This window comes from Microcaecilia unicolor, chromosome 10, assembly GCF_901765095.1.
Source record: "Microcaecilia unicolor chromosome 10, aMicUni1.1, whole genome shotgun sequence".
NCBI classification, from domain to species: domain Eukaryota; kingdom Metazoa; phylum Chordata; class Amphibia; order Gymnophiona; family Siphonopidae; genus Microcaecilia; species Microcaecilia unicolor.
In genome coordinates, this window is record NC_044040.1 from 148009839 (window position 1) to 148154017 (window position 144179).

The 144179-nt window shown below is 43.2% G+C and overlaps 1 protein-coding gene across 1 annotated transcript; it reads right to left on the bottom strand.

Moving 5' to 3' along the window:
* Nucleotides 1-2294: 2294 nt before the first annotated feature.
* Nucleotides 2295-75407, bottom strand: LOC115479205 (dysbindin domain-containing protein 2-like). The gene is made up of 4 exons (XM_030217028.1): nucleotides 75136-75407; nucleotides 20349-20498; nucleotides 5980-6123; nucleotides 2295-4259 (listed from the first exon to the last, which is right to left on the bottom strand). The coding sequence occupies exons 1-4, from the start codon at nucleotides 75176-75178 to the stop codon at nucleotides 4060-4062; spliced, it is 537 nt and encodes a 178-aa protein (XP_030072888.1). The 5' UTR covers nucleotides 75179-75407; the 3' UTR covers nucleotides 2295-4059.
* Nucleotides 75408-144179: the final 68772 nt, after the last annotated feature.

Below are 144179 nucleotides of genomic sequence, written 5' to 3' on the forward strand. Positions count from 1 at the left end.
CTAAGCTACTCCTCCATAAGATCAAAATGTTTTCCATGCACATCCCTGGTCAGTGGGGAAGTGACCAAGCCTTCTGAAATGGGTAGATGTGGTTCCTAGTAAACAAAATGCATCTTGTTTCCAAGGTAACTCTCCCCTCTCAAAGGGCCTTTACCAGGTCATAGACATAGATGTAAAAGTCATTCTATACAGACTAAAACCCTAATCTCTTCCCTCCTTTCACCTTTGAATATTTGAAAGATCTCAATCATAGGCGCCAACATTTCAAAATGATCAGGGGTGCAAACACAATACATATTGCTTCTCGCTGGACACAGATGAAAGAGCTTGCTCAATATTGGGGGTGTTCAGCATTCACTAGTACCCACAGATCTGGCTCCTATGATTTCAATTCATGGTATCCTAAGACTGGTACAATGGTTCCTAGCTGCACAGAAATCTGAATGGTGCTCTTTGTTCAGTGTTAACTATAAAATGAATGAAGTAGCATACAGTGGAGACAAGATGATTTCATGCATGTAAATCTTTCCTTATATCTGTAGAACTCTCTGACATATCATTATGATCACAAAACTATTTTTGTGATCAAATTGACAAGGTTTGTTTATCCCCACTGATTCCTATAGACATGGGCTATTTGTGATTCTGGCCATAAGGAGACAGTGTAGTGTCTGAAGTGTGGGCAGATGTTTTTGGCTTCTTGCCATTTGTTTCAGCTGACATAAAAGTGGGAGAATTCTTTGCAAAAACTAAATAAATATCCTGCAGAATTTTGTGTACTTATTTGTTCAAATAATACAATATAACCACTTTGAGTGATTATTCATTTTAAAATGCAATACAAAAAAAGTTATTACTTGAAGATACAGAAATTCTCCCATCATAAGGCTCAGTCCTTCCCCTAGGCTTGAAACTCTTCTGCTATCTTTCTCATTAGGTTCAACATGTCCTCAACTTGTTCGCTGTCCCCTTGTCAACCCCTTTCCTATCAGTCTCCCTATTCAGATTTGACCCTCTAGCTTTTTGTGTCCCCTTAGCTCTTTACCTACCCCACCATGCTCAAAACTCTCTACCAATTCAGGCTTAGCTCTCCTCCCTCCCTCTTTTTCTGCCACCCTGCTTCCCCAGGTTTGTCTCTCCCCAAGCACGTTCTCTGCACCACCCAGTTCTCTCCTTATCTCACTGTATCCCCCCCCATCAATTTCAAGTCCCCTCTTCCAGCAAGACCCCCAGCTCTCTCATTCTCTGACTCCCAGCAAGACCTCTTTGCTCTGTGTGGCCCCCAACTTTTCCCTACCACCTACTGGCTCTCTAGTCCTCCATTATTTAACCCAGCTGCATGGGTTCCCACTGTCACTTGTGCCTCCTCCATCTTCTAGCCATGGGGTTGCCCTTCTCCTCCTCTGTTTTCTGAGTGATAATGGCAGACACTGCCACTCAACTCCCTTTACCAGCCTGCATGACTGAATATGCTGGCCCCTGAGCCTTGCAGCAAATTCTATGGGGGAAATACAGAATTCTGCATGGGAGGAGAATTTTGTGTAAATTTTGCTTTCCATAGTTGAACAGATTTCTCCAGAAGTAATACTCAAAGTACTTCCTCTATGCATTTCCAAATGGTGGTTGTATCACTGGAACAACTCTGCATGTACCAAAAGAGCTAATGAGTATCATGCATATTGTAATGAAGCTAATATGTTGAACAAACATCAGAACAGGGACTAGTCTTTAGACTAAAATATTGGAATTTTATATGTTTTCCCAAAATACACAGGATTTCTGAGATATGTTTTTTTTAAACAGGATACGATTATTTTTTATTTTTCAGATTCAAAGAATATTCTTTGGTAAATATTTCAAAGTCTCAATTTTGGGTGATGTGAGCTAATCCCAAAAGTTTCCAGGTATGAATATAAATTAACAATGAGAGCAGCTCAAGAGCAGTGTGTCACATGTGTCAAGGCCGGGCTTATACTGTCTTTATGTTTGGATCTCTGAAAAAAAAAATTTTTTTTTTGTTATAATTTTTATGTATGTGTTAACCCACTCAGGTTATTTGATATCCTCTAGGATTCCAGAATATTAAGCATTATGGGGCCCTTTTACCATGCTACACTAAAAAGTGGCCAGCACTGGTATCAGCACATGGCTTTTCCACAAGCTGCAGCCACTTTTAGCATGGCGGTAAAATGGCCACACACTAATTTTCCCATTAGAATGTGACCATTACCATAGGTGCCCTTACTGCCACCTATTTAGGAGGCGGTAAGGGTTCCCACACTACTCCCATGCTAATCAGGTAGTGTGCGGTAGTAATGTGCCCGTGGTACCCAATTAGTGCAGGCACGCCTGCTCTCCACCCATGGGCACCCCCCCCCCCCCCCCCGTGCATCCCATGGTAGTGGCCTTTTGGCATGTGGTAGGCCCATGTTAGGCCTACTGCACCTTAGTTCAAGGGACCCTAAATTTCTAACTGGAAAATAATTCTAACATTTTGTAATTTGCATAAATAATGATGCAATGACAGCAGTGTGTTATGGGTACTAAAGCATTCGTGACGCTGGGTATGCTCTCTTCTCTGCATTTATCTTAAGACCCTAGATTTGTAGATAGTGTGTGATAACAAGAATTTTTTAATAAATAAAGACCCATAATCTTATTCTAAGATCGACTTTGTTAATAATTGTAACAATTTCCAAACAGATCACCTTATATCACATAAATAAATGATATTTTTTTAAAATTAAAATCAAAATATCTAAGGAAATAATAGGTGTTTGTTTATATTTTAGAAAATATCAGTGAACAAAGAAATACCACTGTACCTTAGAATCTCACATGCGAAGGCAAGTTTTTAGTGAAAAAATATTGTACTGTTAGGACTCCTGTACAATTTAAGAGCTAGAAAGCTGTTGAAAGCATCCAGCAACAGCAGAGTTTAGTATAATGTTTGACAAGAGAAGAAATGGCACACAACTCTTGGATGAGCTCTGTAGGACATCAAAGCATTACTAGTGTAGGAGGAAGGATGCCCTAGGTAAATGCCATTTTTTCTTCTTTTGGAGTGCCTAGCACTATGGTACTTCCAGGTGACAACTCAATCAACTTATGAGTTGGTCAAGTTGGAGTGTCTCCTTTAAGGCAAGTCACTTAACCCTCCATTGCTCCATGTAAGCCGCATTGAGCCTGCCATGAGTGGGAAAAGCACTGGGTACAAATGTAACAAAAAAAAAAAAAAATTCACTACTCTACAACTTATGAACAAAACCTCAGAAAAAAAAAACCTGACAGTATGGCTTCCAAATTACACATCCTTTGAAAGAAGGTTTAGCCAAGCCTTAGGATTTCATTCACAATCGGATATTTCATTCAACCACTTCCAATCATAGTATTCTCCTTGTAGAGATGAGTCAGCCTGCTCTCTTCACCCCCTTCCCCTGCCATTATAAAAAACTGTTGCGATTCTTTCCAAAGCAAAATTATATTGAAAACATACATATTTTGTATAGATTTTTAGACTTTTTCAACTATCTTAAGGCAGTCAACCTGTACCTTCCATTGCTGGACTCTACCCATTTCTAAGCTGCTTTGAGGAGGCCATGATTAGGGTAACTGAAACTCTGCACCTCTGTTTGACAGCAGTCACCAGGCTCTTGGCAGTTGTACAGTATTTGTCTACCTCATGAATGTCCATTTTTCTCTACGATTTCTTCTTCCATTCAGGCTCTCAGGCTGTAATGGTAGCACTCAAAGTAAGAGAAATGTGCAGATTAACAGCAAAATCGTAGTAATTAGTATTCTTGTATCTAAGCTCCCACCTCATTCCCTCTCTTCATAAACAATGAGAAAGATGTCTCTACCCCTGCTACCAGTACCAGAAGTGTCCATCATTGGCCCTTTATGGCTTCAGAATGATAGCTTTTATCCTCAAAGCCAATGTAAAGAAGCCTGACAGCAACATCTGTTCTCACCCGTGCATCAAACCTTTTCCTGCTGTCCCACACCACTTCCATGAAGCAGATAGGCAGGAAATTTGTTTCTGTCTATAGGGCGATGCTATTAGTGCCTGGTTTCCTGGTCAGTTTCTGTTAAGATGCTGTTATCTGCTGACCCCTCCTCTTCATCTGTCTGAACTCCAGGTGTCTCGGGACCTTCTTCGCATGTGTCCATGCTGGTTAGATCCATTGATGCAGAAGATGAAGAAGAAGAAAGCCTGGATTTTGCTTCATTGCTACTGGTAATCTCATCCTTACAAGGACCTGTCCAGGGAGAAAGGTAGGTGGCAGTCAATTAAAACTACATTTTGTGGGGCTATTGTAGCTCACGCTGCAGTGCTCTGTGGTACAGGGGATGTGGGTTTGGAGAGTATGTCCAACAAAATTAGCTGGGACTTTGGCACTTTATAGAGATGGAATGCTTAGGCCTACAGAAGGAGAGAATATGACAGCTACTACGGTATGGCCCCTAATGGCAGAGGACTCCCTTCAGCCCTGTGGCAAAGGGTATCTGCCTTTCCAGGAGTTGTGTAAGGAGAAATGGGGACATCAATCACTGCTAGGGAAAAAGAAAAATTCTGTTAAAATGTTAAATACAAAAAGATCTGTTAGTCTTGATGTTTCTTGTGAATGATGATTGATGTCAGTAGCATTGAATGTTGCTGTTCTTTGGCATTCTGCCAGATATTTGTGATCTGGATTGGAAGCAGGATACTGAGCGAGATGTTCTTATGCTGTTCAAACTTTATAATAGTAAATCTGAGCTTAATGTAATACGTATATACAATGTGGTAAAATTGGATCGACCACCACTGTGCTAAAATAAATCTGCACACTTGCACCATTTGAAAGCTTTTAAAGACATTTCATGTGCTCTCTCACCTCTTTATTTTTATACTGTATGTATTAGCATTCTGGGAAGTTATACAGAAGATAGCAGAAAAATGACTACATTTTGACTAAAGTAAAGGAAGTTTCACTCTTGGGCATAGGGTGTAGCCAGGATTCAATTTTTGTAGGGTCCCAGGGGTGGACTGGGGGGCAGAATGCATTTTCTTTCTACTCCCCCCGCCTCACCGCCATGTTAATAATTTTACCTTTGATGGTATGGATTCCCAATCCCCACCAGCTGATGAGATCTGCTGGCTGGAGCTGCCCCAGTAAGAAGAAATCAATGATCAACGGCCGCCTTTCCAGCCACCAATGCCAGAATTCTTCATGCATGCTCAGTTCGAACTGAGCAAGCATGAGGAGTACTGGCATTGGCTGCTGGAAAGGAGGTTCCCTGCTGAGGCAGCACTAGGACCCATACCCGATGAAGAAATGCACTGAGAATCCAGTAGAACACTAGATGAAAATATAGTTCCAAAGTCTTTATTGTGTTACATCACCAAAATACCCGGCACGGCCATGTTTTGAAATGTCTTCATCAAGGGTGTAACAGTTCCACAATAGTAAAAGCACCAAATGCTGGTGTATTGGCTGAGCAGCTACAGCTTTATGATCTAGTTGTCCATTTTTAGGCTACATTAATCTCTATTCAGAGAGCCTCTTCTAGTATCACATTTGAAGAACATCACCCATCTGTTATTCCACAAACTGCTAAACTGAGAGATATCTATGCAGTCCCTATTCTTGGGAATAGGGGCTGAATCACCAGCATTTGGCGTTTCTACTATTGTGGAACTGTTACAACCCTGATGAAACATGGCCATCTTGGGTATTTTGGATAAGTAATGCAACAACATTTTGGAACTATAATTTTCATCTGGTGCACTACTGGATTCTCTGCCAAACTACATTTATGCAGTATATGAGTGAAGGGAAATAATTTGTCACCTTCCATTGGCAGTTTAGGAATTACTGCCCTTTACTGAAGGATGTTCCTAGGCATTGGTTTCACTGGTGTGTGCATACGGAGGTGGGTTGAAGCAGGATGCAGGAGAAGTGCTAATCAAAGCTTTCATTAATAAGTTGCACTAACCTGGGAGGTGGCAATTAATGCTGGTCTCCTCTGGCTCCGTACCGAGGAACACATCCATAGTGTCCTGTTCATTAAAGTCAAAGGCATCTATCTGTTCTAGCATGTCCACATTCACCTCCATGGAGGAGATACTGCCCAAAGGAGCTGGGAACAGAGCAAGGAAAGAACAGTTATTATATTTCCACTCTTCAGTTACAAGCTTTACATTTCATCATATGACAGCACAAATCCAGGAACTGGGAAACCAATAAACACTATAATACATGCAACTCTCATTCATCACAACCTTTGATGGGCTGTTGGGGGTTCAATGGCACACATCAACATAAGAACGGCAATATTGGAAGCCACTTCCTCTTGCAAAACAGTGTTTTTTACCCATGGAAATAGGGCATTTGACTATTGCTGCCACCCCTTTTAGTCGAGGTTAAGCACTTATGCTAGACACTCCACATGCAATTTTAGGTGCAGTAAAAAGTGGATGGGGTTAGGATGGGGGAGAGAATGCATGCATGGGTCCAGTGCACCTGTATCGAAGCAAGTGCAAATTTATGCACTGAGACTGCAGCAATTTTCGATGCTGGCCTGCAATTTCAAAAGGAAACCCTGCACCGATTGCAAGCTAGCTTTGGGGATCTGATTATTACCCTCTTATGTTAAACAGGAATCAATTTATTCATAGAGTTCATAATTTTATCTTCCATCTTTGCTTATACCCTACACTATCAATTACAATGTTCTATTATATATTGTGTTGACATTGTAAGTAGTATACTATGCCATATTTTGTATTGTTATTTGAATATTTTTACAGCTGTTAATGTCTATTGCTCATGTTTGATGTATTCTTACTGTAGGCTGCTTTGAGTGAATTCCTTCAAAAAGTGGTAAATAAATCCTAATAAATAAAATAAAATGATTAGTGTTTAGACATTACACACTGATAATTCTGAGTAATAAAAATGATTCATTACCTGGACAACCAATTTATGTAAGCATTATGGATTTCAATCAATGGAGATGTACTATAAATGTGTATTCCTCAATTCAATCACTTAGCATCATCAACTGCAGTTTTGAAGATCTAATCCAAGATCAGTTTTTTTTCATCAAAATGATTATCTTCAGTACATTCATATGTGCCCACGTATGAGGCAGGGGGAGGCTAAACCTTCCTAGCCATAATGGCGACTTGCCAAATTAAGCTGCCTTCTGACCAACCTCTGTCTCCTCCCACTGCTGTCTTCAACCTTCCCCTCCAAATCCAATTGCAGTGCATCATCTTGGTCCAGGAATTGCAGAAGCCACAATAATAGGGAGCACAAGTTCTTGCATCTGCATCTGCACAGAAGCTGAGCTGCATCTGCCTCCACAAAAACAGGAAGTCTGGACGTGGCTAAGTCTTGTGAGCAGGCGCAGCTCAAGGCCCTTTGCTTCCTATCTGTTATTGCAGCTGCTGCAAGTCTGGGACTGGGGTGATGCACTGTGATCAGCCTCAGTTTGCTGGGAGGGAGAAGGTTAATGTCAGACTGGGGGACGGCAAGGAAGACTGCTGCCAGATAGGGGGAGTTGTTAGATTGATGGGGAGAGACAGAAAAGAGATACTGAACATGGAGGGAATGAGGGAGATGGATTAGATATAGGACATTGGGGAGAGGGAGATAGAGAGGGAATGCTAGACATGGGGGAACTAGGGAGACAAACAGAAGCAATACTGGACATGTGAGAGGGGAGCAAGAGAGACAAACAGAGAAAATGCTGGCGATGGGGAATAGGAAGATAGAAGAGATGCTGGACATAAGGAGATACAGAGTTGGGGAAGGGAGAAAGGGGGAAGCTGGAAAAGGAGAAAGGGGGAAGCTGGAAAAGGAGGTGGGGAGAGTGAAGATGCTGGATGTAGGGGGAGGAGAGAGGGGACAGTTAGTGAAAGACTGTGGAATAAGAAAATTGAGAAGCAGAGAGAGAGAGAGAGAGAGAGAGAGAGAGAGAGAGAGAGAGAGAGAGAGAGAGAGAGATTGGGACTAGGAGAGCTGGGATGAGGGAAAAAGATGGAAAGTTGTAGGTAGACTCGTAAAAAGAGGGAGATTGAGGACTGAGGGGTTGATGCAGAAAAGTCCCCATAAAGAGCCGCTTGTAATTTCCACCTTGGTAAAAATAGCGAGCACGTTTCTCCCTTATATAGTAGTTAAGCCCCGCCTAGCACATCCTAGGAAGCACTGGGCAGGATGAGGTGCCAGCATTTTGAGGTGGCACCCGCAAGGGAGGGAGGGAGTGCTAGTCCCTCCTTCAACTTTAAGGTATGAGGGGAGGTGGTTGGGTTGGGGAGACCTCACCACAAAGCTAGACCACTGCTACCCTTCGGGGGGCCATGTCTGGCCTGTCAAGGGTCCCACTGGACCACCAGGGTATTTTCAGGGGGAATATATGCTTGGATCTGGGGGTCCACTGGATTTCCAGGCCCTCTTGTGTTTGGCAGGGTGGGTCAGTGGGGGGGGGGGGGTATGTTTTGAGGGGGTGAAGGGTTTGGGGGGGGGGTCCATTGGGCCTTCAGGCCCTTACATGTATGGGGGTCTGGTGTCCACTGGACCATCAGGGCTGTGTTGGCTAGTCTCTCCCATTCCTCCACTGCTTGGCAAACCCTTATGCCAGCTCTGAGCTGGTGTAGGGTTTGCTGCAGGAGCAGCACCCTTGTTTGGCATGCTGCCTGCTGAACATGGGAGAAATGCAGGAGACCCTCTTTTGCATACATTTGCATGCAATTAGCAGTCAGGACTGTCAAGCTCATTGTTTCACGCACTTATCAGCTCTGATCATTGGGCGCTGGCAAATGCTGGCACTAGTCTAGTGCTAATGGCCTCTAGTGCCTACGTGTGCTTTTGAGCATTGGGGCATGAGTGCCTAAGTTCTATACCCCCTAATTCTATAAAAGTCAGTTCCTTCTTTCATACATGTGTTATTTGGTGGTCTCATACATCCTGTTGATTGCTTTAAATATCTAGCGGTTTTCATAGACTCCAAATTGACATTCTTGAATCAGATTTCAGCAGTACTAAAGCAGGGCATTTATGCTTTTTGGAGAATAAAATCAATGAGGAGCATTTTTGAATATAAAGCATTACATACACTGTTCCATGCTTTTGTCTGTTCTCAGTTGGATTACTGCAATATGGTTTACGCCGGTCTTCTGACTATTGCAATAAAACGTCTTCAGACCCTTCAAAATGCAGCAGCTTGCCTGTTATTTACTTATTTGTTGGGATTTATTAACCGCCTTTATGAAGAGATTCACCCAAGGCAGTGTACAGCAGGTACAGTTTAAGCATAACAATTGTAAAACAACCAAAAATAAACATAAATACAATAAATGAGGTAAACTTGAAAGCAGTAAATTGAAACCTAATAATAGAACTACCGTGAAACAGTATTAAAAATATAAACATTTAATAGCACTGGAATTCAAATACCTGAAATATAATACAATGTTGGCATAATACTAATGATACACCTAATAAGCATGCATTAGAGCATTCAACTAATATATATATGATGCTAAATAGTTTCTACAATAAGGCTTACCATATAGCTGACGGATCAAGAGCAGATATATGATGGGAACAAGATGCGTTGTACAGAGTCAGTTGGGATAATTTGATGGCTAGCTAAAATCAAGGCACGCAAGGCGCTCAGACCATGTTACTCCTCTTCTGTTGAAATTACACTGGCTGCCCATACATTTGAAGATCTAATTCAAGATTCTTACTTTGGCTCATGAAGTGATTCATAGAGGTTTACCTGATTATTTGGCATCACTGACCATCCCTACATTCTGGTCCATAGTCTACGCTTCCTCAATGATCATAGGTTCATCTTACCAAACCCTAGACAGGCTTATTATGAAGTTAGAAGAAAAAGCGCCTTTTATTTCATGGCTCCATTCCTTTGGAACAGCCTTCCTTTGTTCATAAGGGCTGAGCCTCTGTTGAAGAATTTTAAAGTAGCTTTAAAACCCTTTTTTTTTCTAAAATTTAGAGCATTTCTGTAATCATAGAGCAGTGGTGTCCAAAGAGTGTGCAGTAGTTATGTTTGAATTGTTCTTTGGTGTGATTGGTTCCTTTCCTGTTTATTTTTGGTGTTCTTTCTTTTTTTCATGTTTTTAACTATTTTTGTACATCCCTTTGATTTATTTGCTAAAAAAAGCGATTCATCAAGTGTAAAATAAACATAAACAAATGTCGCCAAAAATTGCACTTGCCCGATTAATTATTAATTAATTAGATTTAATTGGAACTTACATGTGTAAATTTAGGCACAGCAACTGTGACTAAATTTTACACACAAGTGAAAAAAAGGGCACGGAAATGGGAGGGTCATGGCTGCAACAGGGGCATTCTAGCATTTATGCACATTGTTATAGAATAACGGGGATATGCACCTAAGTTAGGCATGTACATTTGCATCACGTTTCAGTTGGTGCAAATGGCCGCAGCTAAGGTTAGGTGCGCAAGTCCTGGGTGTAAGTGTTATTCCATAAACCATGCCTAACTTTAAGAGTGGCTTACAGAATAGCGCTTTTTTAGCACTATATTTAGAATTCAATATATGGAGCCTAAAAAATCCACGCGGAAAACATTTTCACTTAAGAGTATTCTATAAGTGGTGTCTAGATTTTGGCGTGGTATATAGAATATACTTAGTTGATATCTCAGCTCCTAAAACTGCATGCTTCCATTTACACCGACGAAAACATGGTGTAAATGCTGGCACAGATTTATTTGCACTGGTACATATTATATAACTACGTGTGTAAATTTTGGAACGCACATGAAGCGCCGTTTTCCCGCCCATAACCATGCCCCTTTTTAGCTGCACGCATTAGAAGGTAGGCACAATGCGTTATAAAATACGCTTAGCGAGCTGTGTGCACAAATTCAAATTATTGCCAATTAGTGCTCTTTATTGCTTGTTTTAAGTGCTGTTATCAATGCTGATTTACTTGTTAAGCCAATTAAGTTATGAGCATTGTTACGGAATATGCTTGGATTTTGGCACTGATCTCTAGGCACACTATATAGAACCCAGGGGATAGCTACAACTGCAAAGGGGGCATTATGTGAGAGGAGCATGGGTATGTATGTATGTTAGGAGCATTCCGACTATTCCTGCACACACTTTATAGAATAGTTGCATTTTCGTGCTCAACTGCTGATTTTCGTCATCAGCATTTACACCAGCTATAGACAAAACATAAGCAGTTGCGTCTAAAGTTTGGTGCCTAATTGCAGACTTATGTTAACATTTCATAATAGATTTGGTGTGCAACTCTGCCATTTAACACCCAGGGTTTTGGTACCCATTAGTACCATTTACAGAATTTACCCCTGGGGTAAATCCAAGATGGAGATCGAGTAGGACGCAGGAGTGGAACGCTCCTCCTCAGAATAAATGTAAACTTACTTTTTTCCTGCTGTGAGCATGGACCTCCCCTACCTAGGCTGGAACCCTCCTCTGCGTGACAGACTTCCATTTCCGTGTTTTTGGTTTCCACACCATCGGTCGAATCCCTGACCGAGGCGGGGAAGAGCCCCGGTCTGGAGAGCGATTTCTCACTTAGCCCACTGGGACTGGCTACCTCTCCGCCGCCACACCCAGACGGAGCCGGAGTACCAAGCGCAGGAGAGAGCGACTCGAAGGGGCGGCAGACTCCGTTGAAGGAAGTGGCATCAGCAGGTCAGTTGGTGGAAGGGAAACGCTCGCCTACCATGGCTGGAGAAGAATCATCAACAGAGGGGACCCGGACAGCTGACACTGGGGAGGAAGCCTTACTCTCCGCCATGGCTCTACAACCTTTGGTGAAGCCTCCAGAAATAACTTTGGACTCTATATGGGCTGCTGTTGAAGTACTGCATAAGATAAGTACCACATTTATTGCTGTCTCATTGAATAATGTGAAGCAAATAAAACATAGTAAAAAATGACGGCAGAAAAAGACCTGCATGGTCCATCCAGTCTGCCCAACAAGACAAACTCATATGTGCTACTTTTTGTGTATACCCTACTTTGATTTGTACCTGTCCTCTTCAGGGCACAGACCGTATAAGTCTGTCCAGCACTATCCCCGCCTCCCACCACTGGCTCTGGCACAGACCGTATAAGTCTGCCCAGCACTATCCTCGCCTCCCACCACCGGCTGGCTCTGCCACCCAATCTCGGCTAAGCTCCTTAGGATCCATTCCTTCTGAATAGGATTCCTTTATGTTTATCCCACGTGTGTTTGAATTCTGTTACCGTTTTCATTTCCACCACCTCCCGCGGGAGGGCATTCCAAGCATCCACTACTCTCTCCGTGAAAAAATAGGTTTGAAAGAAAACCTAGATACTGTTTCTACTAAGCAAAAATCTTTAGAAGGGGACTTAGTTAAAGTGAAGGAACAACAAGCACAAATAGCCGGGGATCGACTAATGATATACAGGAAGATTGAAAACCTGGAGAATTCATCCAGGAATTTAAATCTCCGTATATTAAATTTTCCTCAGATAAATTATACTTCGCCTAGAGAGATGTTTTACAGATTTCTTAAAGAAATTTTTAAGTATCCAGAGGAATCACTTCCGCCATTACAGAAAATATTTTATATTGGAGACAAGAAAGTACAACAGAATTCTTCACAAGGAATTCCTATCCAACAAGAAGTTCCAGCAGAAACATTGGACTTAACAGCTTTCCTTGAACAATCTAATGAGGAAATCAAAATGAGAGCTACTGCAATTGTTACTTTTGCATTTTTGCAGGATAAAGACTCCTTGCTTCGTTTATACTTTAAAAATATTCAACCTGAATTTTTGGGCGCCAAAGTTTTGATTTTCCCGGATATATCTCGCTGGACACAGCAACGAAGGAAGAAATTCCTGGACTTAAAATAAAGAGCCATGCGGCTTAATGTTTCCTTCCAACTGAGGTTCCCTTGTAAATGTTTATTTCAAAAACACTAGATACATTTTCTATGAGCCAGAACAGTTAAGTAAATTCTTAGAATTGCAAGACAACAAGGATGCACCCCAATAGATTAGATATTAGCCGGAATTATTATAAAAGGTTAACCACCTACTCTATTTACTATTATTTGTATTTCTTATTTAATAAGCCAACTTCCTTTGGCAAATAGCCTTGGATTTCTCCATATTGTGGACTATAGTACCAACTTAATTTCCGTAAATACAAGTACTGATGTTCTTTTTCCTTAAAGACCTACATTGTTGTAGTGTTAATTTAAAGTTGGTGTATCTTTCAAAGATTTGTAATCTTTGTTTACAACAAAATTAATAAAGAAATTAAACTACAGAATTTACCCCTAAAATTCTGCCTAAATGCTATTCTGTAAATATGCATGCACCTCAATTCACTATACACTTTCAAAGTAAATGGCTTGCAGTACTTATAAATCTCGAACTGCCACCATTGACGCTGTAGGATCTGAGTGCAACAGAATCAGTGCTTTTTTTGTGCCGGTACAGTGTACTGGCACCTTTTTTTCTGAGGGCCGGCATTCTGTTCTGCCCCCTGCAAAATATTCTATTTACCGAAGTCACAGCGGTGAAGCGGCGGGCGGTGGCAGTAAAGGCAGCAAGCAGGCAGGCTCACCTCTGTCCTTCACTTCTCTGCCCTCTCAGCATCCTGCCTTTCTCTGATGTCATTTCCTTTCCGTGAGGGCGGGACGCTGAGAGGGCAGGGAAGTGAAGGATAGAGTTGAGCCAGCCTGCTTGCTGCCTTTACTGCCGCCGTCCGCTGGTTCACCACTGTGACTTCGGTAAATAGAGAATGGAGTGGAAGTGAACCTATCTAGTTCACTGTAAGTAAGGAAGACATTTGATTAATCTTTGTTTCCACTCCCCCGCACAGCCGTCACCGTTCACTCAAAACACAGCAAGCAAACCTGTGAGCTGCTGCATCCACATTGTTGTTCTTTATTGTTGGTCCATCTGTAACAAGTCTAACATTGTTTTTGTTGGATAGGGAGTGCCTTATAAGGTGAAGGAGAAAAAAACATAATTGAATATCACTAAAACAACTTCAAAAATTATTGTAGCTAGTAGAAACAGCAATTATAAATTCTGTAGTTTGTGCTCATTTTTCTTCACTGTGCTTCTATACAATTCAGATGGCCAAATGTCAGTGAGAATATTCTGTTTCCTGATGGGGTCATCTTAACTGGTTGTAATCTGCCTTGGGAAGCCTGGTGTTTATAAAGACAATGGAATATATTAAAATTAAATGGAAGTAGAATTAAACTCTCCTTTCATTGGGGCACATGGATGCACATGGATGGAGGGGAGGGGAGAGAGGACAAATGCTGGATATGGATGGAGAGGAGGGCAGGGAAGAGAAATGTTGGAGGGAAGGAAAGACAGAGGAAAGAGATGCACACGGATGGAGGGGAAGGGAGAGAGGAGAAATGCTGGACTTGGATGGAGGAGAGGGAAGACAGAGGAAGGAGATGCACATGGATGGTGGGGAGGGAAGACAGTTGAAATGTTGAACATGGATGGAGAGGAGGAAAGAGAGAGGAAGTGAGATAAACATGGATGGAGGGGAGGGGAGGAGAAAGGAGAAATGCTGGACATGGATGGATGAGAGGGAAGAGAGAGGAAGGACAGGAGATGCATATGGATGGAGGGGAGGGAAGAATAGGAAGGAGATGCATACTGACGGAGATGTGGGAAAGGGAAAAGAGGAGAAAAACTGCACATGGATGGAGAAAATAGGCAAAAACTGGATCCACTCTATACCTCCTCCAGTCAAGTCTGCGGAGGACCCAGCTTTTACCTATGGATGTAGAACAAGAAATGAAGAAGAAAGGAGGAAAGTAAAGAAATAAATGGAAAGGAATACCTGGAAATGGAGTTAGAGCAGCAGAATCAGAGACTGGGACCGACATGATCAGAAAAACAAAGTCACCAGACAACAAAGGTAGAAAAAATCATTTTATTTTCATTTTAGTGTTTGGAATATGCCCAATTTGAGAATTTACATCTGCTATCTTATTTTGCGCTGGGTATATTGGAGCTGTAACATCTTACAGAAATTATTTATAATGAAAAAATTCAAGTTATTTTTTTCTCCTATTTATATGCACCATGGTTGGTATAAGGGGTTTAGCTAACATGGATGTGGCTATCATAGCGGTGGAGCCATAGGTGGTGGCCCCGCCCATAACGAGTACCGGTACCTTTTTTCCTACAAAAAAAAGCACTGAACAGAATGCTGATGCATTGTTTACACCTTGACACGGCTATCTGGCAAAACCGTGGCCTCAGTCTGTGTAAGTTTCAAGTGGAAGTGGAATTGCATATGTTTAAAGTTAAGTTTTGCTTTTTCACATTAAAAGCTACATTTTTCAGGATCCATGAAATGCTGAAAGTACTGGAGTTTTAACAAAATTTTCCCAGACGTTTTTTTTTATGCCTGTGAAGTGAATTTACCATCACTGATTATGCCACAGAAGTGGAGAGAGGGTTCTGAGGCTTTTTCCCCTTGAAGTTTTTGTAGCAGTTTGAGATTTATAAGAACTCCAAGCCATTTACTTTGAAAGAGTATAGTGAATTGAGATATTAGAGTCTCTTTCATCCTCTAGTGAGTAATAACGTATCTAACTTACATAGTGAATATTTAAAAGTAGGCATACGTAAAGGAGGAATCTTGGATGCGTATGGGCGGGACTTTCCTTTATAGAATGGATGCCTGAATATAGGGCATTAGAATTCAAATGGGCATTACAGTATTTCACAGGAAGAGTTTGCAGATCATAACAGGTTAAGATCATAAGTCTAGCCATCACCAAAATTACAAAAGAATTATGACTGAATAGCATTATTACATATGGAGCAATTGAGCACTTAAAGTGACCTTTAAGAAGACTGGCATGAAATATTGTGGGTGATTTAGCTGCAGATGGCAATGCAGATGGGCATAGCCGTTCTCAAATTGTTTCTTCTAGAAAAGGCTATTGAAGGTAGTTCTGAAAAACTAGAATTCAATTAGAAGATGTGCCAATGTTTTTGTAATATCTTTTTAATTTCACTGGCATGAGATGAGAATTGAAGAGTACAAACTGGTTGAGTATTTACTTGTCTGGGAGAGCTCATTTGTGAGCTTTTTTCCCACATAGAACAATGGCTATCAATACATGTTCTCCTATCTGTTGCTTGTATTTGGTAATCAGATATAATAAAGCCTGTCTCAGGGGTAGATGCATCAAGCAAACGTAAAAAAATCAAAATCGTTAAAGGCCCTAACGATTTTTAAAAAACGAAGAATGCACCAAAAAAAAAAGTCACACATGCTCAGATCGGTATAGAAACGTACAATGTATCAAAGAATCACAATACACATCGTTAATCGGCCCCCAAATCATGCGCAGAGCAGCCAAGCGTTATGTTAGCTGCTCTGCGCATGCCACAAACAGTCAAAACACAGTCAAATCACAAGCACATGGCTCCCAAATCAAAACAAAAAGAAAAAAAAAGGGTCGGGAGGGGGCAAGGGCGCTCATCAGGAGCGTCCTGTACGGACGGCCTTGCCCCCCCCCCCCGCTGCTCCCCACTTTCCGCCGCTCCCCCCACCCCGAAAAAGCAAAATTCAAGCAGCCCTGCTCCCCACTTTCCGCCGCTCCCCCCCCACCCCGAAAAAGCAAAATTCGAGCAGCCCCTGCCCCCGCCCTTCCTCACTACTCTCTCACCTCAGCTCCGCCTCCCGACATCCTCCGTCCTGTGCCCCGCCCCCTTTTGGGGTCGTCGCCGCCATTCCCCTCCTCCATCGGGCCCCCCTCCCTCTTACCGGGCCCGTGCAGCGCCTCTCTCCTCTGTCCGAAGGCGCTGCACGGGCAAGAAGAAAGCCTGATGCCTGCCTTCGCCCAGCTTCGATGGCGCGTCTTTCTCCTGCTGGGCCCGCCCCTGTCTGACGTCAGTAACCTACGTAGGTAACCGACGTCAGACAGGGGCGGGCCCAGCAGGAGAAAGACGCGCCATCGAAGCTGGGCGAAGGCAGGCATCAGGCTTTCTTCTTGCCCGTGCAGCGCCTTCGGACAGAGGAGAGAGGCGCTGCACGGGCCCGGTAAGAGGGAGGGGGGCCCGATGGAGGAGGGGAATGGCGGCGACGACCCCAAAAGGGGGCGGGGCACAGGACGGAGGATGTCGGGAGGCGGAGCTGAGGTGAGAGAGTAGTGAGGAAGGGCGGGGGGCAGGGGCTGCTCGAATTTTGCTTTTTCGGGGTGGGGGGAGCGGCGGAAAGTGGGGAGCAGCGGCGGGGGGGGCAAGGCCGTCCGTACAGGACGCTCCTGATGAGCGCCTTTGCCCCCTCCCGACCCTTTTTTTTTATTTTTATTTATTTATGTTTTTCTGACGTCCTTTGGACCAATCACAGCGCTTTTAGCTCTGCTAATGCGCTGGGATTGGCTCAAAGTTTGTTTATTTTTTCTCTTAATGATTTTTCCTGGCACAGAGCTGTCCTAACGAGTGGTCCAGACCTGTCGTTAGTTTTCCTGCCTTTTTCCTGCGTAAAGGCAATCGGAAAAGGTTAGTGCATGTCGTTTCAATGGGGTTTTCACACTAATTGCTCATCTCCATTCCGTTTTCGTTAGCTGCTGGCTTCCTCGGTAAAAGCCCTTTGATGCATGCAACGGATCAAATTTTCCTCGTTGGAGAGTCATTAAAGGCTCATTTAGCTTTAGTGCATCTGCCCCTCAGACTTAAAATTTGCCTGTCGATTTTCTTTGAGTTGATGAGATATCAAGTATTGAAATGAAGTAAGGAACTACAGTCTCTAGGGTCTTATAAAATTATAATATGATTTGAATTCTCTATATATAATATTCAAGAGGAAATATATTACTTTAGAACTGTAAAGGTCTGTGTATGTATTTATAAGATTTTGAGGTAGATTAGAGAAAGGATGTATAATTGGAATCCATCTATACTTCTTCCCTTGGTGCTCTGATCTCATCCCATGGTTTTCAATGTCACCTTTATGCTGATGATTCCTACATCTACCTCTCCATATCAGAAATTTCAGCAGGAATCCAGGACAATGTATCAGCCTGCCTAACTGATATTGCTGCCGGGATATCTCACTGCCATCTGAAACTAAACGTAATCAAGACTGAGCTTCTTATCTTTCTCTCTAAACCCACCTCTCCTCTTCCCCCATTCTCTATCTCTCTGGACAACACTCTCATCCTTCCTGTTTCATCAGTTCATAACCTTGGGGTTATCTTTGACTCCTTTCTCTCTTTCTCTACACATGTCCAATAGGCTGCTAAACCTGTCGTTTCTTTCTCTATATCATCACCAAAATTCGTCCCTTCCTTTCTGAGCACACTACCAAAACCCTTATCCACACTCTTATCACCTTTCACATAGACTACTGAAACTTGCTTCTCACAGGTCTCCCACTGAGCCATCTCTCTCCCCTTCAAAATTCCACCAATGTCACTATGCTCATATTAACCCTCTCGTCAAGTCACTTCATTGGCTCCCTATCCATTTCCGCATACAGTTCAAACTCCTCTTATTGACTTACAAGTACATTCACTCTGCAGCTCCTCAGTACTTTTCCACACTTATCTCTTCCTATACTCCTCCCCGGGAACTCCGTTCATTGGGTAAATCTCTCCTATTTGTACCCTTCTCCTCCACTGCCAACTCCAGACTCTGTTCCTTTTATATTGCTGCACCATATTCCTGGAAGACTTCCTGAGTCAGTATGTTAAGCTCCATCTCTGGCTGTCTTCAAATTTAGGCTAAAAGCCCACCTTTTAGAAGCTGCTTTTAACTGCTAACCCCTATTCTCTTGTTCAGTACCCATGTCTATTAAGTCATTCCCACCTTAAGTAATTCCCTTATCCCTTATTTGTCCTGTTTGTCTGTCTGGATTAGATTGTAAGCTCTGTCGAGCAAGGACTGTCTTACATGTTCCAAGTGTACTAGTAGTAGTAGTAGTGAGAAGTCCAGGTCAGGACTTCTGAAGTTCTGTTAATATTTTAGAACAAGAACTGCCACCATAGAGCCTGTTCTAAAACAGATTGAGGAATGGACATTTATTTGTGGGTTACATGTAGCAGGACATCCATTTTAAAATGTATACACCTAAAATACCAATGGCTTTTAACACGGCCACATAGATATGTATGTGCTACAACATATATATTTATGACAGTCATTTTAGAAATATACACATGTATGCTTTCTAAAGCTGTCACCAAATTAGGTATCCCTTGCCAGTTTTTGCTTCTGTGGGGGATGGGGGGGGGAAACGGGACATAAACCATTGGGGGATTAAGGGAGTAACTCCCTTAATCCCTTCAGTGAAGCACTTTTCTGAAACCTAGATGTTCTGGGTACCATAACTCCTGTTGTTGATCTGTTTGGACATAGGCGTGCACAGGAGTTTCTGGGCACCTTCAGGGAGATCTTCAGCTGGCGGGACTTGAGGATCACCACCAGCTACAATAATAGTATGCTGCTCTTGGGTGGGCCTGTGCCCACCCAGGCCCACCTGTGGTTATACCACCAATGCAGGCAACAAATTATCCCATGTCACAGCAGTCCCAATTGCATGCTGCATGCTCCCATAAGCCTGTTTTACAGCAACAGAGGGAGGAGGGCTAAGTTTATAAGCGTGCATGAGTGATGAAAGTATCAGGATGCACTGGGCAAGGAAGGGCGCTGACAACCAACCCCAGGCTCCCGGACATTGACAAACCAGAAACCAGAAACTCCCTTATATGGTAGGAAAGCCCCGCCCAGCACATCCCAGGATGCACTGGGCAAGGCAGGGTACTGCCATTTTGGAGGTGGCGCTGGAAGGAGGAGAGAGTGCTAATCCCTCCTCCATCATTACAAGGTACGGGGGGGGGGGGGTTCAAGGGTGCTAGATCACCAGGGGTGGGGGTAGGGTTGCCTACTGGGCTGCCAGGGACATTTTTTTGGTGTTTGGAGGGGGGGTTAGGGGGGCTAGCTGACCTCCAGCCCCCTGTGACCTTGTGTCAGTGTCCAGGGGCCTGGGGTTGGTTGGCAGGCCTTATCCATTGGGGGTGGAGTGACAGCCTGGGCTGCATGGCTTGGATGGAGTGGGGGGAAGAGAAAGAGAGGAGCCTTAATCCTAATGCCAGCTCTGAGCTGGCGTATGGTTAAGGCACTATTCTACCTGTATGATCTGTGTATTTACAGAATAGGGCATAGCTAGAAAATGGTCACTTGCGCACATATGTCTCCACATACGCCTGTAAATGACTATAATACTAGTATTTCTGGGCCTGTTCCTAAATCCAGGTGGCTCTTTATAAGATTACCCCTAACTGTCTGACCATGATACTCACGTCTCCGATGTTCAAACTGTAGATGGGATATTGGAAAATAGTAATCCACATCATGCTGAAAAACTTCTTCAAAGAACTTCTGTCGCTCTCTGAGTTTGAGGTGCTGCTGGGCAGGATCCATATCTCTAACTTTGGAAGGGGTCGCCTCAGCTGTAAGAGGAACATCAGAAATAGTAAGTTAGATAATGGAGCTGGGCAGTCAGGGGCAGGCCCTGGGGCAGTAAATATTTCCAGCAGCCAGCTTCAGTCTTGACATGAAATGTCAGAATTAGCAGAGCTAAAACTATTCCAAGTGAAATAACAAAACCAATATACATACTCAGAAACAGCAAAATGGTGAAATAAAATTTGCTCAGCTTTGACACTTGTGAGCAGTGCCACCATCATCACGGTTTTAGTCTGGCATGGTCTAGTTATGTACGTCTCCTAAACTACAGGGAGTGAAAGTGACAATGTTGCTGCTTGTGAGTTGCAGACTTAAGCTAACTACCATTTTTAGCCTATTGGTGAGGCTCCATCTGTCTGTCTCATCTATACACATACTGTATGCACAAAGACTACTACTACTACTTAACATTTCTAGAGCGCTACTAGGGTTATACAGCGCTGTACAAGTTAATAAAGAAGGACGGTCCCTGCTCAAAGGAGCTTACAATCTAAAGAACGAAATGTCAAGTTGGGGCAGTCTAGATTTCCTGAGTAGAGGTGTAGTGGTTAGGTGCCGAAGGCGACATTGAAGAGGTGGGCTTTGAGCAATGATTTGAAGATGGGCAGGGAGGGGGCCTGGCTTATGGGCTCAGGGAACCCACACAACTGCCTTTCAGTGGTTTTTGCTGCTACATTCAAAGCAGTTTACATAGTATATACAGGTACTTATTTATACCTGGGGCAATGGAGAACCCTTGCCCAGAGTCACAAGGAGCTGAAGTGGGACGTGAACCCAGTTCCTCAGAATCAAGAATCAAGGTCCACTGCACTAAGCACTAGGCTACTCCTCCTCCTCATAGAGAAAGGAAAACATACCCAGACACACACATACATGCTACTCATACAGCCCGTCACCCTTTTGAGACACACTTTACCTACCATATGTCTTCACACCCAGCTACCAAACAGACATGCATGATTTTGCAAAAAGAAAAAAAAGCAGAAAGGGAAATTTTGTTACACTTTTTAACTTGATTTGTCTGGCACAAGTCCAATATAAGCTGGGCACTATGCTGACATAGAGAGAGAAGCATGATCTATCTGTTAATTATTTAACCCTAATTGTGTTTCTCAAATGATACCAAAGCTGATTAAATTAGCACCTTCCAGTGTGTACTGTGATATGAGTCTACCAGTTGCATAAGGAGGAAGTGCTAATCTCTCTCTTTGTAATAATAGAGGTACCACTCTCTGCCTCTTCCACCTGTTTGGACAGCTGCTTGGAGAGCTCTGTGAGGAATAGGTGGAACAAGAACAGTCTGTTTTGTTCTCTCTGCATTGCTTTTCATTTGCTTCCACTTCAACAAATCCAAGCCTGACTCCTAGATGTGAGGGCATGAGGCCAATAGCTGAGAGACTTGAGCACCCAAGCAGTGTCATGCTGATCAGTTAATGACAGATGTCCTGCTGTTTCACACAGAAACACAAATAACTGCTATTTAATTTGGCATATTGATTAGTGCTATGTTGTGAATAGTACTTTTAACTGGGCATTACAAAAGGATATTCAGTAGCCAATCAAACAAATTATAATATTGTATTTGGATGCATTACTGGGAATGCTTTATTCATAAATATACAGTGGATACAAGGTGTGAAAAATGAATATCTTGCTTTCTTTTCTAGTCGCAGAAACTAGAGTGTGGTGGGCCAAAGCTTTAGTTTTGCTTTTTTTGTGAGGACAAGGCTGATCCAGCAACTCTGTGATTTGACTTACTTGATATACGCTTGCCATTGAGCTGTACAGGAAACATCTAGTGCATGAGACTACCATATGACTCTTGACACAGGCACCTTGCCGAAATATGGGCCATGTCAGGTTTTTAAATAAATACTGCTTCCTCCATCAGAGTCTCCGCCCTCTTTGTTCCACTCTTGGCTAACCAGGCTCTAGCTTTTGTTACTTCTTTGTGTTGCTGATTCCCTCTGTTCTGCCTGGTTCACTTCCTGTTCTGTCATTTGAACATGATGATGGAATCTCCCATTGGTACATCTGAGTTTTCACAACTCCATAGGCACCCGGTATAAGAGGCTTGGGGAGGCTAAGCCTCCCCAGCCGGAGGACCATCGAATTATGATTGACAAGTCACGGTCAGACCGATCACGACGATGCCGACATGAAACACCGCCCGCATCAGCCCCCAGTTCCGCCCGCGGGGCTCGCTGCTTGGCCCAGCCGCAGGATTATCTTCATCAAAACTTTTTCGGAGCGACGCCGAGCCAACACGGACACGCCATCCCAAATTCAGCCCGCCCAGCCCCAGGCCCCAGGCAGTTGAGTTCCGCCCGCTCGGGCTCTCACCGGCGCACTGGTCCTGTGTGTCTGCAGTGCTTACTGCATGCTTCTTCTTTCTTCACCCGTCACCCCTCACCCTCGGCTGGGCTCGCCTTCAGCTCACACTACTGAGAGCTGTCAAGTCAGATTGTGTCGGGCTCTAAGCAAATTAGGGAGGCTCATTTTTGAGCGTCTTTTCCAAAGAAGAAGGCGGCTTATGAGGGTGAGAAAGTGAATGTATGTGTCTGTGTGTCCTTGCTAAACTCTCAGGCTATGGCAGATGGGTCATGATGTTTTTTGCCTTGTCTGTCTGTGCATATATAAGCGACCCAGAAAGCAGAAAATATTTATTTATTTTTATTTATTCATTCTTGTATCCCACGAGTATCCAAAAATCAAATTTCGGTTCAATGTGGCTTACAACTGATTAACAAGATGAGGTTACTATCTGGATTGACCCTATCTAGCTTTGTCTATATGCACTGGACAGAGATAAAGTAAATTGCTTACTTTAGTACATCTCTGTAAAGATATAGGGATAATCTTGGCTTTCAGCACAGAAGGGGGAAGATCTATTAGGGTAGCAGTTTGTGGTTAATATATGCTTTGAACAACCACTTTATTCTTTGACATATGATGCATATCTAATATCTAAATTTAAATAAAGGTATTAATTGTAGCTATTTTATTTTTACTTGTTTTTTTTCTGTGTTGTCAGACAATTATGGATGTAAACTCCACCCCTGGCCCCACCCCTAATCCCGCCCCCTTTAGCCTCCCCAAACAGTTGGGCCACCGACTGCCTATGCACAACTCCCTTTGCCTATGTTTACTCTCACGTCAAGATCAGGCCTTAACCCACAGACCACAGGTGACATAGCTGAAACTTGCAGAGCTGGCCTTTATTCTCCCCTTTCTTTTCCTTTTGTGCTTGTGTTTGCTTGGTTTCTAAGCTTTGGGTGGATAGTGTTTGGATAAGGTTTTTTAAAGAAGAAGATTTCCATTGTTGTTTTACAAAAGGGTGGTAGGGATAGCATCAGATTGGTGCACGGCGATTCAGCCCTACTGCTGGGCTCCCAGGAAGCCCGGTGGTAGATCTGAGTCCTGCCGTGTACGGTGTACCAATTCTGGTTACTGCAGGACTTCCGCTGGAGCCCCTACCAGCTAAATAGGAGGAGGTAAGGGCTCCTTCAGGAAATGGCCATGCGGCAAGTGTTTTAACTTACTGCACAGCCATTTCCTTCCTTTAAAGCAAAAAAGCCTTTTATCGGTGGCAATAAAAGGTGGCCTCCTCAGGCAAACCTGTGCGCCAATGCCACTGTAGGGCCCCTTTTACAACTATTTGGTAAAAGGGGCCCTAAATATGGTGCAGAGTTCCAGTTGGTGACTGTGTAGCATGCACTGGTACAGTTGGGCTCTTCAGCTTGGAGAAAAGACAGCTGAGGAGATATGATAGAGGTCTATAAAATAAAGAGTGGAGTGGAAAGGGTAGACGTGAAACACCTGTTTACTTTTTCCAAAAATACTAGGACTAGGAGGCATTCAATGAAGCTACAAAGTAGTAAATTTAAAATAAATCTTCACTCAACGTGTGGCAGTAAGCTTAGCAGGGTTTAAAAAAGTTTTGGACAGCTTCCTAAAGGAAAAGTCCATAGAGTATTATTAAAATGGACTTCGGGAAAATCCACTGCTTATTTCTGGGATAAGCAGCATAAAATATTTTTTTCTTTTTTGGAATCTTGCCAGGTATTTGTGACCTGGATTGGCCACTGTTTTGGAAACAGGATACTGGGCTTGATGGAACTTTGGTCTGTCCCAGTATGGCAATACTTATGTACGTATGGTATGGAGCATGATGTTGTGGCTGTCACATTTACTGGAATACTGGGTACAGAGTATAATTTGGTGTGCTGGTAGAACTGGTGTAGCATATGATCTGGTAGCTGTCACATGCACTGATAGAACTGGTATGGAGTATGATTTGGTGGTTACAGGTGGCATGCATTGGTACATTTGAAATGGAGTGTGTTTGGGTGACCATTGGTTGCATATATCGGTACAGATGGAATAGAATGTGATTTGGTAGTTACAGGTGGCATGTATTTGTACAATTGATATGGAGTGTCATTTGGTGACTCTGGGGTCCTTTTACTAAGGCGCGCTAATAGATTTAGCGTGCGCAAAATGCTAAGACGCCCATTATATTCCTATGGCTGTCTTATCATTTAGCATGCACTACCGATTAGCACATGCTAAATCTGTTAGCTCACCATAGTAAAAGGACCTCTATATTTGGCATGTATTGGTACAGATGGAATCGAGTGTGATTTGATGGTTATACGTGGCATCTATTGATGCAGTTAGCATGGAGTGTGATTCGGTGGCTATGCATCGCATGCACTGGTAGAACTGGAATGAAGTGTGATTTAGGAGCTGCATGCTGGTACAGCTCGTAGGAGTTTCAGATCTTTCTCATTCCTTTTGCACATCTGTGTCACAATGAATGCTGTTCTGATCTAAAGACTCTGGATTTCACATTTTTTGCCAAGAATTTAAGCATGGAACATTAAGAATGTGTCAAAATTAAATCCATTTTGTTCTTCATTTTCTGCATCTGCTCTCCAGTCTGCCTCTCTGGCCAAGAGCTCATTTTTTAATGACAGAAATAAAAACTGGCTGCGATAATGCCACAAAAAACCTGTCAAGTTTTCTCCTCCCACTTGTGTTCTCTATTAAAAATCTAGCTACTAGCTAATCCGAGCGAGAGAAACCAGCAGAGAGAAATCAGAGGGACAGAGCTGCCCATAGAGAAAAGGTTATATGCAGATAAACAACAGAAATGACAGAAGCAGGTAGTGAGTGAGGGGAAGAGAGAGAACATAGGATCCAAAAACTGGAAGACAGTGAGAAGAAACAAAAACTATACTGAACAAAATAATTTAAAAGTATATTGCAGATTAGCCCCCAGACATGTGAAGGGTAATTCTATAACTAGGCACCTGCATTTGCACACCACTTTCATGCGTAAATGTACAGAATGCTAGCATTTTCATAGGTAAGTGTACATTTGCACATGTAAATGCTAGCCGGGCGCCTGTGTGCAATTATGTGCTGGTGTTCGTGGGAAAGGGTAGGAATGAGAGAAAGAGAGGGAGTAGAGGGCAGAGATGGGTAGTAACAAAGTACTTGTACTTCATTACAGTACTTAAGTACAATTGGCAGTACTTTTACTTGTAACAAGCTACCTTTTTTTTGCCATACTTTTTACTTGTAACAAGTTATATTTAAGCTGTACTTTTGTACTTAGTAACAAAGTACAAATTTGGAAAGTAGTTAAAAAAAAAAGATATTTTTTATCCCTCCGCTTCTCCCCTTCTACAGGTTTTCCAAGCGGTGTCAGATGCAGCTTGCTGATTGGTCCTGAATGTCTGGTCCCAATAACAGCTGAGATGTGACCGGAAGTTCAGGCCCAATCAGATGCAAGCCATGGTCTGACATCACTTGGAAACCCTAGTCTCTGCCCTCTACACCTACCCAGAACATCTGTTGATTGGCTATTACTTTGTTGTTGTCAGGCTACTACTACTACTATTTAGCATTTCTATAGCGCTACAAGGCGTACGCAGCGCTGCACAAACATAGAAGAAGGACAGTCCCTGCTCAAAGAGCTTACAATCTAATAGACAAAAAAAAAAAGTAAGCAAATCAAATCAATTAATGTGAACGGGAAGGAAGAGAGCAGGGTAGGTGGAGGCGAGTGGTTACAAGTGGTTACGAGTCAAAAGCAATGTTAAAGAGGTGGGCTTTCAGGTGGCCAAGGATGGGGCAAGACGTAGGGGCTCAGGAAGTTTATTCCAGGCGTAGGGTGCAGCGAGACAGAAGGCGCGAAGTCTGGAGTTGGCAGTAGTGGAGAAGGGAACAGATAAGAAGGATTTATCCATGGAATCCAAGTGAGGACAGGGTATCGAGAAGTATGCTGTGGTCGACAGTGTCAAAAGCAGCGGAAAGATCAAGAAGAATGAGGATGGAATATTGACCTCTGGATTTAGTAAGCGCAGTTTCGGTTGAGTGGAGAGGGCGAAAACCAGATTGTAGTGGGTCAAGAATAGCATGTGAGGAGAGAAAATCAAGGCAGCGGCGGTGAACAGCACGCTCAAGTAATTTGGAGAGAAAAGGAAGGAGGGAGATGGGTCGGTAATTAGAGGGACAAGTAGGGTCAAGTGAAGGCTTCTTAAGGAGAGGTGTGACCACAGCATGTTTAAAGGCAGCAGGGACAGTCACAGTGGAAAGTGAGAGGTTGAGAATGTGACAGATAAAAGGAATAAGAGCAGGAGAGATGGCATTAAGAAGGTGGGTGGGAATGGGATCAGAGGAACAGGTGGTACATTTTGAGGAAGAACGGAGAAGTGTAGTTTCCTCAGTAGTAACTTCAGGAAAGGAGGAAAGGAATGAGGGGAAAGAGAGAGAGAGGGGAACGGACTAGTGGAGGGAGAGGTGGTGAGGTAGAGAAAGCAAGGTTTATCTTTTGAACCTTGTTGTGAAAGAATTCAGCAAGGGTCTGCAGCCTGAACTGCACCTTCACTGTGTGCAGGGCCTGCTCCCTCTCCCCTCCCATCTACCATGGCCCTGCAGCACAGTCTTGCTCCCTCCCTCCAGTTGCACTTCTGCCGGGCTCACGCTAATAAACTACCATGGGAGACACATGGGACTCAGCTCTCTGCAGTGCCATTAGTGCTTCCTGCACCAGGCCCACCTCCTCTGATGTAAACATCCGGGAGTGGCACGGGAAGCTCTAGTGGCGCTGCAGAATGCTGAGTCCCATGTGTATTGCATGATAGGTGCGAAGGTGCACGGGCGGGAAGGAGTGAGAGCACAGAGAGAGAGAGAGAGAAATTGGGCAAGACTGGATAGGGAGGGAGAGAGAAATGAAACAATACTGGATGGGAGGGGAGGGAAAGTGACAGAGAGAGAGATGGGAGCAATACTAGATAAAGTGGAGGGGGGAGGAGACGGAAGCTATGGGCTGGGGAGAGTGAGAGAAATTGTGCAAGACTGGATAGGTAGGAACATAGGAGTCAACTTTTCAAAATTTTTGGGAATGCTAAACCCAATAGAAATTACCCCTCCCTGGACACAGTCAAAGGGTTTGCGCAATATTGGGGGTGCTCAAGCACCCAAAGCACCCATAGAGCTGGAACAGATCAGTGCTGGAGCTGGTTATAATAGAAGAAGTGAAGAAGTCAGAAGAAGAGAAAAAAATGACACCTGGACAGGAGATCCTTGGAAAGGGTTGTAAGAAGACAGGAAAGCAGTAACCAGAGACTGGGGTCAATGCAATTAAAAAAATTAAATGGCCAGACAGCAAAGAATTGTATTTGTAATTTAGGATAAAGTAATGTGGTAGCGATACTAGTCCACTTTAAAAGTTAATAAATATAAGTTAAAAAAAATAAGGTTACACTTTTATATTGGACTATATACATTTTTGACTATGTTTTGGAGACCAAAAGCTACTTCTTCAGGTTGGGACAGTATACTGTATGCTTATCCTGACATAAGGAAGGAAGGAAGTTTTTGCCTTTAAAAACTAGTCAAAAAATGTAATAAGGACTCCTTTTACCAAGTGGCCATAAAAAGGGCCCTGCGGTGGCGTTGGCATGTGGGTTTGCCATGCGCCGAGGCCTCCCTTTACCACCATCTGGTAAAAGGAAATTACTGCTGGGTAAGCCCCCAGTGCTAGAAAAAAAAATGTTCCTAACACAGAAAATGATGCGCGGTGGAAGCAGGAACTACCGCCGGGCTCCTGAGCGAGCCCAGCAGTAGGGCCACTTTGCTGCACACCATTGCCACAGTAGCTGTACCCTTGTTTGACAGAAGGGCCCCAAAGTTAGTACAATAAAAATGTATCACCTTATTTTCCGTTTTTGTTTTATTTGTTAATTTTTAATGTAGCAATTGGAATATGTAAGTTTTTGAAATTTACATCTGCTCTCTTTATATTTTGCATGGTACAAAGGGACGTGTCACTGTTTCTGTTTTTTTGATTTTGCACTGTGTGCAGGGTATGGCTTCTTTTAAATTTAGTTTAATTTTTTGTCTATATATTTCTATTTTTAGCTTGTGGTTACTTATTCTATACTTCATGAGGGGCTACCTTCGTTTATGTGTGAAAAAGGCAGAGTATTTCTGTTAAAAATAATGTTTTATAAAAAGAAATGTAATAACAAGATAGGAAGCATGGGATCCAACCCTTGGGTGCATTAATGAGTCTACAGCATTATACTGGGTCTACAGTGAATATGAAAAAAAAAAAACATGATCAGAGCTATACTAACAGTTCTTAGTTCTGGCCTGAGTCTCAAAAATCTTCTGCAGTTGCTTCCTGTAACCAAGATGGCAAGAATATCCTCTAAGGATCCATTCAATGCATGGCTGCTATGGGCCTGCAGATGGTGCCACTAGAGTGGTGTCTCTCCCTTCCCTCCCCTTCTCTCTCCAATCCAGCTTATTATGGATAATTTCAATGAGATCCAAGTGCCCACTGCTCTACACCCCCAAAAACTTTGTGTTATTTTATTTATCAACTTGCAATGCCAAGGTAATTCTATAAAGTATGCACCAACATTTACACACATAATTAGAATAGCAGCATATATGTATGCACATGACAGATATGTGCCTATGTGAATATTCATATATGTGCAAATGCATGTATTTTACAGATGAGAGTGAATATAACTACCTACAATTCAGAAAAAACCTGAAAACACATCTTTTCAAGAAGTCTTTCCCCCCTGGATCTGCCTAATCCCACACCACCATACATCACAAAAAGTTCATAAATGGAAAACAATAATATTAACCTCTCTCACAATATGCTAATATATCAACCTAAGCATTTATTGTACTTCTGTATTATGTACTAGACTTCTACATATCTAAATTTTGTAACTGCCTTTTTAGCAATATGTAAGCCACATTGAACCTGCCATAGGGTGGGAAAATGTGGGATACAAATGCAATCAATAAATATAGGTGGACTCTGGATACATATCACCGGAAGTTAGATGCACACAACTGCCTAAGTGCATGCACTCTCTATATAGGCACACTGTTATAGAATTACCCCCTGTAGGCTAGGTTCTATATATGTTGCCAAAATAAGTGCTTAAAGTTAGGAGTGGTTTATAGAATAGAGCTTATACCTGGGGATCATGCCTAACTTTAGGCGCAGCCATTTGCACCAACTGAAATGTGGTGCAAATGTATGCACCTAAATTGGGTGGGTATTTGGGTGTGTATAACCCGTATTCTATAACGATGCACATAAATGCTAGGAATGCCCCCGTTCCGCCCATGACTCTCCCATTTCTGCGTCCCTTTTTTTTTTACTCACTCATAAAATTTAGGTGTGGATCCTGTGCTTAAATTTACATGAGTAGGGTCTAATTAAATCTAATTAGTGCCAATAATTGCTTGTTAAGAAGCCAATTATTGGCACTAATTAGCTCATTATTGTGCGTGCAAATTGGATGCACGCCCAAATTTGTGCATGTAATTTTTAGTGACTTTTATAGAATTGGGGGGGGGGGGGGGGTGTCTTGTTGTGCAATATAAAGGTCATATCTCAAGGTGCACACCCGGACTACCCACATCATGTACACATGTAGTTTGAACTGAACATTCTGTGGTAGAACAGTAGAACTAAGGTCTGTTGGTTGGCTGGGCATTTGCCAATTCCATCAGAACTCCCCCAGTTTTTGGAGAACTGTGTTTGTTTGACTGACTCTTTCCATTATTTGGGGATGATATTGGATTCCAAGTTATGTTTTTTGTTGTTGTTGTTAAGAGGTTTCTCATGTGGTACAGTCAGGCTTTGCCACATTGCGGATGTTGCAGGTAGTTAAGCATTATTTTGATATAGCTACCCTGTTTCCCCGAAAGTAAGACATCCCCCGAAAATAAGACCTAGTAGAGGTTTTCCTGAATTGGTAGATATAAGGCCTCCCCCGAAAGTAAGACCTAGCAAATTTTTGTTTGAAAGCAGGGCTGCCGAGAGCCGGACAAGGCTGCCCCCGGGCCGCCGCCCCCCCACCCAAAGTCGCCGGGCCCCCCCTCCACCCACCCTCCGTTGCTTCCGGAACTAACCTTAAACGCCTCCTTTCACCTTCGCAGCAAGCAGCAGCAGGGCAGACCTCTCCTTCCTTTCGTGCCCCGCCCTCACGGACGTTACTGTTGGAATGTATTGTATTTTAACATGCATTGCCTGTCAGCAATCTATTTCTCTGTGATTACTCTGTGACCTCTGATGTGAATTACTTAGAGAGGTCACACTGCTATGCAACTTCCTGTGGGGGTTAGATGCAGCACATGCAGCACATGGAGCTCATGATCTCTCCTAACCTGAGAGGATCTATGGTGGTGTGAGCATCCATTACCATCTAAGCACATGGAAGGAGCTGATAATACAAATGTATAGTAATATGTATAATATAAGCCTGTCTGATTATAATCTAACTACAAACTGTGAGTAAACAGATGTTTTGTTACTTCAACTTTAAAGTGACTCAGCAGTGAATTATTCAGGGGTGAATGAGAGAGAGATGAAGAAAGAAATTAACATTTCTAAAGCTGAAGCTGTGTGTACTAAAATCTGTTAATTATTTACTACAAATAATCCAACAAAAGGGTTATGGGCCCAGGGTCCAGGAATTGAAAAAGAAGAGAAATATTACCAGGCAGAAAAAAAGGCCACATTTTTCTCTTAAGTTTTAAAGGAAAGATTCAGTCTGTCTCTCTCTCCCCCCACACAGCAGACAGAAGGCTAAGAAAATGGCTGAGGGAAGAAATTCACCATTTTTCTATTCTCTCAAGGTGCCTAGATTAACTGAGTTTAATTATCAGCAGTGGGAATTAAGATTCATATGTCTCCTTCGAGCAAAAAGATTAAATATATACTTAGACCAAGACAGAACAGCTGAAAATATGGCTGAATGGGACAATGCAAACTATTATGTGAAGTGCATGCTTTTGGAAGCTCTCTCAGAGAAACAAGCCATATTAGTGGAGGGAAAAGATACACCAAAGGACATTTTATATAAACTGAGAACTATGTATGCAACTACATATGCAAAGCAGCAACCAATTTGGCTGGCAGAGTTGAATGAAACCAAATTAAGGGATAAAAGTAAATGTAATGATCACATTATGCATCTTATGTCTTCATTTCAAAAGCTAGAACTTTCTGGAATTCCCATGTGTGATGCATTGAAAAGAGCATTTCTTTTTACCTCACTATCAAAGAAGTTTGATGTTTTTAGGTCTGTAAATGAGGCCATTGAAGGGCAATCTTTTGAACAGGCAACATCAAAACTAAGGCAGGAATGCATAATAAATGATTCTGAGGAGATGTGTTCTCAAAGCAAGTCAGAGAGAAATGAAACAAATTTCTTGGCAAAGAACAGAGGAAGGCGGAGCTATGGGAAAACTCCACCCAAGGGCAAGCTGATTTGCTACTCATGTGGAAAGGAGGGACATGTATCTAAATGGTGTAAGGAAACACAAAACACTCCCTCTAGCTCACCTAAGCCAATGGAACTAAAGAATTTTCAAACCAGGAAATGTATGAAGGACAAAGATAAACACAAGGGCTTTCTAATGGCAGAAAAATCTTTGACTATGGTAAATAATAATTCAAATGAAAGTACTTGGATTTTGGATTCGGGGAGCACATGCCATTTAACCAATTCTAAGGATTTCTTTCAGGAAATGTGTCCAGAGGAAGGTATTCTTAAAACTGCAAACGCAGGGACTGCTAAGATCCAAGCAAAAGGTATTGGATTCTTAAAATGCAAAGTGTCTAATGAAGTTAAAGAAATTCCTGTAAGTGATGTCTTGTATATTCCCCAAGCAGTTTGTAATATGCTTAGTGTATCTACATTAGATAAGAAGGAATTTGTGATTCATTTTGAAAACAGTAAGTGCACAATCTCTAAAAATGATGAAGTGTATGCTGAAGCTTTTATGCATAATGATGTTTATAAACTGAGCATTTCAGGTGAAGCCTCACATATGGCGCAAGTAAGGAAGAATGATGGTAAATGTAGTCTGGAAATCTGGCACCGCCGCCTGGGACATCGTGATTGTAAGGTGATCCAGGATCTTTACAGTAAGCAACTGGCCACCGGCATTCAGATAAGTGCAGATGCTGGTAATATGGAGAAATGCATAGACTGTGTTACTCAAAAAGGTGTGAGACCCTCATTTCCTGCATACACAGGAAATAGGAGTAATAAAGTGCTGGACTTAATACACAGTGACTTATGTGGACCGTTTAATATCCCATCATTGGGAAATAACAGATTTGTGCTAATATTCTTGGATGATTTTTCTAGATATTGTGTGGCCTATTTGCTGAAAGAGAAAAGTCAAGTCACAGACATGCTGAAGAAATACGTAGCCATGGTGAGCAATAAATTTGAAAGAAAACCAAAGGTTCTTCAGACCGACAATGGTGGTGAGTTCACTTCACAAAGCATGCGCACATTTCTAGAACAAGAAGGCATTCAACATATCACAACAGTAGCTTATACACCAGAGCAAAATTCTGTTGCAGAGAGAAAATTTAGGTCACTTGTGGAAATGACCAGGTGTATGCTGTCAGATAGCAATCTCCCTAAAAGACTATGGGGGGAAGCCATTCTCACAGCAGTGTACCTACAAAACAGAATGCCAACTAAAGGCGCTGAGCGCACACCACATGAGACATGGCATGGTAGGAAGCCAAACCTGTCACACATAAGAACATTTGGAAGTACAGCATATGCTCATATACCAAAGCAAAGAAGGCATAAGCTGGATTCCACAACAGAAAGGGGCATTTTAGTTGGCTATGCTCCAGGACACAAAGGATATAGAATTTTGAATCTGAAAACTGGCATTGTTGGCATAAGACATGTTACATATTTTGATGAAAACAAAAGGGTTGATAAAGGCTGGATTATCCCAGATGAGCCTTATCATCCAGAATATGAAACTAGAACCATAATAGACATGCCAGTGTATATAAATGCCATACCAAGGCAGATGTCTGAAAGCAACTCACCTGTATCTAACGAGGAACAGGCAGAGGAAGCAGACACAGAAAGGATCATTGAAGAAGACAGTACAGTTGGAGAAGGGGAATCAATTGGAGAAGGACTCTCAGATTTAGAGGATGCGGAAAGGTCAGACCAACCTGTTGTCAGACGCTCATCCAGGGAAAACAAAGGTGTTCCACCCCCAAGACTGTCTTACCTAACAAAGTCAGCAGAAGCTCAAGAGCCCTTAACATGGGATGAGATTGAGAAAATGCCAGCAGAAGAAGCTGCTGAATGGCATAAAGCTGCACAAGAAGAAATTGATGCATTGGATAAAAATAATACTTGGATTCTTACAAAATTACCTCCTGGCAAGAAAGCTATAGGATGCAAATGGGTATTCAAGTTAAAAAGGAATGCACAAGGAAAAGTGGAAAGGTATAAAGCCAGATTAGTCGCAAAGGGATATCTTCAAAAATATGGAGAAGATTTTGATGAAGTGTTTGCACCTGTAGTGAAACACACGACAATCAGAACACTTCTGAGCATTGCAGTCTCAAAAGGCATGCAAGTCAAACACATTGATGTGAAAACAGCGTTTCTTCACGGAGATATAACTGAAGACTTGTACATGGAACAGCCAACAGGTTTCATAAATACAAAACAAAGACAGCTAGTGTGTAAATTAAACAAAGGTCTTTATGGATTAAAGCAAAGTGCAAAATGTTGGAATGAAAAATTGCATGAAATATTGACAAATTTAGGATTTAAGCAAGGTGAAGCAGATAAATGCTTGTACACTAGGTGCACAAATGGACAATATGCATACATTTTAGCTTTTGTTGATGATCTGCTCATTGCAAGCGAAAGTGAGCAAGAGTACAAGGACATTGTAAAGTGTTTAAACCTCAATGTTGAGATAAAAGAACTTGGTAATGTGTCATACTATCTTGGTATAGAAATTGAGAAACAAAATGATGGTTCTTATCTTCTAAGCCAGAAGCAGAAAATAAATGAGCTTATTGAAAGTTTAGGTATGCAAGATGCCCAAGTTGTAAGCACTCCCATGATCACTGATTTTCTGATGGATGAAACAGTAAGAGAACCTTTACCAGATAACATCCAATATAGATCAGCCATAGGTAAGCTTTTATATCTAGCTACCACATACAGGGCTGATATAGCAAATGCAGTAGGAATTTTGAGCAGAAGGGTCAGCTCACCTACCAAATCAGATTGGACTGCAGTTAAAAGGATGGTAAGGTATTTAAAGGGTACCATTGATTGTAAATTAAAGATTTCAGCCAATAGTAATCCAAAACTAATATGTTACTGTGATTCAGATTGGGCAGGGGATCATTCTGATTATAAATCCACAAGTGGATATGTGTTTATGTATGGAAATGTACAAATTTCATGGGCCAGTCATAAACAAAGTATTGTGAGTCTGTCTTCTACAGAAGCTGAATATGTGGCCGTATCGGAAGCGTGCAGAGAACTGATGTGGATTGAAAAACTTTTGCTGGATTTCGGAATAGCTGAAAAGAGACCAATCCAGTTAATGGAAGATAATCAGAGCTGCATCCGACTGTCACAGAATGACAAGGTTCAGTCACGTACCAAGCACATCGCAACGAAATACCACAACGTGCGAGAGTTGGCGAAAGAAGGGGTCATCAGTCTACACTATTGTCACACCAGTGAGATGACAGCTGACATCATGACCAAACCGTTACCCAGAGAACATTTTGTGAATCTGCGTATAAAGCTTGGACTTTGTATGAATAAATAATTGCATGACAGTTATGCATGAGAAGGGGTTTGTTGGAATGTATTGTATTTTAACATGCATTGCCTGTCAGCAATCTATTTCTCTGTGATTACTCTGTGACCTCTGATGTGAATTACTTAGAGAGGTCACACTGCTATGCAACTTCCTGTGGGGGTTAGATGCAGCACATGCAGCACATGGAGCACATGGAGCTCATGATCTCTCCTAACCTGAGAGGATCTATGGTGGTGTGAGCATCCATTACCATCTAAGCACATGGAAGGAGCTGATAATACAAATGTATAGTAATATGTATAATATAAGCCTGTCTGATTATAATCTAACTACAAACTGTGAGTAAACAGATGTTTTGTTACTTCAACTTTAAAGTGACTCAGCAGTGAATTATTCAGGGGTGAATGAGAGAGAGATGAAGAAAGAAATTAACATTTCTAAAGCTGAAGCTGTGTGTACTAAAATCTGTTAATTATTTACTACAAATAATCCAACAGTTACGTCAGGCGAGGGCGGGACACGGAAGGAAGGAGTGGCCTGCCCTGCTGATGCTTGCTGCGAAGGTGAAAGGAGACGTTTAAGGTTAGTTCCGGGAGCGATGGAGGGCGGGCCGGCCAACCCCGATCCAACCCCGATGTTTCCCCGAAAAATAAGACAGCCCCTGAAAATAAAACCTAGCGCATTTTGGGGGGCAAAAATTAATATAAGACAGTGTCTTATTTTCGGGGAAACACGGTACTTTACATGTCTTTCTGTACTCTTTAGTTATTTCCAAGTTGGAATATGGTAATCTTGTTTATTTGAGCACGGCTGGTTATTTATGGAAAAGACTATGTACATTACAGAATGCCTCTATTCAGTTGTTGGGATGGAGGGATAAGTACATAAGTAATGCCATACTGGGAAAAGACCAAGGGTCCATCGAGCCCAGCATCCTGTCCACGACAGCGGCCAATCCAGGCCAAGGGCACCTGGCAAGCTTCCCAAACGTACAAACATTCTATACATGTTATTCCTGGAATTGTGGATTTTTCCCAAGTCCATTTAGTAGCGGTTTATGGACTTGTCCTTTAGGAAACTGTCCAACCCCTTTTTAAACTCTGCTAAGCTAACCGCCTTCACCACTTTCTCCGGCAATGAATTCTAGAGTTTAATGGACTCTTTTTTAATATCCAATTTCACTGGCTACTTGTGGAATATCGGTCATTTTATAAAGTTTTGACATTGGTGCATAAGGTTTTATATAGGGGCATACCTGTCTATTTAGCTTCAAAAGTTAGTTTTTATGCCCCTGGTCAATCTTTGAGGTCTACTAATGCTTTTTTGCTGACCCTTCCCAATACTATGCAAGCACGTCTAACAGTAACCCAGGAAAGTGCCATTTTCTGGCGGGCACCAGTTTTATGAAATCAACTCCCGCTGGGATTAAAGGGAGAAATCTCTTTTAATCAATTGAAAGTAAAATTAAAAATTTTTTTTTCCAAAAGGTTTTGGGACCAGGGGACTGACTGGTGGTGGCAATGGCTGATGATCTGTAAAATATTATTGGAATGATTGTTTTATATGATGTTTTTTTAGATGCTCTGATTGCTTTGTGATTGTTCATTCCTGTCAGTTATGGCATTCTTTTCTTACTTTCATTTTATTTGTAAACCACTCTGACTTATGTTAGAAGGGTGGTATATCAAGTTTTTTAAACTATTAGAAGAGGTACGGAAGGAAAACACTGGAAAAGAAAAGGGCCCAGGAAAAGCAAGAGAGAAACTCATGAGATGGAGGGGAATGGACAGTCAGAAGCAGTCAGCACTAAATATCCCCGCTGCTACTCCTTGTGATCTTGGGCAACTCACTTAACCCTCCATTGCCTGAGGTACAAAATTAGATTGTGACCCTCTCCAGGGACAGAGAAATACCCAGTGTACCTGACTGTAACTCACCTTGAGTTACTACTGAAAAAGGTGTGAGCAAAATACAAATAAATAAATAAATAAATAAATAAATAAATAATAAAATAAATAAATCTGCATTGACGGAGCAGGAATGTGTGTAATTCATTTAACAGTGAAAGAGTCTCCACTCCTCTGGTCATACTTCTCTCACATGCCACTCGCTAACAGACAGAGCTCAAATGTTCCACTAATGTCTTCCCAGCCATAATCCATTGTCCATTCCTCAAAGCAGCTAATCGTTCTCCACAACATTCCACTGCATTAGTCTGCTTGAATGCAGGGAAATAAAAGTTTGAAAAGACAAATAAATAACATAAGATATTTCCGTTTATTAGACTAAATCTGTTTCTCAACTAGTGTCCTACCTCAGGTCCAAACAAAATGAGCAACATTGTTAGAAAATGAGTGACATTGTTAGAAAATATAAGCAAACCTTAAAATACATTGCAACAGTAATGTGAAGGAGAGAGGAATTTGATGTGTGAGAGTGATGAGAGAGAGAGAGAGAGAGAGAGTAGAATTATTCCTGCTAGTAAGCTCAAAACCCCCAAGCCTCTGTTACATTCTTTTATGTGAGTTTTGAAGTGCTTGACATTATAAGTGCAAATGTCTTACTTTCCTGGATTGTTCTGAATATATTTACAGGGACCAAGGAAGAATAGGCCACCTTGAAAGCTCTGAATTTGTCTGCAGGGGCTGAGGAGGAATGGACCACCTGGAAAGCTCAAAACGTATCCTCAGGGCCGGAGGAAAAATGAATCACCCGGAAAATTCTGAATTTATCTGTTGGGGCCAAGGAGGAATGGAGCACCTGCAAAGCTCTGAATTTATCTGAAGGGACTCAGGAAGAATGGAGCACCTGGAAAGCTCTAAATTTATCTGCAGGGGCCAAGGAGGAATGGAAAACCTGGAAAGCCCTGAATTTATCTGCAGGGGCCAAGGAGGAATGGAAAACCTGGAAAGCCCTGAATTTATTTGCAGGGGCCAAGGAGGAATGGAGCACTTGGAAAGCTCTGAATTTATCTGAAGGGACTCAGGAAGAATGGAGCACCTGGAAAGCTCTGAATTTATCTGAAGGGGCCAAGGTGGAATGAACCACCTGGTGGGGAGAGCAGACTAAAGGATGCAAATTATCCCCTCAACTTCTAAGCAACTTGTAGATGCAAGAAAAAAAAACACAATTTGAAGTGTCTGTATACAAATGCTATATGCCTAAAGAAATAAGATGGGAGAGTTAAGAGTATACAACACTAAATGAAGAGATTGATATAATAGGCATCTCAGAGACCTGGTGGAAGGAGGACAATCAATGTGTTAACAGGGTACAAATTGTATCACAATGATAGAGTGGACCAAATTGGAAGGGGAGGGAGGTTTGCGCTATATATTAAAGAGGGAATGAAACAGCAGCGTGGAATCCTTATGGATAGAAATTTCATGGTGAAGGGAAGGAGCAGGCTGGTAGGGCTGTGCTAGTGTCCATCAGGACAGAATGAACAGACAGATGAAGAAAAGTTTACAGCAATTAGGAAAGCTGACAAATTGAGCGACAGTATAATAATGGGTGATTTCAATAGCTAACAATCAAAAATCCACTCTCTTCCAATGTGAAAATGAAGCACCATACTCACTTCTAAAATATGTGGAAAAAAAAGACCCCCCTCTCAAGTAGCAACACCACTCTAGCACAAAGCTATTGCAAAGGTATGCTCACAATTAATCATAGGTCAAAAATACTCCCAAGTCAATGCTATCAAACAGGTAGATCAACATCACATTGGGCAATTATCCATCAAGATTGTAAATAATTCAGGTCTAATACAGTAACACCCAGTGAATAAAGAACAACAGCAGTCCACCAACTTCTTAAAGTAACAGAAGAATCTGTAATACTCATGTAAAAATCACTGGCATGTACAAGTGAAATCCCAACAGGAGTACCCTGTTTCTCTCAGAAGGCATCTTCAGGGGATAAAGACCAACTTCCAGCTTGACTGCTTGCTGCAAGATGGTTATAGGAAAAGAAACACCAATGTTAAAAACAGAGCAGAGATAGATCTTTTATTTACAGACTGTGTTTCCATAGGGTTAGAATTCTTTGGAATGGAAAGCGTTTCTGTGATTGGTTGGGGGAGTATGTTAATTGCTGATGCAATTGTATGACTGTTTTTAACATTGACATTTTTTTTCCCTAGCCACTGTTTCAAAAAGTACAAAGACTAGGGGACAGTCAATGAAGTTACATGGTAATGTTGCTACTATTTGGGTTTCTGCCAGATGTTGGAAACAGGCTACTGGGCTGGATGGACCATTGGTCTGTTCTAGTATGGCTATTCTTATGTTCTTAAAAATAGAGCACCTAGAAAGCTCAGATTTTATCCGCAGGGGCTCAGGAGGAATGGATGACCTGGAAAGCTCTAAGTTGTCTCCTTACTCAAGGCAGCAGGTCAAGAGCTGATATACGAAAATGGGGATACTCTTCCTGAGATCCATGACTTCTGGCAAAATACAGTCCATGCTACACCCTTTGATCTGCCCATTGCTTGAGGACAACCTCTGTAGTGTGCAGGACCTTGTTAAGGTTAAATCAAGCACATTAAAATGACCTTGGTGGATGGAAGCAAGGACACTGATAGTATCTGCCATATTCATGTATGTATGTGTGTGTGTGTGTGATTTCCTGTGTCTGTCACTTCTCAAATAAAATTATTTCTTTTATATAAAAAATGTATATCCTGCATTATCTAAAAAAATCTAACCCTAGGATTCTATAAAGGGTGCCCAAATATCCACGCTTGAATTTGGATGCCAACAATCAATTATTGATGTTAATTGGCACCAATGAGGGGTTGTGTATGCATCTGGCTGCACGCTATTCTATAAGCCTGGGTGCCCAAATCCCGTGGAGGGGCATAATTGAATGGGGACGACCACCTCTAAGGGTGTCCTGGTGAACGGGTGGGGAAACCGCTATTATCGAAACAAGATGGATGTCCATCTTTCGTTTTGATAATATGGTTGGGGACGCCCAAATCTCAACATTTAGGTCGACCTAAATGTTGAGATGGTCGTCCCCGGTTTTCGGCGATAATGGAAACCGAGGACACCCATCTCAAAAACGACCAAATCCAAGGCATTTGGTCGTGGGAGGAGCCAGCATTCATAGTGTACTGGTCCCCTCACATGCCAGGACACCAACCGGGCACCCTAGGGGGCACTGCAGTGGACTTCACAAATTGATTCCAGGTGCATAGCTCCTTTACCTTCGGTGCTGAGCCCCCCAAACCTCACTCCCCACAACTGTACACCACTACCAGAGCCCTAAGGGGTGAAGGGGGGCACCTACATGTGGGTACAGTGGGTTTCGGGTGGGTTTTGAAGGGCTCACATTTACCAGCACAAGTGTAACAGGTGGGGGGGGATGGGCCTGGGTCTGCCCGCCTGAAGTGCACTGCGCCCACTAAAACTGCTCCAGGGACCTGCATACTGCTGTCATGGAGCTGGGTATGACATTTGAGGCTGGCAAAAAATTTTTTTTAGGGTGGGAGGGGGTTGGTGACCACTGGGGGAGTAAGGGGAGGTCATCCCCGATTCCCTCCGGTGGTCATCTGGTCAGTTTGGGCACCTTTTTGAGGCTTGGTCGTGAAAAAAATGGACCAAGTCGACCTAATGCTCGTCAGGGACGCCCTTCTTTTTTCCATTATCAGCCGAGGAAGCCCATCTCTTAAGCATGCCCCAGTCCCGCCTTCGCTACACCTCCGACACGCCCCAGTGAACTTTGGTCGTCCCCGTGACAGACTGCAGTTGAGAACACCCAAAATTGGCTTTCGATTATGCCGATTTGGGTGACCCTGAGAGAAGGACGCCCATCTCCCGATTTGTGTCGGAAGATGGGCGCTCTTCCCTTTCGAAAATGCCCCTGCTAGTGGCAACCCATATGGGAGCCTGGCTATGGGAGGGGCATTTTCAAAAGATGTGTGCAGTGTTATAGAATTTCGGGGACCTGCCCCCAACTTGTGCGCCAGGATTTATACTAGGTTTCAGTTGGCGCAAGTCCTCATTCCCAATGTTGGGGGTGGGAATCCACACTGGGTGCTATTCTATAAAGGGAGTTCATCCTGGAGCGCTCTTTATAGACTAGCACTGAGCTTTGATTTTTCCCGGCTCCTATTTTTCAGCATCATTTACTGAATATGGCCTTAAGCAGTTACAAGTGTAATCCCCTGTTAAATTGGGATTACTTGGAAAGTAAGTCCCTGGTTGAGAGTTACTGGGGGGAGTGACTGGGAGGTCCCTGGGTGGGAGGAAGCCCAAATGCAAAGAAATAGTGCCCTGAGACTGGAAAGTGACGGGGTGGGGGGGGGGGGGGGAGTGGGAGATTGGAAGGAGATAAAGAGAGTGTTTGCCCTTTAAGGGGGTCTTTGATTGCCTAATGCAGATCTGCCAAGTCTCCAGCTGAGACAGGGAATCATTTTTTCTCACACTCCCACTACAGCTGCTGCTTCTCACAATGCAGTCAGTTCTGCAGGTCATCTGCCCCCCCGGAACTGGCAGTTGACGTCAGCGGGGGCAGAGGACCAGCAGAGCCGACAGCACATGCCTGAAGGCTGCTGTGGCCCCATGCTTGCTTTTTTAAATTTTGTCAAGGCCGCTGCCAAGGAGGTTGGATGAAAACAGGAGACGGGATGATCTCAAAAAGTTGAAGCCAATAGTTTGTCTCTGTTTCACCTTCTCTTCCCACTCAAAGCAAAGCAAGCAAACCTATGAGCTGATACATCCATGTTGTCATTCTTTTTTTTTTAAATCATTTATTTATAATTTTTCATTTTACAAGGGTCACTTGCAAACGGTAATACAGACATGATTGCACATTAATACAACATAAGAAGAAAACAATCCCAACTAGATATATGGATTATATACAATCTTTCTCTTTCTTAGACCACAAAGTAAAGAAAAATAGGGAGAGTGAAATAAGACAAGGAGATCAATTAAACAGTAAACAGAAAAAAGAAAACATGGTATTAACATGATTATCCCCAGATATTACTCATCTAATACATTATTCCACATTGATCATCTGGTTGGCTTCCTCAAGACCAAATACGGCGTACAGTCAATTCATTTCATTGAGAACATACTTATTGTCCAGGTTTTAGTTAGAAATAATACATCTGATTACATTCTCTCTCTTTTAAAAAACAGAAATTATTTAACGATTCAAATCCCACTGATTAAAGCAATCCCAGTTTTCACAGGCTTTACTCCTTTCGAAGTAATAATTCTTTATGTTGGTAGCATTTTTTATTTAATCTCACTTATATTCTCAAACATGCCAGCTTGTGCAGCATACAGATGTACAAAGAGGAAGTATAATAACGGAATAACTTTTCATAGGTAGAATAGTAATTTGTTATAAATCGTAATCAGTGTTTCATTTGGAGGGGCTGGTTATAGGGACACCCTAGCACTGTTATACTTGTGCAGAGATTTTTTTTCTCAAGGTAAAGGGCCTCTAAAACAGACATCATATTATGAGAATTAGGTGCTTAACATTCAGAGTTTCTATTTATCTATTTACTTATTTGTGTCATTTATATCCCACATTAAACATGAATTAGGTTGAAACCTGGGAGCATTTAAAATCTTTTTTTTCCTGTGCCTACATCAAAAGAAAAAGATGGCATGATGTAGAGTAGGTGGAGCCAAGGCACAGTGGGCGGGGTTAAAACATCGCTTAGGTCTGCCCCATTATCTAGCTACTCTTACTATCTCCTGTTCTCCTACTCGATTACTACATTCCATAAATGATTACTGCTTGGTTCTTCCTAGCCCACAGTCGGCCCAATTAGAGTCCACTATTCACCCTGCTTTTTTCTTTACAGCACCATTTTTTTTGGAACTCCCTTCCCATTCTGATAAGAGCTGAGCTCTCCTTTAAGAACGTTAAACAAGAAATTAAAACCTGGCTATTCAAACAAGGATTTGACCTAACCTGAACTAGCAGTTAAACTAGGGTTACCCAGGGGCGTAGCCAGACTTTGGCAGGAGGGGGGTCCAGAGTCCGAGGTGAGGGGGCACATGGCACCGCCGACCCCCCCTGCCACTTTTGACCCTCCCCCCGGCGCCCCTCCCCTTTTGACCCCCCTTCCCGCTGCCACCAACCCTTCCCCGCCACCGCCGTCAGGTACCTGTGCTGGCAGGGGTCCCCAACCCTTGCCAGCTGAAGTCCTCCTCAGCGCCATTCTCTGGGCCGGCACGTTGCTGCAGCTGATCTGGATGGAAGGATTCTGTTTCTTTGTGAGTCATCCTGATGTCCCTACGTGCATGTAGGAACGTGCAGGATGTCAGGATGACTCACACAGAAACAGAATCCTTCCATCCAGATCAGCTGCACCAATGTGCCGGCCCGGAGACCGGCAGTGAAGAGGAGTTCGGCTGGTGGGGGTTGAGGACCCCTGCCAGCACAGGTACCTGATGGCGGCGGCAGAGGAGGGTTGGCGGTGGTGGGAAGGGGGGGGGTCGAAAGGGTCAGCGCCGGGGGGGGGGGGGTCAGGGCCAAATCTGGGGGGCCCATGCCCCTGTGGCCCCACGTAGCTACGCCCCTGGGGTTACCATATGTCTGGTTTTACCCTGACAAGTCCTCTTTTTGAGGACACTGCGGGGCATCTGGGCATGTTTAGCCAGCCTGCCCGTTTGTCCGGGTTTGCGGACGGATGGGCAGGCTGGCGGGCAGACAGGCAGACAGGCCTCAGGGTGTCCTATCCTCCCTCCCCTCCTTTACCTTATTATCGTGTCCTGGTGGTCTAGTGGCCTCTTCTGGGCTGGAAAAAGCCCCCTCTTTCCTGCTCAGCGTGGCTGTAGACCTGTTGCTCCCGGCACCGCTTCAAAATGAATGCTGAGAGTTCAAGTGGCAGCCTCGAGAGACTTCCGAAGAAGTCTTGCAAAGCCACTGCTTGAACTCTTGGCAGTCACTTTGAAGCAGCGCCGGGAGCAAGAGGTCTGTCCCGAAGAGGCCACCAGAATGCTACAATAAGGTACAGGAAGGGAGGGGATGTGAATGGAGTTATGTGGGTAGAGAGAGGCTTGAAAAAAGAGTGGGGAAGGGATATACATGGGGGGAGAGAGAGGGAATCTGGCTTTCTTGGGGGGGGGGGGGGGTCAAGGTGACACTGCGGTGCAGGGGTGTGACAGGGGGGCAGGGTGTGACAGGGTATATGGTTGAATTATATTTTGTGTCCTCTTTTTTCTCACGGCAAATATGGTAACCCTAAGTTAAACACTGACCAACTGCCCACCACTTCTTTTCCCATACCTTTCCTCCCTCCCTCCTCTATTTCCCTTCCTTACTCATCTTTGTCCCTGCTCCTTTCCTCTTCCGCCCCTGGTACATATGCGACTCTTGGCTGAATGTATTATCTTTCCTGTCATAAGTTGTAGTTCTTTTTTCACATTGTTATAAATGATTGTTTTAATTCTGTAAACCACCTGGATCTGCCAGTTAGGTAACGCAGTATAGCAAACTTCAATAAACATAAAACAACAATAAAATAATAAATACATTCACATCTTCTAATCCACTCTATTTTTAAAGAAATCATGCTCCTATTTTTGGAATGTAGTGGAGTTGTGGGAACGGGACTTGGGACGGCCCCTCTGAGCTTCCTGTATATCAGATGCTGTTCAGGCGGTCCCTTGGTTTGTTCACAGTGCGGAGTTACAGGAGTGTCACTTTCACAGGTCATAGGTCTTGTCTCAAAACTGAGCCTATTTGGCGGGTTGCGCAGATACTCCTCATTTTCGGAAGTGTCAGGTGGGGCATAATTTTTTTTTTCACAGCCTTTGGCAGTGCAGTCAAATTATGGCATTTTGGGAAGCTGTGCTTTGTCTTGGGCTATCGCCTCTGAGTCTACATTGAGAGGGTTCTTCTGGGTTCCACTGGAGCAATGGGTTTGAGAAGCCTTGGGGATAAATTGTCAGCAAATCTTGTATTTTATTTTTATTTTTGTTACATTTGTACCCCGCGCTTTCCCACTCACGGCAGCCTCAATGCAGCGGGCAATGGAGGGTTAGGTGACTTGCCCAGAGTCACAAGGAGCTGCCTGTGCCGGGAATCAAACTCAGTTCCTCAGTTCCCCAGGACCAAAGTCCACCACCCTAACCACTCCTGGGGAAGAAATGTATCCTAAATCACTGGTTGTTCAATTACCCACCTTCTATTTGGTACTGGAGGAATAGGCTTCACTCCTTGATATTATGGAAATTTGGGCCTTATCTCCATGAAGGCAGAAAAGATTTCTATTCATCTGGGAAGCATACCTACAGAAGATATCTCCTACAGCGTGTAGTCAGGTTCTAAATTGATTTTCTGTTACCAATCAGGATCCCACTAGTGAGTCTTGAGCCTTTGGGAGGGGGAGGGGGATTGGACACCGTGGGAAGGGGAGTGTACATGTGTACCTATTTCAGTCTGAGGCCTAAGAGCTGTGGCCTCTGTTCTTGTGTATTTCTCTTTCTACAGTTTGCCGTATTTGTCTGCTGTGGGATTGTCACTGGGATGGGGAAGAGAGGGGTTACTTGAAATAGCTGTATTTGTTTATACTTTAATAAAAAGAGTTTAATAATAAAGAAATCATGCTCTTTCCCATGTCATTCATCTTCAAAGAGTTCAGTCACTGCATCTTATCACATAACACTATAGTGTTTGATGTCAGTCCAGTGACTCAAAGAGTGTGCTGTGCATTTTGATGTGGAATACCTGGATTCAGTGCCCAGGTCAGGTCTTCCTTTGGTGAGCTGGGGATACTAGGAAGGAAGGGGTCGATATTCAAAATGATTAAGTGGGCCCCAGAAATGGCTTCTAGCCAGTTGAATCACTTGCACAGGGCTATCTGCTGATATTCAGCAGCACGTAACCGGTTAGTGCTGATGAGTATCACCGAAAAACACTCATATTAAAGCTGGTTATTTTGTGGGTGGTCTGGGGGCAGAGTCAGTTAATTGTGGATGTTCAGCACTTAATTGCTGAAGTCAAGCGGCCACATCAGACCCTACAAAAGTCAGTCCTACCTTTATGCGGTGTGCTTAGGTGGTTAAAAGCTGAATATCGCACTTAATTGCATAAGAGATAACTGGCTGCATAAACCCAGATATTTAACTGCTGGTGTCCGGATACAGCCTGGCATTGACTATTCGGGAATAACACCAGCAGCGGCTAAAAAAATCACTCATCATTGCTGGCTGAATATTTACCCCGAAATATTTACAGATCTTGGGGGAGAGGGAATTAAAGTTATTTATTTATATTTTATTTATTTAAAACACTTGATATGTATCCAACAATGGCCTCTATGTGGTTTACAATAAAGTGCTTGAACAGTAAAAGAAAGCAAGAGAGGAGAAGGTTCCAAGGGTAGGTGAGTGCGGTGACAATAACCGATTGACAAATTTGGGGTCCACAATTTCAGGGTGCACAGCTCCTGCTTGAAGACTGTTGCTGCTATTAACAGGCTAAGGGGTCCTTTTACTAAGCCGTGGTAAAAAGTGGCCTGCGGTAGTGTGGGCTTGTGTTTTTTTTTTTACCGCGGCAGGGAAAAAGGGCTATTTTTTATTGGGCCGTTAAATGGACATGTGCTGAAATTAAAACTAGTGCATGTCTATTTACGGCCTGAGCCCTTACCGCCACCCATGCAGTAACCATTCAGTGTGCGCCAACTGCTGATTATCGCCAGGAATGCCCCCTGCGCTATAAAATAGTGCTGTTTTTGCACATGCTTCCCGCTTGTTAGCCCTCCCGTACCTTAGTAAAAGGGCCCCTAAATGAGTTAGCAGGGGTATATGAAAAAGGGGGGAACCTCTGGGTACCTGGAAATGAAGGCATATGGTAGATTGAGCAGAATGCACAAAAGAGCAGAAGGAAGCTGTTAGGATAAACCAATATAGCTTTTTATCTTTTCTGACTGAGAAAATACAAAGTGATTCTCATTAGTGTTCCAGCAGGTTGGAAGATCTAACTCATGGCTGACTGCGCTGTCTCTATAATTATCACTGGCACAGTAAAAACTGGGCTTATGTCACCAGGCTGGTATGTTCTCACATTCTTGGTGGAAGAGCACAATGCAAGCCCCATGGCCTTTGCAGCAAATTCCTGATGCCTGAGTCTGGTTAAAGAACTTTTTCTTAGAGAAGCTCAACCATTGGGCTCCAAAGAAAAGTGCCACTATATTCCCTGTAAGAACAGCGACTCCTCTGTCCCAGTTCTGCCAGTACTGCATTTGGTGGAATGACTAATTACCAGGACGTCTTCAAGTTAAAGGGGTCCAGCTTAGCTGTTCATATTCTGACACCACATGACCTCATCCTCTTGTTTAAAAAGAGAGCAAGTTGCTTGTGTGGGAAAATCTAGAAATAACTTAGCAGCAGAGTTAGCAAATTAATTCTTGTGCAATTGAATTACAGCACTAGCAATACCTCTCCATGGGAGGTAGACTAGGGAGTGGTACAAGACAAACCAACCTTTCAGAGCTCCTAAGGAGTAGATGTATTTATTTAACTTTATTTGATATGCTACCACACCCCCAAAAGGGTGGTGAACAATAACATTTATATAAAATAATAATATACATTCATTAAAATGTGCTCACTATGCAATCATGAAAAATTAAAACCAAATATAAAAAAAAGTGTATTGAAGTCAAAGGATTTTAAAGAAGCAGCTGTGAAAAGGGTGACATTTTTGCTCTCTCTTACAGATGGAGGCTGGGCAATGAGTGATGCTTTTCAGGCACTTCAGCTGTTCCACTTCCAGCAGGAGGCACTGTAGGGACTGATATTGATATGCTGGTTATGTGAAACTTACTAGCATGTATTTATTTATCTGGATGTATTAATGACCAGTGAGAAAAAAAATCACATAGGGTCCCTTCTACTAAAGGGAATTAAGCCCTTAATGTGTGGCTGGCGTGCGAGAATAACAATAAAACAATAATTAAACCATTGGAAAACCTACTATCCTTTCAAGTAGAAAGATTAGATAAGAATATTTTCAGTATTTTACTCTCTGCTGGAAATTATATACATTTTAGAAAATTGATTCTGAATTGACATTTAATCAAGCTATGCCGCACTTGGGGCCCTTTTACTAAGGCGCATAGGCACCTAAGCATGTCCAACGCATGCCAATTTGGAACTATCGCGTGCCCCGGGTGGTAATTCCATGCGGCAGAAAATTTTTTTTATTTGCTACCACATGGAGCTAACTGGGCTGCAATTGTCAGTGTATGTGCGCTGACGATTACGGCCTAGTTAACGCATGAGACCTTACCGCTAAGTCAATGGGTAGTGGTAAGGTCTCAGGTCCAAAATGGATGCGCGCCAATTTTTATTTTGCCGCACATCCATTTTCGGCCCCCCAAAAAGGTCTTTTTTGCAGGCAAGCTGAAAAATGGACCTGCGCACATCCAATACATGTGCCTACAACAGTGCAGGCCATTTTTCGGCTCACCTTAGTAAAAGGACCCCTTGATCTATAGTATAGTTCTGGGATAAAGACCTTTTTCTTGTGCCCTTGGCAGGCAATTTCAATGTAACACTTTCTGAAGATATATGACCCCTGAGTCAAGGCCCGTGGGGTCACCTAGTGATTGATCTACACTGTGCAAATAAAGATCTTTGTCCCGTTTATTGAAGGCTTTTGGCACTTTTTTGTGCTGTTGGACTGTGCTCTGTGCTTTGGACCCTCTCTGTGCTGTTCTCAGAAAATTGATTAAGACATACTTATTCAGAAATTTTCTAACAGGGAATTAGGTTAGAAGTTTCTTCTGCTGATTGTTTATTTATTTTATCATGATTGTTTTATATATATATATATATATATATATATTCTTTAAGATAATTGTATTTCCTGGTAATGACCAGTCTACCAGTCTAATTTTTTTTGTGATTATTGTATTTTATAATGATTATTGTATTTCCTGGTAATGATCAGTCTCTTTAGTTGTGATCCATGTAGAATCACAAGGCCAAGAGCAGAATGTAAGACATTATGGGCCTCTTTTATCAAGCCGTATGGCAATGCCGACAAAATCCATTCAAAGTGAATGGGCTTTGTCAGTATTACAGCACTGGGAGTTGCTAGTGTGGCTTAATAAAAGAGGCCCTATATTAATATTATTATTATTGTTAGCATGCAAGAACAGGCTACTGCAGAAACGTGTTGAAGCGTTTTGTAGTATTTTGCCTGTTTGTAGGCACTAAGCACGTGCTACAGATTTTTTAAAAAACTAGAAATGGGGGTGTGTCATGGGTGGAGAGTGAGTGCTCCTACCAGGGGCTTATCTGCTATGGGGCCACAGGGGCCTGGCCCCCGCAGATTTGCCCCTGGACCCCCTTACCAATGACACTCTCAACCCCCCTCCTCCTGCTGTCACTCCGCTGTTGCACCTCACCTCCCTTTGCTGGCGGGGGACCCCAACCCCCGCCAGCCGAAGTCTCCGTCCTTCCTTCCTTCCTTTGTTTGAGATTGGTGGTTTCTGACGTCCTGCATTCACGCACGTACAACGTGCAGCGTGCAGGACGTCAGAAACCACTAAACCCAAACGAAGAAAGGATGGAGACTTCAGCTGGCGGGGGTTGGGGTCCCCCGCCAGCAAAGGGAAGTGAGGCATGACGGCAGAGTGACGGAAGGAAGGACGGAGACTTCAGGGAGGTGAGGCGCGACGGCGGGAGGAGTGGGGGGGGTTTAAAGTAGTTGGAGCTGTCTTCCGCGAGAGGGGGGGTTTAAAGTAGTCGGGCGGGGGGGGGGAGTGGTGGCGTCGTCGTCGTCCTCATCTTCAGCGGGGGGGGGGGGGGGGGCTAAAATGTGCCCTCTCTCCTTGGCTCTGGCCCCCCCTACCGTTGAAGTTCAGATACGCCCCTGGCTCCTACAGTATCCAGTTAATGCATTATGATTAGTGCACACTAACTGGAAAACACAGAGTTAATGCAGGAGCACCTAGCTCCTCCTAAATAGGAGGCAGGAAGTGCTCCCATGTTAATTTTTTGCAGGTCTTGCATGCTAATGGGAACATTAGCACACGACCTGCCAAAAAAGCCTTACAAAAGTGCTGCATTAAATCTGGGCTGAATGCGTGGGAAACCGCCGCATTAAAATGTGTTAAGCCCAGATTTTATTGCACTTCTGTAGAAGGGCCCCATAGCGATTTAAACATAGAAAACATAGAAAAATGTAAGCAGATAAAGACCATATAGTCTATCCAGTCTGGTCATCCATGCCATCCATTCTCCCTATGTACTTGTCCCAAGCTCAGTTTTTGTCTCCACCACTTCCACCAGGAGGCCGTTCCACAAATTCACCTCCTTTTTATGAAGTATTTCCTCAGGTTACTTCTGAGACTATCCCCTTTCAGCTTCATCCTATGCCCCCTCATTCCAGAGCTTCCTTTTAACTAAAAGAGACTCACCTCATATCTATCATATCTCCCCTCTCCCACCTTTCTTCCACAGTATACATATTGAGATCTTTAAGTCTGTCCTCATATGCTTGATGATGAAGACCGCTGACCATTTTAGTAGCCACCCTCTGGACCAACTCCATCCTGTTTATCTTTATGACAAAAGTAAAATGAAATTCATCCATAAGAAACATTCTTCAAACTCATCCTATTACAATTTCCTAGAAATAATAACAGCACCCCAAAAGCCAATTGCCAAAGCCAAGCTTTATCATTTTGTGGAACCGTAAATAATTTTTTTCCAGGCAAACCATGTCCAGGAGCTTATTCCATCATACTGGACCATTACAGAAAATGTTCTTTTCCTAATCCACTGAAGATGCACCTTCTGAAGGGAAGTATTTTTGCCCATTACAGATCATGTTATAATTTGGGCAGGAGGCCACTAATTGATCCTGAAGGTAACGGGGAACGGGGGAGAGGGTCAAGGCAAGTAGTGCCCTCAAAATTAACATTAAAAATTTAAAGACAACACTGTCAGCCAGTACAACATCTGTAACACTAATCCCCCTAACAAACACCCTGCTGTATTTTAGAGCAACTGAATTCTCACTATAGACTTTTTAGAAGTTTTGAGATCAAGACATTAGCATGAACCAATTTTCTGTTAATGAAGGTTACTATTGTTGCAGGAACACCACTCCACTACCACCACAAGGGTTAAGCAGCACCATTTTGAAGAAGGCCGGAGTGAGGATTTCTCCTGCCCCCATTGCCGCTGGGACCCCTGAGGTCAGTAGGCATTCCAGACCATTCCTCTCCTTATAAAGTCAAGTGTTCTTCTAGCTTTTGACAATATTGCCTGGAAGGATAGCTTACTGGTTAGGGCGGCAGGCTGAGAACCAGTGAACCAGGTGCTCCTTATGATTTTCGGCAAATCATTAAACCTTCCATGGCATCAGGTACAAGCTTAGAGTGTAAGCCCTTTTAAGACAGGAAAATACCTACTGTACTTGAATGTAACTCACTTGAACTATTACTAAAAAGGAAGGAAAATCAATATGGGGCCCATGAGCCACACTGTGTGTATTTGGTTACATATGTTTTACATAAGTACGTAAGTATTGCCACACTGGGACAGACCAAAGGTCCATCAAGCCCAGGATCCTGTTTCCAACAGTGGCCAATCCAGGCCACAAATACCTGGCAAGATCCAAAAAAAGCTCAATACATTTATGCTGCTTATCCCAGAAATAAGCAGTGGATTTTCCCCAAGTCAATTTAATAATGGTCTATGGTCTTTTCCTTTAGGAAGCCGTCCAGACCCTTTTTAAACCCCGCTAAGCTAACCGCTTTTGCCATATTCTCTTGGAGACTGGAAGCCTGTGGAGGGATGGATGGAGGGAAGGAGAGAGGCACCTCAGGGGCTGTGAACATGCGCACCTACCGACAGATCCAACACTGATTTTCTTTCTATTGCTGCTGCTTGAAGATCTCTGCTGGTGACAGGCTGTTCTGGGATGGATCAATTCTCCTGGGGCCTACTGAGGTGTGGGAGATCCTCAGCAATTTTCCAGGTTGCTTTGCTCATATCCAGCTCTTCATCTGTGCCTCAGCTTACTTAACTGAAGTTAGGTAGCCTTCTGAGACATCATGTTATGTCTCTTTGGGCAAAGGTGAACACCCCATTATCCTAGCCCAGCCCATTGTTAGAATGATGTAGGAGAATGACATGGATCCTTTGGTCTCAGCAACCTTGGGAACAGACCATAGCAAATGCACCAGGGAGTATATATGAGGGGATTAGAGGTACGTGTGTGTGTGTGGGGGGGGGGGGGGGGGGGGGGGGGAAGGAGGAGGACACAGTGGAAAGAGGTAATTGCCCTTCTCATTAACAGGTTATGCTGACAGGGAGTGTTGTAGTAATGGTGTATGGGAGGGAAAAACCTCTTTCCTAATAATTCCTCTTTCCTAATAATTCCTAACATTCTGTTTGTTTTTTTGGCCACCGCTGTACATTAGGCAGAAGATTTCAGAGTATTCTCTACAACTACTCCTAGATCATTTTCTTGAGTACTGACTCCTAAGGTTGACCCTAGCATCAGGTACCTATGATTCAGATTATTCTTCCCAATGTGCATCACTTTGCATTTGTCCACATTAAATTTCATCTGCCATTTGGATGCCCAGTTTCCTAAGGTCTTCCTGTAATTTTTCACAATCCGCATTTGTTTTGACAACATTGAATAGTTTTGTGTCATCTGCAAATTTAATCACGTCACTCATTGTTCTGATTTCCAGATCATTTATAAATATGTTAAATAGAACCAGTCCCAGTACAGATCCCTGTGACACTCCACTATTCACTCTCCTCCATTGAGAAAAATGGCCATTTAACCTTAACCTCTGTTTTCTGTCCAATAACCAATTCCTAATCCACAGAAGGACATTGCCTCCCATCCCATGACTTTTTAATTTTCTCAGGAGTCTTATGAGGAACTTTGTCAAAAACGTTCTGAAAATCTAGATATACTACATCAAGTGGCTCACCTTTATCCACATATTTATTCACACCTTCAAAGAAATGAAGCAAATTGGTGAGGCAAGACTTCCCTTGACTGAACCCATGCTGACTCTGTCCCATTAAACCATATTTGTCTACATGTTATAAATTTATTCGTTATAATAGTTTCCACTATATTGCTCGGCACTGAATTCAGGCTTAGCAGTCAGTAATTTCCCGGATCACCTTGGAACCCTTTTTAAAAATCAGCATTACATTGGCCACTCTCCAATCTTCAGGTACTGTGGACGATCTTTTTTTAATGACAGGTTACAGATCACTAACAACAGATCAACAATTTCATGTTTGAGCTGTTTCAGTACCCAGGGGTGTATACCATCTGGTCCAGGTGATTTATCACTCTTTTAACTTGTTGATTTGGCTCAGTAGATCTTCCAGGTTCACTAAGATTTCTTTCAGTTCCTCTGCATCATCACCCATGAAAACCAATTCTCTTCCATCTCCTTTCATAAAGACCGAAGCAAAGAATTCATTCAATCTCTACGCTATGACCTTGTCCTCCCTGAGTGCCCCTTTTTCTAAGGGTCCCATGGATTCCTTCACAGGATTTCTGCTTCTGATGTACCTGAAAAAAGTGTTACTATGAGTTTTAGTCTCCCTGGCAGGTTTTTCTTCATATTCTGTTTTAGCCTTCTTTATCAATGCTTTGTATCTAGCTTGACAGTGCTTATGTTGCTTTTTATTTTCTTCATTCAGATCCTTTTTTTCATTCTTTGAAGGATGCTCTTTTGGCTCTAATAGCCTCTTTCACTTCACCTTTTATCCATGCTGGCTGTTGTTTGTTCTTCTTTTCACCTTTGTTAATATGTGGAATACATATGATTTGGGCTTCCACAATGGTAATTTTAAACAACATCCATAGCTGATTTAAAGTCCTAACCTTTGTGGCTGACCCTTTTAGCTTCTTTTTAACCATTTTCCTCATTTTGTAGTAGTCACCCTTTGAAAATTAAATGTTGCTACAGTAGATTTCCTTAGTGACTTCACTCCAGATATCAGCTCAAATTTAATCACATTATGATCACTGTTTCCCAGAGGATCCAACACTGTTACCTCTCATACCATGCCCTGCTTTCCACTAAGGACTTGCTCTAAAATAGTCTTGTTGGTTCTTGGACCTGTTGCTCCAACAAGCAGTCATTTATTACATTTAAGAATTTTACCTCCCTAGCACTCCCTGATGTAGCATTTATTCTGTCAGTGTGATTTATGGTTTATTAAACATTTGCTATACCACTATAGCTAACTAGCAGGTCACAGCGGTTTACAAGTACATAAAAAAATAGAAGCTGGATGAAGGAAAAGAACTACATTTTGAATAGGAAATATCGCATATACTGGCAAAGCCAACACACTATTAAAGCAAAGAGCAGGAGGAAAATAAAATAGGCAAAATAATAGGGAGCTAAATGGTATAACATACTACCTTAGTGTCCATCTTTCTAGGGGGAACATGAGTGTCCACTTCACAAAGGGGAACATGCTTAGGTGGTTTCAAAGGTTTGTGTATAAAGCCAGGCCTTTAATGCAGGTTTAAAAGCTTTAAATGAAGTCTTGGCATGGATATGAAGAAGTGAATTTCAAAAAGAGGGTGCAGCATAAAAGAAGGCACGATTTCTGATTAACTCCATTTTAGCAGACTTTGGGCCTGGTAAAACAAGTCGGTGGTCATTTAAAGAGCGAAGGAGACGTGATGGGGACTAAGGAATGGAGAGTGTGTTCAAATAAAGAGGGAGCCCTACTCTGTGGGTTTTAAAAGTAAGGGTAACAGTTTGAAAATAATCCATTGATGAATAGGTAACCAATGAAACTTCTGAAAGAATGGAGCGACATTGTCCCTACTTTACGTATGAAAGAGCAACCTAACTGGCATGTTTTGGAGTGACTGAAGCCTTTTTAGACTGAAATGTGTACAGCCCAGATACATTTTGTTACAATAGTCTAAGTGAGAAGTCAGTAGTGCAAGAAGGAGGTAGTGAAAAATGTCAGTGGGGAAGTAATGGCAGACTGAACAAAGCTGCCTGAGAATAAAAAACCCTGATTCGTAGATATTAAAGATTTGGGGGGGGTGGGGGAAACATCAGGCAGGTGTCAAGAATTACTCCCAGGTAGCGGAAAGACTCTACCAGTTGTATAGATGATCTAAAAATGTTTAATGGTATTTTTGGAACTGACAATCCTCCTCTGAATCAACAACAAATTGATTTTTCTTTGTTGAGTACAAGTCTGTGGTCGATCAACCAGCTGGAATAAGTTGTTTAAAAGTCCCAGGTTAGGACTGATAGAATCAGTTGGGAAAAGAAGAAGAAAAGCGTCCTCATAGAAGTGAAAAGACACCCCAGTGGACTGAATAATGGTAACAAGGGGGCTCAGGAATAGATTAAAGAGAAGAGGAGTGAGAACAGAGCTCTGGGCGACACCTCATTTTAAAGAGCGACTAGGTGCGATGGAGGAAGGAGTGGTAACTGTAAAGGATCTATCTTCGAGAAAGGATGAAAACCATGAAAGAACTGTGCTGGAAATACCTAAGGTGGAAAGACAATCAATCAGAAGCAAATGATCAACTAGATTGAAAGCTTCGGAGAGATCAAGGGAGATAGCAAGAACAATCATGTGGTTATCTAGTCGGGTATAGATCTCATTTAATACTGCAACAAGGACTGTCTCACTACTGTGATGCGACCTAAAATCAGATTGTTTCGGGTGAAGGGCTAGTGATTTCTCAGAAGACAGCGACAGTTGTGCAAAAACTATACATTCCAAGACTTTGGAAAGGTAGCATAGGTTGGAGACTGGTCGATAATTGGATAACAGATGAGGTTCGAGCGAAGTTTTTTTGAGTATAGGTTTCACAAGAGCATTTTTCCATAAGTTTGGAACACGGCCAGAAGAAAGATCAAGTTGATTAAAAATAGGATTTGTGGTAGTAAATTGAGCTTGGGAGTCTGCAGCCATGTAGATGGAAATGTTTGTGCCATAGTTTTTGAAAGCGTATGAAGTGTCTGAGGCTGAACGGAGGACCATGTGTGAGATCTACTCAAGGATGGAGAGAGCTGAGGGAGCGGCAAAAGTGGAGAAGGCGATGGCAAAGAGTCAACCAAGGTCTGAACTTTGGAGGAGAAAAAAAAAAAGAGAGTGAGTCTGCATCAGGCATAGTTGAGAAATTTCTATTTGCGGCCAGGGAAGAGGTCAGGTTGTGGAAAATAGAGAATATTTCCTTGGTTAAGTTTGGGTTTTTTTTCAGTTGTTTTGTGAGATAAGAAGATTTCACCTTTCACAGCTGGTAATTGTAGTCTTTGAGTTTTACTTTATATGCATGAAGGTCTGCTGGAGATTTTGAATTTCTCCAGCCATGCTCCTTTTTCCTAAGTTGTTTCTTGGCTAATCTAAGGCCTGCATGATACCACTGTTGTTTAGATCTCAAGCTAGAAGACAATTCCTTTAGAGGTGCAATTTGGTTTAGTGCCAGTTTTCTATCTAAGAGCCTAAATTTGGTTTCCAGAACCTCCCTCCCATATTTTCCTATGCCATGCATGATAGGTGCAGCAGCCCCCCCCCCCCCCCCCCCAGAGAGTTGAAGCTCAAGATCACCCCAGAGATGGGTTCATAATCAATTTGTAATGTCTATGGCCTCAAATATTCTTATTCCCTCTTAACTTTAAACATGGGCACACAAACTGTAAATGGTCCCCTACTAGTTAGCGAACTTACTATAGTAAGAGCAAAGAGTTGGGCACAGAAAAATAGCAAACAGAGGTCTGGAAACCAGAGTGGCTTTAAGATAAAAAAAAAAGACCCTTTAAAGGGCACTCCAATATTTAACAAGTACATACAAGACAGAAATAAAATGCAGAAGACAAACTGTCCATAGTATGATTGCAAATTAATGGCAATACTGGTTATAATACTTCATCCAAAAATTATTAGAAGGTCTCTTGAAGGATCTTCACATGCTTGCAAACTCCAGCATCTCTCATATGTTTAATAAGTGGTTGATATAACTCCTTACTCTTTCATTTTAAGGCCCCATTCTCTCCCAGCTACTGTATTTGTCCTCCTTTCACCTTTCAGTTCATCCTTCAGGTGCTATATTAGTTGATTTACTGAGCTTCTGCTGTATCTCTTAGTGGGTGGCAACAGGCTTATTGTGTTTTTATCCCAGTTGTGGTGGTAAGAAATTTGCTTTCAGATGTTATGGGTTCCCAGAATGCTGAATACTTGCTTTTGTGAACAGGTAAAGGATAAACCCCTGGGTGGGCAATATATACCCTGACACAGATAGGAAGTTGGTATTCACCAATGTCACTGCTTGCAATCTTCAACCCCTTCCTTGAATGGGGTCTACAGATGTCAGCAGCTTCAACCTTTTTTTCCCCTAAGGTTTAGGATCCAGTCTCCCCATGCCTTAGGGCGCTCTGTGCTTCAGAGGGACAGCTGTGGATGAGACTGACCTCTCTGAACTGATTATTATAGGTTGGACTCCAGAGGACAGCTTATTAACAGACAGGCAGCCCCTTCACTAGTTTTTCTCCTGCTCCTTCCTAAGTCCCTTGGGCAGGGAGCTAATACTCCAGTGGGCTCCTGGGTAGAGCTCCCTACTTACTGCTCCTCTACATTCTTCTATCTTGGACCCTCTCCAGGGGAGGAAAGACATGGCTTATCATTTGTAAATGGATTTTATATTTCCCTCCTAGAACTCTTGTTTGGATCCTACTGCCTCAAAGTCTCTGGATGTACCACCTACTGTTACCCTTTGATTGGCATCTGATTTCTGGAGCAGGGGTCAGAATACTCTGTCTGCAACGGCAATGACATAGCATTTTGGCAGCCTGCTAGACAGGGTGTTTGAGATTGGAAGGGAGAGGGTGTGTTATTTCCCAACCTCTAAACTGGGACTATGAAGTTTCAGAAGAGAAAGGCCACGTAGATTCTGGATGTATATCTTGGTACCGCAAGGCTCCAGGGGGAGTGGATCCATTTGCTATTTGTTTTTCTGTTACTGGAATCCTAGTACAAACGCTTCTGTGTGTCCCAGCCAGCATCAATGGGAAAACTGTGAATGCAAGCTAGGAAATCAAGAGACAAACAGCTTTTCTTCATGTGAAGGCTTGTTAAGCTTCTGGAAAGCATCTCAGCAGATTAAAGAGACATGAATAGGGCAAATTCACTGTGGAGGGTTACAGAGTTCATGCAAGCATTCACTTTTGAAGGTGCCGACAGAGGCTCAATAGGAAGAATCCGGCTGCTAATGGGGCTATTCATCAAACCCACAACAATATTCTCCGGAAACCTCACCGTGGTAAGGAGTACCAGGGCCAAAACAGCAGTCATTTGTCTCATAGTTTAGCCAGCAGACGAAATAAGCAAAATCACTAATAGCCCCTTTCTCTTTTTGAGCTCCAGATTATCCAACAAGTACTGAAAGCATTTTTGTAAAGTCCCTCCTATACTCAGTTCTATCATTATGGATCTATGGAGTGAAGGAGTGGCATAATGGTTAGCATATCAGGTTGCGGACCTTGGGGTTCGATTCTCACTGCTGCCTGATGGTTGGTATTTATTTATTTTGTTACATTTGTACCTCGTGCTTTCCCATTCATGGCAGGCTCAATGTGGCTTACATATTGTATACAGGTACTTATTTGTACCTGGGGCAATGGAGGGTTAAGTGACTTGCCCAGAATCACAAAGAGCTGCCTGTGCCTGAAGTGGGAATTGAACTCAGTTCCTCAGTTCCCCAGGACTAAAGTCCACCACCCTAACCACTAGTGGATTGAGATCCTGGGGAACCAGGTTCAATTCCCTCTGCAGCTCTATGTGACCCTGGGCAAGTCACTTAACCCTCCATTGCCCCAGGTACAGCAGTAGTACAACGTTCTACTAAGATTGTGAGCTCACTAGGGACAGACCCAGTACCTGTAAAATGAAACTGTAAACTGCTTAGGTCTATGCAGTAAAAGTAAAAGGTGCTATTTCTTATCTATATTATTTATATTGGGTTACTAGAATATCAAGCACTGCACACTCACCTGATTACAGCAGCTTTGTCCTTAAGGTTTTACAAAGTTGGTTTAAGTCAAGGGAGGTTAAGTGACTTGCCCAAGGTCACTCAGTGGGTTTGGGAGAGAAGTGACCTTGGGCAAGTCACATGGAGGCATATTTTCAAAGCACTTATGTGGAGGTGTACTTTCAAAGAACTTAGACATACAAAGTTACTTAACCTCCCTTGACTTAAACGAAGTTTGTAATACCTTAAGGGCAAAGTTACTATAATCAGGTGAGTATGCAGTGCTTAGTACTTTTAAATATCAGCTGAAACACACCATTTGTTATCATAAAAATGAGTTCTCTCATGTGAGTGATGTGTGCCTACTCCTTCCGTCATACACAGACACACCCAAGTGTATTTTTGCTATTCTTTCATGTAGTCCTGCCACACATCCCCCTCAGCCTTCCTTACCAACTACTGGCATTCTTTCTTCCTTGAATCATTCTCTCTCTCTCTCATCCTAGTAAAGTTCATGTTGGTGACCACTCTGATTCTTATTTCTCAAGGTTGCTTGCCCTCATTACCACTGCGCGCAGCGGGCTGCAGGTATTTCAAAGAAGCCTGGAGCCCACCTCTGCAGGGCTTCTACTGGTCCAATTGGAACAATAGAAGTCACCGCGGGAAAACTGTCCAACCTGCGACTGCAGCGGTAAAAAACGCCCAATGTCCCACAACCCATGACCTTAAAAAAAACCCACAGTGGGTCATGGGAACCTGCCCAATTCCGTGGGAAAACTGCAAAATTGACAATATTGTACCACCCCTACACGCCAATATGGCCACTGCCTTGATCTGGTCCTTTCTAGGGGTGGACAGCCAGAAAACTTTCATGTTGTTTTTCTTCTATTGTTTTTTGTTTCAAAAAAACTATCATTGAGAATGCACACTATCCCTTAGATTCTATATATGATGCCTAGATATGCACGCCAAGATCTGGGGTGTGACTTTTAGTTATGTTTATGTATTTATTTACACTGGCTCCCATTAAAAGATCGAATTACATTCAAAACCTGTACCCTGGTTCATAGGCGGTCGGTGGCCCAACTGTTTGGGAAGGCTAAAGGGGGCGGGGTTAGGGGTGGGGCTTAAATCCATAATTGTCTGATAACACACAGAAAAAATAAATAAAAATAAAAGTCACAATTAATACCTTTTATTAAATTTAGATATTAGATATGTATCATATGTCAAAGAATAAAGTGGTTGCTCAAAGCATATACTAACTACAATCGCTCAGCTCCAAAACACTATGCACAATGTTGTGCAAAAACACACTCAAAACCTTACTGTACCATAAATATTACACTGCGCAGAATCTAATACACCAATATATCACCCATATGGAAAATGCAGACCGTCAACAATATGAAACAAGGGATCATAATATCACAATTCTCATGTAGAGCCACAAAACACCCTATTTCATGTTTAATGTGGGATAAAATGCCATAAATAAGTAAATAAATATAAACTTTTAATGCTGAGCACCTGATTCTCAAAGTGGACATATTCCAAACACTATAATGAAAATAAAATGATCTTTTCTACCTTTGTTGTCTGGGGACTTTGTTTTTCTGATCATGCTGGCCAAGTATCCGATTCTGCTGCTAACTGTCCTCTTAACTCCGTTTCCAGGGCTTCCTTTCCATTTATTTGTTTACTTTCCGCCTTTTCTCTTCAATTCTTGTCCTACATCTATAAGTAAAAGCTGGGTTCTCCGCAGACTTGACTGTCCAGTGGATCCAGCTTCTGCCTATTTTCTTCCTCCATGTGCAGTTTTTCTACTCTCTTCCTTTTCCCTCATCTCATCTCCTTCCTCACTCCTCCCTCCCCCTCCATCCATGTCCAGCATTTCTTCTTCTCTCTCCCTTCCCTCTCCTCCATCCATGTAATGCAACCCTCCTCTCCATCTGCCCACCCATGTCCAGCAACCCTTCTCTCCCCTGCCCTCCATCCACCCATCCACCCACTTACGCAGGAACCCTCCTCTCCCCCTGCCCTCCCCTCCATCCACCCACCCACCCATGTCCAGCAACCCCTGCCCTCCCCTCCATCCACCCATGTTCAGCAACCCTCCTCTCCCCTGCCCTCCCATCCCCTCCATCCACCCATGTCCAGCAGCCCTCCTCTCCCCCCTGCCCTGAGCCCTCCCTGCCCACCAGCGACTCTTCTCTCCCCTGCCCCCCCAGCCATCCGTAGCTTTCGCTCCCCACCCCCACCCACCTGGGGTCCTGTCTTTTCTGTCCGCTCTCACCCTGGTGCAGAGATGCTTTTTTAATCTTCATTTCCTTGAACATTTTGCGTGTATCTGTTTTGTGATTGACAAACAGCGCTATTTTAGCTTATAATTCGTGAGTGTTCATTGCTATATGAGTACGTTGATTATTTGGCCATGTGATGACATCAGTAACACGTCTACAGGTTGCCTAGCGGTTTTGTACTATGTAGTTTTTGGAGCCTCCGTAAACTTTGTAAGTATTTTTTAGCCCTCCGTGGCATAATTGAGATCAACCAGGAGCATTTAATATGATTCCATCCGCGTTCTCCCTCGCTCCGACACCGGCGATTCACATAGAAGCCAGCCTTAATCTGCCTGCTTCGGAGCCTCTCCCTCAGACGCTTCCCACCTCTGCGTAAGACAGGAAGTTGTATTACAGGAGGCGGGACACGTCTGAGGGAGAGGCTCTGATGCAGGCAGATTAAGGCTGGCTTCTATGTGAATCGCTGGCGTCGGAGCGAGGGAGAACGCTTCACGGAGTGACCATGTTGATGGGTGAGAGCGGCGGGGGCGGGAGGCAGAGACCGGTCATCTGTTTGGGGGCGCGACCGCTCTCCCTGCGCCCCACCTTGGCAAGCAGCCAAGGAAGTCCATGATTTGGCTGGGGAGGCTTAGCCTCCCCAAGCCTCTTATACGGGGCGCCTATGCCCTGGTTCATAAAATTGTCCATGGCGAGGCCCCGGTTTATATGTTAGACCTCATAGACCTACCAGCAAGGAATACAAAAAAATCATCATGCGCATTCTTGAATCTCCATTACCCCAACTGCAAAGGCCTCAAATATAAATCAATTTATGCATCTAGCTTCTCCTATATCTGCACGCAACTTTGGAATGCATTACCAAGTTCCATAAAAGCAACGCACAATTTGGTAGCCTTCCAGAAACTATTAAAGACTAACCTGTTCAAAGAGTCTTATCATTTGGACCTGTCTCAATGAACTATCATCATAACTTTATCAGAGCAAGCTAACATTGAACTCTTGTTATGTGTTTACTTTAATCTCATTGATATTATTGAATGTTTATACTTTATCCTTGTTCTCAAATATCTGAAATGAATGTATATCTACTCATTTCTAATTTCTACTACATTTTCTGTACCTTAACGCAATAATATTCTGTATTTCTCATTCCGATAATGGCGATCGCCATTGCAGCATAATGTAAGCCACATTGAGCCTGCAAAGAGGTGGGAAATGTGGGATACAAATGCAGCAAATAAATAAATAAATAAATTAGGATTTATTTACCGCCTTTTTTAAGGAATTCACCTAAGGCACTGTACAGTAAGAATAGATCAAACATGAGCAATAGGCAATTACAGCAGTAAAAATATTCAAATAACAATACAAAGTATGGCATAGTATATTACTTACAATGTCAACATAATACATAATAGAACATTTTAATTGATAGTGAAAGGTATAAGCAAAGATGGAACATATAGATAGGTAAGAGACCAAGAAGAGTTAGAAAGTAAGGTGACTAATTTAAAGAAAGTTGCACATGAGGTCAGAGATGGTTAAATATTATCTCAGCTAGGGTAGGAGTGATGTATGTAATTACAGAATAAGGGGGCTCCGCGCCTAAATATAGGCGTGTACAGTTATACCATATTTTCATTACTGTAAATGGCTACGCCTAAATGTAGGTGCAATCCCTGGGCTTAAGCACTATTCTATAAACTGTGCCTAACTTTAGGCACGGTTTACAGAATACCACTCTTTCCTAATAGTGGGCATGCATAAACCATCATCCATGTGTGCGTATGCGAGCGCTATCAGGAAAGAGTGCACATTCTTTAAGAAAGCGAATAAGATATGCACATAGTGCACACCATTATCAATGAGGGCCATTCCTTTCAAATGACAGCCCATCCCTATTCCTTTCTTTTAACTACTTGCTCTCAGATTTTACCAATACCATCCTTCCCCTATCTGATCATCCTTTGATATTATTGACATTTAATCACCCTTGGCTGTTCATTACCAAAACTTTTACCAACATTCAAGCTGTTGACCCCTATGTTTTATTTGCTCAATATCATCATGTGTTAAATCAAATAACCTATTACTGATAGGTGACATTAATCTCCATTTAGATAAGCCTGAAGACCCACAAACTAAATGTTTCCTAGATTTCCTTAAAACTTGGCAATTCTCTACCCTCTTTGGAAATTCTTCCCACAACAAAGGCCATGGATCTATTAATATACCAATTTACTGATCCATCAAACTCGACACGGACTGTGTTTCAGCAATACTGCCTGCCTCAGGAGTCCACAGTATGCCAATCTTAGTGGAAAATAAAAATGGCTCTTTCCCTTAAGAAAGAAACAGTGGTAGCACTCAACAGGGATAAACCAGCAGCATTCTTTCTCTACTGACTAGAGAAAAGGATCCTGAGGCAGGCGGTATCGCCGAAACACAGTCCATGTCGAGTCCCTACCATGGTTATGCACTCCTTTTGTATGGTTTTATGTTAATTTACTTTGTAAAGTTTTAAGAGACTCCTTGGTCACACCCTGGGCCCACTGTCTGTTCTGCTATTGTTCTAATTGTAGAGTTTGCTCCTTCGTTGTGGCTTTGTCTGCTACCATTACGATGGGTTATTTTATCATGTCATATAATTTTAACACAGGGTCTCATTGCATAAAATGGTTCCCGATGTTACAATAGCATGAATTGTGGTAAAATAACCCATCTTGACGATAGCCCATGTTAATAACTTCCCTCTAAGTGTTTTAAAACTGCAATGCATACCCTAGCTGGATTACTGTAATGGTCTATGTGTAGACCTTTTGGGGAGAGTCACACTCAGGCTGTAAGTGATCCAGAATACTGCTGTCAGGGTTATGCTGAGATGTCCAATATGTACTGTTGAAGGAACAAAGTAAGTAAAATCCATGCCTGTTGTGTGATGTCAGGGGCTTCCCATCTTCTAGGATCATGAATCCTCCTTCTACAATATTTCTAGCCCTCTCCAGCCCAAGAAGCAGGAACTGAGCCCATTATACTGCCCTATATACTGAGATTAAGTATTGTGTAAGTACACAAGGATACATAAACACATGACTCAAGAGAGTTAGTTAAACACACAAAGCTATTTTGCTTGTCTATTGTTTTTTTTTTACAGAAAAAAATGTTGCCCAAACATGAACAGTCTGAAGAGGGATATAATCGGATGAGAGGTGTCTTCATTCTATTTCATTACAAGAGGGGTTGATAGTAAAAAGGGTTTAACTGCTGAACTAATCAGTCCTGGATATTCAGTGGCACTTAAGTTAGAACTGCTGACTATCCGCACTAACCAGGCATCCCTGACTGGCTAGGTAAGGGGCAGGTCAGGGGCGGGAAGTGGGCAGAGCCATGGCCACCGAGAGACACAGCCAGACCCAGGGCAGGACTGGACTGGTGCAGGCGCATGTGCCCTCCTTGGGTCACCCCTGCACCATTCTGTCTCTGAGTCATGTTGGTGGCGTGGTTAGAGACTCTGGAGGCATGGCACAAAAAGCACAAACAGTCACTACTACGCTGCTCCCTTGCTCTGTCCTCTCCTGCTCCAATGCTCCTGTGTGCCGGGAGTCAAGACCCGGATAATTTCATTAACACGACAGTGCGTTAATGTAATCATCTGGGTCCTGGGCAGCATATAGGAGCAAGAGAGGACAGACCCGGAAGCAGGCAGGAAGAAGCTTGCCAGTGCCAGGCCCGAGCCCGGGCCCCCCCCTTGGAGGCTAGGCCTGGGGAATTCCCCCCCCCCCTCGTGGCCCTGGGCAGAGCATCAACTTAGCCGGTTAGTGGCAATATTCAGTCCAATAATCGGCTAAGTAATTGCACAAAGTTTGCAGAGCAAAACAGTTGTCCTAACTTTATGTGGCAAGTTATCTGGGCATTGGTCTGAATACTTTCCAGTGCCTAATTAATTTCCGGTCAGCGGACAAACCTGGATAGTCAATGCTGGGAGCTGCGCATGCACCGGCATTGAATATTCGGGGTTACCTCAGCCTCCATCTGGAAGCAGCTTGCAAGCCATTTACTGTTGCATACTGACTATTACTTCTTATATATTCATGAGAGTATTGTGTAAATGCTAAAGATAGTATCTGCCTGATATTCAGCGCTATTTAACTGGCCAGGAATGGCTCCTAGAAGGTTAAATAACCTTAGCTGGCTAAACCCTAATAGCAAGATATCTGGTTATCTCTGCTGAATATTAGCACTTAGCACATAGGGGAAGATTCTATATGTGGCACCTAGTGTATTCTATTAGATTTAGGCGTGATATATAGAATACACTTAGTTGATATCCCAATGCCTAAAACTACGCGCATTCATTTACACCAATGAAAATGTGGCATAAATCCCTGCACGTAGATTTATGCGGACTGGGCCATACTCTTTAACAACGTGCGTAAATTTGGGAACGCCCATTTCCCTGCCTATAACCACACCCCTTTTTTGATGCGTGCATTAGAATTAGGTGCAGTGAGTTACAGCATACACTTAGCGAGTTATGTACATAAATTCTAACTATTGCCAATTAGTGCTCATTATTGCTTGTTAAGTGCTGTTAAGCCAATTAAAAGTTACGCGCATTGTTATGGAATACGTTTAGATTTAGGTGCAGAACACTAGGCGCGATATACAGAATCTGGCAGATAGGGGCTAACCAGCTATATTGCATGAAAGTCACAAATATTTAAACGCTAGCTTCTAGGTTTAGTGGACAAACTGGACCACCTAAACAGCAGTCCTATCTTTGGCCATTATAAACTTAGCCGGCCAGCGTTGAATGTTGACTTAGTTAAGTTTGAGACGGCCAAAAAAAACCTGGATATTCAATGCTGGTCACTAGGAACGGCCCGGCATTGAATATCCGGGGTTTGCGCCCATTGTGACACTTAGCCGGGCTAAATATCAGCCTCTATAAATCCATAATGGTATCCACACTCCAAAAAGGCACAGAGATGCTTGTTGAGTATAGGAGGGTGCTGTGTAAAATAAAAAACCTGCTCTATGACTGGATATGATAGAATAACCTTACATCCCTACTTCCCACTGTAGCACCCAGGACAGGGAAGGGTAAGTGTGCATCCTATGCACCCCTCCCCCCCCCCCCAATCTCTGCTCCATTTACCTCTCTCCTCTCCCCAAAACCCATATGGTAGGAAGTGAGCAGCACTTTCCCCTTCCTGTCACTTAATTTGTTGTTAACTCACACTTGCATTTTGGTCAAATTTCTAGCCCTAGAGTCTCTATGCCTTGGGCTGCTGCCCAGTGACGTAGCTATGGGGGACCACGGGGGCTTGGGCCCTCCAAATTTGCTCTGGGCCCCTGGTTTGGCTGGCAGGGGTCCCAAACCCCTGCCAGCTGAAGCCTTCATCCAGCGCTGGTCTCCGGCGCTGCCGCATTGCCTGCCCTGCTCTCTCATCCCCTCATGGTCCAGTGTGCTCGTTTTAGTGAAACTGAGCATGCACCAATGCTCAATTTAATTAAAAACGAGCGTGCTAGATGTGAGGGGAAGAGAAAGCAGGGCAGGCGATGTGGTGGTGCCGAAGACCAGCGCTGGGCGAAGGCTTCAGCTGGCAGGGGTTGTGGACCCCCGCCAGCCAAGATATGTACAGCAGCGGCAGTGGGTGGGGAACGGCAGGGTGGCGGTGAGGGTGGGGGGTGGCAGCGGGGCAGCGTACCAAAATGTGCCCCCCCACCCACCTTGGGCTCATGCTCTTGCCCCTGTCATCCAGCCTTAGTGATGGCTGTTCCTTATCCTACTCAGAGCAAGTCACATTTTTCCCTGCTGCTTCTCTCATCCTGTTACGAATTTAATATTACAGTATCATTTGTACTCTGCAGCCATTATCATATTTTGTTATATGATTGGAACCTAAGAACAGGGCCAGGCAGACTTCAACGGTCTATGTCCCAGAAATGATGAAGAGAGACAATGATCAAGTATTTTATATCACATTCATTGTTGGTTTATCATGACTTGATAATGAGTAGGACTGTTGGGCAGACTGGATGGACCGTTCAGGTCTTTATCTGCTGCCATTTACTATGTTACTATGTTACAGTGATGTTAAATATTTATATTTCTGTTACTGTATCACGTTAGTTCTATTACTAAAATTCAGTTTGGTATCTCCAAATTTATCTCATTGTTGTTATGCTGTTAACTAAGTTGTCAGTTTTATGTTAAACTGTTATGTTATGCAGGGCTTATTGTCTGCAAATACCAATATTCAGTTCATTGCGAATCACAAATCAAAAACACTGAGACATAAACCTCAGGAAGTGCATACTATCATGGTTAAAACAAATATAATTACAATTATGAGAAATGAGTCATAAAAGCAATAAATTATCCCAGAAATTCATGAAACAAAAACATTTTGAGGGCTCTATGAAATACTTGATAATTCTTAAGTATACACCCTGGGTGAATCACTTCACAAAGATTTTTAATAAATCTTAATTAATAAATACATATTAATTGGTAACTGATGGTAGTCACTAGTCTGAATTTTGTTCATCTGCATTATTCCAACAATGCAATGGAAAGGCTCTGTGTTGTAGGATGAAAGAGAAACAGTGAAAAGGAAAACAGAATGAGAAAAAGAAATCAAGAGGAACAGAATGATTGAGAGACAGAGTTAGAAACAGGAAGATGTAAAGAAAAGAAGGAACAAAACTTATACTAATGTAGCAATAATTAGGGGAAGCTTGTTTAAAGTTTTCACCAAAACCCATCACAAACCTAGTTCATAAATTTAGTTATAGTCTATGGTGGGGTATTTTGAGAGTTCCGGGGTGCTGCTAGGAGTGCTGAGGGTTATGCTAGTAGAAATTTGGAGAATACGGAGATGCTGTTGGGTGTTAAGGTTATGGTAGGGGTATGTTCGATTTGTGTGCTCAGTTTCACTAAAAGGAGCATACCAGACGTGAGGGGAAGAAAGATCAGGGAAGGCAACACGATGGCGCTGGACAATGCTTCAGCTGGTGGGGGTTGGGGACCCTCGCCAGCAAAACCAGAGGTCCAGAGGAAATTTTGGGGGATCACCCCGTTGCCCCATGTAGTTACACCACTGGTTAGGAGTGCTTAGGGTTATAGTGGAGGTGGAGTACTGCAGGAAATGGTAGGGGGAGGGGTGTTTTGGGAGTTTGGAGATGCTGCTGGATGGGATTGATAAGAACGAAAAGTGTGCTATACTACTCAGACCCAAGGTCCATCAAGCCCAGAATCTTCTATCCAACAATGACCAATCCAGGTCACAAATACCCAGCAGAATCCAAAAGAACACATCCAGTCCTTATGATTCATAATTGAAAATGGAGGATGTGGTTCAATAGGCAGATATATATATCTGTGACATGGTATTTCAGTTCTGTCTTGTTTTGGGTTGTTTTTTTTTTTTTGCGTGGACAGAGGAGCTGATTCCCATCTCTCTATTTTCCTGAAACAAAGGCCAACCCTCTCTTTCAGCAGGATGAGCCACTGCAGAAGAATAGTTTTACTAAATATGGAAAAATTGCTTCAGAGTTCAGTGGAAAAATGTAAGCATGGGGCCTTAGATCAGGGTTAAAAAGAGAAACAGCTATACCTCAGGAGATGGAAATAGTACTAGTGTCTGGGTTTATTTCTTCCAGGAAGGCCGAATAACTCACACCATACACTGTTACACAATGTCTGAAATGGACTAGGGTGTGCCTGCTTATATGGCAGAGACTGCAAAGTAAATATGTCAGTGGGAGCACCTGACCTTTTTTGGGCTATTATGTCTGTTGGTTGCTGGCTGTAAATCTCTAGATCCTGGTATATGATTGCTGCTTTACACTGTATGTAAGCTATGTAACAGGCAAAACCTTTTGCAATAACACAAACCATGCAGCCACTCTCATCTTCTGTTTTGCTGACTGCAAATATGTATGAGGAAAACAAGGCTGGAAACAGAGACATGTAGATGAAAAAGAGGTTGCTCTATCTGGCTGAGCTGTATCCAATACAGAGGCGAGATGTGGTTCTATGTGTAATCCACTGGTATATTGGGGATACTAGAACTGAAAAGAGAACTCTCCAAATTCATTGGAGGGAGGGATAGTGCTAATGGGAGGGTACAGAGCCCAGTCCAAAAGGGAGTGGTTATGGGAAGTAGTTGTGGGAAATGTTTGAGGCGTTAGATGGATAGCAGATGTCATAGTTGGGGTGGAGTTTGAAGGTTATAAAAGTTATGGGATTACTGAGCACACAATCTTCGGTTGTCTTCGCCCCGCCGGGATCCATGAGCAGATGGGGTATCCTGGTCAGGCCCAATAATTTAAGACTGAATAAAGAGGGAGTTTCTGCCAACAAAGCATTAACTGAGAATGAAGCTCCGGGTGGGGAGAAGGGAAACCCATCCCGGGAGCAGGAAGAGCCTGTTCAGTGTAAGGGGAGCAGCTTACGGAAGTGTTCCCTGAGAAGGACAGACAGAGGAGGTCTGATCCAGAGGAGGTCCAGTGGCTGGGTAAAAGACCGGCAGGACAGCTTGCTGGCAGAAAGAGCAGGAAGCCACAGCCTTGGATTGTTTTACCAGAAAGGATGGGTATCGGAAGACTGAGGGAAAACTGTAAATATGTAAATACCTTAGGATCTATAAGAGGCCATCCAGTTATTAGAACCTTTACCAGTGGTCTGGACTGACACAAAAACACAAAAACCTCTATTATCAGTTTGAACTGTTTGTTGCAAAAGAAGTATGAAGTTTGGATATCTGTCTGTTGCTGCGTTCCAGTAAAGCTTGCAGTTTGTTCATAAAACCTGGAGTGGAGGATTTCTTTGGAGTGTGAGTGAAGTCAATTTGAACAGAGACTAAGAGTGAAAAAATAAAAGACTGGCTTAATTCCCTATGACCTACCAGGATCAAACCTGACCCCGGCCTGCACCCAGCTCACTTGAACAGAACACTTTTGTTTGTGGCTCTGATTTAGGTACCTGACCCCAAGAGCTAGTCAGTGCCCACGACTTGTGCAGTAGACCAGGGTTACATATGCAGTAACCCCACATTTCATAGACAACCTGTATCCCCTCGCCAACAGAGACCCATTTCTGACGGCTGGGCCAGGTCCAAAATGAATTCTGGCTAAAAAGGTTGTGTCAAAGATAGCTTAGGTACCACTAGAGCAGTGCTTACCACTTTTCTAAGCCGTGATCCCAATTTGTGTGGCCACAGATAGCGTGTGATCTCTGGGTGGCACAGGACAGTGATGTTCTGTAGAGCACCCACCCAGGTTGTGACCCCATACCTGGGTCTGATAACCCTAATCGGAATCACAAATCACAGTTTGGGAAGCTCTGTGCTAGAAGATTTGGTTTATTTCCTTGCTACCTCCTACTGAAGATCTGGAGAGTAGAGCCAGTAGGCGTAAGCGCCAACATTTCAAAATGATTGAGGGTGCCAAACACAATGCAAATTGCCCCTTCCTGGTCCCAGTGAAGGAACTTGCTCAATAGTGGGGGTGCTCAGTACCTACTGACACTCAAAGAACTGACTCCTATGGTAGGGGACAATGTGTAGCAGCATGGACTGTAGGTCTTTGTCATGAAAGTGAGACATCTAACCATATCTGTGGCAGAATAAGAGATGGTTACTTAGGTTGGATGATTCTGAGTGTATGTGTTTGTGAATGCTATGGCAAGATCCTCTGCTCTGAATGAAGTGGCATAAAATACACTACAAAGAAGGAAAAGAGTTCACATATATTTTAAAATATTTCTTCATCAGCTTTTGCACCTCCTTCAAGGCATGCATACATGTCAGTATCCTGCTTATTTTGGACAGGGATCTAGAAGAGTGATTGAGGGTTGGCTTCTTAGTGGCTGCTCTTATACATGGGATTTTGTAGAATACAGCACTTATACATGTAAGTGTTAGTACTTATATATGTAGGTAGCAAACGTTACCACCTACACATATAAGCTCCAGGGTTTACATGTATATGACGCTCACGTGATACTGCTCTAAAAAGGTTAGTGCTCTTCAGCTTGGAAAAGAGATGACTGAGGGGGGATATGATTGAGGTCTACAAAATCCTGAGTGGTGTAGAACAGGTAAAAGTGAATCGATTTTTCACTTTTTCAAAAAGCACAAAGACCAGGGAACACTCAATGAAATTACATGGAAATACTTTTAAAACAAATAGGAGGAAATATTTTTTCACTCAAAAAGATCTGGACGTGGCGACCCTACCAATAGGCAAACTGAGGCAGGGGCCTCAGGTGGCACTCTCCATGGAGCAGCATCTCCCCTCTTCAACCCTCTTCCCCGCATTTACTTTCTCTTTTTCTTTTCCAAAACGTGGAAGTGGCAGCGATTCCCATAGACTGCCCTGCCACCATCACCAGCCTACTACTACTACTACTTAACATTTCTAGAGCGCTACTCGGGTTATGCAGCGCTGTACAGTTTAACAAAGAAGGGCAGTCCCTGCTCAAAGGAGCTTCTCCAAGCCTCTTCTCCCTACTGCGACCCTCCTGTTCACATAACTTCCTGTTTCCTCAGAGGCGGGACTAGGGGCATAGCCAGACACCCAATTTTGGGTGGGCCTGTACCCAAGATGGGTGGGCAAAAGAAACCCACCCCGTCCCACAGGTGATTTGGTCTCTCCTTCTCTCGCCTGCATGCCATATGGTTTCTCAAACCACCTCTCCTGAATTCCTTTTAAATAGCAGATTTTCACCGGCAGCGAGCAGCAACTAATACACACTGCTCATGTTGGCCCCACAGCCTTCCCTCTGATGCAACTTCCTGTTTCCGCATAGAGGGAAGGCTGTGGGGCTGGTGCGAGCAGTGTCAGTTGCTGCTTCCTGCAGGCGAAGATCTGCTATTTACAAGGTATGCAGGAGGGTCAGTTGTTGGGAGTTTTCAGCTGGTGGGGCTTGGGAATCCCTGCCAGCCACATCATAGGTATGCTGCTACTGGGTGGGCCTGGGCCCACCCAGGCCCACCCTTGGCTATGCCACTGGGCAGGACGCAGTAGAGCAAAGAGGTTGGTGCCAGCAGCAGGGCAGCCTATGGGAATCGCTGCCGCTGCTACTCTGCCTTTTGGAAAAGAGAAAAAGTAGGTAAATGCGAGGAAGAGGGTTGAGGAGGGAAGGGGGGAGATGTCAGACCATGGTCGGTCGGAGGCGGGGTGGCATTTCATCCCTGCCTTAGGAGGCAGACTGCCTTGGGCCACCCCTGGCTCTGGAACTCATTGCCAGAGAATGTGGTAACAGTGGTTAATGTATCTGGGTTTAAAAAAGGTTTGGACAAGTTTTTGGAGGAAAAGTCCATAGCCTGCTAATGAGATAGACATGGGGGAAGCCACTGCTTGCCTTGAGATTGGAAGCATGGAATATTGCTACTATTTGGATTTCTGCCAGGTACTTGTGACCTGGATTGGCTACTGTTGGAAGCAGGATAAGGGCTAGAAGGACCATTGGTCTGACCCAGTATGGCTATTCTTATGTACTTATGCACACATATACTTTTCTCAAATGTTTTTCCTGCTGCACATTTAGGAAAATATATGTGTGTTTCTCTGCTATATTTTACAATACATCATATTCAATGGGCCTTTGTTAAAATAAGCCGGAAATTGTGAACATCCTGATTTCAATATTCCAGTCCCATTCTAGATGCCCTATGTATAATTTGGCTTCACACAAGTCAGTGTCTTTGCATATCTCAGTGTCTCTGTGTATGTCTGTGTCTCTGCACGGGTGGGTTTCTTATGAGGTCCCATGATTGTCAATTTCTTGATTTGGGTAGACAATGTTCCAGTAAGGAGGAGGGTGCTAAAAATTTGTGTGATCTTGTTCCTCAGGTGAGATATGCATCAGATACTACACAAAGAGGCAGGCAGCTGATACTGCAAGATTTTGTGACTATGGAGTGAGCAAGGTTGAAACTCAGATTTATCTATGCTCTCTTGGTGAAAACAAGAAGAAACATGAAATTCAATACAGACTTTAGGAACAGATTAACAAACTAAACTCTGAAGGGCTGAAATCTCTAGATATAGCTTCTTACCCCCACGGGAGAAGGAGAAAGGAGAAACAGAAAACTGGCAATGGAGACAGAGAAACAAAGTTTGGCATTAACAATGGAAAAGTAATCTTACTTTAACCTCCCTGTCCCTGTTTCTAGGTATTAGGTTCAGTCCTGGCATGCTGGTGTCAGGAATCTCCAATATCTCCTTGTCTGCTAGTAAACACTCACCCCATCATAAGTGCAGCCTGCAAAAAGTAGGTCCAGCAGCTCTCTGCACAACTTTGCTTTCCTGCTTCAAAATTATTCAGTCTCCATGGAAACATGAGAAGGGAGTTGCCACATGCATTGGGAAGAGGAGGAAACTCGTACATAGCAGGAACAGGGAGTATTAGTGTGCCTTCGGGAGGGTGAGGGTGCATGGCTGGGATTGCAAGGAGCATTGGGGTGGGGGCGGGGGGGGGGGGGGACTGTCAGCAGTTCAGAGATAGGGCATCGCATGTCCTCACGTGCAACATACTGAGAAGTACACTTAATCCCAGAGAGGGAGGCTGAGGAGTTCATAATTCGCAGCCCTAATGGCAGAATGACCTGTATGTGAATAGTTCAAGAGGGGAGTAAGTAAAATAGGGCACTCTGAAACCACGCCAGTATATGAGTCACTCTGACAAAAGGATCAGAGCATTCAGCAGCCTTCCTCTTTCCAGCACATCTGAAGAAATGAATTAATGGTAGAAAGCCTTGGATCCTCGTGTTTAACATTAATCTATCAGTTTCACCTACAACAGCTCTCACCAAGAACACAGATTTCCGTAAAAAGTTCAACATTTCCTGCCCCAGCACCACCTTTCCTTGGGATAACATCCCCAAATCACTTTTGCAAACATTTTGTAACTTACAGAGCATAGCAACCAGCCAATGCTATGGTACTGATGGGGGTTTGTTAGCCCCTTGTAATGCAACCCATCCTAGTTCCCCAAATTACCCAGAACACATCAAGAAAGTCGCACAGTCAAAAGGTCCCGTCCCATCCCTGTTGTGACCCATGATCCCCTTCTTTCATTAAGACACTTTTCTCTCCAGATCCCAAAGATCCCTGTCCGCACTCCATCACTTACACGGCAGCCTCCTGTTCTGACTCGGAGCACCTGGTGCCGACATCTCCAGCGGGGATCGAGAAATGCTAGTGCCAGCAGGTCCTGTCAAGACATCCAATTGGAATCGAAGGCTTTAGAGACCCTGAGTTCTGAAGAGTCTCATCTTGTAGGAACTCCAGCTCAGTGGATGTTCTCTCTTTTTCCTTGCCTGCCTTTCCCTCGTCTTCAATGCAGATCGCAAAGTGACTCAGGCTCTCTCGCCTCCCTCAGTCTCTTCCACACACCCTCCTCTCACCCAGCCCACACTCAGAGTCGGCTGCCAAGAGCACAGGAATGTACCAAGTTCTGCAGGAAGAGGGGAGGCATTGGAACTAACAAGCTCTACATGCTGCTTGCCTGTACCAGTACTGGTGGCAGACTTCATTCAGGAGGGGGTTTCAGCTTCTGCTGCTGCAGCTCAGTAGTGCTGTCAGAGCTCTGCTTAAGGAAGTTGGAACTAACAAGCTCTACATGCTGCTGCCTGTACCAGTACCCATAGGAGCCAACTTTTTAAAATTATTGGGGGTGCTAAGCCCAATGGAAATAAGCCCTCTCCGAACACATACATGCAATTTTCTCAATATTGGGGATGCTCAAGCACCCACAGAGTAGACTCCTATGCCAGTGCCAGACTTCTGGAGGGGGTTTCAGCTGCTGCAGTTCACTAATGCTGTCAGAGCTCCGCTTAAGAAAGGGAATCAAACATATAAACAGCAAGTGACCGTACTCACTTGCAAATGTGCAGTACAGACTTCCCTCTCTGTCCCGCCCTCACATCAAGACGTCATGACGTCAGAGAGGGAAATGGAGTTGAATTGTCGGATGCCGCCGCTGCCGCCTGGAAAGGAACATCGCGTGAAACAACCTCCCCCAGCCGCCGCTCCCGCCCCCCTCCGTTTCGGGCCCCCTGCACTGACCTGACAGCGCCTCTCACCTCCGTTTGGAAGCGCTGCTGCCTGCAGCACTTTCACACGGAGGTGAGAGGCGCTGTCAGGTCAGTGCAGGGGGCCCGGCACGGAGGGGGGAGGGAGCGGCAGCGATGAGGGTAGCTGGACGTGGGGGGAGAGGCCATGGTTGCTGGACTTGGGGTGAGAGCAGGGCACAGAGGAGGGTTGCTGGACATGGGGGGAGGGGGGAGGCCAAGGGAAAGAGGAGGGTTGCTGGATATGGGGAGAGGATTGGTGGACGGGGTGAGGCCAGGGGAGAGAGGAGGGCTGCAATACTCGCCCGTTTTTACAGGCTTAACGGCTAGTAAATAAATATTTCAGAGCAATAACAAAAACTCCTGCAGAAGAGACCACACAGACACATGCGATTCTTCTAAGGCTGAGCTGGCTAATTGTTAGAAAATCCTGGAATCAGGTTTCCAACATTCTGATTTTATTCTGTGGAATGAACATACATGTATGATTATAGTGGTGTTGTAGCTGTGTTAGTACACTTTTGAAGGTAATAAATAGAAACAAAACAACACATAGAAGAAAATAAGATGATACCTTTTTTGTTGGACTAACTTAATAGCTTTCAAAGGTAATCCATATTCTTCAGATCAGAAATTAGCAAATGTTGACAAATATCAGATATGCAAGTGAAACACAAAAGCATTCCAATGACAGTCTAATAGGAAGAGGGTGAGGTGCGTTAGGTGAGAAACAAGGAGAGCAGGGTGGGTGAGAGACAGGGAGAAAGGGATGGGAGATAAGAGGGTGGCAAAACAGTATACTTTTATGATTTATATGATTTATAGTGAGATAGAAAACCCAGGTCTTTGCTAAGTCCTGTTTTTTGGGTGTCAAAATCTTGGTTGGCATTGCGATGTTTAATATGTATGATGTTATGGATTGTAATTATCAGTGAAATAGTCCATGGGACAAGGTCAGAAGTGTAGTCAGGTTGAGGGCACAGGGGAGCGAAGAGCGGTGTCACGCCATATAATATTTGAAAGACAAAAACACATAATTTAAAAATAATCCTGGCTTTAATGGGCAACCAGTGTAGCTTGCATAATAATAGAGTGGTTCTATCAAAATGCGATACCTTGAGGATAGCTTGTAGCCTTTTTAGGACACCCTCCTTAAATCTAGCATAGATGGAATTGCAGTAATCAAACTGAGCTAAAACTAAGGATTGAACTAGTAGTCTAAAGATGTCTGGCGAGAAATATGATCTGATTCTCCTCAGCTTCCAAAGAGACCTGAAGGATTTTTTCACTACCGAGGAAACCTGAGACTTGAACATGAGGTGATTGTCAATTAATACACCCAGTACTCTAAGTGTAGAGTCTAGGGGGTAGCCCGGCAGCAGTTTCAAATTGGCGTGCAGCAAGCCCTTTGTAAAAGGGCTCCTTAATTTTTCTAATTGTGTTGATTCCAGTCTCTGGTTTCTGCTAACTCTCTTGCCTGGGTTTTCTTTTTCATTTGTCATTTTTCTCTCTCCTCCTGTCTTCTTCACTTCCTTCATTACATCCATGTCCAGCACTGATCTTTTCTTTCCAGTTTCTTCCATTTATTTTTCTACCTTTCTGTCCAGATTTCATTATTATTAACCATTCTTCAATTTCCCTATTTTTATTCCATCTACCTACATGTTTTTATCTCTTTCCCTCACCCCAGCCCTCCTATTCTTCTACCTCGTATTCCCCAGACTTTCACTAACTCTGTCCTCTCCTCCTTCCATTCTCTCTTTCCCCATTCCATCCTTTGTTTCCTTTTATCCCTTCTCTCCCCCCCTATTCCATCCATCATCTCCTCCCTTTCCTCTAGCATCTCCTCCCTCTCTCTCTCTCCCCTTTTCATCCAACATCTCTGCTCTCTCACCCTCCCCCTTTCTCCTGTCTCTCCCCTTCCCCTTCTTTCCAGCCTCCCCCTCTCTCTCGCTCATCCCCTTCTATCTAGCATCTCCCCTCTCTCTTTCTCCCTTCCATTCACTGTCTCCCCTCTCTCTATCCTCTTCCATTCAGTCTTTCTCCTTTCCTCCATCCCTCTAGTGTCTCCCATCTAGAATCTCCTCTCACTCACCCTTCCCTATTACAGCCGTCCAGGATCTCTTCTCTCTCTCCCCCCCCCCCCCCCGCCCTGCCCTAGGCATCCAGGATCTCCTCTGTCTCTTTTTCTTATGCCTCCACCATTCAATATCACCCCTCTGTCTATCATCCTCTAGTCTCTCTCTCTCCTCCCCCTCTATTAAGCATCACCTGTCTCTCCCCAATACTTCTCTATTTTCCCCTTCCTCCAACATGTATCATTGTCCCATCTCTCTTCTCTCACCCAACCATTGTCCCATCTGTCTCTCTTTTTCTGCCCTGCCCCCTCCTGAAATCTCCTTAGGCCGGTTCCTTCTGAAGTCTGCAGCATCCTGGAGGAAACCATGAGCTGCCCTGCCCTGCCTGTCAGTCACTCTCTCCCCCCACGGCTGCAAAACAGAATGAAATTGTACAGGAGACCGTAGTCCTGCATGTGCCGCTGCCGGCCAGCTTCCCTCCTCCTCCCCTCTCATGATGTAACTTCCTGTTTCTGAGAGGAAGGAGGAGGGAAGCTGACTGACAGTGGCACATGCAAGACTATGGCTCCAAGCATATTTTCATTTTGTTTTACAGCTACCGGGGGGGGGGAGGGGGAGGGAGAAAATGAGGGACAAGCAGAGCACGAAAGCTTGCAGTTCCTCAAGGCCATCACAGCAGCGAATGGGAGGAGACGTTAGTGGTTGAGTGCCTATGTCCTTACCCCCTGTCCAGGTAAGGGCAGCTTGCTTAGGGAAACAGTGCCCCCCCATGCTCCCCCAAACTATGCCCATACATTCACCCATGCATTTTCCATACATAGCACATTCACAGCCTACCCATTTCCCCCCTCCTCTACCCAAGAACAGGCTCCATTCATGAAAGACAGTGAGTGTTTAAGCAACACACCGCCCAACAATTGGGCATAGGTGTGTTTTCGAGAATTTTTATATGCGCCTTTTCATAAAATTTAGCCCTCATATGAAGAACGTAAATACCAGTTAAAGAAAGAGTTCTGAAATGTTGGCACAAATTCTACTAACTTCATACTAAAAAGATTGTATTCGACTACTGCATTTTTTAATGTTAAAATGGAAGATTGATGCCAAAAGAGAGCTGGGTTTGTTTCAACTTGGAATTTTCCTTCTGTTCTTTTGGGCTTTATATATTTATTTTTTTTCATTTTTTATACCATTTTTATGAACAAGCCATTGAAAATGGTTCACAAAGCAAATAAAGCAATAATTAGAAATAAAAATGTAGAAAACAAAGAACAGGGCTGGGATGGGGCATCATGAATTTAATTTGCAACTATTCTTTAATGCACAATTTCAAAAAAATATTGAAAACTAATAAAAAAACATAGACAAATTCAAGAAAAAAGGTGTGTTCATAAATAGGAATCACTGCCCAGGAAAAGGATCTAGGTTTCATTGTTGATGATACGTTGAAACCCACTGCTCAGTGTGCAGCAGTAGCTAAGAAAGCAAATAGAATGCTAGGAAGTAATAGGAAAGGAATGAAAAACAAAAATGAAAATGTTATAATGCCCTTTGTATCGTTCCATGGTGTGACTGCACTTCAAATACTGTGTGCAATTCTGGTCACCACATCTTAAAAAAGATATAGTGGAATTAGAACAGGTACAGAGAAGGGCAACGAACAAGATAAAGAGAATGGGACAACTTCCCTATGAGTAAAGGCTAAAGCTGCTAGTGCTCTTCAGCTTGGAGAAGAGACGGCTGAGGGGAGATATGACAGGTCTATAGAATAGAGTATGAGGAAAGGCTAAAGAGGTTAGGGCTCTTCAGCTTGGAAGAGAGACAGATGAGAGGAGATATGATTGAGATCTACAAAAGCCTGAGTAGTGTAGAACAAGTAGAAGTAAATCAATTTTTACTTGTTCCAAAAGTACAAAGACTAGGGGACACTCGAGGAAGTTACATAGAAATATTTTAAAACAAATAGGAGGAAATATTTTTTCACTCAACGAATAGTTAAGCTCTAGAACTCTTTGCTGGAGGATGTGGTAACAGCGGTTAGTGTATCTGGGTTTAAAAAAGGTTTGGACAAATTCCTGGAGGAAAAGTTCATAGTCTGCTATTGAGGCAGACATGGAAATCAACTGCTTGCCCTGGGATCTGTAGTATGAAGTGTTGTCACGATTTGGGTTTCGCCAGGCACTTGTGACCTGGCTTGGTCACTGTTTGGAAAACAGGATACTGGGCTAGATGGAACATTAGTCAGACCAAGTATGGCTACTCTTATGCTATGTTATGTTATGTTAATGGGTAGAGGTAAATCACTAGTTTACTTTTTCCAAAAATGCTAGGACTAGAGGACACGCAATGAAGCCACTAAGTAGTAAATTTAAAAGAAACCAGAGAAAATATTTCTTCAGTCAAAGTGTAATTAAACTCTGGGATTCGTTGCCAGAGAATGTAGTAAAAGCTGTTAGCTTAGCAGGGTTTGAAAAAGGTTTGGATAATTTCCTAAAAGAAAAGTCCATAAGCCATTATTAAGATGGACTTGGGAAAAGCCACTGCTTATTTCTGGAATAAGCAGCATAAAATCTGTTTTACTGTTTTGGGATCTTGCCAGATACTTGTTACCTGGATTGGCCATTGTTGGAAACAGGCAACTGGGCTTGATAGACCTTCAGTCTGTCCAAGTATGGCAGCACTTATGTTCTTAGTATATACCCCAACAAGGTGGGACTAATAGTTCATAAGGCAGTGTGTGCTATATAAGAATAGTGCTCTCTAATAAGAAGAGAATACCCAAAACAAAAATACTTTTTAAAAAACAAAACCAAAAAATTTCCAATGCACAAGCACTAGGAAGGAGCAGTGTCAGTGACCACTGGAAAGCTCACAAGTAGGAAGCTGGGCTATAATGTTGCTGGCAGCTGCAGATAGGTAGCAGAGGCACCTGTCTAGTAAGAAAGCAGTGGGATCATAGGAACCAGTTCTGTGGGGGCTTGAGCACTCCCTATATTGAGCAAACTCTTTGGCTGTTTCTAGGGAAGGGAAATTTCCATTGGATTTAGCACCCCCAATCATTTTGGAAAGTTGGCTCCTATGATCAGGATCACTTGAATTCAGCTCTGACTGCTCCTGGTAGCTGCTGGAGATCTTGAAGAAAGTTGTGAGAGGGTATCCAGGCTGGTGTGACAAGAACAAATATTCTATGATAAGGGACTGGCCTTCAGCAAATGGCTGGGGGGGAGGAGGAGGAGGAAAGGTTAACATGGGGGGACACTAGGCATACTGGTTTGAACCATGTAAATTATATTCTTTTTGACAAGTAGTTCCTTGAAGTGCAATAATCATTAGAACATATTTTTCCATACACTGGGTTGTAAAGTGAAACTGTGTACTCATTACACTTCTTGAGTTCTTATGATTTTCTTATGATTATTGCTGTTTCAGTGTAGATATTTTGTTTTCTGCCTCGAGTGTTCTGGAAAAGGAACTTAAAACAAATATCAGTCTATTATTTTATATTACGTGATTGGATCTTCCTGTGTATTTATACACTGCAATAGATAAAGAAAGGGGAAAAGGAAATGGGACTTGATATACTGCCTTGTTTATATATTATATAGAGATACTTTTGTTGTACCTGGAGCAATGGAGGGTTAAGTGACTTGTCCAGAGTCAGAAGGAGCTGCAGTGGGACTTAAACTCAGTTTGCCAAGATCAAAGTCTGGTGCACTAACCACTAGGCTACTCCTCCACTCTGAGTAAAGAAGACTTCAGATATATTTACCTGTTCTATTAATAAAGGTTAATACGGTATTTATTTGTCATAAAATAAAGGCTATGTAATAAATAAGGGTAACTACATTATTTTGCCATAACACTTTGCAGCATATTGCAATGTGTGTTGAAATGTTTTACATTTATAGTAGAAGTGTATGTGCTTAAGTTTAAATCAGGGTATGGGAAGTTGCCCATTGAGACAATTTATAATATACCTGAAAAGTTTCCATAAATCTGTCTGTGGTTTAGGGATGGTATTGGTCAGTGTTTGTTTAAATGTCAACTGCCGTGGGTTTTTATATCTGGATGTTCAGCGTCACACCATATATGGATTCAGGCACTGAATATCTGGGTATAGGGGGAATTCTATAAATGTTGTCCACAGTTAGGAGCTGGGACGATTCACACTAAACTAGTATTCTGGAAACGGCCTCTGCATGGAGCACTTTTTATAGTATACTAGCTTATAGGGCCTTTTACTAAGCTGCGGTATTAATCTGCAAACAATCTTTTCCAGAGATGGGAAGGCGGTAGAACTAGAGGACACGAATTGAGGTTGAACGGAGGCAGACTCGGGAAAAATGTCAGGAAGTATTATTTCACAGAGAGAGTGGTGGATACTTGGAATGCCCTCCTGCGGGAGGTGATGGAGATGAAAATGGTAACAGAATTTAAAAATGCGTGGGATAAACACAAAGGAATCCTGTTCAGAAGGAATGGATGCACAAAAGCTTAGCGGAGACTGGGTGGCAACACTGGACATTGGGAAGAAAAGCTAGTGCTGGTCAGACTTCTAGGGTCTGTGCACTGAAAATGGCAAGGAGAAATCAAGGTCAGGTATACATATAAGGTAGCACATATGAGTTTATCTTGTTGGGCAGACTGGATGGACTGTACAGGTCTTTATCTGCCATCATCTACTATGTATGTTACTATGTAACGGGCCGTGGCACTTACACCTGCTGAAACCTGATGCAAATGCTGGGTGCTTAAATGTCCATATTCTATAACATTGTGCCTAATTTCTTGTTGCACCCCTGACCCGCTCATGCCCCTCCCATGGTCACACCCCCTTTTGAGTTGTGCACTGTAAAATTTTGGTGCCCATTTTACAGAATATGGTGCAGGGCAGATCTGCACATAAAGTGAAATGAGTGCCTACTAACACCAATTATGATTGTTAATGGCTCATTAACTAATTTGTTTCTGCATGGGATCTGTGCCCAAATTTGGGCACCCAATTATGGCAACCTATATAGGGCTAGTGTGGCTGCCGGGACTTACCTGGGTACTGGTGATGTTCAGACCAGTATCTGGATAACTAACTTTGTTAAATAGTTGTCTGGTTAGTGGACTGAATATCCCCATTAACTGGGTACATGCTGACTCTGCCCAGACTCCACCCTGGCACTACCCATATACCAAAACTTGCGAACTAGGGGAAATGCTATATCACCAGAGTCATATCATAAATATACCCTTTCAGACTCCGGAATTATATCACAAATACAATTTTTATTGCATCTATGTGTCTTTACACATTGAATGACACATCTATAAAACATATACCAAAACACCACCATTCATTCACCTTTCACACTCCACCAACAATAGCAACCAGTGTAAAATACATATATGTTTAAACGTCATAAATGTAATACATGCATTGTGACTATTACAGACTCCAATACTCATCAGCAAATGTCCATCAAAAGTAAACTGACGCTTATCTTCTTATATGCTGTTTTTTCTATCAGCGCATCCGATAGTGTTAATCGTAAGTTCAAACAGCACACAGCCTATCCTTGCTTGTGCTCCACAACTGGTGTGACTCACAATCGTCAACAGCAACCGTTGTGTTCGGTAGCGCTCAAAATGCATCTGCTGAACTCAGTTGATACATTGCCAGATTTCAATTTTTACAACCAGTTACAGGTCGCGGGTGAAGGATGACTAATACCACCATCAAGGCAGATACTTTTCATATTCGCCACAATTCCCCGATGTTGGACCGCATTTCAATATTCTTCCTCAGGAGGAATCATCATTTCACTATCATACTGCTGAGTGACTGCTTGCTAGGTGGGAACTCGCATCAGCGAGGATCGGAAATCGCACCACTACCCAGTTACCCCCAGATTCTATATTCTGATATTCAGTTTTATTTTCTGGTGCGGCAATCTGTTTCTGATACTTTGTCTTTTCTGATGATATGCTTGAAAACGTTAAGTGCCTGGTGTGGTGAATCTAGGGAAAACTCAGATTCTGTTTCTTTCTAATCATTTTGACTCTGGATATTGGCCTGTTGCAATGAATTTTGCTGGGACTGAAATTGCTAGTACTACAGAGTGTATATATCTTGGTGTAATCATGGACTCTAAGTTATCCTTTTAGTCTCAATTTATTATAGGCTGAGATTATTAACACATTTGAAGTTAATTTTCAGACTGTTCTGCAGGCTTTGGGCCTTAAAGTGTTGGATTACTGTAATTCTTTGTACCTAGGCCTCTTGTAGTCAATGATTCATTCCCTGCAAATTGTGCAAAATTCTGCCACCCGACTCTTGGCTGGTTTGCCAAATTTTGACCATATCTCTCTGACTTTGAGGGAGTTGCATTGGCTTCCAGTGTACTGGCGGATCAGGTTCAAGGCTATGACTGATTTTTAAAGCCTTGACTACTGATACTCCTCCCTCACTGGCCTCTTCTTTTAGCTTTATTTATTTATTTATTTATTTGTATCCCACATTTTCCCAACAGTTTGCAGGCTCAATGTGGCTTACATTTGCCGTAATGGCGGTTGCCATTTCCGGGTAACAGAATTACAAATGGTAATGTGTTAAGTTGCATACATACATGGTAACATACATGTAACATAACATATGTGAACAGATCATGGTATAGATATATATCATGTGCATATATATGTTAAGGAAGAATAAATTATGGTACTACATGAAAGTTCCTGAGTAAGAAATTGGAAGAATAAATTATAGTAATACATGAAGCTTCTATCAACCCTCTCGTATTTTGCGTTCTATAAGTGCTTATTAGATATTCCATCATTTAAACACATCAGGATTGAGGCTAATTGGTCTGTTATGCTACAAATTGTAAGCCGCATTGAGCCTGCCATGAGTGGGAAAGCGCAGGGTACAAATGTAACAAAACAAATTGCTGGTGCCTCGATTTGGAATACCTTGCCAGTGGTAATGTGAGAGGAATCATCCATTCTGCAGTATAGGAAACAGCTAAAATCACTCTTTTTTATTCAGGTTTTTGGAGTTGAGTTGTAGGAGACTGCTCACTGTCAGTTTGTTAGATGCTGTTTATATTTGCATTTGAGTATGTATTGTTTCTGTGTTTATGATTGTGTATATTGCTGTACAGTGCATCGCCTAGGACAATTTGGATAGTGCGGTTTATAAATATTTTAAATAAATACATAAATATGGTGACCAAAGTTGTGTGTGCAAATTTGGCAGTGCAGCCAAATTGTGCATGCAACTTAATAGTTTAACAAGCTAATCGCTAATTGGCACTAATTAGAATTTAGGTGCACAACTTTCTAAGCATATTCTGTAAACTGGTGCGCATAAATTCTAAAGCATGGATCTCAAAAGGGGGTGTTTTCATGGGCGGGTCATGGGCAGGTCATGGGTGTTTCTAGAAATTACGTACACTGTCACAGAATACGCCCGATCCACGCCTAAGTTAGGTGCGGGCATTTACACCAGGTTTTAGTTTGGCCTAAAGGGTTGTGCCTAAATTTAGTCATGGTCCAGTTGCTATGCATATTCTATAAACCACGCCTAACATTAGGCGCAATTTATAGAATAGCATCAAGCATTTTTTATGCCAATTTTTTTGGTGCCATATATAGAATCTAGTCCATAGTGTCGCAGTAGTCTGCCCAGATATTTATTTATTTATTAGGATTTATGTACCACCTTTTTGAAGGAATTCACTCAAGGTGGTGTACAGTAAGAACAGATCAAACATGAGCAACAGGCAGTTATATCAGTAAAAGTATTTAAAAAACAATACAAAGTATGGCGTGGTATACTACTTACAATGTCAACACCTGGACTACTGCAACACACTATACGCAGGCTGCAAAGAACAGACTATCAAGAAACTTCAAACAGCCCAGAATACTGCAGCCAGACTCATATTTGGCAAAACAAAATATGAAAGCGCAAAACCACTAAGAGAAAGACTTCACTGGCGCCCCTCAAAGAGCGTATCGCGTTCAAGATCTGCACGATTGTTCACAAAATCATCCACGGAGATGCCCCGAGCTACATGCTAGACCTCGTGGACCTGCCTCCCAGAAATGCTAAAAAATCAGCCCGCAAATTCCTTGATCTGCACTTCCCCAACTGCAAAGGACTAAAGTACAAGCTAACTCATGCGACTAGTTTCTCCTACATGGGCACGCAGCTATGGAATGCACTACCAACTGACTTGAAAACGATTAACGAAATAACTAACTTTCATAAATCACTGAAAACCTCTCTCTTCAACAAGGCCTACAATGAGAATCCATAGCTTATTATAACACCTTACCACTTCACCCTATTCTGATAATCATCTTTCTATAACTTTGTCCAGCTCTTTTCTCCTCGTCCATGATCTTGCTGTAACACCAATTGTACCTGTCTCCTGGAATGGCGTTGCCATAACAGGTTTTTGTAAGCCACATTGAGCCTGCAAATAGGTGGGAAAATGTGGGATACAAATGCAATAAATAAATAAATAAACACAATACATAGAACTTTTTAATTGATAGTGAAGGGTAAAGCAATCTTGGAACCTATAGGTAGGTAAGAGAGTAGGAAGAGTTAGAAAGTAAGGTGACTAATTTAAAGAAAGTTGCACATGAGGTCAGAGAGATGGTTAAATATTAGCTAGGGTAGGAGTGAACAACAGCACTATCTGGGAAAATGAGGCTGAATATCTTGGTTTGACTCAGTCAGTGTGAGTTACTTGGGAGCAGCTGCTCTTACCTGGATAACTCCCTTTGAATACTGATGCGTTGAGATTAATCTGTTTATCTACATAGCAGTTCGCAGCATCTTTCAGTCTCACAATTCCCTTTTTAGTCTTTATCCTATATTAGTGAAAGGAGAAAGACTAAAAAGGGAATTGTGAGACTGAAAGATGCTGCAAACTGCTATGTAGATAATGATGAAGAAAAAGCAAATTTGCTAAATAGATACTTTTGTTCTGTTTTCACAGAAGAAAATCCTGGAGCAGGACCGCGATTGACTGGCAAAAGTACATGTGAGATTGGAGTGGATATAGCACTGTTCACGGAAGAGAGTGTGTATGAACAACTTACAAATCTAAAGGTGGACAAAGCAGTGGGACCGGACGGGATCCACCCCAGGATATTGAGGGACTCAGAGAGGTTCTGGCGGTTCCTCTTAAAGATTTGTTTAATAAATCCTTGGAGACGGGAGAGGTTCCGTGGGATTGGAGAACGGTGGAGGTGGTCCCTCTTCACAAAAGTGGTGATAGGGAAGAAGCTGGAAACTACAGGCTGGTAAGCCTCACTTTGATTATTGGAAAAGTAATGGAAGCGATGCTGAAGGAAAGGATAGTGAATTTCCTAGAAGCAAATAAGTTGCAAGATCCGAGACAACATGGTTTCACCAAAAGGAAATCGTGCCAAATGAATCTCATTGAATTCTTTGACTGGGTGACCGGAGAATTAAATCAAGGATGTGCTATGGACGTAATTTACTTAGATTTCAGCAAAGCTTTTGACACGGTTCTCCACAGGAGGCTCTTGAATAATCTAGACAGGCTGAAGATAGGACCCGAAGTGTTGAACTGGATTAGGAACTGGTTAACGGGCAGATGCCAGAGGGTGGTGGTAAATGGAGTTCGCTCAGAGGAGGGAAAGGTGAGTAGTGGAGTGCCTCAGGGATCTGTGCTGGGGCCGATTCTATTCAATATATTTGTGAGTGACATTGCCGAAGGGTTAGAAGGTAAAGTTTGCCTTTTTGCGGATGACTCCAAGATTTTCAACAGAGTGGACACCCTGGAGGGAGTGGAAAACATGAAAAAAGATCTGCGGAAGCTAGAAGAATGGTCTAACGTTTGGCAAATTAAAATTCAATGCGAAGAAATGCAAAGTGATGCACTTAGGGAGTAGAAATCCAAGGGAGACGTATATGTGTTAGGCAGGGAGAGTCTGATGGGTACGGACGGGGAGAAGGATCTTGGGGTGATAGTATCTGAAGACCTAAAGGCAACGAAACAGTGTGACAAGGCGGTGGCCGTAGCTAGAAGGTTGCTAGGCTGTATAGAGAGAGGTGTGACCAGCAGAAGAAAAGAGGTTTTAATACCCCTGTATAAGACGTTGGTGAGGCCCCACCTGGAGAATTGTGCTCAGTTTTGGAGGCCGTATCTTGCGAAGGATGTTAAAAAAATGGAAGCGGTGCAAAGAAAAGCTACGAAAATGGTATGGGATTTGCATTACAAAACATATGAGGAGAGACTTGTTGACCTGAACATGTATACCCTGGAGGAAAGGAGAAACAGGGGAGATATGATACAGACGTTCAAATATTTGAAAGGTATTAATCTGCAAACGAACCTTTTCCGGAGATGGGAAGGCGGTAGATCTAGAGGACATGAAATGAGATTGAAGGGGGGCAGACTCTGCCACGGAGAGAGTGGTGGATGTTTGGAATGTCCTCCCGCGGGAGGTGGTGGAGATGAAAACGGTAACGGAATTCAAACATGCGTGGGATAAACATAAAGGAATCCTGCTCGGAAGAAAGGGATCCCCAGAACCTTAGCCAAGATTGGGAGGCAGAGCCGGTGGTGGGAGGCGGGGCTGGTGGTTGGGAGGTGGGGCTAGTGCTGAGCAGACTTATACGGTCTGTGCCCTGACAATGGCAGATACAAATCAAGGTAAGGTATAGACAAAAAGTAGCACACGTGAAATTATCTTGTTGGGCAGACTGGATGGACCGTGCAGGTCTTTTTCTGCCGTCATCTACTATGTTAAAAAGTGTACCCATGATACATAACCATTGATGCAGGCTTCTTAAAAATCTGTCATCAGGTGTACTCCGCAGCATTATTTGTCAATAGCTGTTTAACTGACATAGCTTAAATCAGTATGTCTAGTGCTCCCCCATGTTAATGCTGATGCTGGGAAGCACAATAGGAAAGCACTGAGGACAGGGCCAGAGCACCCTAGGCAAACGTTCAGCCTTATGTCCCCCTCTTCCAATTAAGTTTCAGGCCTCTAATCTGTCCCCTGTTCCAAGACATCATGCTTAAATATTGCATATACACAAATAAGAGCAGTTTTCAAAACTCAGTTACCTGGTAAATGGGTTATTTGAATATTGCCAGACTTCCTGTAAGGAAAACTATTCATTGATGGTTCCTTGAGTTTTTGTGGCTATCTGGATCTATTGTTTTGATCTAAGTGTAGCTGCTGCCCTAGGTGACTGCCTAGTCTTGCTTAATGGTCAGCCAGCCCTGACTAAGGAGAAGCTCGAGTTTAGGAAAGAGAAGCTGAGGTGGTTGGGGCTGAGATTTAACAGTGAGAGGAGGGAGAACTGTGAGTGTTTGAGGTCAGCCAAGGTAATGGATACTGAAAAAGGCTGTGAAGTGGCAGAGCCTGGGAGACTGCCAATAGCCTTTGTGAATGTGTGTGTTTAAAATAAGAGACAGATTTGAACAGGAGTGGCAGCAGGCCTTAAATTGTTCTCCAAAGCAATGCAGGTTTGGGATAAAAAACAAAGAAAGCTACAATTTCCTGTGAAGAGATGCAAGCTGTGGAATCAAGCTTCCACACATTTATTTGAATGTGAGTAGAAATATAAGCTGTAAAATATTAAAGATATTTACTGAGGGAAATTCTACCACAGAATGCTGTTTTCTGTCAAGACTAAGCCTGCAAGAGAGAAAAAAAACCTAAGTTAATCAGGAAATTTGACCTATGAAAATAATTCACTGATTCTTCTGAAGCTATATTTATCTGGAGAAAGATAGATGCTGATACCTCTTGACAAAAAATATGGGCTATGTGTGAAAAGGAGTGTATTTGAGAAAAACACTCTGAAAGCAGAAGTAGCTGAAGAAATTTGCGACAGAATGCTATTGACTGTTAAGCAGGTGTTTAGACTGACAGGGAAACTGCAATATTAAACCTAGTTCCCCTGATATTTAAAACCATTTAATTGGACAGGAACAGCTCCTGGCTGGCTAAATGGCACTTAATTGGCAATATTCTGTAGATCACTGGTTATATCCCACTGAATATTACCGGGTAGTGCATAGCAGATAATTGGTTATATCGCATAATATAACCTATTATCTGCTAATATTCAGCACATTGCTGGCTAAGTTTGGTGGCCAAATTTGGCCGCTGAAATAGCAGGCCTGTCTTTGGCCAGTTTCAACTTAACTGGCCAGTGCTGAATATTGGCTTGGCCGGTTAAATTTAAACTGAAGGATTTACATGTGCATGTTTATAGACTAACACAGTGGTTTCCAAACCTGGTCCTGGAGGCACCCTAGCCAGTAAAGTTTTCAGGATACCCACAATGAATATTCATGAGAGAGATTTGCATGCACTGTCTCCTCTGCATGCAAATCTCTCTCATGAATATTCATTGTAGCTGTCCTTGAAAACCTGACTGGCTGGGGTGCCTTCAGGACTAGGCTTGGGAACACTGGACTAGCGCTTAGCAAGATGGGTGTGTAAATCCAAATTGTTGCCAGTTAGCGCCAATAATTGATTGTGCACAACACATTTAAATTCTATGGCAATGAGGCAATTATTATTATTAACATTTGTATAGCGCTACCAGATGCACGCAGTGCTGAACATCCAACATAGAGAGAGGCAGTCCCTGCTCAAAAGAGCTTACAATCTAAAAAGCTATTCAACACAGATACAGAGAAGTGCGCAGAGGACCAAAAAACTGAACACAATTGGGGCTTTAACACTGGGTCTGGGTTAGCTCATTCTTCTGCAATCAGCTTTAGTGGAGATTTCATTCCTGTTTCTTCTCTTTTCTTTGAGCGTAAAAGACTTAGGGCCTTGTTTACTAAGCCGTGCTATAGGCGCGCTAACTTTTTAGTGTGCGCTAACATTAGAGACACCCATTATGAACAACAATCTGGAAAATGGGACACTCTGGGTAGGCAGGAGAGCCGAGCAGCATCCCCTAGATCCACATCTGGGTCTGGCAAGCAGAGAAGTGCAAAGAAGTTGAATAGCCAAGAGGGCCATTTTCGATATGACATCTAAGTCCAACTTTGGATGTTATGCTCAAAATGTCCAAAATTCATAAGTACATAAGTATTGCCACACTGGGACAGACCAAATGTCCATCAAGCCCAAAGTCCTGTTTCCAACAGTGGCCAATCCAGGTCACTAATACCTGGCAAGATCCTAAAAAAGCTCAATACATTTTATGCTGCTTATCCCAGAAATAAGCAGTGGATTTCCTTCAAGTCATTTTAATAATGGTCTATGGACGTTTCCTTTAGGAAGCCGTCCAAATCTTTTTTAAACCCTGCTGAGGTAACCACCTTTACCACATTCTCTGGCAATGAATTCCATAGTTTAATAACACAATGATTTCCAGAGCATCTTATTGCCAATTAAGCAATACTAAATTGGTCCTAGCCCCTTATCTAGGGTGTTATGTTTTTTGTTTTTAGTGAAGGACCTGGAGCAAGCAAAGCTACCCTGAGTCTGTGGTGTAATTCGAGTGGGGAATATAGCTATTTTCAAAACAGAAAAACATCTATCTTTTTTTTTTCAAAAATGGATATTTGCTAGATGTTTTTGTGCTCTGTGCATTTATCTTTTGGTTCATTTAAAAACCAAACAAACCCACATCCAAGTAAAAACATACAAAGTCAAGCCATTGCAATATAGGAAATGCCAACATTCTTAGTAGACTGGCCACACAGACATCCCAGGAGAGCAATGGAGCACCCTAGGGGGCACTGCACTGGACTTAAAATGCTCCCAGGTACACATCTCACCGTTGCTCCCTTATATTGTCTACTGAGCCACCCAAAACCCACTCAAGACCCACTACCCCCAACTGTACACCACTACAATAGCCCTTATGGGTGAAGGGACACTAATATGTGGGTACAGTGGGTTTCTGGTGAGTTTTGGAGGGCTCACAGTTTCCCCACAACTAGGGGGAGGTGTGGGCCTGGGTCCACCCGTCTGCAGTGCACTGCACCCACCACTAGACTATTCCAGTGCTGCTCTAATGGACCTGAGTATAACATCTGAGGCTGGCATAGAGGTTGGTAAGTAATGTTTTAAATCACATTTTTGTGAGAAAAATGTCTAAATGCAGATTTATGCCACTTTTTGGATGTTTTTCTCTTTTGAAAATGAGCCCCCCAAAGTCACAGTATCTTCTTCCTTTTAAACATCACCAATTGGCTTTCTCAGAGTTCCCTGATTGTACAATTATGCATTGGGGAAGGGGTAAAAATTTGGGGGACATATCTTTTAAGCAACTAACGAAACATAATTAAATGAGACATTGCTGAAATGACAGCAAACCTTTGTGGCACCTGTCTGATTTGGTCTGACACATCCCAACAAATTGTTCTATGGAGTCTGGGACTCGGGGGCCAAAAGATATAGCACAAGCGGGCAACCACTAACCTTCTAAGGTTCTCCAGGAAGGACTGCATACATCTTTCTGATATCACACAAGATCACCTCCTCAGTGATTTCCAGAGCATCTTTTTGCTAATTAAGCAATACTAAATTGGTCCTAGCCTCTTATCTAGGTAAAAAAAAATTTTTTTTTAGGTGAAAGATCTGGAGCAAACAATGCTACCCTGGGTCTGTGGTGGAGTACTCAAACCAAAGACAGTGCACAGATATGCAAAATAATATTAGCCAAGTATGCCAGCTCCAAGGAGGTGTGCCTTGGCGATGATTCCAATGGCAGTGCATCGACCTTGAGATGGGAAGCCAAGGTAGAGAATGCAGAATAGGACTTAGCTTGGTACTTGCAGTGGGTTACCCATGCAACTGCAGCATCTGGACACTCTAGCTTGCAGTAGCATGGTAGGTGGTTTATCTGAGGAGTATTGTTGTTCTGATTCTGGTTGCTAATGATATTAATTATTTATGTGATATTAAATCTGCCACCATTAACCGAACAAGATTGTCTTTGGCATATATATGTGCAATCCACGGTACAAATTAACAAGCCTTTCTTCCCAAATCAGAAACTTCATTCAAACAAATGTCTGTTATTCAACCTTTCTTATGCCCTTGCTAGATCACTCCAGATAAATGGGAGGTACCAAAGCTTCCCCTTTAAGGTTCCCCTCTAAGCTATCCTTTATACTACTACACCAGGTGCAGCCTTCTTCTCAGCTCTAAGCCCAGGCCGCAACTTTGATCCTGAGTGCCATAATGAGCAAGAGACCAACCTGCAAGTATTTTCTGTTGAAATTCTTTTACAGATGCTTGTGCCACTGTCAAATTTGCTTGATTGCTTCCTGGCATCTGTTGATTTTTGGTAACATGGGCAGATGTATTTGCTTCCCTAGTGCTTTAGGATCTGGATGTCTTATCCTCTCTTGCAAACTGCTAAGAGAATCTGCCTGTTCTCTTGGTAGGACTAGTACCCAAAAAATATCACCTCTCTACTTCTCCAACCCTCAACCAATGAAGATCATCTTACATTGCTGCACCTGCTTCTTTCACAACCAGGAGCAGAGGTGTAGCCACGGGTGGGCCCAGGCCCACCCATCTATGCCCAAGACCCACCCAGAATTCGGTCCGGAATTCTTTCCCTGCCACCACTGTAGTGTTTGCAGCTTAAATTGGCAGGCTGGCCAGCAGTGATTCACTAGGCAAAAGATTCTTCCCTTTGCTGCGTATGGCCGTCCTTAAACAGGAAGTTGCATTAGAGAGGGCCAGACGTGGCAGAGGGGAGGATCTGGTGCCTCTGTGAAATTTGTGAATCGCTACTAGCTGTCCTAAAAATGTAACCTGCAAGCACTGCAGTGTTGGGGGGGGGGGGGGGGGGGGAGGGGAGGGGAGGGGAGGAGGGGAAGGAGATGGAAGCCAGAGCCGCAGTCATAGTGATCCCAGACATATGGATGAGAAGCCAGCGAATGATGCTCAATTGTGGGTGGGTGGCTGGACTTGGGGAAGGAAGAAGTGTGCTAGACTTGTTGTGGAAAGAAGGGGGCCGCAGGGAAGGGAGAAGAGTGCTGGACGTATGTGGGGGGGGGGGGGGGGGGCTGCAGGGATGAGAGAGGTGTGCTGGACTTGCTGTGGGAGGAGGTGTACAAGGAAGGGTGTGCTGGACTTGTTGCAGGAGGGGGACTACAGGGAAGGGAGAGGTGTGCTGGAGGAAATATTTTTTCACTGAACGAATAGTTAAGCTCTAGAACTCATTGCTGGAGGATGTAGTCAGTGGCGTTCCTAGCTTGGATTGCACCCAGGGCGGATCGCCTATGCGCCCCCCCCCCCCGGGTGCAGCGTGCCCCCCCGCCTGTGAAATTACACCTTCCCCCCCCGGTGAAATGACACCCCCCCGGGTGCACGCCGCTGGGGGGGGGGGGGGGGTGCCGCAGCGCACACCTGTGGGCTCCGACTTCACTAACTTCCCTCGTTCGCTGTAGCTCCCTCTGCCCCCATCCACACAATGAAGGTGAGCTCAAATAAAAAAAAAGGTGGCCTCAGCTCTGGTCATTTTAATTGAGGTGGATGGGGGGAGATGTCCATGTCAGAGGGAGATATAAGTTCAGTGGTGGACTGATAATGATCTGGGCTTCTGGGCAGAAAAGGCCATTGAGTCCTGATGACCCCTACCACTGCTGTACCCTCCCCCCAGCTGCCACCTCCACCACCGCCGCAGCTCCCACCTCTGTTTCCAGCACCCACCCCCCCCATGCACACTACAACCCCCTGGGCCTACCTGGAAGAGCCCTAGTGGTCTAGTGGCCTTTTTGAGAACAGGAAAGAACCGCACTCTTTCCTGCCCATTGCCGCTGCTCTAATCGGCACTGCTGCTTCTTCTTAATGGCTTCCAAGACTTCCTGTGGCAGTCTCGCGGGTCTCGGTAGTCATTTTGAAGAAGCAGTGGTGCCTGACAGAGCAGAGTTAGCAGATAGGAAAGAGTGGGGTTCTTTCCTATCCCTGAAGAGGCCACTAGACCACCTCAGCCCTTCAAAGAAGGCCCCGAGAGTGCCCACTGAGGCTCAGGGAGGCTGTAGTATGTGTGTGTGTGTGGGGGGGGGGGGGGGGGGGGGGAGACACTGGGCCCCCCAGAGCCTCTGGGCCCTCGGGCACTACCCAGTTGCCTGTGTGGTTAGTCAACCATAATTTGCAAACACTGTTATCTATCCACAACTTATTGGAGTCTACATCTTCTTTACTTCTTTGCTGGGTGTCAGGGTTTAGTCAGTTGTACTTGATGAGGTGCTAGAGCTTGGCCATGACCTGCTGCTTCTGGCATCCCACTGTTGCATTCTTCATTCTAAGCAGCCCTGCTGCTCATACACACTATAGCCAAAACTTCTGAGTTCCTTACTTCATAAAGTAAAAGGGATCTTGATGGCACAGGTGGGAACACATACCATGAAGGCTGGTTATACTTGTGGGCGGGAGATCAGCCACAATTCATGGCTGGCTTGTGTCCTTTACCCCTGTCCCCGGCTCTTGGCTCCACTTTGGAAATAGACCTGCCATACTGTCTGCCACAGTAGCCATTTGCCATTGCTGCATCAGCTTAACTCCCTATGTCTGTCCACCTGTTGAAAACAAAGAATACTGACTGACTTGCTGACTGCAGAAGGCTATATACAGAAGCCAAACAGTTTAGTTCTGCTTCCATCTGCTGGCAGGAGGGACATAACCCATTTATCTGAACTGATTTGGCAACAAGGAAGAGGAACCTTTTTTTTTTTTTTAACCCAACTCTCTGAGGTTAAATATTGCTTCCATTAATACGTCTGCTAGGGAAAACATTAATTTATTCACACTTTTGGGATTTAATCCAGGACAAATCCTCAAAATGAATTTGTTCTGCTTGAATAAATAGAATTTTTCAGCTAGAAGATTATAAATCATCTACATCATGCTAATTTACTGGCTTCCCTCTCAAGTAGATCTAGTAGATCAAAAGCGACTGATTCAAGGAGGTAAGTAGTACATTTACTTTTTGGTCTAAGTGAGTCTGAACAAATATGGTCAGGCCTATTATGTACTGTGGTGTTTACAGAATTCAATTTAGTAAGGATGAAGGACATTTATTCATCCTATATAATAATTCTCACCTCCAACATTCTATGCGTCTGCCTGCCTGTGTCCGTAACTTTCTTCACAGATGGGCTCTGAAGCCCTAGCTGATGTCACTAGACCCATTATGACGCGCCCTATATAATTCTCACCCCCAACGTTCTATGCGTCTGCCTGCCTGTATCCGTAACTTTCTCCACAGATGGGCTCCGAAGCCCCAAGGGTTGGCGGCAGGAAGGGGGGCTCGAGAGGGTTGCAGCAGGGGGGTCCAGGGGTCAGGAACTCCAAGGGGGGGTCAGGAAATTGGAGGAAGGGGGGGTCTGAAAATCAGAGGGAGGGAGGGAGGCAGGGAGGTGGGGTCTGGAACTCGGAGAGAGGGAGGGGGGTCTCCAAATAGGAGGGAGGGAGGCAGGGAGGTTGGGTCTGGAATTCGGAGGGAGAGAGGGGGGTCTGGAACTTGGAGGACGGGACGAGAGGGGTGGAGGGGGGGAATGCACCACCTGTACAAAAACTAAAAAAATAAATAAAAACGGGGACGACGACCCTGGAACACAGAGGAAGGGGGGACACTGGAACTGGGTGGGAGGGAGGGGCCCCAGGCACACACCCTCTCTCTCACAGACACACTCGCACCCAGTCTCACTTTCTCTGTCATACACACACACTCGCAGATTCACTCTCTCTCTCTCACACAGTCACTCTCACACACACTCTCTCAAACATACACACTCCAAGGAAAACCTTGCTAGCGCCTGTTTCAATTGTGTCAGAAACGGGCCTTTTTTACTAGTCTCTAATAAAGTTGAAAATTGATCAGATATTAGAAATTCTATGAGCTTGGGCATAAGTACATAAGTACATAAGTAGTGCCATACTGGGAAAGACCAAAGGTCCATCTAGCCCAGCATCCTGTCACCGACAGTGGCCAATCCAGGTCAAGGGCACCTGGCACGCTCCCCAAACGTAAAAACATTCCAGACAAGTTATACCTAAAAATGCGGAATTTTTCCAAGTCCATTTAATAGCGGTCTATGGACTTGTCCTTTAGGAATCTATCTAACCCCTTTTTAAACTCCGTCAAGCTAACCGCCCGTACCACGTTCTCCGGCAACGAATTCCAGAGTCTAATTACACGTTGGGTGAAGAAAAATTTTCTCCGATTCGTTTTAAATTTACCACACTGTAGCTTCAACTCATGCCCTCTAGTCCTAGTATTTTTGGATAGCGTGAACAGTCGCTTCACATCCACCCGATCCATTCCACTCATTATTTTATACACTTCTATCATATCTCCCCTCAGCCGTCTCTTCTCCAAGCTGAAAAGCCCTAGCCTTCTCAGCCTCTCTTCGTAGGAAAGTCGTCCCATCCCCACTATCATTTTCGTCGCCCTTCGCTGTACCTTTTCTAATTCTACTATATCTTTTTTGAGATACGGAGACCAGTACTGAACACAATACTCCAGGTGCGGTCGCACCATGGAGCGATACAACGGCATTATAACATCCGCACACCTGGACTCCATACCCTTCCTAATAACACCCAACATTCTATTCGCTTTCCTAGCCGCAGCAGCACACTGAGCAGAAGGTTTCAGCGTATCATCGACGACGACACCCAGATCCCTTTCTTGATCCGTAACTCCTAACGCGGAACCTTGCAAGACGTAGCTATAATTCGGGTTCCTCTTACCCACATGCATCACTTTGCACTTGTCAACATTGAACTTCATCTGCCACTTGCATGCCCATTCTCCCAGTCTCGCAAGGTCCTCCTGTAATCGTTCACATTCCTCCTGCGACTTGACGACCCTGAATAATTTTGTGTCATCGGCGAATTTAATTACCTCACTAGTTATTCCCATCTCTAGGTCATTTATAAATACATTAAAAAGCAACGGACCCAGCACAGACCCCTGCGGGACCCCACTAACTACCCTCCTCCACTGAGAATACTGGCCACGCAATCCTACAAATAGTAACATAGTAACATAGTAGATGATGGCAGAAAAAGACCTGCATGGTCCATCCAGTCTGCCCAACAAGATAAACTCATATGTGCTACTTTTTGTTTATACCTTACCTTGATTTGTATTTGTCATTTTCAGGGCACAGACCGTATAAGTCTGCCCAGCACTATCCCTGCCTCCCAACCACCGGCTCTGGGACAGACCGTATAAGTCTGCCCAGCAATATCCTCGCCTCCCAACCACCAGCCCCGCCTCCCACCACCGGCTCTGCAATGAAAATTTGCAATTAGGTTAAGTCATCTCCAAGGTCTTGACCCTTTATTAATTTGCAAATAAATTCCAGATTTCCACGAAATGGGGATAACTCCATTTTGAAGGCTAAGGGTATCCTACTGGGGCTGATTCTGTTCAGTATATTTGTGAGTGACACTGCTGAAGCATTAGAAGGAAAAATTTGCTTTTTATGCAGATGACACGAAGATTTGCAATAGAGTGGATACCCTGGAGGAAATGGACAACATGAAGTGATTTCTTAAAATTAGAAGAATGGTCTCAGAAGCTTAGCTGAGATTAGGTGGCAGAGCCGGTGGGGGGAGGCAGGGCTGGTGGTTGGGAGGCGGGGTTAGTGCTGGGCAAAACTTCTACGGTCTGTGCCCTGAAAATGGCAGATACAAATATGTAATGTTTGGCGGTTAAAATTTAGTGCAGAGAAGTGCGGAGCAATGCACTTAGGGTATAGAAATCCAAAGGAGTTGTATATGACAAAGCGGTGGTCAAAGCTAAAATGATGCTAGGCTGCATAGAGAGGAGCATAAGCAGAAGAAAGGAGCTGTTAATTGCACTTGCACAAGTCATTGGTGAATCCCCACTTGGAGTATTATGTTCAGTTTTGGAGGCTGTATCTCACTAAGGTCATAAAGGCTTGAAGCAGTTAAGAAGAAGGCAACAAAAATGGTATGGAGTTTGTGCCAAAAGACATACAAGAAAAGACTTGAAGACTTAATGTATACCCTAGAGGAAAGGTATAGTGGAATTAGAAAAGGTTCAGTAGAATTAGAAAAGGTACAGAGAAGGGCGACGAAAATGATAAAGGGGATGGGACGACTCCCTAGGAGGAAAGGCTGAAGTGTCTAGGGCTCTTCAGCTGGGAGAAAAGACAGCTGAGGGGAGATATGATAGAGGTCTATAAAATAATGAGTGGAGTGGAATGGGTAGACGTGAATCGTTTGTTTACTCTTTCCAAAAATACTGGGACTAGGGGACATGCGATGAAGCTACAAAGTAGTACATTTAATATGAATTGGAGAAAATATTTCTTCACTCAAAGCGTAATTAAATCCTGAAATTTGTTGCCAGAGAATATGGTAAAGGAGGGTAGCTTAGCGGGGTTTAAAAAAGGTCTGGACGGCTTCCTAAAGGAAAAGTCCATAGACCATTATTAAATTGACTTGGGGAAAATCCACTGCTGTTTCTGGATGAGCAGAATAAAATGTATTGAACTTTTTTGGGATCTTGCCAGGTATTTGTGACCTGGATTGGCCACTGTTGGAAACAGGATGCTGGGCTTGATGGACCTTTGGTCTATCCCAGTGTGGCAATGCTTACGTACTTAAGTATGGCATTATACCTCTATACTCATGCTCTTCCTTTCTCAGTGTCTTGTACAAACATTTACAGCATGTTCAGAACTGCTCTGTAACACTCCACAAGAGATCTTAAGCAAGGGTTATACTGCTTCCTGGGGTATACCATATTGTCCAACAATAATATCTCAGTAGAATGAATAGAAAATCCCAAAACTAATAATGTACTCAATCCATCTTTTTGGTTCACTACCAGTTTTTAAATGTATCAAGCTCACTCAAAACTTCCAATGCAATTGAAATGTTGCTCAGGGGCTACATTAATAAAAAAAAAAAATCAGCTCAGGAGGAATGGCCTAGACTAGAGGTTAGAGCAATGGATTTGGATTTTTTTTTTTGTTACATTTGTACCCCGTGCTTTCCCACTCATGGCAGGCTCAATGCGGCTTACATGGGGCAATGGAGGGTTAAGTGACTTGCCCAGAATCACAAGGAGCTGCCTGTGCCTGAAGTGGGAATCAAACTCAGTTCCTCAGTTCCCCAGGACCAAAGTCCACCACCACCATTTTTATACTTGCCTTTCCAAATCTGAACTCAAGGTGAGTTGCATTCAAGTGAAGTAAGGCATATATCTGAGGATCCTATTTACTAAGCATTTCCCAAAAAAGGAGAAAACAGTCCACTGGGGGAGTCAGGGGAGGTCATCCCCGATTCCCTCTGGTGGTAATCTGGTCATTTAGGGCAGTTTTTGGGGCCTTATTTGTGAAAAAACAGGGTCCAGGAAAAGTGCCCTAAATGCTAGCTACAAACGCATACTTTTTTCCATTATCGGCGAAAGGCGCCCATCTCTGTTCGGGTGATAACCATGCCCCAGTCCCGCCTTCACCACGCCTTCAACATGCCCCCGTCAACTTTGTACGCTTCCGCGATGGAGTGCAATTGAAAACGTCCAAGTTCGGCTTTCGATTATACCGCGTTATTCGTTTTTGTGAGATAAACGTCCATTTCCCGATTTAGGTCGGAACTTGGGCGTTTTTCTCGTTCGATTATAGGCAGGATAGAACAATGTCATTCCAGAATTCACGTTTTATATCAATTTCTCCCAGTGATATTCCTTACAACTCTGGGCAATTCACTTTATATTCCACTGCCATTATGCACCTACTTAGATTGCAAGCTCTTGAACAGGGACTTACTCTATATGAATACTTTTCTGAACATTGGGTAAACATCCTATAGTAATATGTTAATAAATATCTATGTAGTGGTTAGAATTATGATCTGTCCTCCATTTTAATCATATCACTCCCCTATTTAGACTCCATTAGCGACTTCCAATCACTTTCCATATCCAATATAAGATTTTGATGTTAACTCATAAAGTCCTCTTCTCTGATCGTAGGCCCATCCGCACCCTCTGATCTTCTACATTCCTGCTCTATCACATACTAGACTTCAGACTACATGTCATTCTGCCTTCTTTTCTTTAAGTCCATCTCTATGGAATTCCCCGCCTTTTGTTCTCCACACTGAACAGTCCTACCAACACTTTAAAATTACCCTGAAAACGCACCTGTTCACCAAATCTTTTTCATAGGCCATGTGCTCTGGCAGCGTGTTTCGGCTGTCTAGTTGGCTTTGTGCTCCCTGTCTATGTCTCTACTCTAGTTCTGTTTCCTGATTATTTTCTATATTTCTCTTTTCTCATTAGTTAGAGTTCCTTTTTGTTTCCTTTGTTTTTATTGATTTTATTTGTTAACCACTCTGTCTTTATGAAGGGCGGTATTTTAAATGACCAGTAAACTAAACTTAATTCCTTGAAGAAAGTCTAGGAAGAGAAATAGATAGTCTAAGGGCCTAGGAGCCAGTTCTGTGGGTGTCAGTGGATGCTGAGCACCCTGAATATTGAGCAAGCTCTTTACTTGTGTCCAAGGAGGAGTGAATTTGTTTTGTTTGGCAACCCCAGTCATTTTGAAATGTTGGTGCCTTTGTCTAGGAGCAAGGATGCTCCCACCATTCTAATGGAAGAGGAGAAGAAATCATTAAAAAGGAGTTATTTGTAAAGCAAGAGAGAAAAGCAACTCTGCCATTCAAAAATGACTTGAGAAGCCTGAGAAAAAGAAAAGTTTAAAAACGATGGAGAATGTAGGTTCTCTTTTCAATTAACGTTTAGGAGTTTAAGACACAGTATCAGTAGAGCAGAGAAAAAAGCGCTCAATTACTGGAAAAAGATGTTAATTAGGTTACTAATGCATCCATTAGAATGGCTGGGATTGTAAGGTGATGTCAGCAGCCATTGAAATGAGATTGATTGTTGCCAAGGCAAGAGTAGACATATTTTGTTCAAAGGGTTCCCAAAGAGGCACAAACAGTGTCTGAATATTTTGGTGACTCATACCTGTGAGGCAGGTCAATGGCTGCCTCCTACATGCTCCTAGTACCTTTTGGCAAAGATTTCTATTATTGAGCCTGAATATCTATTGTTCTGTCTCTTTTTAGTGAGTAGCTTGTAATATAATACTGGAAGCAGACATGCAGGGACTGTGTGAAAGCAGTAACATGAGAAACCAAGTTCTGTGGTTATGAAGGTCATTTTAGATGCCTTGTCTGGGTTTATGTTTACATGTGTAAATGCTCTAAATATGTGAAACCTGCAGGCATAGAGTATCATTATCTGCAGGATTTTCATACTTTATTGCAATCTGTAGTAATAAGGCATTTAGATTATTGCAAAGAAATATATATGAGATTACCTAAGAAATCTATTGCTAGGTTGTAATGGGTCCAGAATTTGGCCACTAGGATAGTGACACCCAACTCTAGATGGGATCAGCTGTCACTTACCTGGTGGCTTTACATTGGCTACCTATATGTTTGAGGATCAGATTTAAGTTGGCCTGTTTGGCGTTTTCAGTCTATCATTAAATTGGTCTTTCTTGTCTTAGGGAATGATTATGTAAGCATAGTCCACTTTGCTCTGTATGGTCCTCTCTGGCCTGTAATTTTGAGCCCGTGGGCCCAAAATCATTTTGTTCAGTTAAGATTCAGCATATATGTTTTTCTGGAGTGATTTCTATAATTTAGAATGAGTTACCTCAGGCCTTGAAAGAGATAGATGCAGTAGTGTAGCCAGACCCAGTATTTTGGATGGGCTCAGAGTTAACTTAGACAGGCCCTTCCATACCATCCACACCCCTCCCGAGATCTAAATATATGTAGGTTTTTTTTCTCCTACCTCATCAACATCTCTCCTCCTCTGCGGTGTCTCAGCATCTGCCTGCCCATCGTTGAACCCCAATCCTTCCCTGGTTTACCTTACAGGCATCTCCAGCGCCTGCAGTGGTCCATTAATTGCTGCCTGTGCTGGCCCTGCAGCACCCTGGCATCTGCCCGCCCATTGTTGAACCCTGTTCCTCCCCGGTGTACCTTACAGGCGTCCCCTGCGCCTGCAGTGATTTGGCTGGATTCCAGGAAATGACATCAGCAAGGGCGGGACCTGGCCGATGGAAGCCTACAGGGCCAGCGCAGGCAGCAAAAATGGATCACTGTAGGTGCCAGGGATGCCTGCAAGGTACACTGGGGAGGAACAGGGTTCAACAATGGGCAGGCAGATGCAGGGATGCCATGGAGGAGGAGAGATGTTGATGTGGGGTCCCACTGCTAGGTGGTCCTGAGCCAAGAATGGGTGGGCCTGTGCCTACCCAGGCCCCCCGTAGCTATGCCACTGGATGGGTGGTTAATATGAACAGCTTTGTTGGTATTTGAAGATCTGTTTTTACTGTAAATGACCCCTTCTGGTGGAGTTAGGTATTACACCTCATAAAAAAGTGTATTAGTCAGTGAAGGCCAACAATATGTGTTTCCCAGTAAAATTCAACACCAACCAGGAGATGTAACATTAAAATTAAATTTATTATAACATTAGTAGTTAAATGTTCAAATATAAAGAGTTTATTTCCCCTTTCACCAAGCAAATATTTAAATAAATACTTATACATTAAAATGTGAACAGTCCTTTATCTGCCGTCATTTACTATGTTACTGTGTTATGTTACTTTCAGAGCTTCAGCGTTGCGGTACAAAATAATATCACAGAAACAGTTTAAGATAAGTATATACATTACACACTAACATTCCTCTTACTAAACTAATCCAGTTACATTAGTTTCATTAAGAACTTGAGACTTTGTTACATTTTTTCCCTTCACAGGTTCTGTTCATCACCCTTATCTCTCAGTTTCAGGATCCCTGACCAGGTAAGTATTATTTTACATTTCCCCCCTTAATATCTTTACTTTATTTTGTTAATGCCTGCATTTTCCCTGTATGCATGCTATGGTGGGATGGTTCTGTCACATAGCTTTGATTCAAAGGTTTGATTCCATGATGCTCTCTCTCTCTTTTGTGTTGGCTTTGTCGGCATCGATCTCAGGTCATTACAGGTAACGCTCTGTTTCCTCTTCACCCTACTGTCCTTTCTATAAAAACTAAGCAAATAAATCTGTCTGTCTAGTGTGTGCTCACTTTTTAATGTGTCTTGCTTCAGCAGATTTCTATTTGTATCTACTATCATTTTAAAATAAATAATTGTGAGTCTCTAATTATTCTAGCCCACAGTATTTCCCTCATGTCTTAACAGTCTCGCCATCCCACTCCTCTAAATACCTCATCCAAAAGAATTAACAAATTAAGGGCTCCTTTTACCAAGTAACAGTAAAAGGGGCTCTGCAGTGGCGTCAGAAAACGGGTTTGCCACGCAGCAGCTTTTGCCACTGCTGGTAAAAGGCTTTTTTTCTTTCAGGGAGGAAATGGCCATAAGAAAAGTTAAACAGTTGCTGCGTGAGCATTTCCTGGGGGTCCCTTACTGCCTCCTACAGCTCCCAGAATTTTTTTTTATGCACCAGAAATGGCACATGGCAGGAGCTGGAACTACTGCCGGGCTCCCACAGGTTTCCTATGGTAGTGCCTGATCACCATGCAGCATGTTTGCGGTAGGCCTGCTGCACTTTCATTAAAGGGCCCCTAAGAGAATCTTTTTCTGCCAGTGTCAGCAGACACTCAGGGCCCTTAAAACTGTGGTGGCCACTTCAAACAGCATTCTTCAGCAGACTCAGCAATTGGCACAGGAACTGACAAGAGGGGAGCTATTTTAGATCTAATCCTTAGTGGAATGCAGGGCTTAGTTTGAGAGGTAATGGTGTTGGATCCATTGGGAAACAGTGATCATAACAGTGATCATCTGTAGTGAAGTCACTAAGGAAATCTACTGTAGCAGCATTTATCTTTCGAAAGGGTGACTATGATGAAATGAGGAAAATGGTTACAAAGAAGCTTAAAGGATCAGTTGCAAAAGTTAGAACTTTGTCAGGCATGGCATCTTGGAAGCCCAGACCAGATGTATTGCACGTATTTACTAAGGTGGAAAGAGGAGCAAATGATAGCCAGCACGGGTAGACATGAATCGATTGTTTACTCTTTCCAAAAATACCAGAACTAGGGGGCATGCAATGAAGCTACAAAGTAGTAAATTTAAAACGAATCAGAGAAATGTTTTGTTCACTCTCTGTTTAATTAAACTCTGGAATTCGTTGCCAGAGAATATATTAAAGGCAGTTAGCTTAGCGAGGTTTAAAAAAGGCTTGGATGGCTTCATAAAGGAAAAGTCCATAGACCATTATTAAAATGGACTTGTCAGATGTATTGCACATATTAATAAAGGTGGAAAGAAGAGCAAACAACAGTCAGCATGGTTAAAAGGTGAAGTGAAAGAGGCTACTAGAGCAAAATGGAAAAAGGATCCAAATGAAGAAAATAAGAAGCAATATAAGCACTAGAAAGTCAGATGCAAAACATTAATAAAAAAGACTAAAGGCAAATATGAAAATAAACTTGCCACAGAAGCAAAAACTTATATTAATAACTTTTTCAGGTTCATCAGAAGCAAAAACCTTTGAAGGAATCTGTGTGACCATTAGATCATCAAGGAGCATAAGAGGTACTCAGGGAAGACAAGACTGTAGCACAGAGTCTGAATGAATTCTTTCCTTTGATCTTTACTGAAGAAGATATGAGTCTACCAGAAATGGTTTTCAAGGGTGATGATGCGGAGAAACTGAAAGAAATCGTGGTGACCCTGGAAGATGTACTGAGCCAAATCTACAATTTAAAGAGTAGTAAATCACCTGGACTGGATGGTACGCACCCCATGGTACTGAAAGAACTCTAACATGAAATTGCTGATCTGTTAGTAATCTGTAACCTGTCATTAAAATTATCAATGTAACGCCGATTTTAAGAAGGGCTCCAGGTGTGATCTGGGAAATTACAGACTGGTAAGTCTGACTTCAGTGCTGGGCAAAATAGTGGAAATAATGACTAAAATTGCTGAACACATATAATGGGACAGGATCAGCATTAATTCAGCCAAGGGAAGTCATGCCTCACCAATTTGCTTCATTTATTTTATTACATTTGTACCCCATGCTTTCCCACTCATGGCAGGCTCAATGTGGCTTACATATTGTATACAGGTACTTATTTGTACCTGGGGCAATGGAGGGTTAAGTGATTTGCCCAGAGTCACAAGGAGCTGCCTGTGCCTGAAGTGGGAATTGAACTCAATTCCTCAGTTCTCCAGGACCAAAGTCCACCACCCTAACCACTAGGCCACTCCTCCACTCCATTTCTTTGAAGGTGTGAATAAACATGTGGATAAAGGTGAGCCGGTTGATATAGTGTATCTAGATTTTCAGAAAGCTTTTTACAAAGTCTCTCATGGAAGACTCCTGAGAAAATTAAAAAGCCATGGGATAGGAGGCAATGTTCTATTGTGGATTAGGTACTGGTTGATGGATAGAAAACAGAGGGTAGGGTTAAATGGCCATTTTTCTCAATAGAGGAGGGTGAATAGTGGAGTGCCACAGGGATCTGTACTGGGACTGGTGCTATTTAACATATTTATAAATGATCTGGAAATCAGAACGACAAGTGAGGTGATTAAATTTGCAGATGACACAAAACTATTCAAAGTTGCTAAAACACACGTGGACTGTGAAAAATTGCAGGAAGACCTTAGGAAATTGGAAGACTGAGCATCCAAATGGCACATGAAATTTAATGTGGACCAATGCAAAGTGATGCACATTGGGAAGAATAATCCAAATCATAGTTACTTGGTGCTGGGGTCCACCTTAGGAGTCAGCACCAAAAAAAAAAAAAAAAGATCTAAGTGTCATCATAGATAATATGCTGAAATATCCTGTCCAGTGTGCAATGGTGGCCAAAAAAGCAAACATAATGCTAGGAATTATTAGGAAAGGGATGGGAAATAAGAAGAATATTATAATGCCACATTTTTCTGTTCAAGCTACTGTGGGCTCCTCAATTCAGTTCAATTATGGCAATGTGGCCTGGCTTCTGCTGCCTCTTCCTCCCGTGGCCCAAACCCTGGATCCCAGCATATGCCATCCAATGGCTTCTGGACTCCTCCTGGCACTTTGCACCTAGATTGTGTCTTCTCTGCCCAGCACCGCCTCCCTCAAAGCACATTCCAAGTAAATTTAAAAACATTTATTTTAATCCACTTGGGTTACATTACTTCCTTGACTTCCTGATTGGGTATGGTGTTTGAATGTATTTGTTAATGTTTTCATGTTTTTGTGTTTGTTTTATGTCTTTGCTTTTAGGAATTGTACTTTCATGTTTTTATGTTTTTAGTTTTGTTTTTAAGAATTGTAATTTAATGTTTTATGATTTGAACTGTTATTCACCTTGTATACCCTGCTGGATGAAAAGGCAGATGATAAATCTCTTAATTTAATTTAATTAAACTAACTAGGGATTTTAGAACACTAACATTTACATGCACCTCTAAGGTTCTGCTTTGCTTAGATGGTAGAGACCTCTAGTGGCTCTATTAAAGAATTGTATTGTAACTTTTTATACCTCTTAACATTTCTGGAATGGGGAGGATTCTCTGCACCAATTGGAGGGAAATCTGAACTGGTATAAATACTCAGTTCAAGACTATTAACTGTCTTTGGCTAATATCGCCATTGTACCACATGGAGCAGACGAATGTTGCTTAGGCCTTTGCACTTCCCTGAGTGCATGTTCTGGTTAACTACACCAGGACACCCCTGCTGTTATGGAGATGGAGTAGTAGAAGGAAGTAATAACTAGAAGGAGAGGGGAACTCAGAGCCTGGAAAAGAGGAGAGAAGCATAGAGCAGACATCCCTGTATGTGACTATTATTTTGTTGTTCTGAGAATTTGATCATTTAGATTTTCCCACTAGAGAAACAATCCAGTGTAGTTAGTTACAAGGTAACCTTTAATGTGTTGGTGTTTCTATGTGCAACCCTTACTTACCTGAGTGAACTTCAACCAGCTTACTTTAAGTAATTTTTATGGTTTGTATGGATGGTAAGGGCCTGGATCAGTTTATACTGGAGGCCAGTTGGTACAGTAATCCTTTATTTCAGCACTCTTCTTTCATCCAATAAGTCAGTGTAGACCAGAATTTTAGCTCAGAACCAAAGGGTTTACTGACACTTAGATTCTGTCAATGATCAAAAACAAATTTTCAGTGCTAGCACCCTTTCTTCTAGCCCAGCAACAACATTAGCCCTCCCTTCTCCCAGCACCAGCAACAACATCATCTTTCACCTTCTCAAAGCCCCAGCATCAGTACCCCCTTCTCCAAACTTCCATAACAGCCTCTTCTCAGCCCTCTGCATCAGAAATAGTCCCTTGCATCAGCCACAGTTCCCTCTCTCCCAACCCCCTGCATCAGCAACAGCCCCCTAGCAACCCCGCATCAGCCATACCCCCCTCCCAGCAATAGAATCCCCCAGTCCCCTACATCAGCTCTCCTTTTTCGCAGTCCCAGTATCAGTCTCTCCCCTCTCCTACCCCAGTAACAGCCTTTCTCCCTCATCTGTTTCCTACAGTGGTGGGAGCTTCTGCTTTACTCCCGCCACTCTCTACTGTTTTTCCATCTCTGCCACCAGTACCAGAAAGGCTTTGAAATGCAAGAAGAGAAAGAGCCTGTTCTCAATGGAAGGGTGAGATAGTGTTTACTCTATTTCAGAAACTGTTGTATCTTATCCTGGGGTAATTATATTGGGTGATTTTAATACTCATGTGAATGACACCCAGGCACCAAATGCACAGATTTTGTTGTCATTAATGGAGGATCTGGCTGGGGCTTGTTCAATAGATCCGAGGTCCCACCCATGAAAGAAGTCATACTCTGGACCTGGGTATGTCTGCTTGTGAGGGTGCAGAACTTGGGGATTTTCAAATTCAATCTTTTTCTTGGTCTGACCACTTTGTGAAATCTTATAGTCCATTGTTCTGGGGATGTTGCCCCATACTATACCATGGACTTGGCCAGGTTGGATCCTTTGGCTTTGAGGCCTTTTTTAAACCTATTTGCCTGGGTCCTTCAATAGCATGTCATTATCAGATCAGGCACTGACCTAGAATGTGTCTCTGAATGCAGTGTTAGTTGGCTTGTCACCCCTAAAGAGGAGGGCCTCATGGCCTAGACAGGGTTATGGGTGATGTCATGTAGAACATAGGCTGCTGAAGAAGCAACTTAGGAGGGCTGAGCAACTTTGGAAGAAATGCCCTACTTTTCAGACTTGAAGCTGAAGTGTACTAGCTTGCATAGATTTTATGATGCTCAAGTGAAGGAGGTAAAAGGAGCCCATTTTTCAGCCCTTGTGTAGCACTCTTTGAACCCAGTTTGGAAGCTGTTTTCTCTGGTTTCCAAGCTTTGGGGTGGGGTGTGAGGTGGATCTTTATGTTATTCACCTCCCCATTATGAATTTATTGGTAGATTATTTAGTGGACAAAATAAGTAGGCTTCAGACCTATTTTGAAATTGTACAGACTGGAGGTTCCTGGACTGTCAAGGGCTTGTTGGAAATCCACATGTTAAGTCGGCATTCCTTTTTTCGGTAATGACACTGTGGAATAATCTTCCTACTGAAGTCACGACTGAAGGCTCATTGAAGAAATGTAAAGCATTGTTAAAAACCTTTGTGCAGTGATGTATAGTAATAAAGTAAATATAACTAGTTACTGCACTTAAGTAAAAGTTTTGTCACTTATACTTGTAAAGAAGTACATGATAACATTGCTACTTTTACTTTTACTGAAGTAATAATTTTGTCAGTTTTTACTACTTTTGCTCAGCTACATCTGATGCTTGCAGTTAAAAATAAAAAGCAAACGTAAACCAAATAAAACAGCAAAATTGGTGACAGGATTTTGCTATTGCAAACCTTACAACACAAACAGTGGATCATCTCATCTTAAATTTGCTGTTCAGGGAATTTCAGGGCTGGGGCAGGCTGCAGGCCTTATGAGTTGGTAATTCAGTACAACAAACACTACAAATGAACTATGCAGAATTTTAAAATATTGTGCACAGAATTCTACAATATTTTGAGCAGAATTTATTTGTTTTTGTTTCTGTGCAGAATTCCCCTAGCAGTAATACATCCTCTGCTCTGACTATGCAACAACATTCTCCTACCATATATCCTGAAATAACCTTGTGTAATACTCTGTGCTAAAAGATCCTCTGGCTCAGTGTATTGTCCTTCCAGTAATTGCACCTGAAAAGTTGCAAAGAATGAAGCAGGTTGTTTGTGAGGAAACACTGCCCTCTGCTTTGTACTTTAGTGTATCACACAGCTCTGTTAGCATCACATTGCTCAGCTTGTCATGATGATCAGCATTAAACTTTTCATGGATTTCTATGAGAATGAAATAATTTTATACAGGGAGAGATTGGTACCCTTGCAGCACATTGGTGTCTCTAGAAAAATACACAGAGTGGAACAAGCTAGGTATGGGTGGTGGCAAGCCAAAGTGACATTTCTGCACATTATGCCCTCTACCATATCACAGCCCCTTCCTCGACCTTTAAATTGGGTTTAAAAACCTTAAAAATCAAGAAAGCTGGAGAGCAAAATCTATGCAGAAACTATAACAATTAAATCAATTTGCTCCTATATTGCCTCCAACTCAGAACATATAGAAGATCAAAGAAATTCTTTAACAAAAAGCACCTCAACTGCCTGGGGTGCCCCAAACAATGGCTAAACCCCCAATAATGACTACTATCATGGGTTCTAATAGATCCTCCAAACCCAACTGCAAGGAAAGCAACTCATAAAGAGAAAAAACCTTGCAGCCAAAAAAACAGAGGACCAATCAAATCTTCAAAATATACATTGTCATGAGTAAGAGTCAATCTATCACTAGAAAAATCACCAATATAAAAAAAAATGCAAAACTGTGCAGAGGACAAAAACAGAGACTTAACTTAATCACCCGGGTGGAAATTGCCACATCTGAATTCTTTGGTCATCCAGCTGGGGCTCACTTCAAAGTTCAAAGTCCAAAGTTCCACTGCGACACATTGTAATGTCCTCGATAGAGGGACCCCCTGTTTTGCATCTGCCTCGGGAGGACACAAGCAATGGGAAATTTTTCAAGCTGAAACTTTTTTGGCTGCAAGGTTTTTTCTCTTTTTGAGTTGTTTTCCTTGCATTTGGGTTCGGAGGATCTATTAGAACCCGTGATAGTAGCTGTTATTGGGAGGTTTAGCCATTGTTTGGGGCACCCCAGGCAGTTGAGGTTCTTTTTGTTAAAGAATTTCATTGATCTTCTATATGTTCTGAGTGGGAGCCAATATAAGGGCAAATTGATTTAATTGTTATAGTTTTTAAAAAATATTACAAGAAAAAGTCACAAGAGTCTTCTATGAGTAAGGGGAACCTTGTCTCAGGGCAATCTATTTGGCAGTAATACTTATGTTCTCCTAATTCTCTTCCCTTCTTCACTCAACACACACACTTTTCTCCAAGGGTTAAGCTCTGAGGAATTGGAGGAGAGGTGAAGGAATTTTCATTCAAGACCCAGGTGCAGATTTCTCTCCTCATCACAAATACTCACGTAGAAACCTCTAAAGTTATTCTCTATGAATATAGCACAGACCTCTACTGGATCTACTAGAGTAATGAACTTTGACTTGTAAACACCCCTGAATCTTCCAGACTAAGGGAGAGGCTCTACTGACCAGTGACATAATGCTAGCAGGAGACGTCTTTTGTAGAGAAACTGTAATTGGTACAAAATTACAGCCCTGTTTGAATTCTTGGTCTTTGGCTCCTGCTTCTATGACCATCATACTGCTAAATGAGGGGAAGGGTCTTTGGCTCTGATATCCCTAGCCACTGTATCAAGTTTCTAGAGGGGATCAAGGACTTTGGCTAGCCCAGCCATTGTGCCACAATGACTAGAGAAGTGGTGAGCAGTGATAGGGTTGATGAAGTTTCTGCACTAGTTTGGAGGTATAAGCTTATCAATAGAAATCAAACAAAATAAAACATGGAAAAGAAAATAAGATGATACCTTTTTTATTGGACATAACTTAATACATTTCTTGATTAGCTTTCAAAGGTTGCCCTTCTTTGTCAGATCGGAAATAAGCAAATGTGCTAGCTGACAGTGTATATGAGTGAAAACATTCAAGCATTACTATGACAGTCTGACAGGGTGGGAGGATGGGGGTGGGTAGGAGGTATGCATGGGGACATCAAAGCATATCATTGATATTCTAACAGGATGGGTGTGGATAGGTGAGGGGTGGGGTGATCAACAGAGAAATACAGCTTTATGGTTTATAATGGGCTAGGAACCCCAGGTCCTTGTTAAGTCCTTTCTGTTGGGTGTTAAAATATTCAATCATTCTGACTTCAAAGGTCTTACGTTCTTGTATGGTTTTAAAGTTACCTTTCAGGATTCTCACTGTGAAGTCACTGGTACAGTGTCCTGGTCCTGTAAAATGCTGACCAACAGGCATGGGAGCCCTACTGGTATAAGCTGGAATAGGGGAATCAGTCCACTGCCACTTCTGAGAAGGAGAAAGTAGTAAAGAAACAGGAGAAACAACAGGGGATTCTGGCCATGAGAAGCAGGAGGGGACACAGAATACATCCCTGGGATCTACAAGTGAAAAGACTGACTGTTATGTCTCCACCTGGAGTAAACCAGCATCTGAAAGTGTGAAGGAGTAAATGAAATAAAGAAGAGTCTCTAAAAAGTGGAGAGTCCTGAAGGAACAAATAAAAGACTATGGTGGTCTTTTACTAAAGCTTACCTCAAGTTAGCTGCAGCAGGGCCCACCGGAATAAAATGGCCCCTGCTGCCGATAACTCAAGCTAAGCTTTAGTAAAGGACTCCCTATGCTTGCTGCTATTTTTGCTTTCTGCCTCTGCCTATATTATTGCTATTATTGAGAGCTTTGTCCCTTTTGCTTAAAGATTCTAATTTTTTAAAAAATAGTTTTATTATTGCATGAAGACAGAGACAATCAATTGTGAACAAAAAACAATCAACCACAAGTCCATAACAAAACATTAAAAAAAAACAACCTTTTGGTTCAGAACCCTGCTTCTGGCCTGGACCAAGTTACTGTGGGTCAGTGGAGTGTGTTAATTGTTTTGCCAATGGCTCTCCAGTAATTATCAGTCCCGACCTGAACTCACCAACAAAACAAATATATTTTATGTACATTTCTCACCTAAGACTGATCCAGGCAAGAAGAGGTTACACTCAGAGACTGATATGGAGTGCTCCAACTAATTTGATAAGTTGAGCAAAACAAATACAGCTTTCAGGTAGTCATTAGACACTCATGTTGTACAGTATTAATTAAACACCATATATTCAACACTTCTTATATCTTCTTCATCTCTATCTGTGATCTTTTTCAGTGATAGTTAGTCCTTTGGATTAATGACTTCCCGAATGCTAGACACCCTGTTTTTCTACTGAACTTTGTACATAGTTGCTATTGAGTATAGTCCCAAGCTTTGCCTGAAGAATCCAAGTTCCAGTAAAAGTTTTAAGTTCAGAATTTATGTTGGCCTGAACGACTTTACTGATATAGCACAGAGTGCTGAGTGAGTAGAAATTTGCTATGTAACTGGCCTCAACCTCCCTACAAACCTTAAAATTTACTTTAAGTAACCTGCCCTGTTGCTCACTGGACACAAAAGGGTTATTTATAAATGACCTCCCCTTGAAAAGTGCCTCTGCTGCAGGCAGAGGGTGGGAGGATTGTCATGGGGTTACTAGGACAACGGTTGGGAGGGGGGCATGTCTTGAATTGCCAGCCTGGTAGGTGAATAAGGAACTGGTGGGTAGAATGAAGGAAGTAATAGACTGATTGAGTGGGAACATGGTCTTTGGTTGGCCAACCCTGCCGAGATCTGAGTACTGAGGGGGAAGTCCTAGGACTAAGAAGGGGAAATTTGCAGTGTGGTGATTGAAGCCCCTGCTACAGGTCTTGGGTGCCTGCAGAGAGTTCCCAGTCTAGGAACCAGGAAGAGTGCCTGGGGGGAAAAACACCCGGGTAGGAGAAGTGGGAGTAGGAGAGCCTCACTTCTGATAGGACTTTCATTGACACTCAAATCCTGATCTAGGATGGGACAGAGTTATTGGAAATCTGGATAAAGCTGGTTGTGACTTTTGCATGTCCTAAAATCATTGATATTGGTGTAAATTAAATTGTTTTAGGAATGCTGTCATAGAGACACAGAGCTGCTAATAGGAGAAATACAAAGCATTTGGTCGTGGGAGGAGCCATCATTTGTAGTGCACTGGCCCACACCACATGCCAGGACACCAACCGGGCACCCTAGGGGGCACTTCTAGAAATTAAAAAAAAAAAAAGCTCCCAGGCGCATAGCTCCCTTACCTTGGATACTGAGCCCCCCAAATCCCCCCAAACCCCACTCCCCACAACTCTACACCATTACCATAGCCCTAAGGGGTAAAGGGGGGCACCTACATGTGGGTACAGCGGGTTTTGGGGGGGTTTGGAGGGCTCAACATTAACCACCACAAGTGGAACAGGTAGGGGAGGTGGGCCTGGGTCCACCTGTCACGTCTTCAAAGCTGGAAATGGGTTTGTGAGCCCTTGGGCCACTGCCGAGGAGCGGCAGTGGCAGGCAAAACCACCCCACAATGGAGACTAGGCAGAACAGGACTGGAACTTTGGACTGGAGTTGCAGCAGAGGCAAACAGGCAGGACTTAAGCAGAGCAGGTACCCTTAAACTTCACCTGCACTTGGCCACTTTTCACCAGGAGTTGAGCTCCTGGCTGCAGGTGGCCAGCAGGACTTACTGGGCAAGGCAGGACTGGATAACAGCTAGGCAGCACAGGGACTGAGGGTCAGAGGGAAAAGGAATAAACATGGGCAGCAAGGCATGAAACTAGGCTAGGACTCACAGAAATAGACAACACAACACAAGGCAGGGAATGGACAAGCTAGGGGACAGAAACTGGAAGCTGCAAGCAGCCACAAAAGCAGGAAACAAACACTGACAAACAAGGGAAAGAACTAAAAGCTGCAAGCAGCCACTAAAGACAGACAACACAGAAACCTAAGCACTACACAAAGAACTACAAACAAGGAGCAAGACTAAGAAACAAGCAAACCCTAAACTAAACATAGACTAACTAGAAAGGCAAGAACTTCAGGCAAGAACCTAGAACAAGGAAACAAACTCAGGCTGAAGTGCAGCAAGCACCAACATACCAGGGCCTTAGACGATGCAAAGGCAGAGAGATTCCAAATGGCTAATAAGCCCAGCAGCAACTGAGGCTCAGATGCAGCAATCACCAGGCCACTACAGAAGCTGTGCAGGGTCAAACAAGACAGACAAATCCGGCAGCCTGGAAGATCCGAACTGGACTGGGCTAAAGTCTGGAACGGGTGATAGTCCATAGCAGCCACCGCTTCTGGCCACCAGAGGGCGAGGTGAGCACAGACGTAACACCACCTGCCTGAAGTGCACTGCACCCACTAAATACTGCTCCAGGGACCTGCATACTGCTGTCAGGGAGCTGGGTATGACATTTCAGGCTGGCAAAAAACTTTTTTTTAAATTTTTTTGGGTGGGAGGGGGTTGGTGACCACTGGGGGAGTAAGGGGAGGTCATCCCTGTTTCCCTCCGGTGGTCATCTGGTCAATTGGGGCACTTTTTTGTGACTTGGACCTAAAAATAAATGGACCAAGTGCAGCCGGCGAAATGCTCGTAAGATCCAGTCATCTTTTTTCCATTATGGGGTGAAGCTGGCTGTCTCGTAACCACGCCCCTGTCCCGCCCCACCCCGCCCCGGTCCCACCTTCTGTACCTTCCCTTGAAGGTTGGCCGGCTCCGCGACGAAAAGCAGTTGGGGCCGGCTAAAATTGGCTTTCGATTATACCGATTTGGCCGGGATCAGGAGATCGCTGGCCATCTCCTGATTTGTGTCGGAAGATGGCCGGCAATCTCTTTCGAAAATAAGCTCAACAGGGGCGTAGCTACGGGTGGGCCTGGATGGGCCCAGGCCCACCCAGTTTTGTCTCAGGCCCATCCTCACCTTCTCTCACCCCCGCCGTAGCGCTGCCTCCTCTCCTGCACTTCACGGTCTCTGTCTCCCACCCTCGCGGCAGCGCTTGCAATTTGCTATCGGCGCTGCCTGCCTAACAGCTGATAGACGCGGCGCGACGACGTCCTGCTCTGGGGCCTTCTCTCTGCCGCGCTGATTCAACTTCCTGTTTACACAGGGTGGAATGCATGCGGCAGAGGGAAGGTCCCGGAGCAGGACGTCATTGCACCGCGTCTATCAGATGTTAGGCAGGCAGCGCTGATAGCAAATTGCAAGCACTGCTACGGTGGTGGGAGACAGAGACCATGAAGGAGAGGAGGCAGCGCCACGGTGGGGGTGGGAGAAGGTGAGTGGAAGCAGCGCCGATAACTTTAAATGTGCTGGACAGACGTGTGTGTGTGTGGAGGGGGGGGGGGAGTTGTAGTGCCCACCCATCCAACCCATTGGCCCACCCAAAAATTGCCTTCTGGCTACGCCACTGAAGCTCAATAGTGTTTGGTTTGATGATTTCTGAGGTCTTTTTTCTCTTTTAGGAGCTCTTTTACTAAGCCACTGTAAAAAGTGACCAGCGGTATCCCCAGCACAGGTATTTCCCGTATGCTGAAGCCACTTTGCGCATGGCAGTAAATGGCTAATTTTCCCATTAGTGCATGACCATTAGCATGTGAGTCCTACTGCCACCTATTTTGTAGGCAGTAAGGGCTTACATGCTAACCATGTGCTATTCAGTTACTGAGCGGTGATGTAGCTGCGCTAACCAATTAGCATAGAATATGCCTACTCTCCGCCCCCATACATACCCCCAACACTAAATAATAAAGTCTATTTCTCAGCGTGTGGGAAGTGCGCACTGATCCAAAAACTACTGCAGGATGCCTGAACAAGCCCTGTGGTAGTGCTTTGTAACTTACAGTAAGTACACATTAGTATGACCCTTGAAAGAAATTTAACTGTTTGCCGCAGATCCACAATATTAGTGTGCATTCTACAAGGTTTGGTGCAGGGGTGTAGCCAGATACCCAATTTTGGGTGGGCCTAGGCCCAAGATGAGTGGGCAGAAAACTCCAACCCATCCAACAAGTGATTTGGTCTCTCCTTCTCTCGCCTGCATGCCATTTGGTCTCTGAAACATCCCCCCTTCCCTGAATACCTTTTAAATATTAGATTTTCACTGGCAGCAAACAGCAACTAATACACACTGCTCATGTTGGCCACACAGCCTTCCCTCTGATGCAACTTCCTGTTTCCACATAGGCGGGAATACATCAGAGGGAAGGCTGTGGGGCCGGTGCAAACAGTATGTATCAGTCGCTGCTCGCTGCAGACGAAGATCTCCTATTTACAAGGTATGCAGGAGGGACAGTTGTTGAGAGTTTTCGGCTGGTGGGGCTTGAGGATCCCTGCCATCCAGATCATAGGTGTGCTGCTATTGGGTGGGCCTGAGCCCAAAGTGGGTGGGCCTGGGCCCACCCAGGCCCACCCTTAGCTATGCCACTGGTTTGGTGATTCTGACAATCTCTGCAGTGGTCGGAGGTAAAGCAATCCATCTCATACAACTAGTCCTTCAAATATTGTAACAAGATGTTCAAGTTATACCACTCTATGAGGCCCTTTTACCAAACTGCAGTAAAATGTTTCCTTTGCATGTCCATACATGTGTCTTTTCTGGAACAAGATGGGGAAGAGAGAGGAGATACTGGATTGGGTAGGAAGTAAAAATGGACATGGGGTTACAGGGAAACAGAAGGGGGATGCTGGACCTGGGGGGGCTGTAGTGTGATAGGAAATACTGGACATGAGGAGCGTAGGAAGACAGAGGGGACATGCTGAACATGGGAGGGCACTTAGAAGACAAAGGGGAGGTGCTGAACATTGGAGGGGAATAGGCGCAGAGTGGAAGATGCTGGATATGGGATAGGAAGAAGGGAGATGCTGACAGAGGGAGAGAGAAGCAGAGGGAGATGCTGAATGGGGGTGGAGAATGATGGGCAGGGCCGTGCCAACACAGTAAGCAGGGTAAGCACTGCAGGGGGGCACTGACCTCTGGAGGGTGCCAACGGGCACCTTTTTCCTGAGGTCAGCTTACTTGCAAAATGTTTTACCTGAAGCTGTGATTCTCCTCTCTCCCCTGCCCTCCCCTCTTTGACCACAGTGCTCAGTGAGGCAGGCAGGCTCTACTGAAGTTGTTTGAAAGAATACAACCAGTGCTATTTATGTCTTTGGTGTGGGACGAACTCCTCATTCAGGGTGAGCTTGAACAACATTCAAATTAAAGAGAACAGCCAGGTTTGGAGGGAGGTGTGCAAGTGAGACTGGGGAGAAATAAAAACTAAATAGTATAATTGTTAAAATCTGTAAGTGGTTCAAAGTTTTTGTTTTTTTTTCCTCTGCGCTTGTACACCGAGAGAGGCATGACTGCAGTGATGTTTGCATAATTATCAGGTAACCGGATAGCTACAGCTAAAAGCCATTTCATTGGCTGATGGTTCCAACAGTAGTTTCAGAGGAAGTTTAGCTGACCTGTAGTGTAGAATAGCTGGTAAGTGAAAATCTGATTGTTTTTTTTTGGTGTTTGTTTTTATATAAAAGATTCTCCTTGGATAGGAAGAATCTGTGATATGTGAAAATATATTTTGCTTTAATGAAATTGCTAAACTTTAGAGTCAGAGACTTATCAATGATCAGAAAAGAAAGTCACCAGACAACAAAGGTAGAGAAAAATCATTTTATTTTCATTTTAGTGTTTGGAATATGTCCACGTTGAGAATTTACATCTGCTATCTTATTTTGCAATGTATAGCAATTTTTTTCTAAGAATATTGCTGACAATTCCTGTCAGTGTGGCAAGTGGTGAGCGATCATTTTCACGTTTAAAAATCATAAAAAACTAGTAAAAAATGCCTGTTTCAAAAGGGAAGGAAATGGGCGCTAGCAAGGCTATCTCCCACCCTCCCTCCCTCGCTGTTCCAGACTCTGCCGTCCCTCCGTTTTCACCTCCCCTTTCCGCGACCCAGTCGACCCCCCTTCTCGGCGAAAACCGTCCCCCGCCGCCGTCCAGTACCTGTGCTGACGGGGGACCCCAACCCCCATCAGCAGAAGTCCTGTGCTGGCCTTCGAGGCATTGCTTCTTCAATGATTTTGTGTCCAAGTTGCTCTGCGTGCATCTGACATCAGACGCACGCAGAGGAACTTGAACCGAAGATCATTGAAGAAGCAACGGTGCGAAGGCCAGCACAAGACTTCTGCTGACGGGGGTTGGGGTCCCCCGTCAGCACAGGTACTGGACGGCGGCGGGGGATGGTTTTCGCCGAGAAGGGGGGGTCGACTGGGTCACGGAAGGAGGGTGCAGTGGGCTGTAACACAGGGGGAGGAGTAGGGAGACATGCGGAGCGTGTTTCCCTACTCCTCCCCTTGCTTTGGTATCAGCTGTCACTGATGTCACTGACGTCGGTGCGTGCCTGCCTAGCAGACCACCTCCGAGGGAGGCACGGTCCCAGGCACATCCTGTTGGAGGTGAGAATTATTATATAGGATTATTTGCGATCAAGTATTTCGCAAGAAAGGCTTGTAAGCCTTGCCATGATTGCTATTGAGAATGATATATGTGCCCAGTTAGATATCAAAGATTTAATTACAAATTTCGTGAACATGAAAGCACAAAAAGCTAAGTGGTTTTAAACCCTCTATTTGTTCAGCAATCCCACAAAGATGCACTCCATCTTTCAGCTCCTATTTCCTTTGCAACTTGTGCCACGCGGGGGGGGGGGGGGGGGGGGGGGGGGGGAACTGATAGTCTGCAACTCCGTATGTGCTCTGTAAAGTGCCAACTCCGCTTCGACTCTGCTACCGGTATGCCCACACAATAGCCATTTTCGGATTTAGCAGTTGGGATATTTAGTGGCACTGTCCAGGTTAAGTGCCAGTGAAGAATCCCGCTCAGCACCAGTTAACCAGGCAAGAGGCTTTACGACTGAATATCAGCCCTAGGAGCCAAAACGTAGGAATTCAGCCCTTGTCAATTTCAAAAGAAGCAATTTAGGTTCCTGTTTCCCAAAGTTAGGCCCTTAAACCCTGTGAAATTTAGTCTATTCAGTTTTATTTGTCACCTGTGATCCACTAAACCACCTGCTTGACCAAAATACTGTATACTAAGAACTCAGAAAGCTATTTTAGAAAGGCATTGAGGTGTACACTCAGAAGGCCTTTCAGCGATCACAGGCAGGCCCCTGCTATGCATGAGACTAGATGCAGCCTATTTTCTCTCCTGTGCCTAGGTCTTCCTTTCCTGCCCTGTGTATACCACTCCCTATTTCCCCATTCACATTGCAATCTTTTATTGTAAGTAGGTTCAAAGATCTGTTTTCTTGTATACACACAGGTACTTCCTTGTGATAACCATGTATGTTGCAACCGTATCCATGAAGAAATACAATCAGGAAATAGTTTCTTCAGGTGTCAAACTTTTAAAACCTGTGCAACAGGAGGACATCTCAGGAGCAGAGCTGCTGACCCCTATGTAAAATCCTCCAAAGCTCCAGCAGGATCAGAGTCGTAAGAGAAGCTTCACCCACTTTCCTGTGACTCTCTTTACATCTAGGTACAGAAATGAGGTTATTTATTATTTTTTTATTGCCAGGTATTTGTGACCTGGATTGTCCACCACTGGAAACAGGATACTGGGCATGATAGACCTTTGGTCTGTCCCAGTATGGCAATGCTTATGTTCTTATGTTTATTTTATTTGTATTTATTTATACAATACTATTTTTTAACAATACCTTTAGTGGTTGTGGGGATCATTACAAAAGCTTGTAGTAAGACATAGAAGGAGATCTGGGTGTTAGCTTAATACCGTCTTGTAAAAATCAAAGTATAAGAAGGCCTGAAATGTTCTCCTAGTAGAGGTGCTGGGGGTTATCACTGTAATGGATTTTGTACAGGTAATGGTAGAAAAAGGGGACAAGAAATCAGGTAAGAGTCATGAGGGAGAAATAAGTTAATATTCTGTTGATATGGGGATTTATATCTACATCTACATGAATTGGATGAATTTCAACTGGGTGGAGTGAGTGGTCAGTTTGGTCTTTATCTACCATTATTTACTATGGGGTTGATATTCACAGGGGTTTAACTGGGTAGGGTTAAACCCTGCTGAGCTAACCAGCTTCACTAATCTGCCATTTTTAACTGGTTAGGTTAGGGACGGTCTGAGGGCGGAGCTTGGGCAGAGCCAGCACTTAGCTGGTTAGCAGTGATATTGAGTCTGCTAACCGGCTAAGCAAGCTTTTGGGGTCCTTTTACTAAGCCGTGATAAAAAGTGGCCTGCTGTAGTGCGAGCGCATCTTTTGGGCATGCATTTTTGGCCTGAGACCTTACCACCACCCATTGACCTAGCAGTAAGGTCTCACGTACTACCCACGCGGTAAGCATACAGCACAGGGCGAGTTAACTGGGCATCTAACTGAATATCGGCCAGTGGTCAGGTAATCTCTGGGATTCAATGCTAGAAGCTGCGCATGCCCTAACTTTGAATATTCATTCATTCAAGTATTTATATACCGCTTAAGACCTAAGTGGTTTACAGTTTCATTTTACAGGTACTGGGTCTGTCTCTAGTGGGCTCACAGTCTAAGTAGTACATTGTATTACTGTTGCACCTGGGGCAATGGAGGGTTAAGTGACTTGCCCAGGGTCACACAGAGCTGCAGAGGGAATTGAACCTGGTTCCCCAGGATCTCAACTCACTGCTGACCATCAAGCAGCAGCAGGAATCAAACTCAGTTCCCCAGGTCCACAACCTGCTACATTAATCATTAAGCCACTCATCCACTATCTGGGGTTAAGTTATACCTGCACTTACCTCCATGGGCTGAATAGTACTCACTATGGGGCCGATATTCAGACCATGGGAGGTATCTGGGCTGCCTCCCATGATCAGCGCTGTGCACAGATATTTAATGCCGGGCCGTTTCCGGTGACCGGCATTGAATATCCAGGTTATTTTTGGCCAGTTCGAACTTAACAACCAAGCCAATATTCAGTGCTGGCTGGTTAATTTGAACCAGTCAAAGATATTCTAGCTATTGACACAGTCAAATTTGGCTGCCAAACTTAGCCAGCGATGCACTGAAAATCATTGGATAGCTGGTTATATCATGTGATATAACCAGTTATCCGTTAAGGGCCAGATTCTATATATGACACTTAAAAAATCCGCACGGTAAACATTTCTGCCTAAGCGTATTCTATAAGTGATGCCTAGATTTAGACGCGGTATATAGAATATGCTTAGTTGATATCTCAGCGCTTAAAACTACACACATCCATTTACACCAACTAAAACTTGGCATTAATCCTGGCACGTAGATTTACACACACTGGGCCATATTCTATAACAACGTGTGTAAATTTGGGAATGCCCACAAAATGTTCATTTTCCCGCCCATAACCACGCCCCTTTTTACCTGCATGTGTTAGAAATTAGGCGCACTGCGTTACAGAATATGCTTAGTGAGTCGTGCGTGTAAATTCTAATTAGTGCCAATTAGTGCTCATTATTGCTTGTTAAGTGCTGATATCAGTGCTGATTAGCTTAAGCTAATTAAGTTACGTGTGGTATTACAGAATCTGCTTGGATTTTGGCACAGATCTCTAGGTGCTCTATATAGAATCCGGGGGTAAACACTAACCAGTGATATTCAGTGGGAGACAGTCAACTGTCTCCCACTGAATATCACCGGATAGCTAACTAAGAGGCAGATGCAGCAACCAAACGTAAAAAAATCTAAATCGTTAAAGTCCCTAACGATTTTAAAATAACGAAAAATGCACCAAAAAAAAAAGTCACACATGCTGAGATCGGTATTGAAACGTACAATGTACCAAAGAATCACAATACACATCGTTAATCGGCCCCCAAATCATGCGCAGAGCAGCCAAGCGTTATGTTAGCTGCTCTGCGCATGCCACAAACAGTCAAAACACAGTCAAATCACAAGCACATGGCTCCCAAATCAAATCAAAACAAAAATAAAAAAAAAGGGTCGGGAGGGGGCAAGGGCGCTCATCAGGAGCGTCCTGTACGGACGGCCTTGCCCCCCCCCCCCGCTGCTCGCCACTTTCCGCCGCTCCCCCCACCCCGAAAAAGCAAAATGCTAGCTGCCCCTGCCCCCCTCCCTTCCTCACTACTCTCTCACCTCAGCTCCGCCTCCCGACATCCTCCGTCCTGTGCCCCGCCCCCTTTTGGGGTCGTCGCCGCCATTTCCCTCTTCCATCGGGCCCCCCTCCCTCTTACCGGGCCCGTGCAGCGCCTCTCTCCTCTGTCCGAAGGCGCTGCACGGGCAAGAAGACAGCTGATGCCTGCCTTCGCCCAGCTTCGATGGCGCTTCTTTCTCCTGCTGGGCCCGCCCCTGTCTGACGTCAGTAACCTACGTAGGTTACTGACGTCAGACAGGGGCGGGCCCAGCAGGAGAAAGACGCGCCATCGAAGCTGGGCGAAGGCAGGCATCAGCTGTCTTCTTGCCCGTGCAGCGCCTTCGGACAGAGGAGAGAGGCGCTGCACGGGCCCGGTAAGAGGGAGGGGGGCCCGATGGAAGAGGGAAATGGCGGCGACGACCCCAAAAGGGGGCGGGGCACAGGACGGAGGATGTCGGGAGGCGGAGCTGAGGTGAGAGAGTAGTGAGGAAGGGAGGGGGGCAGGGGCTGCTCGAATTTTGCTTTTTCGGGGTGGGGGAAGCGGCGGAAAGTGGCGAGCAGCGGGGGGGGGGGGGGCAAGGCCGTCCGTACAGGACGCTCCTGATGAGCGCCCTTGCCCCCTCCCGACCCTTTTTTTATTTTTATTTATTTTTGTTTTTCTGACGTCCTTTGGACCAATCACAGCGCTTTTAGCTCTGCTAATGCGCTGGGATTGGCTCAAAGTTTGTTTATTTTTTCTCTTAATGATTTTTCCTGCCACAGAGCTGACCTAACGAGTGGTCCAGACCTGTCGTTAGTTTTCCTGCCTTTTTCCTGCGTAAAGGCAATCGGAAAAGGTTAGTGCATGTCGTTTCAATGGGGTTTTCACACTAATTGCTCATCTCCATTCCGTTTTCGTTAGCTGCTGGCTTCCTCGGTAAAAGCTCTTTGATGCATGCAACGGATCAAATTTTCCTCGTTGGAGAGTCATTAAAGGCTCATTTAGCTTTAGTGCATCTGCCTCTTAGTACCATTTACCTGGCCAGGTGCCGTTCCTGGCTGGTTAAATAGTTTTGAATATTGGGCGGTATGTTATTATAAGAGGATATAGTGGAATAGGCCATAGGTATTTGGTATATCAAAGGCAATGCTATAACTGGGAATCCGCTTTTACACACCACTTATGCAAGTAAATGTACGGAATATCAGCACTTTTGTGGGTAGGTGTACACTTATGCACATTAGTGACAGCAAAGTGCTATTCTATAAGGGTGCACATAGGTGGCATAGAGGGGCATAATCGAACGGCACCGGCCAAATAGCTGGCCGGCCATCTTCGGGGCCAGAGCCAACTGTATTTTCACAATACAGTTGGAACCGGTTAAATCAATCGCCGGGTGTAGAGGAGATGGCCGGCTTCGTTTTTCAGCCATAATGGAAACCGGGCCTGGCCATCTCAAACCCAGCGAAATGCAAGGCATTTGGTCGTGGAAGGAGCCAGCATTTGTAGTACACTGGCCCTCCTCACATGCCAGGACACTAACCGGGCACCCTAGGGGGCACTTCTAAAAATAATAAAAAAAATAACAGTAGCTCCCAGGTACATAGCTCCCTTACCTTGTGTGCTGAGCCCCACAAATCCCCCCAAAACCCACTACCCACAACTTTACAACACTACCATAGCCCTAAGGGGTGAAGGGGGGCACCTACATGTGGGTACAGTGGGTTTGGGGGGGGCTCCCATTTACCAGCACAAGTGTAACAGGTAGGGGGGGGATGGGCCTGGGTCCACCTGCCTGAAGTGCACAGCACCCACTAAAAACTGCTCCAGGGACTTGCATACTGCTGTCAGGGAGCTGGATATGACATTTCAGGCTGGCATAGAGGCTGGAAAAAAAGTTTTTTTTTTGGGTGGGAGGGGATTGGTGACCACTGAGGGAGTAAGGAGAGATGATCCTCGATTCCCTCCGGTGGTCATTTGGTCAGTTGGGGCTCCTTTGGGAAGCTTGGTCGTGAAAAAAAAAGGGACCAAATAAAGCCGGCGAAATGCTCGTCAAGCCTGGCTTTTTTTTTCATTATCAGGCAAAGCTGGCCATCTCGTGAGCATGCCCCTGTCCCGCCCCCATCCTGCCTTCACTACCTTACCGACATGCCCCTTGAAGTTTCGCCGGCTCTGCGATGGAAAGCAGTTGGCGCCGGCCAAAATTGGCTTTCAATTATACCGATTTGGCAGGGGCATGTCAAGATGGCGCTGAGAGCGGATGTGTTGTAAGAAGGCTCCAGCTTGTTTTGTCAAAAAAAAGTTTCCCTTTTAAACAAAATGTCTCATTCAAAGCGAAAAGGGAATGTGCGGACAGTTCCCCCACCTGCCGTGACTCCCACGCCGACACAAACGGGACTGGAACGCTTCTTTTCTGCTCTATCTCAATCGGTAAGCGGGGTGGCTTCCACAGCAGAAGGACCCGGTGAAGCAGGGACTGTCCTTCTATGTTAAATTGTACAGCGCTGCGTAACCCTAGTAGCGCTTTAGAAATGTTAAGTAGTAGTAGTAGTAGTAGTAGTGAAGCGGTTCCCCTGCCAGAATGCGAAACATCTTTATCCCCCCCCAGCGAGCCTTGAGACGAACCCAATGGACACCGGAAGTGTGTCAACTGGCGGAGTCAGTAGGGTGCGCGGCCCCGACGCAAACAACTATGTCTGCGGGGAAAGAAACGGAGGTTAGCCTGGGAAAGATCTGGCTGAAATTACTAGATATGGATAAGACCTTGCAACAGTCAGCAGGAGAGGTAAAATTTTTGAATTCTAAAGTTCAAGAACTGAAAGAGTCCATCGAAACTGTTAAACAGGATATTTCCTTAAAGATAGTGAGTTTACAAAATGAGATGGAACAAATTTGTGAATTTAAAGCAGCAGTAGTAAAAGATAATACAGATTTAAGGAAGAAGATTGAACAACTAGAGAATTATAATAGGAGACTAAACCTTCGTCTCCTTAATTTTCCCAAACTTTTGGGTTTAGCTCCTCTGGAACTCTTTACTAGATTCCTAAGAGACAATTTGAATTACCCATGTTAATATATGGACAGAGCTTTTGGTACATGGAAGACATTTATCATTTCAGCAGCCACGACTATACTCATAGTGGTAGCAATTTTTGTTTTAGTAGGATGTTGCATAATCCCTTGTGTTAGAGGTTTAGTAGAACGCTTAATTGAAACCGCAATAATGAAACAGACAACAGCAGGACAATATGCCCTGTGCGAAAATCTCCTTCCCAATATCACAGGAGGTAACAAATTGGACTATCTCCCTCTGAGAAGGACCAATCCCTATGCAACTGTTAGATACACTGGAGAGATGTCTACAACTGTATAATTAGATATTAGCACATAGGGATATAATATAACCATATAAAGCTTTATAAGTGATAAATTGTGCAAATGTATGCAAATGTATAATTAAGATAAGAGTAAGATAGAACCTGCATATTAAAGGTTGAAGAAAAATATTATTGTAGTAACTATAAGTTTTAGTAGGATTGGCATAATAGAAGTACTGCCAAGATGATAATTTCACACTGACAGCGAACCACATTGTACCAGTTGACCTTCAGACTCAGATAATTTTATGGCCTCATAGAATACCTTCTGGAATGGATGGTACCACGGTATGTTAACCCTGGTGTCACCCTATGGGATAGGGTGAAGAGGGGAATGTTAATATATGGCCTAGCTTTGGATCTACCACTGGAATAGTGAGGGCCAAAGCTAGGAAGCCTACAATAAATGAAGAAGTACCGACTAGGCCAAATAACAAGTACATGATTTAATATTTCAGAATCTGTAAAAAGCAGGTCTGAACAATGAGTCCTGACACAAACTGGTACAACTGTCACTTTAAATCAGATGAACAAAATGGAGTCTATTAGTTTTGTATAGAAGGCTACAGAGGTTATACAGAGTTCTTAAGATGGTGTGAAAAGTATTGCGACACAGACAGATGTGGAACTGTTATCTCAACGCTTCCCAAAACATGCTGATAAGACTGTGTGGGAAAGTATCATCTCAGAAATCGAGAGCTAGGTACCTCACCATAGACTTCTATGGAGAGTTTGTGTATAAAAGAGGGGACAATTTGCCATAGCTTTGGTATCCGCCCCAACGCTTATCTCAGACGGCGAAGCTCTGTCCGGTTGTACCCAGAATCTATCTGCTGAATGTACCTGATTAAAGTCTGATGTCTGTATTTGTACCAACTTGAAGACTTGTCTTTGGGTAAGAAATAAAATGTATCTATCTATTTAAACCTATCTCTGTCTTTATTCTATCTTCTCTTTACCTTACATTTAGCTTACAAGGCAAATCACATACACTCACTCTCTGGAGAAACTTAGACAGAATTTTAATAGGCATTATCTGGGAACATAAATGGCCCAGAGTATACCTAGATCCAGGAAGACAGAAAGCAGTAGTTATGGGAATTAGAATTCGATTACAGCCCCTAATGCAAACCCAGAGCAGACCTCCTTGTGATTGGGTGACAATGGAGGTTGGAGAAACCATACAGAACCTGTTAGGTAAAATAGGTATCTTTAGTCCCCCGTGTGATCTGGAGTCAGAAAGAGGTCCAAGAGGGGGAAATTAAAACACCCACAAGAAGCAATTACACCTTTAAATAAAATATATTATATTCCAAATAAAAGAGCAGACGGAGAAGGAATTGATAAAGTGAGGAAAGCTATAGAAGAGGACAATATATCAGCAATCTTAGAGCAATCGTTGGATAATACCAAGGAAAGAGCAACGATGATTGTTTCCTTTGTTTTCCAACATGACTTAAGTTCAATTATGAGGTTGTATTTTAAATCAAAGAATCATAATTTTGGAGGAGAAAAATTTGGCTTTACCCAGATGTGACAAAAGTCACCCAACAAAGGAGGAAAATGTTTCTTTCTATGAAATTAGGGACAATAGAGAAAGGAGGATCTTTCCTTCTAGCATATCCCTGCAAATGTATTGTAAGGTTAAACCAGATAAAATATGTATTTTATATGCCTGAACAGCTTAAATCTTTCCTAGACTCGAAATAACGTTAGAGATTAAGAAGTAATAATGAAATTACGGCGCCAATTTTCTTATTAATATTGTGTTAAAATGAATCTTCACTAATTCCTGCCCCCCCTCTTTATACTTGGGGTCTAATGAAGCCTGTAATTGACTATGATGTTGTTGCCTATGTAAGATATTATTGGCTGGATTTTGCTTAACGGATGAAACCTGTTAAAGTTTTTGAAAAATAATAAAAATGATTAATCATACCGATTTGGCAAGGGTTCAGGAGATCGCCGGCCATCTCCTGATTTGTGTCAGAAGATGGCTGGGGATCTCTTTCGAAAATGAGCTGGATAGTGCATAAATGCAAGGGGGTGTTAACATGGGTGGAGCATGGGAGGGGCATGGGCAGAACATGGGAGGAACATGAACAGAGCATGGGAGGGGATATCATTTACATGTGCAACTTACATAATTTGGTAAGTTACATTTGCTCTTGTCACATTAACCCCTGAATTCTATAAAAGTTGCTAAAAATTGCGTGCGCAAATCTGGGCATGCACCCAATTTATGCACACAATTTAATTGAATAATGAGCTAATTAGCACCAATAAATGGCTTATTAACAAGCAATCATTGGCACTAATTAAATTTAATTGCAATATACATGTGCAAATTTAGGCACAGGATCAGCATCTAAATTTTACATGTGAGTTGAAAAAGGTGGCACAGAAATGGGAGGGTCATGGCCAGAACAAGAGTGGAACAGGGGCATTCCTAAAATTTACACATGTTGCTATAGAATAATGGGGATATGTGCCTAATTTAAGCGTGACAATTTGTACCACATTGCCAGTTGGTGCAAATGGCTGCGCCTAAAGTTAGGCGCAATTCCCAGGCGTAAGCACTATTCTATAAACAGTGTCTAACTTTATGCATGGTTTATAAAATAGTGCTTTTCTCAGCGCTGTTTTTTTTTGCGCCATGTATAGAATTCACTCCTAAGTGCTCACAGTTATGACAGGTCTATGGCTGGTGTAGCTGCAGGCACCTAGATTTTAGGCACATCAGTGCCGGGTTATGCTAGTGTTCTGTAATAGAATCTGGGCATCCAGATGCCATCATAGAATAGGCTGTCACCATGAGGCATCAGGGCTCCTGCTTAATGAATTCCCCCCCCCTCCCCCATATCTATTTCTATACAAGTTGTGCCTGGGGCAAAGATTTGAATCTTCACCCACCCCAAGCCTTCTGCCTTCACTCTGGTGCATCTGACCTCTTTCCCAGAGCAATCAGTCTGAGTTGGTGTGGACCCACCATTTAGCTATGATATTCAGCCTACTACACAGTTAGCTAACTAGAGGCCCTGTTTACAAAGGCATGCCAACATTTTTAGCACATGCTAATGGTGTAGATGCCCATAGGAATATTATGGGCTTCTACACGGTTAGCATGCACTAAATTTAGCATGCTTTTGTAAACAGGGCCCTTGGTAAAGTTAGGAAAGCAAAAAAGGCTGCCTAACTTTAACAGGTTAGCTAACCAGGTAGCGGGCTGAATATTGCCACTACTCAGAATTCAGTGCTGGTAGTCAGATATCTGCCAGCACGGATTTTTGGAGCTGAATTCAGCCTGTGGCACTCAGTGTTTAAGGAAACGCTGACTGCTGCAGGCTCAATATCAGGGGATAGTTTTTAAATACACTCAAATCACGTCCACGCACAACCCCTTCAAACCTCAGCATCTCTGCAATATACACGCATAGATAGGGACTTCTGAAACCAGTATTTACATGTGCGATCTAACTGTAAACGTAACTGCAGCTATTTATATGTGGAGCTGCTTTCAAAATGACCTGCTAAATTTAGGAGCTTACCTTTTTTTGAACATTGGGTCCTGAGTTAATACATTTAGGATTGTTATGTACCTACTTTGCTTTAGGAACTTAAGTGCCTAGCACTGAAAATTGTGCAAAGCTCTTTTTTCCATGTCCTAAATCCATCCTTGTTCCCACTTACGTTTCAGGCTCCTAAACTTGCTGGTCAATATTCAAAACAATTTAATTGGCCAGAAATGGCCACTGACTGATTAAATCACTTGTTCGGGACTACCCGCAAATTTTCAGTGACGCTTAACTGGTTATCGCTGCTGAATATTAGCAGTTAGCGCCTTGAAAACCGGCTATTTTGGGGGGCATTCTGGGGGCGGAGCAAACACTTGGCTGGTTAAGTGCTAATATTCAGCAATTTACTGGTCAGGGTAACCACATAAATGGGACTGCATAAAACACAGTCCTAGCTTAACTGACTGATGCCCCGATAATCAGAAGCCCCAGTCTCAAGCTCAGGCACAATCCTCCCGCACTTGTTTGATGGGTCTGGGCTGTCAAAAGCCCAGACCTGTCAAATACAGGAAATGGAGGTCCATTGGACCTTCAGAACCCCTGCCATTGCTTTGGTGGTGGCCTAGTGTCCCCCCAAGACAGTGACACAGGATGCTAGACATCCCATGCCCCCCAAAAAATCCCTGTGGGCTGCCAAAACAACCCTCCACCCACCCTGGTGGTCTAGCGCAGTGTTTCCCAACTCCAGTCCTGGAATACCCCTTGCCAGTCAGGTTTTCAGGATCTCCACAATAAATGTGCATGAAAAAGATTTGCATATAATCGAGGCAGTGTATGCAAATCAAGTTATGAATATGCATTGCGGCTATCTTGAAAACCTGACTTGCAAGTGGTACTCCAGGACCGGACTTGGGAAACACTGGTCTAGCGGCCAACTCTCCCTCCCCGGGTACGTCCATTTTGAAGGAGGGAGTAGCACACCCTCCTCTTCCAGTGCCGCCTTCAAAAGGGTGGCGCCCTGCCCAGTGCATCCTGGGATGCGCTGGGTGGGGCTTCCTTACCATATAAGGGACACGGTGGCAGCCTGGGCTGCCTGACTCTCTAACGAGGGGAGTGGGGGGGTGGGGGTGGGAACAGAGACTTAACCCTAATGCCAGCTCTGTGTTATTGCCTGGCACGGGCGTTGTTTGTCCGATGGTCATGAGGTGTAGGTAAATGCGGGCTAGTGGCCTCTAGTGCCCGCATTTATCTTTGATCATCAGGCTGTATATGTTAGCCAGCACAGCATAAACCAGATATTCAATGCCAAAGGCCCTAAATGGCCTTTGGCATTGAATATCTGGGAATAATGCCAGTGGCGGTCCTCAAAATGCTCACTTCCACCGGCTGAATATTTACCCTTTGGAATGTAGTGAAACTAGGAACATAAATGTAGGCACTTTGCTTAGGAAATTTTCAAAGAGGCCAAAATTAGGATGTAAACCCTTTGATCACTGGATTTCAATGCCCCTGACCCACACAGTTTAAAATCAAAGTTTGGTCACAGGGAGGTTATGCAGCATGCAGAAAGGGACACTTTTACTAAGCTGTGGTAAAAGGGGCCCTGTGCTAGCGGCAGGGCCCCTTTTACAGCAGCGAGTGAAAAGGCCAAAAAAAGAAATGGCCATGTGGTAAGTAAGTACTTGCCATGCAGCCTTTTGGGGGGGGGGGGGGGGCAGCACTTATCGCAAGGGTTCCCATGCTAACCTGGTGGTAACCATGCAACACGAGGCACTGCCCAATTACCACCAGGTAACCCCTGTGCTAGAAAATCAGACCTGATTTCTGTAGCACCGGAAATGGCATGCACTGGGGTGGAACTACCTCTGGTGTCCACATTAGGCCTGTGGTAGTTCCAATTTGGTGCACGCAAGTTCATTGCCGCACACCAACCCATTAGTAAAAGGGCCCCTAAATGTTGGACAAAGGAATACACCGGGTTTGCAAGGTGCAGGCTGCTGTTTAATAAATATAAATCCTAGCAGTCTACACATATATGTTTTATTTAATTCCTCCAGGCAAGCACAGCAGTCTTTTAACTTATTTCTTCTGCATTGCTAGGAATGTCATGCAAAAGGATTAATTCCTAATCTCTACACAGAACTAAAGGTTTTTCAGACTCAGTTTGATCTTAATTGGGATAGTTCTATGGCTGCAAACCAGAAATGGCTAATGAAGAATGTGACATGTTTGAGAGTGCTGCTAGGAAACAGATCATGCAGGGAGAGGGGAAGTGTGCCACCATAAAAAAAAAATGCAAAAGGCGATAAGCAGTTTATACTATAGTAGTGTTTTTCTAAAAAAAACCAAACCAAAACACAAACAAACAAAAAATTCATAAGGTACTGGGCTGGGGCCAGCACAAGCCACCATCTTCCACTCTGTGTGTTGAGGGTGGGGGAGGGTGAAGAAGCAATTTGCTACAGTTCAGTAAGGTACCAGGTTGGTAACTTTGCAAAAAATCTGCCTCCAAAATGTGACAGGTCAGTCAAATTGGTCAATATATAAAAGATCATGGATTTGATATATTTGCCTTTCTGTGGTAATAGATTTGATATACCACCTGTGTGTGGTACAACTAGGTTTACATATTTATTTTATTTATAAATATTTATATTCCACATTATCTCAAATTCTAAGTGGAATACAAAGAACACACACACATAATAAAAAAATACATACAAAAACAAAAATACACAAACAATAACAATAATTAATTAATTAACACCACATCATATTGTTCATATCAACCAAATTTACACAGAGCTTTAATACCTCCCATATAAATCATCAGTTGTCATCCAAACTCATTCCATAATACTTTTGGAAAAGGAATGCTTTTAGCACTTTCTTAAACTCTTTCCTTCCTGTTTACTAAGCCACGGTGCGCTACTGCCAACACAGCCCATTCACTTTGAATGGGCTGTGTGGGCATTGCCTTGCAGCAGCTGCCAGCACGGCTTAGTAAACAGGGTTTTTTTTTTCTGTTTGAGGCTCTCGAATATATAGAGGCAATGCATTCCACATTTTTGGTCTGATTACGAAGAACATAGAGGATCTGTACTCTTCCAATCTGACAGAAGTCACAGAAGGTATAGAAGAAAGTGGGATGTTTGACCACGGAAATACAAAACACTTGTTTTTAAGATCCATCTCTCCAGGTTTTGTATTTCTGTGGTCAAACATTCCACTTTCTTCTATACCTGTGTTCTCCCGTGGGGCATTCGAGTTCTCCGTTTGACGGCAGATCTTTTTGAACAGAAGTCACAGAAGGAACATCCAATAATTTTTTGTTTGCCAACCTCACTGCTCTTGGGGGCTGATATAACTTTAAACTTGAGGATACTAAAACCACTACAATATTATTCAACACTTTAGAAACTAATAAAATAATTTTAAAATGAACTCGTTCAATCGGTAGCCAAATGAGAACAACCACTAATAACTTGTGCTGAAAAATGAGAACAACCACTAATAACTTGTGCTGTGGCATTCTGGGCAACCTGGAGAGCCTTCAGTAAATTCTTTGAAATTCCTACTAATAGCCCATTACAGTAGTCGAATGAAGGACAGACTATACTTTGTACCACTGTACGAGAATTATGAGCATTCAATCTCTTAGCCTTCTAACAATTTTCAATTTGAAAAAAAAACTGCTGAACTATTTTCAAGACTTGTGTTTTCATGCTCAAAGATGAATCAAGCAATGTTAGAATAGAAATTTCACCCATTGAAAAATGAGAGAGGAAATCTGCCACTAAATGATTAGATAGTAACAATATCTGAGTTTTAGCCATGTTCAGTTTTAAATCGTTCTCCTTCATCCATCTTTGAGAAACATATGTTATATGCAGATACTTTCTCTGTCCCTAGAGGGCTTGCAATCTAAGGTTTTTTTTTTTTTTGCACCTGGGGCAATGGAGGTTTAAGTGATTTGCCGAGGGTCACAAGGAGGCACAGTAGGAATTGAACCCAGTTCATTAGCCTACTGTACTAACCATTAGGCCTATATATACAGGGTGAGGCAAAATAAAAAGTAATCTCCTACAGTTTTTTGCAGTTTTCTCAGCAACTGCTTTAAATTTAAATGAGAAATTTTACATACTTAGGGCTTCTTCTATCAAGCCACACTAGTGGTTCCCATGTGGCAATGCCAATGAAGCATATTCAAAGTGAATGGGTTTTGTCAGCATTACCTCACCGGGGACCACTAGTGTGGTTTGATAAAAGTGGTCCTTATTTAGTTATCATACTTACGTATTACTATTAAACAACATTTAATTAGCTCAAGCTATGTTGATGTTCCTGACATTTTAGTATTGCTACCTTGTGATTTTTGTGCATTAAAAATGTTTGAGCTAAAACACAGTAAAATATTGTCATTCAAACGATACAATTAACAATGTGTCAGAATTTTGCAGTCACCTGGAATGCTCAGTGCTCAACCCCAGCTTGAACACAGGCTTGCCGTCACTTTGGGAAGTTTTTAACAGCCTTGTTGATTTGTCCCTGTGGCAGGCTGTTCCAGATCATCTGCAGCACTTCCTTGAGTTTGGCGATTGTTTGAGACTTTGGGTGGAGCTTGTGATAGGCTTCCAGCATTGCTCCCTAGATATGGTAAGATTGCTGATCCACAGGGTGGACTCCACAGGGTGGACTGCAGTGCCACCCAGTGAAATTTTGCCTAACTAGCCTCTGACACAAAGAATGTGCCTTGGTCTGGCAGACCAAGAGACCTCGGGGATCCCAGTGGTGTGTGGGAGAGGAAATGACAACTACAGTATCAGAATAGATTGACATTTGGAATACACAGTCAAGATCTTAGAGAAAATGGCACCACTAAAAAAGGCCTTATGCCCCACTAACAAATGCTCACCTTGGGTTTTCTCCAGAACTTCGGATCCTTAAACATGAAGGACAGAAACTGGAAAGGGGATGGTGTAAATCTTGCCTGGATGAAGACAGGCTAAACTGTAGGAAGCATACAACAAAATACTGCCAAGCCTTAACAGCAACCAAAAAAGAATATTTCTCTCAATGCATTGCACAGGCTGCCAATTCAACCAAGCAGTTTTTCAGTATAGTAAACAACCTACTGCAACCCCCACAACAGAACCAGCCTGCCCAGTCTAAACTGAACTGCAATGATTTTGCTGCATACTTTGCCAACAAAATTAAAAGTCTCTGCCAGGATTTACAGGCAATCCCACCCAGTCTCCAATCAGTTAACCAAGAATGCACAAACTTGCCCCCTCCTGACAGAGACAGATGGGACACTTTTAACCCAATGACAGAGGAGAGCCATGACAAAATCCTAAGAGACCTTCGACCAACTACCTGCTCCCTTGACCCCTGTTCATCAAAGTTCAGCAGGCAGGTCGGGGCCGCATAGAAGGCGCCACAAAAAATTATGAATGCCTCTCTTTCTAATGGGCAACTATCAACAGCATTAAAAAGGGCAGTGGTTCACCCTTTGCTAAAGAAAAACAACCTTGACCAGGACAAACTTGAAAGTTACCAGTATCTAACATCCCATTTCTAGGGAAGCTTATAGAACAAACAGTCTGTGTTCAACTTAATGACTGGCTAGAAGAGAGAAACTGGCTAGGTCCTTGTCAATCTGGATTCAGACCCGGTTATGGAACAGAAACGGTCCTCATAGCCTTACTAGATGATCTTCACAGAAACCGAGACAGGGGATTTGCCTTGGTGTTAGTACTGTTAGATTTCTCAGCAACTTTTGACACTGTGGATCATGACTGACAGAAACAGGTATCAATGGAACAGTACTTGCTTGGTTCAGATCCTATCTATCACACAGGCAACAATCAATAATGCTTGGCAGCAACTCATCACCCCACCATGGGCACTGACCTGTGGGTACCACAAGGATTGATACTGTCTCCTATTCTGTTCAATATCTACCTCAAGCCACTAGCTGAGCTAATTTGTTCAAAGGACAATCAGTTCTACATCTACGCAGATGATGTGCAGCTACTCATACCCACTGAACCTGACTTACCTACAGCCCTGAATAAACTGATTACCTAACAATTCAAGAATGGGCTAAACACAACAAACGTTGCCTGAACCCAAGTAAAACCAAGCTTCTCTGGATCCCTAACACAAGTGGATACATACTTGACATCAAAATCTCTTTTGGGAAGTATGAACTCCCCCTCAAATCACAAGTCAGGAACCTTGAAATACAGTTAGATTCAACATTTACTCTGACTCCCCAAATCCAAGCAACCTTCAAGCACTGCTTCTACTATTTGCGACAGCTACGCTGTCTCTCTCCTTACATTGAGAAGGTAAATCTTATCCCAGTTGTGCATGCCATGATAACATCAAGACTGGATTATTGTAATGCACTCTACAATGGTCTGACTACAAAGGGCCTGCACCAGCTCCAATTGATTCAGAATGCTGCAGTAAGACTAATAGAAGGTTGCAAGTGACGTGATCACATCAGTTTTGCAAAACCTTCATTGGCTACCAGTACAATACAGGACTAAATTTAAAACTCTATGTCTGATCTTCAAGGCCCTTAAAGGAAATGGCCCTGAGTAACTGAAGAATAGGATGATCCTCTACACACCTCCAAAGACACTAAGGTCCTCTCAAGGACTATCACTAATCACACCCTCTCCAAAAGCCATTACATGATGTGATACCTGCAAGCGAGCCTTCTCTGGAGTAACCCCACACTCTGGAATGCACTGACTATCTCTGTACTTCAGGAAGCAGGTGAAAGCTTGGCTCTTCAATCAGGCCTTTAATGGAAGAAGTAACTAACTTGTTAGCCTCAGTCACACACAAAAGGAGTGACACGGGCTGCGTTTACTGCAGCAGGACATGTTTATCCACTCCTACCCTAGCTGAGATAATATTTAACCATCTCTCTGACCTCATGTGCACTTCTCTTTAAATGTCACCTTATTTTCTAACTCCTCTTACTCTCTTACCTATCTATATGTTCCATCTTTGCTTATACCCTACACTATCAATTAAAGTGTTCTATTATGTATTATGTTGATATTGTAAGTAGTATACTATGCTATACTTTTTGTATTGTTATTTGAATATTTTTTTACTGCTGTAATTGTCTAGTGTTCATGTTTGATTTTTTCATACTGTACACCACCTTGAGTGAATTCCTTCAAAAAGGTTGTAAATAAATTCTAATAAATAAATAAAAATAAATGGTAGTGCAAGGGGTTTAGGTCCAGTGAATATGTCTACTTCACTGTGATATCATTAACAGTAAGCTGATACCCCCTTTTTATTTAAAAATAACGGCAGTTTTAAAGTGCAAACATTTTTGAATGTGTGAAAATCACTGGGTGGTCACACTAAAAAGTCTACAACTTTGCCGTGTTTAAAGATAATCTCATATGTGTAAATTAGGTTGTTATTAGGCACATAAACGTAGATAGTAACAACAAATAAAGCTGTACAATTTCATGCTGAAATTCCAAGCGGTTGCTGAGAAAACAGCAAAATACTCCAGGGGGTTACTTTTTCTTGCCTCACCTTGTATGTTTACTATGATTTTTAATTGTGGAAAAGAGTGCCAGAATAAACTCTACATTTGCCCATGGGCTGTGAGGGCTGACAATTTGAGTACTATCAAGTGCCAGTTCTAATATGGTTTTAGCAATGCAGTGCATAATCTGAACAGATGTTCAATGGGAAATACTGGCATTCATGGTCCTTGTGAAAGTTAGAAATGTGTAATATTGCCTATATAATGAAAGCAGTGTGATTAAATGCTTCTTATAATATAATACATTCTGCTTTCCACCTTCCTTGGACTAGTACAGATACAAATGCACACAATTTCACTTATTCTACACGGTGTCCGAAAAAATGGGACCCCCAACATTTTTCCAAATAACCTAAAAATGTCCTACTGCAGCAGAACTTCTGCCTGAAATTCAAGACATTTTTCAACAGGATGGAGCTCCAGGGCATCCAGCTCACAAAACAGATGAGCTCTTAATTAATGAAACTCCAGAACTCATTGAGTCAACAGCTCAGTGGCGTCAATGACTTTGTGAATGTGTCAAGGTTGAGGGACACTTTGAACACAAATTATGAATTAACTAAGAACTCCCCCCCCCCCATTATACTAATGTATTTTCAAAGATCATACTAAACATTTAAACAATTACAAAGTATTATGAAACTATGGGCCCTGTTTACTAAACCGCACTAGTGTTTTTAGCGTGTGCTAACGCTAGAGACACCCATATATTCCTATATTACTAGCCTTATGTAAGGGGTCACATTTTTTCTGGATACTGTGTATAAAGGGGGTGGTTAAATGTAGGTGCCTTGAGGCTGCACAGGGAGTGCCTATTCTGTAATGGCATCTGGGTACCCAGATTCCATTGTAGAATACTAGCATATGCCCATACTGGCACCTAAATGTAGGCATTGCCCATTTGTGGCAAGCAGGGAGTGGAACTTACAGTGTTCTATAAGTTGCATATGTACATTGGAGGCACGCCTATGTTCCGCCCATATGTGTGCCCTCCTTACAGTTATGCAATATGGGCTTGATTCTATATATGGCGCCTACAAAATCGGTGCTGAAAAAAGCTCTATTCTATAAGCTGCACTTAAAGTTAGATGTGGTTTATAGAATAGTGCTTATACCCAGGAGTTGTGCTTAACTTTAGGTGTGGCACAAATGTACGCACCTAAATTGCACCAAATGCTCATACCCCCATATAAAGCGCTTCATTTAACAACTCCATCTTACTTTGCCAATCTAATTATTTCATACACACTGACACGAACGCTCCATTCACTCAATGACAATAGACTAGTGATTACTCTACCCTCAAGGGCTAGATAGGAGTCCACACGTACCTCAGCTTTTTTCTTTTTATCCCCCACACTGTGGAACTCCCTTCCAAAATCAATCAGGGAAGAAGAATCATTCACTCATTTCCGTATATCTCTAAAAACATTTTTTAAACTGCTTTTGAAATATGATTTCTTCTGTTGATAAAGAAAACCACATAGGTATGATATAAATTGCTTTACGCTATAAGAAGGGCTATAATTTAGATAATTATCCTGCTTATAATCGAAAGAGAAAAACGCCTATATTGCGACCCAAATCGGGAGATGGGCGTCTTTCTCCCGTGGGCGCCCAAATCGGTATAATCGAAAGCCGATTTTGGGCATTTCCAACTGCAATCCGTCGCGGAAACGGGTAAAGTTGACGGGGGGGTGTCGGAGGCGTGGTGAAGGCGGAACTGGGGCGTGGTTATCGGCCGAGGAGAAATGGGCGTCTTTAGCTGATAATCGAAAAAAAGGCATTTTTACCGTGATTTTGGGTCACTTTTTTTGGACCCTTTTTTTCATGAACAAGTCCCAAAAAAGTGCCCCAACTGCCCAGATCACCACCGGAGGGAATCGGGGATGACCTCCCAAATATGCCCAAATTTGCATACACAATTTTTGATGACTTTTATAGAATTAGGGGGTATGAAGGTAGTTCTCTATAGATCGTCTAAATTTAGGTGCCAGGATGATGCGTGCTAAGCGTGAATTCTATGGCAATTGCATGCACTATTACTGTTATAGAATACTAGCATAAGTCCACATTTACACGTCTAACTTTAGCTCAATGGCTGGTATAAATGCTCATACTTAACTGTCAGACGTTAGGTGCATAAATGTTAGTATTTTATAACCTAGGGGCATAACTGCTAGGTATGCCCCTCCCATGTCCACGCCACCCTTGCAGTTGTGCACTCTGGATTTTGAGATTAATGGCAGTTACATGTGTAATTGCTAATTAGTGCCAATTAGTACAATTAAGACCAATTATAGCCAATAATTGATCATTAATGCAAATTAGCATCTAATTAAGTTATTAAGTTATGCGCACAACTAACATTATTCTATAACTTGTGCACACAACCTGGTGCACTAGGGACTAGATTCATTACTTGTGACCAAATTTAGGCACCAAAGAAATGTGTGCTGAGCGCTATTCTGGGCCCCCTTTATATAATAGTGCATAGTGCTGGGATTCACGCCCAACTTTGGGCATGACGTTTTACACCAACTGGGATGTGATGACAATCTTTACGTGTAAATTAGGTGCAGATTCCCCAAATTCTATAATACTGCAGGCATCTTTAGCTAATGCCCCTGACCTGCCCATGCCCGTGCAATAGCCATGCACTTTTTCAGTTAGATGCTAAAAATTTCAAGTTTCTTTATTATTTGTTACACTGCCCATTGGGGTCCGTCTGAACAGTTTACACATGCATATCAAAATTAATAATTTAGAATTATTGAAAAGTATTCCACTAGAATAGGAGAGTCAATAAAGTAAAGGGGACAGTACAATATAAGATTTGAATGAACATCTTTATAGAATAGTGTTTAGCAAGAAGCATGCGCAAATCCAAATTGTTGTCAAGTAATGGCAATAATTGAATGTTAGCACCCGATTATTGGCGCTAATTGGCTCATTATCCACTTAAATTGCGCCACCCCAACTTCTAGATTATAGTTAAGGCAACGGTGTGTATGAGGGCATACAAAACTTGTAGAACAAACAGCATAGATAACAAGATAAAAAAAACATTAGGTGAAGTGTAGCATAAGCCAATCGAACTTACAGAAGAGACAGGCCTTGGTTCTTATAGCCCCTCTCTAAAACAGTGGATCACCTCACCACAAACAGCCAATCCATCAGCCACCACCCTGCAACAATCCTCTCCCTTCAAAGGGAAGAAAACAAAACAAAACAAAACAAAAACAACAACAAATTTAGGAGACTGGGAGACTGGGCATCCAAATGACAGATGACATTTAATGTGAGCAAGTGCAAAGTGATGCATGTTGGAAAGAGGAAACCGAACCATATCTATGTAATGCAAGGTTCCACATTAGGAGTCACTGACCAGGAAAGGGATCTAGGTGTCATCGTTGATGATACATTGAAACCCTCTGCTCTGTGTACAGTGGCGGCTAAGAAAGCAAATAGAATGTTAGGCATTATTAGGAAAGGAATGGAAAACAAAAATGCCTTTGTTTTGCTCCATGGTGTGACCGCACCTTGAATATTCTGTGCAATTCTGGCCATCGCATCTCAAAAAAGATGTGTGGAATTAGAAAAGGTACAGAGAAGGGCAACTAAAATGATAAATAGGATGGGACTACTTTCTTATGAGGAAAGGCTAAATCACCTAGGGCTCGTCAGCTTGGAGAAGAGACAGCTGAGGTGAGATATGAAGAGGTCTATAAAATAATGAGTGGAATGGAACGGGTAGACATGAATTGCTTGTTTACTCTTTCCAAAAATACCAGGACTAGGGGGCATGCAATGAAGGTACAAAGTAGTACATTTAAAATGAATTGGAGAAAATATTTCTTCACTCAATGTGTAATTAAACTCTGGAATTCATTTGCCAGAGAATATAGTAAAAGCAGTTAGCTTAGCAGGGTTTAAAAAGGTTTGGCTACCTTCCTAAAAGAAAAGTCCCTAAGCCATTATTATGACTTGGGAAAAATCCACTAAACTACCTGCTTCCAAAACTGATGTACCGCAGATCCTCTAGCATACCTACGGTGGGGCAGTGGGGGTGGTCTGCCTTGGGTGCTGGCAGCGAGGGGGTGTGTGGATTGGCCGTGCGCTGTCAGCTCTGCCGGTCCCCTGCCCAGAATAGGAAGTTGATGTCAAAGGGTGCAGAAGGCTGGCAGAGCTGAGAGTGCACACCCGCTCCACACACCCTGTTGCTTGGAGGAGGGGGTGTGCCTTATAAGGTAGGTATGACACAGTGCAGAGCAATTCCAAAAATCATGAAAAAAAAGAATTAGGCTGTTGAGTATATTTCCGACAAAGAGGAGTGTCAGTGCTGCCCATATTTATTGATTGATTGATTTGGATTTTGCTCACACCTTTTTCAGTAGTAGCTCAAGGTGAGTTACATTCAGGTACACTGGATATAAAACAATTGGGTCTGTTTAAGATATGCACAATGGAGCACTCTAAACTGACATTCTTGTAAGTCCGACACTATTATGAAATGTGGGATTCGAACGATCAATTTACCAAGATCCAGAGAAGCAGGCAATCTATGCAAATCTGCCGCCCATTTGGTTGTCAGGTGTAATGTGTTTTTTGGTCGGGAAAAATGTAGAATGGCTTTGTATAGTGTTGAGACTGACAAGTGGTCCCTATCTTCCAATTTTAGAAGAAAACTTAACCTAACGCCATGACGAGCTGCCAAAACTGTTCCATTCAAGGTAGAAACATAATGGTGCAATTGATGATAAGCAAAAACATCTGCCATTTGGACAAAATTTCTCCACCTAAAGCCCATAGCGGTAACAAAGAAACATCTGGCTGGAGCACATGTTCCAGGTAAAATATCCCCAGTCTCTCTTACCTACGAAAAACCCCATTTTCAACCTCAGCAAGAAACCCTTAAATTCCCCTGAATTGGCATTAGATCTGAGGTGTACAGTACTTAACATTCCAACTCAACATCATTATCAGTAGAAACATAAGTCAAAATAGCTTTTCTTTTCCTAAACCCAGTCCAACAACCCTCTCTCCCTCCCTGTCCTCCTCCTTTCCCCCCCCCCATCTGATGACTCTAGGTAGGTTAGAAAGAGACTCTATGGCGTCAGTCGCCCTTTTTCATATATGTCCCAAACCTTGTGGTATTGGGCAAATGTACCTTTCCTTACAGCTGTCAGCTTAGACATCAACCTCACATTGTCCAGTCTTTCCAATACTTTCTGAAGTCCCGGTATATTCGGTTTCTTCCACGCTGCCACAATAGTTAATTTGCTTGCCACAAATAGTTGAGTAGCAAATTGATGAGTGACTCGGTTGATTCCTTTTGGCTTAAAGTGCAGCAGTCCATGTTTACTGGATATGCCACCACTGCTACATTGTTCAGAAATTTCAAGTCCAGAACTTTTGTGCTTGGTCACATGCCCACCAGATATGAACCATATCCCCCTGGGCCCCGCATTGTCTCCAACATAGCCCAGACCCCATTTTATACATTTTTACCAGGCGGCTGGGCGTATAATACCAACAGTACAAAATCTTGTGCCCATATTCCATTAACATACTAGAAGCTGATACTTGCAACAGGGATCTGAACGCCCGGCTCCATTGCATAAACTCATAAGTCTCTCCCATTGCCGCCTCCCACTTAGATGTGTCCCAGTAATTAGTAAAGGCCCTCCATAAGTCCTGCAGGGGGTTTAACAAAATACTACCCTGTGTGTCAACAGGGAGTGCCTTGCCCAGCACCTGTACAAGTAGTTAAAATGCCAAGGATAAAACAACTCCTGTTTCCACACTGACAGGGATATAGCCCTCTCTTCCCAGAAATCAATCTCCCAGATGTCTAGCAAGACAGGTCTGGTTTTGCTTATATAGATCAGGTAGTCCTAAACCCCTAACTCGCCAATTACCCAGCAACATATGTATAGGAACTTCTGTTTTTTTGCCACCTCAACAAAATCGGGATAGATGTCAATGAAGAGTATGGATGCACTTCCACAATAATTTAGGTGAAAGCATCTGGAAAGTATATAACCATTTTGGGGAATTCTGCCATCTTAAAAAAGTGTATCCTGCCATGTAGCCCTAGGGGTACATTTTGCCAACCAGATAAAGTTGCCACTGTCGAATCTAACAAAGATATTAAGATGATATAACTCTGAGAGTTTCATGGAGAGGTGAATTCCCAAATATCAAAAAGGGTGTTGCACCCAACGCAAAAAGGAACAAACCCACCCAATCCCGTTGCACTTGTTCCAAGGATGCCAGCACTAGGGATTTCTATAAATATAAACAAAAATCTGAAAAA

Excerpts from the sequence above, each read along its gene's own strand:
- LOC115479205 (XM_030217028.1), bottom strand. The coding sequence starts at position 75,178 with ATGTCGGCACCAGGTGCTCCGAGTCAGAACAGGAGGCTGCCGT. Across the intron at positions 20,499-75,135 it reads TCAGAACAGGAGGCTGCCGT|CTGAGGCGACCCCTTCCAAA; the intron begins GTAAGTGATGGA and ends TTCCTCTTACAG. Across the intron at positions 4,260-5,979 it reads CATTAATTGCCACCTCCCAG|GTCCTTGTAAGGATGAGATT; the intron begins GTTAGTGCAACT and ends CTCCCTGGACAG.